This window comes from Prunus dulcis, chromosome 6 (genome assembly GCF_902201215.1).
Source record: "Prunus dulcis chromosome 6, ALMONDv2, whole genome shotgun sequence".
Classification (NCBI taxonomy): Eukaryota; Viridiplantae; Streptophyta; class Magnoliopsida; order Rosales; family Rosaceae; genus Prunus; species Prunus dulcis.
The window spans coordinates 4,758,399-4,888,772 of record NC_047655.1 but is presented as its reverse complement, the minus strand read 5'-3'; the positions used below and the strand labels follow the sequence as shown (position 1 = coordinate 4,888,772).

The 130,374-nt window shown below is 36.6% G+C and overlaps 21 protein-coding genes, 1 non-coding gene and 2 pseudogenes across 24 annotated transcripts in view; 14 read left to right on the top strand and 10 right to left on the bottom strand.

Moving 5' to 3' along the window:
- The first annotated feature begins 13,045 nt into the window (after nt 1-13,045).
- LOC117630887 (probable protein phosphatase 2C 24) lies at nt 13,046-15,150 on the top strand. Its single transcript, XM_034363726.1, has 4 exons — nt 13,046-13,708; nt 13,801-14,109; nt 14,308-14,413; nt 14,509-15,150. Exons 1-4 carry the CDS (start codon nt 13,244-13,246, stop codon nt 14,832-14,834), a joined length of 1,206 nt encoding a protein of 401 aa, XP_034219617.1. The 5' UTR covers nt 13,046-13,243; the 3' UTR covers nt 14,835-15,150.
- A 1,210-nt stretch (nt 15,151-16,360) lies between these two features.
- Nucleotides 16,361-21,136, bottom strand: LOC117630888 (methylsterol monooxygenase 2-2). 2 transcript variants are annotated; one of them, XM_034363729.1, is made up of 7 exons: nt 20,843-21,082; nt 19,407-19,544; nt 18,319-18,464; nt 18,038-18,157; nt 17,720-17,932; nt 17,540-17,620; nt 16,361-16,695 (listed from the first exon to the last, which is right to left on the bottom strand). In XM_034363729.1, exons 1-7 carry the CDS (start codon nt 20,870-20,872, stop codon nt 16,614-16,616), a joined length of 810 nt encoding a protein of 269 aa, XP_034219620.1. In that variant the 5' UTR covers nt 20,873-21,082; the 3' UTR covers nt 16,361-16,613. The 2 variants fall into 2 exon arrangements, with proteins under 2 accessions (XP_034219620.1, XP_034219619.1); XM_034363728.1 differs by having other exon boundaries at nt 17,540-17,932; nt 20,843-21,136.
- Nucleotides 21,137-23,266: 2,130 nt separating this feature from the next.
- LOC117630889 (eukaryotic translation initiation factor 3 subunit G) lies at nt 23,267-25,730 on the bottom strand. Its single transcript, XM_034363730.1, has 2 exons — nt 25,260-25,730; nt 23,267-24,126 (listed from the first exon to the last, which is right to left on the bottom strand). Exons 1-2 carry the CDS (start codon nt 25,612-25,614, stop codon nt 23,597-23,599), a joined length of 885 nt encoding a protein of 294 aa, XP_034219621.1. The 5' UTR covers nt 25,615-25,730; the 3' UTR covers nt 23,267-23,596.
- Nucleotides 25,731-31,564: 5,834 nt separating this feature from the next.
- On the bottom strand, nt 31,565-36,897 carry LOC117630890 (myosin-11). The gene is made up of 15 exons (XM_034363731.1): nt 36,717-36,897; nt 36,524-36,611; nt 36,393-36,439; nt 36,169-36,258; nt 35,995-36,048; nt 35,635-35,712; nt 35,479-35,547; nt 35,247-35,402; nt 35,037-35,163; nt 34,449-34,486; nt 34,036-34,125; nt 33,840-33,944; nt 33,299-33,448; nt 32,728-32,837; nt 31,565-32,629 (listed from the first exon to the last, which is right to left on the bottom strand). The coding sequence occupies exons 1-15, from the start codon at nt 36,750-36,752 to the stop codon at nt 32,554-32,556; spliced, it is 1,314 nt and encodes a 437-aa protein (XP_034219622.1). The 5' UTR covers nt 36,753-36,897; the 3' UTR covers nt 31,565-32,553.
- A 1,744-nt stretch (nt 36,898-38,641) lies between these two features.
- LOC117629827 (metal tolerance protein B) lies at nt 38,642-42,085 on the top strand. Its single transcript, XM_034362456.1, has 2 exons — nt 38,642-39,163; nt 40,828-42,085. Exon 2 carries the CDS (start codon nt 40,828-40,830, stop codon nt 41,989-41,991), a length of 1,164 nt encoding a protein of 387 aa, XP_034218347.1. The 5' UTR covers nt 38,642-39,163; the 3' UTR covers nt 41,992-42,085.
- Nucleotides 42,086-42,397: 312 nt separating this feature from the next.
- LOC117629828 (ras-related protein Rab2BV) lies at nt 42,398-44,834 on the bottom strand. Of its 2 annotated transcripts, none has more exons than XM_034362457.1 (3): nt 44,619-44,834; nt 44,309-44,501; nt 42,398-43,272 (listed from the first exon to the last, which is right to left on the bottom strand). In XM_034362457.1, the coding sequence occupies exons 2-3, from the start codon at nt 44,471-44,473 to the stop codon at nt 42,787-42,789; spliced, it is 651 nt and encodes a 216-aa protein (XP_034218348.1). In that variant the 5' UTR covers nt 44,474-44,501; nt 44,619-44,834; the 3' UTR covers nt 42,398-42,786. The 2 variants fall into 2 exon arrangements, with proteins under 2 accessions (XP_034218348.1, XP_034218349.1); XM_034362458.1 differs by having other exon boundaries at nt 44,309-44,496.
- Nucleotides 44,835-47,703: 2,869 nt separating this feature from the next.
- Nucleotides 47,704-49,484, top strand: LOC117631312 (elongin-C). The gene is made up of 4 exons (XM_034364393.1): nt 47,704-48,069; nt 48,159-48,264; nt 48,894-49,012; nt 49,116-49,484. Exons 1-3 carry the CDS (start codon nt 47,958-47,960, stop codon nt 48,970-48,972), a joined length of 297 nt encoding a protein of 98 aa, XP_034220284.1. The 5' UTR covers nt 47,704-47,957; the 3' UTR covers nt 48,973-49,012; nt 49,116-49,484.
- Nucleotides 49,485-50,207: 723 nt separating this feature from the next.
- LOC117630147 lies at nt 50,208-53,525 on the top strand (annotated as a pseudogene).
- A 1,003-nt stretch (nt 53,526-54,528) lies between these two features.
- Nucleotides 54,529-57,832, top strand: LOC117632855 (subtilisin-like protease SBT4.3). Its single transcript, XM_034366455.1, has 10 exons — nt 54,529-54,729; nt 54,890-54,981; nt 55,064-55,155; nt 55,255-55,501; nt 55,682-56,165; nt 56,252-56,346; nt 56,431-56,655; nt 56,742-56,853; nt 56,938-57,148; nt 57,246-57,832. The coding sequence occupies exons 1-10, from the start codon at nt 54,634-54,636 to the stop codon at nt 57,806-57,808; spliced, it is 2,217 nt and encodes a 738-aa protein (XP_034222346.1). The 5' UTR covers nt 54,529-54,633; the 3' UTR covers nt 57,809-57,832.
- A 594-nt stretch (nt 57,833-58,426) lies between these two features.
- LOC117631936 (subtilisin-like protease SBT4.3) lies at nt 58,427-62,364 on the top strand. Its single transcript, XM_034365278.1, has 10 exons — nt 58,427-58,762; nt 58,965-59,056; nt 59,151-59,245; nt 59,338-59,584; nt 60,125-60,614; nt 60,712-60,806; nt 60,894-61,118; nt 61,200-61,311; nt 61,389-61,599; nt 61,690-62,364. The coding sequence occupies exons 1-10, from the start codon at nt 58,667-58,669 to the stop codon at nt 62,244-62,246; spliced, it is 2,220 nt and encodes a 739-aa protein (XP_034221169.1). The 5' UTR covers nt 58,427-58,666; the 3' UTR covers nt 62,247-62,364.
- A 470-nt stretch (nt 62,365-62,834) lies between these two features.
- On the top strand, nt 62,835-65,240 carry LOC117631486 (protein THYLAKOID ASSEMBLY 8-like, chloroplastic). The gene is made up of 2 exons (XM_034364676.1): nt 62,835-63,487; nt 64,386-65,240. The coding sequence occupies exons 1-2, from the start codon at nt 63,110-63,112 to the stop codon at nt 64,776-64,778; spliced, it is 771 nt and encodes a 256-aa protein (XP_034220567.1). The 5' UTR covers nt 62,835-63,109; the 3' UTR covers nt 64,779-65,240.
- A 1,531-nt stretch (nt 65,241-66,771) lies between these two features.
- Nucleotides 66,772-69,825, top strand: LOC117630038. The gene is made up of 6 exons (XM_034362756.1): nt 66,772-67,632; nt 68,264-68,360; nt 68,787-68,953; nt 69,080-69,155; nt 69,255-69,317; nt 69,455-69,825. Exons 1-5 carry the CDS (start codon nt 67,507-67,509, stop codon nt 69,269-69,271), a joined length of 483 nt encoding a protein of 160 aa, XP_034218647.1. The 5' UTR covers nt 66,772-67,506; the 3' UTR covers nt 69,272-69,317; nt 69,455-69,825.
- Nucleotides 69,676-71,828, bottom strand: LOC117630036. The gene has a single exon (XM_034362753.1). It carries the CDS (start codon nt 71,758-71,760, stop codon nt 70,300-70,302), a length of 1,461 nt encoding a protein of 486 aa, XP_034218644.1. The 5' UTR covers nt 71,761-71,828; the 3' UTR covers nt 69,676-70,299.
- Nucleotides 71,814-72,884, bottom strand: LOC117630037. Its single transcript, XM_034362754.1, has one exon. The coding sequence runs from the start codon at nt 72,684-72,686 to the stop codon at nt 72,120-72,122; it is 567 nt and encodes a 188-aa protein (XP_034218645.1). The 5' UTR covers nt 72,687-72,884; the 3' UTR covers nt 71,814-72,119.
- A 103-nt stretch (nt 72,885-72,987) lies between these two features.
- On the bottom strand, nt 72,988-73,059 carry TRNAD-GUC. Its single transcript has one exon. It is a non-coding gene; the product is annotated as a tRNA-Asp (tRNA).
- Nucleotides 73,060-73,969: 910 nt separating this feature from the next.
- LOC117633062 (universal stress protein PHOS34-like) lies at nt 73,970-75,120 on the bottom strand. Its single transcript, XM_034366732.1, has 4 exons — nt 74,808-75,120; nt 74,596-74,705; nt 74,366-74,484; nt 73,970-74,286 (listed from the first exon to the last, which is right to left on the bottom strand). The coding sequence occupies exons 1-4, from the start codon at nt 74,983-74,985 to the stop codon at nt 74,205-74,207; spliced, it is 489 nt and encodes a 162-aa protein (XP_034222623.1). The 5' UTR covers nt 74,986-75,120; the 3' UTR covers nt 73,970-74,204.
- A 2,647-nt stretch (nt 75,121-77,767) lies between these two features.
- LOC117631405 lies at nt 77,768-80,466 on the top strand. Its single transcript, XM_034364540.1, has 5 exons — nt 77,768-78,123; nt 78,238-78,537; nt 78,781-79,111; nt 79,710-79,820; nt 79,981-80,466. Exons 1-5 carry the CDS (start codon nt 77,860-77,862, stop codon nt 80,094-80,096), a joined length of 1,122 nt encoding a protein of 373 aa, XP_034220431.1. The 5' UTR covers nt 77,768-77,859; the 3' UTR covers nt 80,097-80,466.
- Nucleotides 80,467-88,118: 7,652 nt separating this feature from the next.
- Nucleotides 88,119-88,761, bottom strand: LOC117632014 (copper transporter 6). The gene has a single exon (XM_034365378.1). The coding sequence runs from the start codon at nt 88,741-88,743 to the stop codon at nt 88,189-88,191; it is 555 nt and encodes a 184-aa protein (XP_034221269.1). The 5' UTR covers nt 88,744-88,761; the 3' UTR covers nt 88,119-88,188.
- A 1,099-nt stretch (nt 88,762-89,860) lies between these two features.
- LOC117632065 (DNA repair protein RAD51 homolog 4-like) lies at nt 89,861-92,856 on the top strand. The gene is made up of 10 exons (XM_034365440.1): nt 89,861-90,088; nt 90,236-90,315; nt 90,424-90,539; nt 90,633-90,714; nt 90,988-91,122; nt 91,238-91,351; nt 91,437-91,524; nt 91,763-91,833; nt 92,121-92,270; nt 92,524-92,856. Exons 1-10 carry the CDS (start codon nt 90,001-90,003, stop codon nt 92,554-92,556), a joined length of 957 nt encoding a protein of 318 aa, XP_034221331.1. The 5' UTR covers nt 89,861-90,000; the 3' UTR covers nt 92,557-92,856.
- Nucleotides 92,857-100,648: 7,792 nt separating this feature from the next.
- On the top strand, nt 100,649-102,673 carry LOC117632729 (licodione synthase-like). The gene is made up of 2 exons (XM_034366287.1): nt 100,649-101,566; nt 101,999-102,673. The coding sequence occupies exons 1-2, from the start codon at nt 100,649-100,651 to the stop codon at nt 102,671-102,673; spliced, it is 1,593 nt and encodes a 530-aa protein (XP_034222178.1).
- An 8,134-nt stretch (nt 102,674-110,807) lies between these two features.
- LOC117631726 (pentatricopeptide repeat-containing protein At1g07740, mitochondrial-like) lies at nt 110,808-113,146 on the top strand. Its single transcript, XM_034365014.1, has one exon. The coding sequence runs from the start codon at nt 110,808-110,810 to the stop codon at nt 112,209-112,211; it is 1,404 nt and encodes a 467-aa protein (XP_034220905.1). The 3' UTR covers nt 112,212-113,146.
- A 362-nt stretch (nt 113,147-113,508) lies between these two features.
- On the top strand, nt 113,509-114,400 carry LOC117630146 (annotated as a pseudogene).
- A 3,333-nt stretch (nt 114,401-117,733) lies between these two features.
- On the bottom strand, nt 117,734-119,149 carry LOC117632245. The gene is made up of 3 exons (XM_034365683.1): nt 118,507-119,149; nt 118,330-118,405; nt 117,734-118,052 (listed from the first exon to the last, which is right to left on the bottom strand). Exons 1-3 carry the CDS (start codon nt 119,014-119,016, stop codon nt 117,895-117,897), a joined length of 744 nt encoding a protein of 247 aa, XP_034221574.1. The 5' UTR covers nt 119,017-119,149; the 3' UTR covers nt 117,734-117,894.
- A 10,153-nt stretch (nt 119,150-129,302) lies between these two features.
- Nucleotides 129,303-130,374, top strand: part of LOC117631414 (UDP-glucose iridoid glucosyltransferase-like) — a 1,677-nt gene continuing 605 nt past the window's right edge. The window contains exons 1-2 of the mRNA XM_034364559.1: nt 129,303-129,823; nt 129,981-130,374. The exon at nt 129,981-130,374 is cut by the window's right edge and continues 605 nt beyond it. Of these exons, the coding sequence (XP_034220450.1) occupies nt 129,349-129,823; nt 129,981-130,374 (869 nt within the window). The 5' untranslated portion in view covers nt 129,303-129,348. The remainder of the gene's footprint in view (nt 129,824-129,980) is intronic.

Here is a 130,374-nt window from a genome sequence, read left to right as displayed (position 1 = left end):
CCTAAGTGGAAAGATGCAATCCAGGCAGAATTAAATTCTTTGGAAAAAAGGAGTGTTTTTGGACATATTATTCCAACTCCACCCAATGTGAACCCTGTAGGTTACAAGTGGGTATTTACAAGAAAGCGTAATGAGAAAAATGAGATCTCAAGGTATAAAGCGCGACTCGTTGCACAAGGTTTTTCACAAAGGCCTGGAATTGATTATGTGGAAACGTACTCTCCAGTAATGGACACAATTACATTCCGTTACTTAATAAGTTTGGCGGTTTCAGAAAAACTTGAAATGAGACTCATGGATGTCATTACCGCATATTTGTATGGAGAATTGGATACAGATATATACATGAAAGTTCCAGAAGGATTCAAGTTGCCTGAAGCAGCCAGAAATAAACCACGGGGCATGTTCTCAGTTAAATTGAGAAGATCATTATATGGGCTAAAACAATCTGGACGAATGTGGTACAATCGTCTCAGTAAGTATTTAATGAAGGAAGGATACACAAATGATCCTATTTGCCCATGTGTGTTTATTAAGAAATCAGAGTCTGGATTTGCGATAGTGGCAGTATATGTCGACGACATGAATCTAATTGGAACTTCTGAAGAGCTTCACAAGACTGCTAATTATCTCAAACGTGAGTTTGAGATGAAAGACCTTGGAAAGACAAAATATTGTCTTGGCTTGCAGATTGAGTACAGTGCTAATGGAATTTTGGTGCATCAATCAACTTATACTGAAAAAGTATTGAAACGGGTTGGCATGGATAAAGCCCATCCACTTAGCACTCCAATGGTCGTTCGGTCGCTTGACACTAAGAAAGACCCATATCGTCCAAAAAGGGATGATGAAATGGTCCTTGGTCCAGAAGTACCATATCTTAGTGCAATAGGTGCTTTATTGTACCTAGCACAATGTACCAGTCCAGACATATCATTTTCAGTAAATCTGTTAGCAAGGTACAGTTCTGCTCCAACAAGGCGACATTGGACCGGCATCAAACATGTTCTACGATACCTTCGTGGGACAACAGACATGGGGTTATTCTATTCCAATGAATCGACCAACACCCAGAGTATTGTTGGTTATGCTGATGCAGGATATCTCTCTGATCCACATCAAGGACGATCACAGACTGGGTATGTATTTACATGTGGAGGAACTGCAATCTAATGGCGCTCAACGAAACAAACACTAGTGGCCACATCTTCCAATCACTCAGAAATACTTGCCCTCCATGAAGCCAGTCATGAATGCGTTTGGTTAAGGTCGGTGATCCATCACATCCGAAGCACATGTGCCCTACCCTCAGCAACAGACACTCCAACAATCCTGAATGAGGACAATGCAGCTTGTATTGCTCAGATCACAGGAGGATATATCAAGGGTGACAGGACCAAGCACATATCACCAAAGTTTTTCTATACACATGAGCTCCAGAAGAGTCAAGAAATCAAAGTCAGACAAATCCGCTCAAGCGATAACCTGGCAGATCTCTTCACTAAATCATTGCCAAAATGTACATTCCAAAAGTTAGTGCATGGCATCGGATTACGACAACTCTGCAAGCAGTCAAGTTGGAGCATGCAAAATCAGGGGGAGCATTCAAGAGTCCTCTAACACAGGACATATGCACCTTTTCCTAGCAAGGTTTTAACGAGGCAACATAAGTGCATTACCTTTATGTCCCAAATAAAGTTGTACTCTTTTTCCTTCGCTTAGGTTTTTTCCCACTGGGTTTTTCCAAGCAAGGTTTTAATGAGGCAAACAATCTAGGGACATGTGGTCTTCAAGGGGGAGTGTTATAAAGAAATGAAGCCCACATAGGTAAAACTAGATGGCAATTAGTCAAAAGATGGAGATAAAGCTAGAAGGTATTAGTCAAAAGATGGGATAATGATGTTGGGGAGAAATCATTATGTCTCCCTTGATAAGCCATTTGCTTTGCCTATAAATAGGCATTATATTTGCTTGTAAACACATACGGAAGAAAGAAAAGAATAGAGGGAAGAAAGAAGAGAATAGAAGTGAGAGTCAGAGAGAAGATAAAGAGTGGAGTCTATCTGAGGAGAAATTCTGTCAGTGTAAACACCACAAAGAGAAATATAATTCCACTCCCAATATTACAGTGGTACTTCTCATCCTCTTATTATTCTAAATTTATAACAAAAACCGTGATATGAGATAATAAAACCGTGATATCGCTTCATATACAAGTTGCAACTTCACAGCGCACTTTCTAAAATCCATTTGCTGCTGTCAGGTCCACTGTCCAATCTTAACCAGCTGTCATGACAATGGCTGGTGATGGCTACTCAGTAAAGGCCAGCCATTATTACCATCTTTCAGAGGAGGCCATTTGATTTAAATCTTATCGCTTACATATATAAATAATTGGTCGGACAATCAAGTAGATTGGGGCATCCATTATTCGACAAATGTTACTCAGCGCCAGAGTTTCCTGTGGCCCAATATACAGACCCATAATTCGTCCGTTGATAAAGATGAGATAAGATTCTCTTAGAGAAATAGTATATATATATATATATATATAATCTATCTAGCATTACTCGTATACTACATTTTTTTTTTTTTTTTTTTTTTTTTTGGGGGGTCAAGACTCGTATACATGGAATGTAACACACTAGTTAGAGAAATGAAAAAAGTTAGCCTCCTGCTCTATCGAAGTGGAGTTGGTGCTGAGAGAGAACCATGTTGTGGTGATGTTTAGTGTAACAGAGCAAGTCTCTATATCTATAAAAGTCTTTAAGTGTACAAAACGTGTAAAGTGAGAAGTTTGAATAGAACTAGAACTCAGAGATCTAGTACACAAATGGTTCCTCTGTTTTTGCTCAGCTTTCTTCTCCTTTATTATTGTTTTTATTTTGCAAAGACTCACGAATGTAGTGGTTTGTAGTAATTGGTCACTTAGTCAAGATTTTGAGTACGAATCCTAATATTTGTGCAGTTTATATTAGTTTAATATATTGCATTTGTGATATAACCATTATTTCGTACATTTTTATTATCTTTCTCTTAGATTCCTACTATGTTCTTGAGTGAATTTAGTCCATTTTTACTTAGTTTTGCATTTTACTAGGTTTGAAGAGTAAAGATGGAAAAGCAAGCAAAAGGAGTAATTTGGGATTGAAATATGATATGCAATCCTAGGAGCAGAATGTGCTGTGCAGAACACTCAACTTGATAGAATATATTATACTTCTTCAGAGCGAACCAGATGTTGAGCCTTATATTTTTGGAAAGAGATGGATGTTAACTTTATGTAGAATTTTACGGTTCGTGATTCGGACGTGTGTGGAGAGAGTAGTGGCAGTTTTAGTACATACAGTGCGAGCAAAATGTGTTATGCGGGTTTTGCAAAATAATCCTTTTGAAGTCCAATTCTTGGAGTCCAATTTATGTCAATTGCATTTGGAAAGTCTCTACAAGGATGTGGAGTTATTTTCTAAAGTCTGATCTTATATCTAGTAGGATTTTGGATGCCAACTCATCAAAGAAAATTGAAGCCAAACTAGGAAAGCATAGTTATCAAGTCAAAAGAGGATTTGTTCTTTAGTTAAAGAAGACCAGTAGGTGTTCTTAACTAACAACTATTTTCATAAAATGATGACTAGTCATCTGTTTCTTGGATGACTAGTCATCTTTGCTCGCCAGCTTGATAACCAACTTTTTTGTCCTATTCCTTTTTCTCTCTCTCTGCTGCCACATGGGATTCTGACCTAGGGAACTTTTGTGTGTAAATACCAAAGAATTCTTCTTTGGGCAGCCGTCACTTTTGGGGGAGAAGTTTTGGAAAGTTTCATAGCAAACTTTTGCTTCTTCTTCCTCAAGAGTAACCTTCATATTTTTCATCTTTGAGTTTTCCAAATTGTTTCTTTTTGAAAACTGCATTTGAAATATGAAAACTTCATCTTGCTAGATCAAACACTCTATCATATACATCTAGGTCAGATTCAAGATTGATTTCTTCAAGAGTATGGTTTCTTGAAGAAATTGGTCATTTTCTCCATGAATCCAAATTTCATTTTTGTATGAGTTAGAGCTTGCAAGCTAGTGCCATGGGATGAAAGAGCTGGAGAAGGAGCTGCCATTGCCATGAAGAACTGAGCTTCAAGCTTTGCTAAGTTGGAGAAGAAGATTGCACAAAGGAGGTATTGCTCATCTTCCTAAATAGATCTAGGTTTTTCTTGAGCTTGCTTGTGTTCCTTTGTAAGAATCTTTTTCTACTTAGTGGATTGCCTGGTCGGTTGATGACCCCCAGTTTTTCCCAATGGTGGGTTTCTGGGTGAACAATTTCTGATTGCATCTCTGTAATTTTTCTGGGTTTGTGTTCTTGGTGGTTGACTAGTCATCGTATGAATTCTGGGTTTGTGTTCTTGGTGGTTGACTAGTCATCGTATGAATTGTGGTTGACTAGTCATCGTATGAATTGTGGTTGACTAGTCATCGTATGAATTCTGGGTTTGTGTTCTTAGTGGTTGACTAGTCATTGTATGAATTCTGGGTTTGTGTCCTTATAGTTGACTAGTCATCATTATCTGTTGTTTGGTGTTTACTTGATTATGATGATTTCACACACTTTCACCATAGTTGTTGCTAGCATAGGGGATGCCTAGATTGACGGGTCCTTCTGAGTGCCTAGGTTCTCACTAGTAATCTTCTAGGGTTGCAGGGACATTGTGGCATGCTCTGTGTGTATTCTTGATTGTGGTTGTTCATGCCTAGCAGTTGACTAGTCATAAGTGTACTTGGTCAAGGTCTAAAGTGTGTGAAGGTTGTTGCGTTCTTGATTGAATATCTTTTAAATTTACCCCTCGTCACCTAAGTACCAATTTCAATTGGTATCAGAGCACCAGCTCTAAACATAAATAGAGAGATCCTTTGGGTGCTAGTTGGTATTAGGTGTGCAAACATAAAAATGGATCAAATTGCTCCTTGCATTCATGATGAGCTTGCCTTGTTTGTTAAGAATTATAGAAGGGTTGTCAAAGATAAAACCAAAGTCACTAGGAATTGTCAGAATCTTCCTAGTTCGTCTACATGTGTGTCTCAAGACAATGTTTTTAAGGAGATGAATGTTTTGGACTCTTATGGCTTTAGGGAGGACAAAAGTTTGAAAGGTCTTGTAAAGTGCTATCTATGTGGTGGTGCTGGTCACATTGATGTGGAATGTGCAAATAACCACAAGATAAAGTTTAATGGGAGAGAAGAGTCAATTAGTGCACAATGGAGTGATAATGGTAGTGATGATTCCAATAACTATATCACTTCATCTTATGAAGAGGCAAATAATTTTGCCCTTGTTGGTTCAGTTCATAACTCTAGCCTTGCTAGAGTTCATGTAGTTAAGGAAGAATCTGTGTCTAGAGATGATATGCAAGATGACCAGTCATATAGAGAACAAGATGACCAGTCATACAAGGAACAAGATGACCAGTCATACAGGGAACTATGTGAAAAGTATGATATGCTTTTCAATGAAACCTGTAATTTCAAAGAACATAATCTCATGATGGAAGAAAAGGTCAAGGAACTTGATGAACTGAATGAAACTCTCAAAATGGCCAAAAAGAAGTTGAGTGATAGCTTGTATGAGAATGAAGTTGACATGTATGAATTGTATCATAAAGTTAGCACTCTTGAAAAATAAAATTCTGATTTGATTAAGAAGTTGAATGTACTTGAAAATGACAAATCCTTGTTTCTTCATAGACTGATTTTATTTGAGTTTGAAAAGTCATTAGTTGAGCATGAAACAAGTTCCTCTTCAATCCAAGTTCCTTATTTCTCATTAGAAACCAAGTGATAGTGGCTTCAATGTTGTTTTGATTAATATTGGAGAGTTTATATCTTTTTTATATTTTATTCTTTTGATCCTTTGTAGATTAACTTCATTGAATCCAGAGTTTTGTCACTGAAGAGTGGAGCTGAATATATATATTTTTTTTGGCGTTGATTTAATTGTAGAATGTTTATAGTGTTTATCCTGCGTTTTGTGGTTTGAATAATGCAAAATCAAATCGTTATAATAATAGGACATACAACATCAGTGAGGAATGTTTGCGGGATTGGACAGTGCGTTCGTTTATACTCGGCTCTGCCAGTATTGAAAGCTTCAGCCTTCTCTCCACACCAGGTTTCTATGGTTGTTCTACCATTTAAGAAGAACTTACTTGTAGGATTGGACACTAGGGATTATCATATGGGAAGAGAGCCATAATATATGAGCATTTAGTTTTGGTCTAAGTCTAGGAGCGTGCAGAGAAGGAAGAAGAAGAAAAAAAACTGTTAGACTAGAGAGTTAGTTGGACTTAGTCAAGCTAGAGTCTTTATTTTCCACTTTTAATTAGTAGTAAATTGGGTTTTTATTTTAAAGATGATGTGTTCAGTTTAAATTCATTAGATTAAATTTTAATGAGAAGCTATGTGGAGAACGAAAATCAAGTAGATCATAGCAGAGAGTCCAGATCCCTTGCAAACTCTCTCTCTCACGAAAATCAAGTAGATCATAGCAGAGAGTCCAGATCCCTTGCAAACTCTCTCTCTCTCTCTCTCTCTCTCTCTCTCTCTCTCTCTCTCTCTCTCTCTCTCTCTCTCTCTTACTGGCCTTACATTCCTCCTCTTTCTTTGAAGTCCCTGCTGTGCCTATAAACTGACACACTTCCAAAGGTTTTGAAACTTTCATCTTTAAAGGAAGAAGAAGAAAAAAAAGAAAAAGGTATATGTTTTCTACAAGTAGAACAATACCATCCCAAGTCTCGATGGTCTGAAGGTTGCCAGAGTTTTTTATTAGGGGCGGTTGTGACAGTTTGTTAACAGCAATGAGTAGTTAAGGAGAGAACTATCTAGGTTTGAAGGATCCATATTTGAATTAAGACTGGGGTTTTGAAAGAAAAATCCAATGTTTAAGGAGTAAAAATGATTAGTTGTAGTGCAAGGAACGGTGTTGTGAGGCTCTGGAAGAGGGAGATAGAGAAAGAGAAGAGAGGAAGAGGAGGGAGAGAGGATTGGGTCTATGAAGGGGGGATGGGGGGAGGCGCTGGAAGAGGGATAACACAGAGGAGATGGTGCATGTATTTTTGTTTTTTGTTTTAGTTTTAATATTTTTTTTATTTATAAAAAGACTTAAGTTTCTTTTAAATTGTTTTAAAATATATTATATTATATTTAAAGCCATGTGCTCTATATCATTGGATGTGTGGGCTCTTCACATATGTCAATTTAACAAAATATTTGATGGAAGCTAACGATATGGACCATTTTGATGTATGGAGGGTAACCTTAAGAACTATTAGTGTCACACAAAAAAATTAGAGACGAAAGTGATAATTTTGCAAACCTCATGGACCATTTGTGATAATATTTTTAAATTAATTTCAAACAAGTTTATAGGTTTTCAAAACTGAAGAAAAAAAAAAGATTATCATGTTTATTTAACGGCAATTTTAACAGAATAGGTCATATTGGCTAACAGGGCTAAACACAGACATCAAATTGGCTAAATTGAAAACACGTGGACTAAATTGGCCAATGGGCAAAAACACAATGACTATTTTAGCATTGAGTGCTGCTAAACGAACCCAAAAATTAACTGAGTACACACTATGATCTTAGTACACCATAATATAAAATTAACTAAATACACCCTATTTAACTACCAAAAATACCCCTGATACACCCTGTTTAAATCATTTTAAAAACTAATAATAAACTACAAATGAAATAGTTGAAAAGTTTTATTTATAAAAAATTAAAAAAAATAAACCTACCCAGTCCCATATTCTCCCCGTTCATCTCACCCTCAAGCTTGCAAGATTTAAGAGTTCAATATGATGAGTAGGGTATACTTATTAAAATTACATTTGTTTCATAATTTAATATATCCTTTTTAGTCATTTACAGTAAATTAATAATACAATAAACAGTTTAGTAGTATGGTGTCATCAATTAATTTTAAGGTTCATTTAACAATACTTTTTAGCATTTAAGCCAAAATATTGTGGATTGAATCCGATACCAAGCTGTCATTTTCATTTTATACCTAAAACAAGGAAAGAAAGAAGTAGGCTTCCTTTGTGGATCTGAATGTTTCTGGTCCATTAATTTCACAACCCAAAATTGAAGTTCAATTTGTTCATATCAGGTGATTGAGGCCCATTTCCATATGAGTCGAAAACTGAAGAACACACAAGAACAGGAATTCGAGTGTGGATAAATATATTTGGAGATTTGTTCACTACATTTTCCACAACCCAAAAAGAATGTTTGCAACATTTCTAGTTTTTTTTTTTAAAAAAAATTTAATAAAGAAAAAAATAAAAGTAAAATCAGTCTTATTATATAGGGGATGATGTGTTGGTTGAAAAAGACAGATCACCTTTTCTCTCTTTTTTTGGTCGAAAGGGAAACTTCACCTACTGGTATGTGGTTGTTGTGATGGTGGTGATGAGGACGTGGTGGATACAAGAAAATGATGCAACTCAGTTCAAGAAAGTGACCCGTCGAGTGAAGAAGCAAAAAGGTACCCAAATTAGCCTAACCAGGATCAAAGTCCAGACTCCAGAGAAATAAATAAAGGTCCTTGTTATCTAGGTCACATTTGGAAACCTAACAAATCTTTCGTTTTTTCAAATATGGTGTCTACGATTCATGTGTTGCATTGCATAGATGTTGGTAGGTGTGATTAAAGTGCATTTTTGACTAACTACATTCCTAATTCTTACTCAATTAACTTGTCAACCTTTTTGTTGAGGTTGTGATGAGAACTTAGAATTTCTCCACAATATTAATATTCAAATTTGAAACACTTGCCTCCTCTTATTTAATTTGTTTTTATGGTAAAAATTTTGTAGTATTTGTTGAGCTATTTATTCTTGCTCAAGCTAATTTATGCAAGGGTTTTCACCCACCTAAAAAGTTCTTTTTCATGTCACATATATTACTTGTTTATCTATTTTTTCATGTCATAAGACAGGTGATGAGAGAGATAGAAACATAAAGTGTGTAGTACACACATTATCGCATAGAAGTTGAAGTTCGGTTCTTGGCCTTTTAACGAACCACACTTTTTGGCTATTTTCTCTTACCTTTGCATGTACTGTATATGATGAGATTATTAAGTATAATAAGGGTAAGTTCTTATGTATAAGTAAAAAGTTTCAATAGAGAGAGAGAGAGAGAGAGAGAGAGAGAGAGAGAGAGAGCTAATATATTTGGGTGAATTTGGGATTTTTGTGTGTCAAGAAAAAATGATATGGTTTTTCTTGCTCTTTCACCTTCGTATATATATAAGTCAATTGAGATCATCTTTATCCGTCGTTGTAATCTGATTGGAAAGTAATGTACTGATTCTTTGTGTGCATGATTGATCGTTTTATTTTGTCTCTTGGTGTTCCTTATTCTGAGATTTGGTGGGGTTTATAGTGTGGACAACTTTGTTGAGTTAGTTGTAAAAGCAAACTGAATTCTCAAATCATTTTCATCAATTCGAGATAGAACCAGATCTTAATTTATACACATTGGAGACTATTCTTCTCTCTCCGTCTTGTGTGGTTGTAGTTGTATTTTCCTATATAAAAAAAAGGAAGTCCTCTACTTCTTGACACTTCTTTTTTTAGTACAAACAATTGAATGTTTGGGAATTTCGAACCTCTGTCCACCTAGATAAAAGTGAAAGAAATGATCACAGTTGCTACAATTAAGAGATTGTTAATTGGATTAAATAGCGTGTTTATAATATGTTGGGCTTGCATTCCGACCCCATGTTACTTGCACTCCTCAAACAAGATGGGTCTTGGCTTGGTCCATGGGCGCCTTAACTTAGGAGGTCTTTTACGTGAAAAGCCTCAAAGGCATCCAAATTTGAGGGGCAATGAAGCACATTTGTTAAAGATCAAATCCAATTTGCTCAAACCAGTCAATTCAATTTAATTTTGATTGGTTTTGATGATTTGAAGGATGAAATTGGATTTCTAAATTCTAAAACCGACATTTAAATTGGGTGACATATTTTCTTTTGAAAAACTGAAACCAATCCAATCTCATCTAGTTGGTTTTATGCGGTAGGTAGTCTAAATAAAAAGAAATAAAAAGATTGTTTCATGAATTTTCCTCTTATAGCATCAGAAATTGAATAAATTATGAACAATTGTAATCATATCATGGAACTAAGTTTAATTTCTATTTTACATATACAATGTATTATCATATATTTGATGAGAATTTTTTCATTTTTTCATCAGTATTAAACCGATAATCCCATCAAAGATGTATATGATTAGGGTAAATTGAGTAATAAACTGCATATTTGGGCCTTGAGCTCAAAAACGGATTAATGATTCGTCATTTCGAAGAAAACGGCGTCACAAGTCAAACTTGCCACTTTCCAATCACATATGGGTTTTTTTGGGTGATTGATGTCATTTAATAGCCAAAAACAACATTTTAGTTTTTGAGGGAGTTTTGGGAATTTTTTATTATTATTCTTTTTGGATTCCTAGGGTTTCTTGGACTTGAGGTAGTATTTATACCAACTTTAGCTAAGGGTTTAGAGTTATTATCCCTATTATCATTCAATAAACTTTGAGGTTTTCTCAATTATGGTGAATTTCAAGCTTTGGTTTTCTTAAACTAACCATTTGATTGCCTTTCTTATTATCATGATGCGTCGAGTAGTGAGCCGTTCATCAATCTAATGTACTGAAATTAGTTTCCTTCGTTTCAAATCAAATTCTAGTCTTCGCAGTCAACCAATCAAATGTACATATATAACATGCCATTCAAACTCGACCCAACACAGACTCAATTCAAACTGTCACCTTAATTAGATTCTTTAAACCAATTCTATTGGTCATGATAATGTATATATCCTTCCTGACCACAAAAAAAAAAAAGAAGAAGAAGAAGATAATGTATATATCCAAAATAAGTAAATAAATCAAATAAAACAAAGCACTGGGGCGCCTGATATATTTTTGACATGTATATTCTATATAGTATACAAAACTTTGACTCTACGTAAAGATTGCAACCGATTTATCCACAGTGTTTCTCGTGTACCATTTATTATGTGAACTTAATCAAACTTGGAAGCAGGGAAGTCAAAGAAGAACAACCCTAACATTCCAACAATAGAAGCTCTGAAACTGAAGTGGTTGTCCCGCCACACTCCACAGCTCTAACAATTCGAACCTTAGTGCCTAAAATAGTCAAATCCCAATTTCCCATTAATTCTTTTTTTTTTTAAATTTTTATTTCCGACCAGAAGCAGCAAATATTTCCAAAATTTTAATCCACTGCCAGAAAGAGACGCAAAGTGTGCTAATGTGCCGACGCTCTAGTTTCTGTGTAGAAACAGAAATGCATGCACAGAGAGAGAGCTAAAGGACGCTTTGCTTTGACTGGCTACCTCATCTCTCTCTCTCTCTCTCTCTCTCTCTCTCTGTGCATTGCACGACATAAACAGAGCCAACTGTTACGCATCCCGAGCTCTGAAAACTACACGCCGCTTCCTACAATCCTCCGCATGTGTCCTTTTTTCAGCACACCCTAACACTACTCACCCCACCCAGCCCACCACGTACCCCCCCTCTCTGCACCCAGACCCAAACTGTTCTTCTCTAATCTTCTTGCCCATCACGTCCTACGTGTCGTGACCAGGAAGACACGTAACATTGCATGCATCACGCTTCCCCTTAAGACCCTCCTTGCCACGTGTCATCCGTTCAAGACCCATGCATAGCAGAAAAGAAAGAAGCAAACCACCCTCTGAGTTGGGTTTAGCTTTTTAGGGTTTCGTCAGAGAGGGTTTGGTGTGGTTAACCATACAGGCTGTTTCCTTTGGGTGAAGAAAACTAGGGTTAGATTACTTCATGCGTTTGCCTTGTTTTCTACGTGGCCCACTCAAGTACAATTAGGTGCCAGCAAGGTTTTCCACGTGGAGGTCTCTACTCAGAGGTTTGAGTTAAGCCCTCTTTGGTCCTCCCAACGGAACGTACTGTGCCAGCTAGCTCTTCGCCACGTTCCTGCCTAACTCAAAATTGAAGGTCCCCACCTGTTCGTTACTCTGAACACTAACTATTTTTAATCACTTAAACACATCTAACTTCAATGCAATAAAGAACTGTTATCTAATTTCACCAAAGGTATGAGAAATATGTTAAATTCAGAGAGATGGGTCAACGGTCTATTATTAATAGTATCGATATTGTCTTCAATTTAATTATCTATAAAACTCAATAAGTGTGAGATTTTATCACAAAAGACCTTAGTAATATTAATAATAAAATCATTCATTATATATTATATTATATTTAATCAAATTTTCGAGACTTGTATTATTTAACAAAATACACCTATAATACAATACACGGAGAAGTAACTGTCACTACCAAGATTTAATAATTTCGTAGCGAAAAAAGGTAAAGATTAAATAAACTTGAAGATGAAAAATAGACGTTGTAACTGAATATGCCAATGCGTGAAACGTGTTCCCAGCCTTAGATGAACGAGTGGTGATGAGATTTCGCCACGCGTACTGACTGAGACAGCATCCCTTAGATATCCCAGGAGGGGTCAACGACGTAGACACCTGGGCCAACCCGTCAACACACACCCCTCTACGTAGAGCGCTCTGATTGGACCACACGTCGCAAGCTCCACAGAAAGATATAACTTTTTTCAAAAATCCAATCTCGCATTCGAGGCCGGGACACATGGCAACACCTCATCAAATTTCAAACGGAAAAAAGAATTAAACTCCAGACAAAGCACAAGATCACATGCGTGTCAGGAAAGGAAGCCCACTCCGATCTTCAGTGTCGATTTTTGATTGGGCCACGTCTCTTTTACTCCGCAGAGTTAGCTACACGTGTTTTGTTTTGACGGACGAGATAAGAGTTGAAGAGAGGGATCAACGGTGATAAATGAACAAGTTTGTTTAGGCAGAGTAGCACTACGTCACACATCATTTCGCCTGTCCGGTCTGCCCGTGGCGACCACGGGCAAGAGCGAGAAAGGAAGAAAGAGAGAGAGAAAGAGAGTTGCAGGTCTCTATGTAAAAAGCTATTGGTGGGCCCATGGCCCATGGGAGCTGCCTTTATAAGCTTCACTCATGAGCGCGCGAGCCTTCCCTTACATCTTTCTGCTTTCAATTAAAATTAAAAAAAATTTCATTTTATTTCGCGCAAAAATGGGATTAATTTAGATGAATTAAAATTTTGAAATGGCGGAGATCTGCTGCGGAGTAGTGAGCGAGAGTGACACGTCATCGAATCCGTGCGAGCAGAGCTCACGTGCCGCAAGGCGGAGAAGGATGGAGATCCGACGGTACAAATTCGTCTCCGGCGTGGCCTCACCGCCAGAAAATGCCGAGAAACGCAAGAAAGTCGAGGCCTGCACTACGTCGGTTTCTCGCGACCTGGACAACGCCTTGGAGTGTTCCGGCTCTTCCGACGAAGAGAAAGTCGTTGCGAGCCTGAAGATTGCGGCCAAGTGCCGGCCGTCCACTTCATCGAACATTCCAGAAGCTTTCAGTGAGCTTCCGAAGTACGGATTGGCTTCCGTTTGTGGAAGACGACGAGATATGGAGGACGCGGTGTCCATACACCCATCGTTTTGCCGACGCAGCCGAGAAACCGACGGGAAATTGCATTACTTCGGCGTCTACGATGGCCATGGCTGCTCTCATGTACCTACCAGAGTCCTTTAGTCTTGTATTCATAAACGACTTCGAATTTGTTGTCCTTTGATTTTAATACGTCGTTTGGATTTTTTGTTTAGGTGGCGACGAGATGTAGAGAGCGGTTACATGAGCTGGTGAGAGACGAAGTGGAGAGCATGGAGGAGTGGAGGACCGCCATGGAGCGAAGCTTCGTGCGAATGGACAAGGAGGTGGTTGCGTGGAGCGAAGGCGGCGGTGGGGTGAGTCATTGCCGCTGCGAGCTTCAAACGCCCGAGTCCGATGCTGTTGGATCCACGGCCGTCGTCGCTGTCGTCACTCCCGATAAGATCGTTGTTGCCAATTGTGGCGATTCTAGGGCCGTGCTCTGCCGAAATGGCAAGGCGTTTCCTCTTTCAGTTGATCACAAGGTCGATTGCCTTCATTGAACGGTTTAAAATCTGTTTGGTTGCCGAGAAAATTTGGAATGCTTTTTAATCTGAGAGGGCAGCATTATATCTAAAGAGGAAAATACGTGATATATGCGAGTCCACTTTATTATAGTGAATTTCCCAATTCGGTTGATTTTATTTTTATTAATTTTGTTTTGGATGTTATTGTTCGAACAGCCGGATCGTCCAGACGAGTTGAAGCGGATCGAGGCGGCGGGTGGCCGGGTCATATACTGGGATGGTCCACGGGTTCTCGGAGTTCTCGCCATGTCAAGAGCCATAGGTACGTGAGGAACTGTTGAAGATGAACACAATTATTCGGAGAGGAGGTCGTACGGCAAGATTTTAATTGTCGTTATTTTGTAAATTTTTTTGCAGGTGACAATTATTTGAAGCCGTACGTGAGCTGCGAGCCAGAGGTGACGATCACGGATCGGACGGCGGAGGACGAGTGTTTGATATTGGCGAGCGATGGCCTGTGGGACGTGGTGTCGAACGACACGGCGTGTGGGGTGGCGAGAATGTGCCTGAGGGGGAAACGACTCGCGGCAGCGGAGGCGGAGACCGATGGGTCGTCGTCGTCGTCGTCGGACAGGGCGTGCTCCGACGCTTCGATGCTGCTGACGAAGCTGGCATTGGCCAGGCACAGCACTGACAACGTGAGCGTGGTCGTGGTGAATCTGAGGCGTAACACGTGTCCTTGAATTTAGGGTTTTTTGTTTGGGGTTGGAAGTTTAGGTTTGGGTTAATCCTATTGGGTCTGGTAATGGGTCATGGGGTTTTTGGGAAAATGGTAAAAGTGGAGGGGTCTGTTTGGTAATGGTAATGGGTCATGATCAGCAAAGTTGCGTTTTGAATGGAAAATCTGTTTCCTAAAAGCCCAACGTAAGTTTTTAGTTGTTTCCAAAAACGGGGTAAGAAAATGTAGTTTTTCTAAGCCGAAAAGCTATCCAAAAAAAAAAGGTTTGGAGCTTTATCAAGTGAATATGGTAGTATTATTGGTTTTGGTTTGTGTTTTTTTAAATTAATTGCACTTCATTTTTTCCTTCCTTTTAAGAAAAATTTACCTTCATTGTATACTGTATACAAATAAGGTGGGTTTGAAGGGAGCTTGAGAACCTGGTTTGGTGAATTTGGAGGGTTTGAAACTCAGCTGAAGAGTAGAAAACTCGTTAATCTCTACTGCTTTCTATCAAACCCCTTCTTTTCCGTCTCTTTTCATTTTACCGACAATCGGGTCATACTATTTTTGTGCGTTTAGATTATTAGCGTGAGGGAAATAACTTGGGATTTTAATAAAAATCGGAATTTCAAAATTAACACTATTCCCATGTTTGGATTAGAAAAACAAAGAAATCTAGAGTTTTGGATTAAAAATAATAAAGAAATTTAGAAATTTAAATTAGTTATTATTTTATAAATTCTAAAATGATAAATATTAAATTTTGTGTTTAAATTAATTAGCTAAATAAATTAATCAAATAAGAAATTTTATAAATTTTAAAACATTAGTCGCACGTGCTTCCGTATGAGAGGTTTTTTAAAAAAAAAATTTAAATTCATTTTAGAATTAATAAAGATAATGGGTAATTCTGTTTCATAAAAATAGAATTCATTATTTATTTATTTTTTAATATTAAAAAATAAATTTATCATATTATTCTCATTTAATTCTTAATGTTTAGATTAATTAATGATATTTTCTGATATTTTGAATATTTCACTATTCTCTACTTTTTTCGCAGACATGTAAAATTGAAAAAGATAATGGGTAGTTGTGTTCCATAAAAATAGGATTCATTATTTGATTTTTCTTTTAATTTTAAAATTTTTAAATATGAAAAAGTGTGAAATTACCATATTATTCTTATTTAATTATTTATTTTAATTTTTAATACTTGAATTAATTAAGAACATTTTTTGATATTTTGAATGTTTCACCATTCTCTGACTTTTTCTTTATATATTTCATATTTCATCATCCAAACACATTGTAGTAGGTTTTTCAGGGGGAGTCAAAAGAAAAGAAATAGAAGAATAACAAATCTTGAACATATACAGATATTGATCAATCATTTCAAAATGTTATCCCTTATCTTTTATAAATTCTTATATCTTTAATGGAATTAATTAGTTAATAAAGAAAAATACAATCTTTTGCTGATTTAGTGAATTCCAAATTCCATGACTCAACATAAGATTATTATCACCAGAGGGGCCAAAGAGAACGTTGGGGGAAGAAGAAAAATGCAGCATCTTCATTCATGTTAGGAATAGGAGGGCACAAATGTCTGCATAAAGCTTTCAACTGATTCCGCATTAACATAAGCTCTAAAATGAGAAAAATAAATTAAACACAAAAAAGGTGGCTGCATACAAAGATTAGGTGGAGGCAGAAACGGAGACCTCTTCAGCACTGCCCTTAAAATCAAAGAACCCATTTACTAATGTCAAGCTAGTTTATAAAATTTCTGGCTCCCATGTCACATTTCCTTGCCGTCGTCTTCAACTCCAGTTTTCTTCAGTGCCTTCAACTTTCTGTAACCGGTATCGGTTCCAAAGATCCTGAAAAATCATACAAAAGAGAGATGACACTATGAGACATGGTTGGTATACTTCAGCAGGCATTGCTGCCTCTGTTGGTGTTCACTTATTTACTTAATTAAGAAATTAGATTCTTATATAAACTAATAGCAAGATGAACTACAAGTTCAACTAGTGGATTATTGCCAAAGGTGTGTTCTCCTGTCCCTTGTCCCTCGTCCCTCGTTCACCAAACCAGTTTCTCAATCTCCCTTCAAACCCACCTTATTTCTCATGCGGACATGCCCATCCAGATCCTTTTTCTTCAAACACGTATTCAATGAAGGTAAATTTTTCTTAAAAAAGAAAGGAAAAAATGAAGTGCAATTAATTTTTTTTAAAAAACAAACCATAACCAAAAGCTGCTAGATTTTGGAACCCAAATTCATCCACACAAATGAAAAGGATGAGCCTTGAACATCTCAAACTTTCAACGAAGACTTTGGTCTAACCAACAAGACCCATCCGCATACTGAAAACGAAATCAGGAGCTTGTGCATCTCAGGGAAATAATATTTCATATATTTTAGGCGAAAAGAGCAATTTATAGAACTTGCTAACAGAACAGAACATGTCAGCCATAACAACTAAGTTCATAAGATGAACAAATATTGGTTTCATGTTAGATTAGTAACACTATATTCCATGGAATATATTCATTTTTGAAAACAAGGAACTATCAACTGACAAAAATGATGAAACATTAATTCATAGTCTGATCCAAGTATTTTTCATAAATAATTCAGAGATAATCTGGCAATCACTATAGTTTACACTACAGTAGAAAAATTCCTAATGCTTTAAGCAGCAGATGCTAAAAGCTTACCTGTCCATGTAAACAAAAGTTGATGAATAGTTGCCAGACTTGGTATAAAGCAAACGGTGATGATAGTCATGAAAATCAGCACTGGATGATAAAAGAAAACCATTGCAGAAACAAAGGAATAAATTAGCACATATTGTATACACACTGCTAAAAAGGACCGCTATAGAAAAGTACACATACCCTCCATACACAGGTAAGAAGTTTGAGAGGCTCCACGGGAAATGGTAACCACAATGTGCCTCAACTGTCTCGAGCACTCTAAGTACCATCCATAACCACAGAGTGATCAGATGGGGCCCAGTGATGGCAGGACCAATAATGGTGGCAAAGCCAAGGAACAATATCTCAGCCGGGTGAGCATATTCAGAAGTCAGTCCAAAAGGCGTAGCATATCTGCACATGTTTTGTTATACCAGTAAGAGGTCCAAAATGCAGCTCACATATTACATTATTCAAAACTGTTAACACCGAATAAGTTCACTTAGAAATCTCACTTACTCATGATGGACACTGTGCACATGCTTATACAACCATTTTGTATGCAGAACCCTATGTCCCCAATAGAATACAAAATCCTCTAAGATGAAGTAGAAAATGATCTGTGTTGAAACAACTTTCCTGCCAAACCAAATGCAGAATTACAGAATTATGCCTTTTCAAAGTCCAAATGTTCAAAAAGGTAGAAAAAATTGTGGCCTTCATCATTTGAAATGATAACGGCATCAACTTCCACAATGTCTGAGAAAATATGCTTTAGCATATAAAGAACCTGAAAATACCAGGACGGCAATGGAAGACTACTGCGCATGCCCATGAATTTGAAGACAGGATAGGAAATGATCATAACTGGCAGATTGACACAAAAATGATACAGCAGTAGGCGAGTAATACATTTCTCCTGAGCTGCAGGGCTGTTATTTTTTGTCTGCAGAAAACTAGAATCAAGTTACGGCACTATTTTTATAAGTTCTATTGAAATGCCAATGGGGCAGCACCTATGTCCATAAGGGTAAAAGGTACCAAACAATCATTAAATATGTAAAGAGAAAGAAAATTGTCATGAATCGACAACAGAAGTAGCAAAAGCCCATCTAGTCCATTCAAACAGCTTTCTCAAAATAGTTCCTCTCCCTGAGAGCGTACTCCTTCCCATCAGCTTCTCTGCTCCATTGAAAAATACCAAAAATACACACAATGAAAATTCCGTCCATACTCTTCTATTCTGTTTTGGGCAACACGACGATGCCAACTCTTAATACATCACTGCCCAACTAGGTATAATCCAGTCACCCCAATCACAGAAATAGATGGCCCTTTACACCCATACATGTGAGCAGTGCAATTTAAAACAAAAGATGACTCAATACCTCCTCTGCCAACCTAGTCCCTATCCCAAAATAACAACTATTAATCAAAATCCTTCCTCTTGAACCACAAACTATCAAGTGCAAGAATCTTATAAGCTGCAGTTCATGTGTAAAAGGCTAGCTCTAGAGCCTCACCTATCCCATAAGCTTCCCCCAAAGGAAACAAAACTGTGATTGCTGCAATAAGGCCCAGTAAAAAGCTTTGGTATCAAATTTCTTCCCAAAACATAAAGCCCGACCCAACTACGTAGTCTCCATCACCTTTTTCAACAAATCTACAACTAACTTCATCCCTGATCATTGAGATTTCTACTAAAAACTAGATTCCAAGACACATTTGTGTCTACAATCTCCAATGTTAAACAGAGCTGGAAAACATTTTGGCTGGCATATAGCGCTAGTCAGACAAATCTTTGAGGAAGAAAAAAATACTTCCTGATCTGAAAAAAAAAAAAAAAGATGAAAATAATTAACTACGAGCCGAGTCAAGAGAGATGAACCTGAATCTTGTACTTGTTCAGCCATCCTGCCCTTTCAAGAAATATAAAAGGGAGTCCAGATAAAAAGAAAACACTCTCATGGAGAAAGAAACTTCCTAGACATGCCAGTTGAAAGTCGTTGAAATTTGTGATCAGATACTGCACAGTAAAGAAAGAAGAATTTCACAAAGTAAGGAAAATATTAGATAACAATAGAGACAATTAGGAGAATTAAGAAGGAAAATTAATCATTCCTGACCAGAGGAGTTTCTAGAGAGAAATCAGTTGCATTTTCCTTTCATTTGAGAACATTTAAAGGTAACATTCACACACCAAAGTTACAAAATTGTTCGATGGAGATGAAAGCAAGGACCAACCGAGAAACACTATGATGACACCCGCCTATGCATCGTTTAATTGAAAGAATGAAAAATATTTTCCATCATTTAGAACCCAGAGTATGATGACCCCCGCCTATGCATCGTGTTGCTCCTAACCTGGACTCAGACCCCAGTCCATGTGATCCAGGGTCCCAAGATTCAATAGAAAGGACATTGGAAGTTTGGAAAAAGGAGTTTGGTGTTGCATGAAATAAGAAACAGATATACATTTAGGTACAGTTATTAGTCAAAGAAAAGAACAGTGGAATAATACCATTTCAAACTATATTGCTTCACATCCAAGAATCATATAGCTAACGCTTGTTAGACCACAAATTACATGAACCCGCTTAGGTTTGAAGAAACATAATCATAATAAAGCACCTACAAATCCTCACCTGATGTCAATCTTGAACACCTAATGCTGCCTGATGTCATTACAATGGAAAAGGACAGGAAAAGAAAAATAAAAGGTAACCAAATAACCACATTACTTGAAAACAGTAACCACAATATCCAAATGCACTAGGTACATCAAATCATTGCGTTATCCCAGGAATCGACAATAACATTTCAATCCAATTATATTGCTTCACACTCGAGCATCATACGACTAACACTGCTTGACCACAACTTACACGAACCTGCTTCTTTTTGAAGAAACATAATCTTAATAAAATATCTCCAAATCGTCAGCTGATATCAATTCTGAACACATAATGCGCCTTACTGTCACTATTCCTCATCCAAATTACATAAAGAAATAGAAAGAGAAAGAAAAGAACCACCCAGTGACCTCATTACTTAAATTCAGTAACAACAATATCCAAATGCACTAGGCAGATCAAATCATTACGTTATCCCACAAAAACAGAAAAACCAATCACACCAATCACAACCCACATGCCTGCATTATAAAAATATACACATATAGGGGAAAAACACAGTAATTCAAAAGCAAGCAACACCCAACAAAAAGATCAAATCTGGGTTCAAGAAACCATTTTTGTTATTTTAAAAAACCAGTAAAAAGCTATGACCACGGTATAAAAGTAAAAGGATTGAAAGAGGAAGTACCCTCCAGCCAGATTCGACGAGCGAAGCCATGAAAACGTTTCTGAGGGATGGAAGAAGCTGATATCTGAGAAACCAAGAAAATGTGGTCGTGGGTACAACCTGGAAGGTGAGCTCTGCTCAGAAATGCACAAGAACTACCCCACGAGATGAAAGATTGAGACAGACTGTCGAAAAGGGAATCTGGGCTCTTTAAGATTTGGGCCCCTTGCTGCTTTATATACCCAAAATTACCAATGAAGCCGATGCTGACGAGCGGAGTTCAGAGAGTGCACGTCTGCCTGCCAGTTTGGATTCTTTTGATTCTTTCTGTTTTTCCCAATCTGCCCTCTTTTCCTGTCAGTTTGATTTTTTATTTTTATTTTTAACCCATTGATGATTTGGTTTTACTTGGGGTAGGATAGGATCGCATGGCTTGCAGTAATTATCTGAATTAGCTGTAATTCAAGTGGGATAGGCAGCTTCTCCAATTTTCAAATTTGGCACCTCTCTCAATCAACCAAAGGAATAGCCCGATAAATTACATTTTAAACCAACTAGTTTTTAGTTTAATGATATTTATTTTTACACGTAAATGAATACATTTTAATTTCTTTTTATCTTTATCGCATCTGGACTTTTAGTTTGAACTTTTATAATTTCAGAGAAAAAAATTAGGATTATGGGCAGATTAAGTTATCTTTAGATAATAGGTTAGTAGGAGTAGCTATAGCAATTTTATCCTTTCAATAAGAGAAGAATAAAGTCAAGTTGAACTTTTGATTATAGGTGTATAGATAATCGTGGGCCTCTTTCGTGGTCACTTTCGAGATTTGACGTATAGCTCTTATAGTAATTGATTTATGTTGGGTGAAGAACTACACGTGTTCAAGGAATTAACCGTAACGTTTACAAGATGCGATCTCTAGGATGGTGAAAGATTTTGATGTAAATAGTGTCCATTTGGATGATATGATTCCAAATTTAGTGATTAGATATTATAAGGTAAAATTGTTGGTTTAAACTATTACAATTCAATGTATAGCAAAATAAATGGATTTTAAATTATTGCTAGTATATAGTCATTTTAAATGTGTTACATTTAGTTATTTCGAGTACATTGAATCTAATGTTTTTCTCGATTTTGTACCAAATTTAACTTTATTTTCATATTCAAATCATTTTCTTTCAAATTCCTCTCTCCAAATCAAGCATAGTAATAGTATACCGTACTTTTGGAAATGTAGTTATTATTTAATAGATCATTTAGCTTATTATGCTCATAAGAAATCCAAAAGTACAAGTTGGCATTACCTTGTGCTGTGGCACCACCTGTACTTTTTCAGGGCCGGATTTGTGTACTAAATTATATTTATAGTGAACAGTGAGGTAAGCTTGTTTTGTAACTTTTATATATAAAGGCGTCCTTTCAATAATCTTATTTAAGAGATTCCTCAATGAAGACTCTATATATATATATTATATTACCATTTTCCACTCCATAATATACCCATAAACTTTACAGTATGCACATCAAATCAAACCCCTAGGGAGATTGCATTTGGAGAGGGAAGATGGCAAGTTGGACAGTAGGCAGCAAAATTGTAACAATGATGGCTCTCGAGCCTCTCTCTGGAAGAAGGTAGAGACCGTCTCTTTGATTTCACAGATTAAATAAAACTTGGATTTATAAAAAATAAAAATAAAAACACACACAAATATAAAAGAAAAGGGACATGTTGCCACCTAAAAAACAGATCTTAGACAGATTTGGTAAAACATATAATATCATGCCCACAGTTTCTTTATTTGGATCCCCACAGTGGGAGATGAGCTTTCATTTTATCTCACAGGGTCACTTTTAGGCGTGGAAAAAATGACATCGTACCAGTTCCTTCACAATACCACCCCTCTACTTTTGCCTTAAAATCATTCCCAAATCTCACCCCCACTGAAAAATAGTTCATCTCTCCCCTCTCCTCTTTTCTAATGGAGGGCCTCCTACCCTTACTATACAGGACTATCCTTCAGTATAGAGCTGGTGAGCAACCAACCCCCGCGGAGTCCTGGTACTGTGAATTGCCTGCAGTGCCCTACGTCCCACTTCCGGCGGATTCAACAAGCTCCAATCGATCGGGAATCAAATTCCTCTTGTCTCCAGCTTCTGCCATGAGTCCTCCCCCAAGCTCCCAACTCATTGCTTCTCCTGGAATCCAATTCACAATGTCTGCTTCTACCTCCAGCCCGCTCATATCCTAACAATCAATGGTCAACTAAATGTTGATAGCTGTGGCCTATTCTGGAAAAATCAAAATAGGCTATATTCAATTTCTTGTTTTCTCCCTTTGCATGGAAGCTTTGTTTATCTTACAAAAGAGCAGGTGAATAACTAAATGTTTTTTCAAGAACAAAATAAAGTTGCAGAACCCAATATCAGGGGGCTGCACAAACCAAACAGCTCATGATTCATTGCAAACAATGCGTACAAAACTCAAACCCTTGAGTTTATTTAGAAAACGCAACAGTGTTTAGGTTAGGTACCCAAGATCTCTAGCCACATCTCTCTTCTAGTACAATAAAAAACGAATGCAAGCATACAATTTTCAAGGCTTTGCAGGAAGCAACTCATATTAATCATTCAGTACTCGCACAAGCAACTTTAATAACCATTTAGAGCAACAAAATCTTGAACAAAAACATTGTAGGACCAAAATCCTACAAAACATTCTTAATGCAAATATCTTCATAAGATTAAGAAAACAGAGGGGTAAGAAGGGTCTAATTTGTCCTGGGTGTGGCCCATTCAACCCTGAGGATGAGATTGTCATAACCGTACCCATTCAGTTTGTTGATTGCTCTCTGGGCATCTTCCCTGTTCACAAAGTTGACAAACCCAAATCCTCTGCTAATGGACGTATTCTTATCAAGAGCAACGTAGACACGGCTTACAGCCCCAAAAGGCCGGAAAAGTTCAAGCAAGTCAGGCTCCCGTGTGTCCTCTGAAAGGTTGGTGACACGAACAGAGTTCTCATCATTCCTTCGTCTCATATCAGATCCAGTTCTGTCTGCCCCTGCTCTCACGCTTGGAGGAACATACTTGCCAGTTCCAGCAGCTCCAGTTGCGGCATCTGATGTAGGAGGCTTATCGCTAAATGCTTCAGCCTGTGGAGCGAGATCCTTATATGGGCACTGTGAAGTCCAGTGGTCGCCCTTCTTACCACAAGTCCTACAAAGTTTGAGAGCAGCCCCTCCTTTTCCGAGTTGAGACAAAGAGTCTCCTCCAGCCTTTGGTTCTTCTGCCTTACTACCTGTTTGGAGTTTGGAGTTCACAGTCAAAAACAAATATAAAAATGGGGTGATGATGATAAATGATAAGCACAAACCCCAAAAATTCAGTTACTGTGACCAATTGGATTTGAATGATAACAAGCAAATATAAAAAAAATCTCTGACATAAGACATAAATAGAGAAGCCGCAAAAGCAATGAGATATAGGAGGCCATCAACAAATAGTTACTCAAAATATTATTCTATGTCAATCATGCATCATGCACAAATGAAAATGACATGGCAAGAGACGTTATCTTCAAAATCAAATTGATGCAATGAATTTACACTAAATTATCTCTGAGAAAGTAGCCATCCCTGAGCAGGCCTCTTAACCTAAAACAACATCCAACCTCCACATAAACCTAAATTAAGGGACTTGAGTCCAGGCCCAGATGAAGGAGCATTTCAAGATAGCTGGCACAGCTGAACTTGGGTTAGAAGATCTTTCTGCATCATTTAACTAGACATGTATACTGTCCACATCGAGTTATGAGATTTAAGCCAATTAGGAAAACTGTTGGGAACTAATTCCAAGACGAAAGGCTAAATGCCCCATGCTCACCTAGAAAAGACATACAAGGTCAGCTAGACAGACTGTCAAGAACAACAAAGTAATTGTTCATTTAAACAAAGCACCTTTTCCTATTCCCTTCATTGAAACATAGCAATTGCCTCAAACAGACGCATCACTAATTTCCCTTGAACATGGTAAAAGCAAGGGAAAGAAAAGCAAAATGCTTAGTAACAACGCAACGATCAATCCAATTCACAATTACAGCTTCATTTGTTCCAATAGAAAACCCAGTTAACCTACTTGAAATACTCCTAGAAAAACATATTTAGTCGAGATTTAATTCAAGAATCATTACATGTCTATTACAAAAACTAACATAGAAACTTAAAAATAATAACCAAAATCTCCCCAAATAATTTTACTATATTTCTAAGAATCGGTTTTTAATCACAAAATCATAATCATACACAATTAAACTTTTGTCAAAAACATTCCCAAAAAAACAGAGAGGGTAAGTAAATTTCACATAATCCTCCTCACAAACCCTAAAATAAAAACACCCATCAACAACAATCCGAAAATCGGAACAAGACATACCAGGAGCCCTGGGGCGCTCAAGGAGGATCTCTTCAGTGGAGATCATGGTTAGCCTGGCACCGACGTCCTCATGCACGGCGTCGCCGAACTTAGGCCAGGAGCGGCGCTCCACGGCCCGCTTACTAAGTCGAGCGTTGGCGAGTTTCCGAGTCCGGGTCGTGGTCGTGATCTTGACCTTATTGCCGTCCTCATTGAACTTGTACTCTATCACCTTCTTGATCCCGTTCTCGTCGGGCCCAATCACCTGCTTCGGCGGCAGGAGGAAGTCCAGATCCTCGCCGTCGTCCTCTTCGAGCTCTCCCCATCGAAGCTTCGCGGGCTGGGCTGACCCTGATCCAGGTCTCACTAGAGCCATGGCTGTGTGTGCGTAAGCGAAAGAGATGAGGAGATTGGGGATTTTAGGTTTACAGAGATTAGGGCTTTGGGATGTGAGAGCGTCGTCGAGTGTGTGTTTGATAAAAGACAAAGCCTTCGCACGTGAAGGAGTGGATTGAGTTTCTTGGGCCCTTTTATTTGGGCTGTTGATGTTTTGTTTTTCTCTCTCTTTTAGTTTTTAATCTAAATTATCCCAACAAAAATAACCTCGATTTCAAGCCACAAATAGGCAAGAAAAACTTGTGCTACGCTAATTGCAAAAGAAAAAGGAGACTTTGGACAAATTTGAAGGAGAGACAAATTTTTTAAAACAAGTTAAAATTGACAAAATTATCTTTATTTATTTTTGAATTTCTTAAGGAATCATTTATATTTGCATGTCTTTAATTTGAAAGTTTAGAGGTTTTTTCGTATTTTTTTAAAAAGTTTTGATTTTTTTCAAAAATAAAAGTTTTTTTGTGGCTAAAACCTAAATTTACTATAAGAAAACACGATAACTCTCAATTGATAAGCCACGAATAAGATGAGTACTGCTCACATAAAGATCTGAAAATGAGGTTATGTGAGGAACAAATTTATCTTAATCACAAGATTATGTTTAGTTAAACTCAACCGCTTAAAATATTTTCCAACTTAAAAGGTCGAAACTTTTTCTTCTTCTTTTTTTACAGGGAACTTTTTTTTCTTTCTAATTCCTTCCTCAGTCCCATTCTCCCTCTAACTCTATATACGATCGAGAGAAATATTAACAGTGGATTTTAAAATACATGAATTCATGGTTGCATGCACGAGCTCTTTAAATATATTAGAATATCTAAACAGTATAGCCGTGCGGCTATACTTTTTAAATATATTCGAATATTGAAATAGTATAGCCGAACGGCTATACTCTTTAAATATATTAGAAGCTTTTTAAATATATTCGAATATTGAAATAGTATAGCCGAACGGCTATACTCTTTAAATATATTAGAAGATTTAAATAGTATAGCCGTGCGGCTATTCATACTTATAAAGACTTTTTTTAAGTGAGTGACTTTCATAGAGATGACAAATTCTTAAATACTTTCATAGAGTTGATAAAAGTCACTAGTAAATTGGCAAGACTTTTGCTCTTCACAATTAGCCTTAAAAGTATAGAAAAGTCATTCATTTAATAAGCTTTTTGAAAGTCATTAACTTTTTGGATACCACCAAACTTTTAAATACTTTTTAAAAGTCATAACTGAATACCACCAAACTTTTAAATACTTTTTAAAAGTCACAATTGAATACCACTAGACTTTTATATACTCTTTAAAAGTCTAAATTGAATACCTCTAGACTTTTAAACTCTATAAAAGTCATTAAAATTTTGAATTGGATAGACCCCCCCTTATACTAGCTACCATGGCCTCTCAGTCTGTTCTGCAACTCCAGTCTCTCCAGTCCAGTAACCTCAAGACACTCACCTCACTCTCTGCCCAACGTAATAATAACCGTACATTTAGTTGCTCAATTCGTTGGTTGCATGCACGATTTCTGGGTTGATTTTTTGTTTTCAAATTTATTTGAAAGTTGTGGTCTTTTTAGGTTGGAGCATCTGGTTTTGCAATTCAAGTCTTGTCGTTTTGTTTGAAGGTGTGTGTTTGGTTGCTTTAGGCTCGATATTGTCACAGGCAATTGGAGGAGAAAACCCGCCTATGCTATATTATTTTTTTTAGAAGAGTATTGCCGGCCGGCTATACTATTTAAAAAAAATATCATTCAAGTATCGCCGCACGGCTATACTCTATAAATAGAAAATTTCACAATATAGCCGCGCGGCTTAAAATTTTCAAGAGTAACAAATAGAGCCGCGCGGCTTTACTATGCCAATAGTATAGCCGAGCGGCTGCACTGCACAAAGACACATTTGTCCCTGGTGATCGAACCATTACTCTAAGGTGACTCTGTCCCTCTTTCTCACGATACAGTTCATTCCATCCCTTGACACCATTAGTAGCAATGCCTTAACCTCTCCTTGAACAAGATCAACAAGATGCCCCTGTTTTCATCACTCTAGGATCAGTATTTACCGCAAATAATTTGATAAGGAATAAAATAAAAATACACAGGACCTGATCCCTTCCCCAAGGACAAGGAGCACCTCCCCCCGACTCATCCATTCCACCAGCAGATAGTGTTGCCATAGACACGGGCAATGGTTTGATTGAGACCATACTCAGCTACTGCTTTGTATGCCATGTCAGTCGCTCGTCGTATATCATCAAGTGTGCACCTGTTGATACACGACCTGAATATACAAATTCTGCTGCTGCGCGTCCTCCGAGAAGAGTAGCCAAACGTCCACGTAACTGATCTTATTTTCAGGTCCTTAGGTGAGCAGGATTGCGAATAAGATTTAGTAACTTAAGCCTTCCATTATCCATGTAGGAAGAGAGAGAGAGAGAGAGAGAGAGAGAGAGAGAGAGAGAGAGAGAGAACGAGGATAGTGCATGAATACATGTTGGATGTCAAAATACTCTTCAAAGGGCTCACGTGTTGATCATGTGCAACTTATTTGATACACAGTGTAAGTTATTGTACATTGAAAAAACAATTTTTTGAAGAGTCTTGCTAAACGAACTCTAAAATTAACTGAGTACACCATACTACCAAATTACTTATTGAATTACTAATTTATCATAATATAAAATGACCGAAAAGGATATATTGAATTGTGAAACAAAATTTTTTTTAATAAGTATACCTTACTCACTATATTCAACCCTTATCAGACGTAGAAAAATCTTCGTATTGCTTGGTGCTCACGAATAACGCAGTGAGTACTAGTTTAGGATTGGTATTACGAAATTAAAGATTTTGATGAAACCCAAAATCTGAAAAGAGGGCACAAATTCATGTAAAAAGATAAACCTGATTTAGGATTGGTATTAGAGTGTTGTACTAGGGCTATTTTTGGTAGTTAAATAGGGTGTACTTAGTTAATTTTACATTTTGATTAAAATATTAGGGTTAACTTAGATTATAGGGTGTACTCAGTTAATTATAGGGTTCGTTTAGCAGCAATCAAAAATTGAGGTGTTGAATTGATTTGTATGTATAATTCTTTCCTGGCGAAAGTTGTTTTTGGCCGGCTAAATTTTGTTGAGATAGATCTTTCCCAGTGAAAGTTTGTCGATATATATCTCTTAGGGAGAAATTTTGTCAGGATAGATCTTTTCCCAGCGAACGATTGTTTTATAGATCTTGCCAAACGAAAGTTTGTCGGAATAAATATTTCCCGCAACTTTGTTTTTTCCCAACAGATATCTTTCCCAGCTTTGTCCGGGTAAATCTCTCATGGCGAGAGTTTGTCAGGATAAATCTTTCCTAGTGAAGTTTGTTCTTTCCTGGAGAAACTATTGTGTGGATGGATATTTTCCAAATAAATTTTGTCTGGATAAATCTTTCCCGGCAAAATTGTCGGGATATCTTTTCCAGTCAAATTTGTTCTATCCCGGCCAAATTTTGTCGGAATAGATCTTTCCTTGCAGTTAAGTATGTGACATTGGTCTAGTTTTGCATTTTTTATCGTTTAAAGCATGAGCATAGATGTTCTTGGGGGCAAGTTTTGAGTGGCCATAGAATCACTATAGAGAATTTGAGATCCAACCTATGTAAGAACTCCAAAAGGCTTTCGAGTACAACTTAAAATTTGATCAAATTTGATACTAACTTATCTCAATCCAGCACAAAAATGGTACACTGGCTTGAATCGCTGCCTTCTTAAAATTAAAATCCTTAAACCATTTGATTGTCGATATTGAAGAGGGTTTTTTTTGTACAAGACTCACAAGCTTATGGGATGTAGTCAATCATTCTTGCAAACAAAAGGCTCAAGAAGTAACAATAAACAGAAGAACAGAGAGAGAAAGACAACTGCAAAAACGAAAGCCTTCCACTCTCAGTTCATTGACAATCAAACTTACATAATTATTGCAAAATATAAAATGAAAATACAGAATATCACATTGTGATTGTCCACTCTTTCACTCTTCACAATCATAGAACCCAGAAACAAAAAAACAAAATTAAGTAGAATAATATAATAGTAGAGACAATAATTGAACAAAAATGCTAAAAAAGCATCGACTTTCAATGCCATCAACCATCGCCGCCACCATGAGCACTGCCACCACCGCCATCGCCATCCATAGTTGACATGTGGGCTGCACTCATCATTACAGCTGCCGTGGCCATTGTTGGCGCTGCAGCGGCAGCCGCGGTGTCTCCATCATTGCCTTCAGCGTGATCTCCAGTACCTGTTGCAACAACATGTCCTCTACTCTTGCGGCTTCGGCGAGAGTTGGAATGAGAGGACTCATCATGCTTCTCTTCATTATCTTTCTGTTTGCGGCCTGCAGGAATGCAGAAGCAAATGGTTTTCCCCTTCATGTTTTGCTGGAGTGAAATTATCAGCAGAGCATTCTAATTATAAGAGAAATTGAAAAAGGGATGAGAATGACATTGAGTATCATGATTTTCTTATTTAACAAGTTTTGATCATGACATGAGACAAGGAATCTCCTAGAATAACTAGTGCTTGCTTTTTCCTTTTGTATTCTTCCATTTTCAAATAGGTTCAAAGTTTCTTTCACCACCCACATTGGATTGGCCTCACACCTTGATTATGCTTAATACTTGCATCAATGATCGGGTGGCCAGCTGTGCTACACCATCAAATCACTGATGTCCATTATAATTTCTACATAGCAAGATAACATTTTTATGAATTATTTTAAATTCAACATATATATATATATGTCGTCAATATTATTTGAATTCAAGATCTCCTTCAATAAACGTGTATATATATATATATATCGTTTATAATATTTGAACTAAAGACCTCTTTCATTAATAAAGTGAAAACTGAGTACGGGTGAACCAAATTATCATTGACAGTAATAACTGTTAACAGAGTTTATGTGGCAAATGCCTGTATAATCAAGGTAAAGTGATAACATTATTATGCTACAAAAGCTAAAGGTATGGGATAAAAAGCCAAAGATTCCTTAAAACAGTTGAAATCGACAAAGGACTGAGAATATAAAGTTTATTAAGCAAAGATTACGATTGTGGAGGCATGTATCACGGAGAAGAATATATGAATGACATCCATTGATTGCTGCCAAGTGGTGCCTTCAAAGTAAGGGCCTATGTTTTCATCACTTGTGACAGGCTGTTGGCAAATCATAACATGACATTATTTGCATAAAAATCATTTGTCAAAGCTACACCCATATCGTGTTGAAAAATTATTTATATGATACACCAATACGGTAACTTGATATAACTTGTTCATGTGTCATAATATAGGTGAATGTCATGTCATGTCATGTTTTAAGATTTTCATTTTTAAAGTATAGTAGTTTTAATAAATATCCACTTATATTATAACAAGTGAACGAGATATACAGGTGACCATCTTTCAAAACCTCACTGTAATTACTCAGATCATCGACTCACTCTGGCAAATGAACTTTGTGGAGAACTTTTCAAAGCCAAAAGCTAGGCTTGCTTAGTAACAGCATATAGACTAATTGTTGGTGAGCCTCGTTTTATCTGAAATTGTTGGCTGAAACCAAGATTTGCCATGAGAGAAGGCATACATGTGCGAGAAGCTCTCCCCCATGCCTAAGCTGTTGGGCATGCTGCATCCATCCACATTGACTTATCACTTTCCATTTATCTTCATTGGTCCATCCCTCCTCTGCTTCCAATGCTTGAAACTGATTTGCAAGCCTGCACCCATCAAACAGCAGCACTGTCTTGCTTGTGTCTCCTAAGGGATCTAACTCTGTGATCACCTCGAGCAAAACCTGCCTGGCATGGCTTGCTCCATTGGTTATGAGTTCTCTTCTCTTGTCAAAAAACTCTATGGCCTCGTCACACGTGTATCGAAACCTAATTTGCCCTATCCCCTCCGGCAATATGAAATGTTTCATTCAGCACCAGACTAATTAATTAACAACGCCCTAAACATTTCGTCTTTTGTTTCGTCATTGATAAGCAACGTTATTTCACCATTGACGTGATTCTCACTTCTTGTCTGTTGGAGCTATTGCCCTTGAGCTACATTGTACTAGTTTTCACAGAATGGACACTATACTGGTTAAGCAAGCAGAAGTAGTCGCTGGCTCATCCATCCTCCTCCTAGTATCGAGCAATATCTCTTTGCTTCGATCAAATTAGAACTGTGACAAAAGGTGGTCGGAATCCATGACGCAGTACATTCTGATCAACTTTTCTCCGAAAGAGAAGCCCCTAAAGTGTGCTGGAATTCAAAGGCTCCTTGGTATCAATACCATGTCTGAGAAGTAGTGGTACACGACTTTAGAGGATGTCCCCGTCAAAATGAAACAGCTTATCTCTGAGCAACTCAAAGATGCTCAAGGAGTCGTTGATCGAAAAGAACACAATGCTAGTGAAGTGTGGACTTGGAGAGGGAATCATGCGCTGCAACAGAGAAATTGTATCGAAAAATTCAACTGAAGATTGGTTGAAGTACCTTTTGATAAAAGCATTCTCCTGTGGCACATTGCAACAGATTTATACTACTATAGCGATCTTGAAAAACAAACGGATCAAGTTGTTGTCGAACTATATGATGCACATTCTCGTGATGCGCCCTTTCATGTTGCCGAAGGGAATCAGGCAAATTAGGTTTCGAGATACTTGCGCCGAGGCCACAAATTTTTGGGATTTAAATCGTTTCTTTGAAATGCGGTGCTACAAATGGGTTTGATACAGAGAATACCACTTTTTTCACTAGTGCACATCTTGATACATGAAAAAAGCCGAGCCCAAATGGGTTTTAAAAACTTTACAACTGAAAATGCGCTTCTTTGACCAATTTTTCTACAAAGGGGGTTGTGCTGATTTGCCTATGCATTCACTGCACAGTCACAGGGCCATCTTGTTTCAACTTGATGAGACTGCTTTCTATGTTTCGTAACACTGGTTTATAGCTGCAAAAGGTTTAGATGAAATAGACATTAGCATGGAACTTATAAGAAGAGAATGGAAACAGAGAGAGAGAGAGAGAGAGAGAGAGAGAATATATTACAGGCGTGCAAGCCCATTGTATGCTTGGCTGGATTGTTGGAGTCGTGCGGACAGCTGCAATACCTCGGCTGATAATGCCTCTGCTCTGCTCTGTTCTTTTGCAAGTTGATCCTACAAACCAAAGAAAAAGTAGCATTGATGTCAGACAGAGAAGTAACCAAGCGAAATTCATGACATCATCAATTTTACAAGCTTATCCCAAATAATGAAAGCTATAATTACTTGACAAGTTATATAAACTTCTAACATATTGGTCTTTCTCTACCTCTTCAAAATCGGCAACCACATTAAACAAAGAATATAAAAACCTTCTTCCGGATAATCCATGCTTGTTTGACAAGAAAATTATTTAAATTAAAAAAAAACTATTATGTTATTCAGAATTTTTTCATTAAAAAAAAGTTGTGAGACTTTTCCCACAAATCACATCCTCATCTTGAATCTATTACAAAACAAAGCACCAAGGGAAGTTCAAAAATAAAACTTTTTTTCTCCTACACTTTTCTTGATGAGTGTTTTACTGCAAAACCTTATTGCTGATCAAATATGGCACATTAAGCACACAGACTAACCTTGATGGAGAGAACTTCAGTTGTATATGCAGCTGAACCAGTCTCATTATCCCTGCCTTCGTGGGATTCTGGCGTCCCCTTGGCCTGGTCTGTTCTCAGCTTATCTAAAGTTCCACGGAGCTCTTCATTTTGCTTAAGACAGTCTTTCACCTGCAAGTTCACATGCCAAAAACTAAGAAGTTTCACAGAAAGAAAAAAGCGGCGAAATATAGTAAACTGAATGACTACTCTAAGAAGATATTGCAAACATAATTAAACTCTGGGTTGACCATAACTTATTCAGTATCACAATGCAGTTTCATACTGCAAACATGCACCAGATTAGCTGAATTTACTAGTCCAGTATAGTGTAAGCTCAGGCCATAACAACCATTTTCCATGTACAGTTGACAATTGTTTTGGCCTAATTATTGGGAATCCAATGTGCCACGTAAGATTAGGAAAAATGTATCATGGATAAGTGAACAGATAGGCAACACCAGTTCCTAGAACCACAAGCTACATTCTGTCATTCTCCATCACCTTAGCCACTGACAATTACCTGATTCTCCCAGTGCACTGATATGCTCATCGACTCCTGATAGGAACTCGAGAGATTAGAATTTTCCTCAAAGAGCCTTTCTATCTCTGAAGATTGGGAATCAATCTGCCACCATTTACAAAAAGTGAGTTTGCTGTCAAAGACATACACCAAAAAATCACATTGGAGTAAAATAAGAAAGAGTTGCAAGGATAACCTCTATCAAAAGCTTTTGTCTACTGCTTTCCAATTTCTCAATCACTACAGCCATGTCATGCAACTGCTTCTCAAGTTTCTCCTTGTCCTCCTGAACATTAATGCATTAACCAGTAAAACATTTATCCAAATAAAATTAATCAAGGAACAACAAGAAAAAAAGGAGGTTGAACTGATGAGTCACACTCAGACTAACAATAATAGCAAAAATAGGTAATGCAAGTGGACTAGAACCACATGAACTTGCTAAGAGACCACTCAAATTTTAAGTCATTAACATTTGCACTCAATTGTGACTCAGATGAACTCATTAAGTTGCTGCCTCCTTGTTTTCCTCCCTATTTTGTTTGGCGCGTGATCATAGACAAAGCAACTATAAAAGGATTTAACAAGATCATCAAAAAATTAACTTACTAATGAAAATTCCTTGCCAGCCACTTTCTCTGAGACTTCTGCAGTGCATGAACCAGGGAAACAACATTCATAAGGAGCTATTTTTTTTAAAAATGCCAATATACAATAAATGAATTATACTAAATGGCCAAATGACAACACAACTGACAGAGCCATAACAAATCAAAACACAACAGAAGGCATCAAGAACAAACAAAATACAGAGGGATCTAGGTTCCAGTTGCAACCCCATATACCCCGAACCGTCAAGGGATCTAGGTTCTAAATCTTAAATTAGATATAGACGAACGTAAGAATGTATTGCTGAATATGCAAACAAAATACAATGGTAGCTGTATTGAAATCCTCATCCCCTAAGAGGAAAATTTCAGGCCAACAATGGCAAATTTGTTTAACTTTTCTTGACCAACAGCCTTATAGGTACTACTGTTTATCAGTCTCTTCCACATGAGACTATGTGCACCCTAAGAGTTAAAGTAGGCCCCTAAAGTCCTCTCCTTTTAAAGTACATCGAATATCTGAAAGGAGATTTTCCGAAATTCCTTATGGTGTTGTAATCTCTGCATATATATTTGGTAGATTTTGTACCTGAAGCCTTTCTAGAAATAGCTGCAAGCTTTTCTTCCAATTCCTGCTTTTCAGATGTAAGGGTGGATGCCCGGGCTTGCTCCTCTGCCAATTGTTGTCGCTCTTGCTGCCTCAATTGCGACTCTCGCTACAAAATTTGAAACAAAGTCAAATGCCTACAAACAAGAACCAGAAGCAAAACTACACAAGGTCCATTAAACAAATTATCACCTGTAACTCAAATTTTAAGCTAGCTAACTCCTTTTCTAAGGTTTGTATCTGATCTGGTGAATTAGCAATTGAGGTTACTGCACTAAGTATACCACTCATTGCTTGTTGTTGTATCATATTCAGTTCGGCTCTCAAGGATGCTGCATCTTCCTCAGCCTGTTGCAAGACAACAAGTGAGAAAAGCATAATAATCTGCTGTTCCAAGAGAACTAATAGAAAACTAATTGCATACACGATACTGTTCTTCTTCTGCATCTTTCAGACGTTTCTTGAGCGTACGAAGCTGAGCTGAAAGATCCTCCTACACTAAGAAACCAGATTGAGAGTGACACGAAACACGATGAACCAAGTGAGATGAATCACCAACTAACATATGCATGGTCAGTACCCGTGCAACAACTGCCGCATCTTTCTCCATTGCAACGTCCTTGAGAGCTTTTCTGAGAGACGGTACAGTGTTTTTCTCCTGCAATTTACAACAAACAAAGCATATGGGAACAGGCTGAAATATTTAACTAGGAAAACCTTTTTTCTCTCCAATAGTTGTGCATCTATTTCATATCAATATTTTTAAGCAATAATGTTAGTACAAGCAGCAAAAAACTAATATGCACCCTGAAAAGAAAACAATATACACAGACATAACAAGACATAATATATGGAAGACAGAGATGACAATACAATAGACATAAACAGACAAAATCTTTTACTGAAAAGGAAATTGAAGATATTTAAAAGTTGCATTTACCAGATCGTTCAAACGTTTCTGCAGCACGTCAACCCCAGCTTCCTTTGTTTCAAGCTGAAACATCAAGAAAACTAACTAATTAGGCACACCACAATTGATCATCACCCATAACTAAAAGTCTCCTAAACTGCAAACTAAGAAAGAAACACAAAACTACATAAATAATAGACCTACCATGGAAGCCAAGTTTTTGTTTTGTTCTTCCAGTTCTGCATTCTTCCTCTCCAAGTCTTGTATCTGAGCAACCAAAACCCCAACGTCGCTCTGCACAAGCCATTAAAATTACATGAGAATTTGAACTTGATTTTCTCAGCAACCAAACGAAAGCTTCAAAAAAAAAATTGAGAAACTTTTTCTTTTCTTAAAAAAAAAAAAATACAGAAACTAGCTCCTCCTACCTCAGATAGCCGACTTGCACTCTCCGATTTTCTCATTCCTACATGGTCTGTGCAATGAACGACGTTAGCAATAACTCACAAAATCAATAACAAATTTAATTGGGAAATTTAACGAAATATAGATGACGAACCGATAGGGATTGAGGCTTTGCTGAGATCGGGTCCCGAAGAAGTTTTGCTCAATTTTTCTGCAGCTCTCTTTTGGCGAATATCTTCCAACTGAAAATTTCAAATCAAATGAACAAATTGAAGAAAAATACGAGTATTCGGATATAAATTTGAAAAAAAAAAAAACAAACAGGTGGCGGGCGATGAGATCTCAACCGTTCGTCGGCCTAAAGATGCGTGGCGTGAATCCATGGCAGAGTAAAGACGAGCTAAGGCGGAGGAATTCGCTCTCTCGTCAGCCTCTGCGACTGCACTGCGTTTCTCTCTGCAATTGTTTTGCGGAGATAGAACGGTGATCTGAAAAGTTTCCAACGGTTCGGAGGCCCAAATGAAAGAGACGATCGAACCGCTTTTATGTTTTGGAAGAGATTCGGGTACTGGGCCTGGGCCCATAGATAAAGCCCATTTCCTTTTTCATCATTTTCTTGAAACATTTCTAAACCAGTGCAATCGAAAATCAAATAAAAGTTGCTAATGGAGTATAGCTTAGTGAAAAATAACATTGATTTGCAGACTATTGGCCTCAAGTACGAATCCTCATGGCACCTATTGGCCTCAAGTACGAATCCTCATGGCACCTGCCCTTGAAACCCCCTCTTATTATAGTTTAGACTATCGCTTGTATTAAACAAATAAAATCAAAGAAAGTTTTTTTTATTTCAAGAAGCCTTAATGCCAACGAGCCGAATCTATTTTGTCTCTTAATAGCCGAGTAGTTCCTTTAGTTCCGGAGTGACAAATGGTTATGGTTGCAAACTAGAGAAAGTCACCTTTTGATCAAAATAGCAGCCGAATACTACGACTACAAGGGGGGAACCCCCTCTTATTATAGTTTAGCTCGCATTAAACAAATAAAATCAAAGAAAGTTTTTTTTTATTTCATGAAGCATTTAAGGAAATTCATCCAATTTTGAACTTCTTTTTTCTGTATGTTCATTAGCAACCCTAAACTTCAATATTGAGAAAAATAAATTAAGTTTATTTTTAAAGTAGTCTAGTTAAAATTTAAAAACCAAACAAGTTCTTCTTTTTAAAAAAAAATTCTAAACAATAACACAAATAAGCACAAATACAAATAAATAAAAAGAAATCAAGTACATATTTTCAAGCATCACACAAATATTTACGGCAATAAAGGTAGAAGCAAAAGAAATAAATATTCAAAATAGATTTGCTAGTGGCATTATCAGATTAGAATGGAATTCTGGGATTCAAATGAAAACTAAGTTCAATTTGTATATGTGACTTACCTTCAAAACAAACACATAAAAACACATGAAGAATAAAGATGGACATTTAGACAAAGTGATGTGAGCAAGAATCACCTCATTTTAGTCGTACAAATTGAACCTAACAAGAACCCAAGGTATACAACAACATGTTCAGTTTCTATAAGTTCTTTTGTTCGTCATATTTGCTTGTACAAGTTGAACCAACAACTACGCTTTGACTTGGTAAGGAGGGGTGGACTAATATTTATGAGAGTAGAAGAGTAGGGAGAGCTTGTAAATAGTTGTACCAAATTTTAGTCTTCTTTTACCAAATCCTGCACCATAGCCCACCCCAATCACACTTCCGCCCTTGTTTACACGTTCATAACATGTTAACACAAAACATGATGGGGTCTTTTCTAGCAAATATGACCTGTTTTTTTTTTTTTGGGACCTTTTATATTAGAAGGGCGATAATACACAAAACTTATACGAATAATACGGATACAAAGACTTGAACTTAGAATTTTGTATGGGGGAGTAATTACTTTATATCACTACATTAATGGATCGTTTGCTATGACGTAATTTTTTGGCATACGTAGGTTATGCCATAATGTGCCTTATGTTTTGCCCTTGAGTTTAATCTCCTTTATTTACATTAGAATAATTAAAATATCATTTTGTTAAAACAATAAAAGTAAGAAAAAAAAAAGATCATTTAGACTGACAACTAATTGTCGACAGGATCTAGTTGGATGACAAATAGTCTTGAGTTACAAATCAATGGTTTCAAATTCGAACCTCCATAATAACATCTTTAAATTAAAACTAGAGCATCAAAATAATTGAAACGCCAAACTACAAAACTTTTGGCCAGAAAAAAGAAGGCAAAGATAATTAATAAAGGGTTCCAACTTCTTCGCCAATATTTTTTGATGCGAGCACAGAATTCTTCAAACTCTTGCTCGAACGATCGAATCAAATTTGAGTGAAAATCATTTAAACCCAAATTCAACTACTCCCCAAGTTTGGGAAATCTCTAAACTTTTTCCCCAATTAATTTTGGGGAGTTTGGGATTTCTCAAATTTGATTTACCACTGCAGGCCGACCCTTCAACCCCATTGTTTTCGTCCTGATTCCGATGTCTTTAACGTTAAACCTGAAAGGATCGTAGTCCCCGAGAATTGAGGATTGAGCATTGAGCACGCATTTTTTTACTTCTTGACGACTGAGCACACACATTATGAGTGATTTTCCAACTTTCCATGTACGTAACAACCAAATTAATTCATTTCAATCTTCCCTATAAATTCCATTGACCCTTTTTAAACCTGTGAGACCCCAAAGAGACCCATCAAAGCTGTTCTTCGCTCTCCTCTGATTCTCAGGTACCTCCAATTGATCACTTTAAAAAAAATTCTGTATATCTTTGTTTAACTTTTTGGATTCTTTGATTTTTTTTTTGAAGTGGGTATTTGGATTTTCATGTGGATTTTGATTATATGATTGTATCAAATAAAGCATAATGGTAGTTCACGCAATTTGAAGTTTTGGGTCTCTTAGGTTAATTAGGTGTGTTGCAAAGTTGAATGCTCGGGATTGAGCAGGGCGTTAAAATTGATTCTTTATGATCATCAAGCACCCCTGATTTTGAGTTTTTGGATTCTTAGTGAGGCACATAGAAGCATGAGATTGTAGAAAATCATGCAACCCATTTTCTGGGTCTAACATAGTCAGTTGATAGAACCAGCTGATATAGTGATATTCTTCTGGTTGTACAGAAGCAGAGTTTTGGTTTTGGAATTTTGAAGTGCTATCTTTATGTTATCATCTTTGCTTTAGTATATGCTCAAGAGGGCATTGTACATAGTGCGAAGACAGGTCAATTGCGATGAAGCAGTGGTTTTTGGTCTGTGCTTTTGACAAATGACTGAGAATAACCAAGGTCAAATGTGCTTTGGTAGTTGAAGCAATTAGTTTGCTGTTATTGGATGTACTAGCAGCATTCGGACAGAAGGTAGAACAAGAAATGAAGGGTTGGAGAGATGCTGGAGGTGGTTCTTGATGTAATTCCAAGATTGCTACAAAAAAGAAGAAGGAAGGATTAGAATTATCCATTCAATAATCAAATGGATTCCAGTCATACACACAATGAAACCAAGCTAACCGAACCATTAGAAATTTCCATCTAAGTAGAAGAAATCCCTACCGGTAATTAATCCAACAGAAACTAACTGAAGCTTAATTTAACCTGTTGCATTAGTTGCAGTGATTAGCTGATGTGGTCTTTGAGTTGGATTGGAGCCAGCATATGACTTAGCTCTGAGCGGCTTGGTGCCAGCTCACTTTGCTGTGTGCTAGCTTGCTGTATGTTAGCTAGCTTGCACAGCTGCTCAGTTTTGCTACATGGTAACCTGCCTTTCTGTGGCTTCATTTTGCTGAACTTGATGCTGTTTTTCTGATGTGTGAATGGATTTTGTTGCTTATCAGCCCTGATGGACTAGGATTTGAAACTAACTACTTTTCTGAATCTTGAGGTTCGGAAATTCTTGGTGTTTCAAATGAATTGAGAGTTTGAAAGATGAATTGTAATTTTGTTTTTCTTGCTCTATCCCATAAATTCATATTTGTACTTTTGTGGTTGAAACTTGATGATTTTGTGTACTCTAATTAAACACCTGGGAAAAAAATCGGGGGCAAAAAGTGATACGGTTAACTATATATTTTGAAGTCCCAAACTTGTTAGAAGTTCATCAACTGTTGCTTGTATTCACAGCTGAATTCAAGCCCTTGATCTCAGCCTGTTCTGTAATGCCAAAACAGTTAAAAGTTGACATTTAATTTCCTAAGAGATCTGGGAGTATTTGCCATGGTATGTTCTGATTTTTTCTTACTGAAGTAAACCAGTGGAAACTTCATTCCATAACACTCAAGTATGGCTTATTTGTCATTGAATGAGCGTAATCAATTAATCATATTAATGAATCTCTTTATCATATTTTCCCCTCTTCGTTTAAGAAATTAAGTGTTAACCATGACTTTGCTGAAGCAGATGGACCATGAGGAGGTACCCTTTACTAGAACAGAGTCTCAGGAAATTGAGATCCCAATAGTATCTGAAGGAAGTGATGCTCTTCCTGTGCCACCACAGTTACCTTGCTCTTCTGTTTGTGTTTTCTTCAAAAAAGAACATTGTAGTTTGGATTCAAGAGAACGGTCCAAGTCAGCAAAAAAACTTTGTGGACTCATTATTGCCTCTGTCTTGTTTATGGTGGTAGAAATTATTGGTGGTGTCAAAGCCAATAGCCTTGCAGTACTCACGGATGCAGCCCACTTGCTCACTGATGTTGCTGGATTCTCCATTGCTCTTTTCACAGTAATGGCTTCAGGTTGGGAGGCAACATCATACCAGTCTTTCGGATATCACCGTCTTGAGGTTTTGAGTGCCCTTCTGTCTGTGCAGCTAATATGGCTGGTCTCTGGGATCTTGATCTTTGAAGCAGTTGACAGAATCCTTCACAAAAATGAAAAGGTGAATGGATTCCTCATGTTTGAAGTTGCAGCATTTGGATTTCTTGTCAACTTAATCATGGTCATGTGGCTCGGTCATGATCACACTCATCATGCCTGTGGAGGCTTAGGTCATGATCATGATCATGATCATAATCAAGAGCATAATCACGATCATCATCACGATCATCATCACGACAGGGAGGAAGAATATGCAATAATTGAAGACGATAAAACTAGTCTGGTATCAAGTTCTTCAGAAAATACAAAAATATTAAACATAAACCTCCAAGGAGCTTACTTGCATGTCATCGCTGATATGATTCAGTCTGTTGGGGTGATGATTGCTGGAGGCATCATATGGGCAAAGCCAGATTGGTTAGTAGTTGATCTGATATGCACACTCATATTTTCTGTTTTTGCTGTTAGCACAACTATATCGATGCTTAGAAATATATATGGCATACTGATGGAGAGAACACCAAGTGAGATTGATATCACCAGTCTAGAAAAAGGCCTCAAGTGCATCAAAGGGGTTGAGGATATTCAAGACCTACATGTTTGGGAACTGACAGTTGGAAAAACGGTTTTGTCTTGCCATGTAAAGGCAGAGCCGGCAGTGAGCTCTAGTCAGATAATTGGCAAAATTAGGGATTACTGTGAAAAAACTTACAGAATACATCATGTAACTATACAGATTGAATAGTAGACTTCAGATTCAGCCTATCCTCTGTTTGTTTTTTGGGTGAAAAACGTACACTTTTGTTGGATCTTATTAAATTCTTACCTTTTCCTCTTAACCTTTTAAAAGAACTTGAGATATGGAAAGTGTGATGCCTCTGTTTACCATCCTCACGAATTGAACAGGTTTTGAGCACGTAAACTTCAAGCCACTCAGTTAGTGAGGAACTGGCAAACACACCAGGCAACCACTACATTCAATGTTTGGTTAACTGAACTTCAGATTGAGTTGAGCACAAACTGTTTATGAACTCTGCAACCCAGAACAAGAAGAAAAAAAAAAAAGCACGGTGCAAATGCCACCACCACGGAGACTTTGCAAGCAAATCGATTACAGGGGAGAAAGTAAAAGAAGAAGTGAATTTAGGATATAATAAAAAGGTATTAAGCCTTTATTACAATTTTCGAAGTGGCTTAGAAACGAAACCATGAATAAAACTCTGAATCCGTTCCATTGAGTCTTTAATTTGAGATGCCAAGTTCTACCTAACATTCCAAATTTCGGTAGTTAACACTTTATAAAAAGCAACATATAACAAATGGTGAATCATAAGTAAAAGCAGACCCCCAAAATGTACCAATACTACTATCAATTTAATTTTCACAAGCCTTTTTTTTAATCACAACTCAACGAAGTAAAATTGTATTCTACATGCCTCCCTGTCACCCAAAAAAGAGAAGAAGAAAAAACTAAAGAAAATAAAAATAAAAAGGTCTGGCATCCAGAAAATATTTCGTCTCCTCTCCTAGGTGTCATCATTTATGTAGAGCAGCAACCTCTCTTGTTATTGTTCCCAGAAGCATCACTAACATTGATAGTGGTTCCTTGACCAGGCAGGGTGGTCGAGACTGCTTCCTGAGCTGCCAGTGCTTTTTTGCTTACAATATGGTAGATCTCAGTAAGAATAGTTTGAAATGCCTTCTCAACATTGGTTGCTTCCAATGCTGATGTCTCGAGAAATGAGAGACCTTCCCTCTCAGCCAAGGTCTGACCATCATCCTCTGAAACAGACCTAAGATGGTTCAAGTCAGACTTGTTTCCTGTCATCATGATAACAATGTTCGAATCTGCATGGTCCCTCAATTCACGGAGCCACCTTTGGACATTTTCAAAAGTTGGCCGCTTAGTTATGTCATAGACAAGGAGAGCACCCACTGCCCCTCTATAGTAAGCACTGGTGATAGCACGGTATCGCTCCTGACCTGCTGTATCCCAGATCTGTGCCTTCACAGTCTTTCCTTCAACCTGTAATTCCAGACAAGGAGTTTTAGCTCAGATCAAATTGCAAGCCATAATTCACAAACCCACTTGTGTCATCTATACATTGTATTTATGGTTCTTTTCTAGTAATCAACACATACTGAATGGTACACTACAAAGACAATTGTATGTTTCAAACTCATGAATATTCCCTGGAACCAGTATTATGCCATTCATATTACAAGAGAAACTTTACATTCAACCGTATTAGCTGCATATGTTGTTAATTCTAGAAAAAGGAATCCTCATCGGTCTGTATACAAAGCGTTCAATCAACAGGCCTATGCACAACACAAAACTAACTGACCCATAGTATCTTGACCCACCAAACAAACTCAAGACTAGATTTAAACAAACCCCAACCTCATTGGGCTGTTATTTAGTTTCCAACTGTGATCAGTTTGTACTCTCTTATTATGTTCCAAATAGGAAGGATGAAGAAAACTGATACACATGTTCTTGCATATACCTCCATGAAACTATGCAAGTTTGGTTTGATTATCAAACTTAAATATCATCAACAGGCAACTGCTTGAAAAATCAATCCTCTCTATAGAACACTACAAGCCAGCCTTATTGTAAAATAAACCCCCACTTCTATCAAACAGGAAGACTGGATGTTTTCCCCACCAGTTCATCAAGCTTATTTGGCCATTGAGTACCCCATCCAGAACAACCAATTCTGATCTTCTAAAAACCAAAGTACTAAAAGAAACAAACCCAAGCTCCATCCACCAAGCTATTAATAACAAATTTGATGATCTTCAATCAAACAAAGTAAATCCATAAACAAAATCCAAATAATCATCACATGCTCTTAAGCATCCAAACAACTTCAACCAAATGAATTCAAACTCCTAAAACCCCAAACCTTAAACCACCTAGGAAACATCACAAACAAATATCACATTCAACGCCAATAAAATTAAGCAAGTGAAACATTTATCAACTTTCACACAGATTTACACACAAACAGACTAAGCAAGACTTAGAAACAAGATCAAATAAGAAGGCGACTTGCCTGGAGAGTTCTGGTAGCGAACTCGACGCCGATAGTTGACTTAGATTCCAAGCAGAACTCATTTCTGGTAAACCTAGAGAGAATGTTAGATTTGCCCACACCAGAGTCACCGATCAACACGATCTTGAACAGATAGTCGTACTCGTGGTCTACTCTACTCGCCATACAGCCTCTCCTCTCCGATCTCTCTGACCTGCAACCAATTCAAATCCAAACACACCATATCAAAACCACACACACACAATTATACATATGTATATATACATATATATATCTAGATCTGAATTCTGAGACTCATCGCATGACTTACCCTAAGGCGAATCGATCGAGGGGAGAATGCGATCCAAGTGTTCGATCAAAGTCACTGCACGAATTGGAGCGGAGAGAGCACAGCAGAGGGTTGTGGTGTGGTGTGGGCTTTTCAAAGAGCAAGGAAATGAGAGAAAAAACGGAAACAACTTTGAGGTGGGTGAAGAGAGAGAGAGAGAGAGGAGAGAGAGAGAGAGAGGGCCAAGGGGGGGCTTTTGAACGTTGAAACGGCAAATAAATAGATTCCTTTCTGGGGTGGAAGACGGTGTCGTCTTGTAGGACAACTGGGACGTTGTCATTCGTCAATGTGAGAGTAAGACAGTGAGAATCATGCCTCTGACAGGGGCAGCCTGGCCTGGCGGTTGGTGCCAGAGGATGTTTTTAATTTTCAATTAGTGTTTTCCCACGCCGTTAATTAATTTTTAAATTAATTAATTAATTAAGATTTGTTTCCTGTTTGGACAGTCGCCAGCGCAAAATGAACGGCCGATTAATTGTTGATTGTGCCTAAATTTTATTTTAGAGCCCACCTACATCAAACGTTGATAATTTTTGGTACACATATTAATAAATTGTTGAAATTAGAGGTTGGCTAAACACATATTAATAAATTATCTCAACCGATCAAACAAAGGTATTCAAGTGATTTGATTCGCATTTTACAAAAAGATTTATATAAAAAAATAAAAAAAACAGAGACGAAGATCTCTAAACCATTCCAATTTAACGTAATTTCTCTCTCAAAATTTTTCCATCTTCAACGGTAAGATTTCACAATTGAAGGTAATATAAGGAAATATATAATTTTTACACAATTGAAGGTAATGTAAGGAAATATATAATATTTACTTAATTGTTTATGAAGAGAAATGACCGAACCAAACCGCTTACTAAGTTTGGTTTGATTATAAAAGCAAACAAATGATATTAGCAATCTATATTCATTGACAAAGTACAATTGTTTTTACAAATGTTGATGACATTCATGAAGCGTGAGCCATTAACCTTTTCAGCATTGATCTTATGAATTTAGCTTTGCATTTTTCATGTGGTGAATTTAAATTACTTTAACCTTATTCTATACGTGGAGTGAAACTTTTGTGTGACGGGTAGTTATATATGGTTTAGACTTTTTTGGGGCACAATATATATATATATATATAGCTTAGAGTTTTAGTGTGTATAAAGTAATGAAAAGCATCATTAACCATTTGAATATTTTGTTAATATAATTGGCTTTCATCATTGGATGTGTGAGTAATCAAAAACTATCATGTGAAGTCAAAATGTAATAATTAACCGTAGTGTCCAATGATCAATTTCTGAATATTGCCGTCAAATCGTCACGTTGACTTTAGAGGTGCAAAATTGGCACAAAGATTCTATAACCTTTTCTCTCTTTCTTTTGGTGGGAACTAGAGTTCATTAGAAACTCATAAAATGGTACAAAATACTGTATAAAAGTGAGACTCAACAAACGGAGCGCAACATCAAAGCAAAAAGACCAGAAGTCCAAATAAAAGACATAATGCCCACGAGCAGCCTAAAGCCCACATATGCATAAAGCCCACAAAAACTCAAACAAAAGGTAAAGGATAACATACAAATCCTAAATAAAACTCAGTCGAGTCGCTGTTGCCAATGACTTAATAAAAAGTAATATTTTAAGATGAATTGCAGTTAGTAAGGGATTTGTAGTTTAAGTGGTTAAAAATATTTATCCTTGCATTTGAGGTTCTAGATTCGATTCTCTCTCCTCCAATATCGCTTGTCTAGAAAAAAGAATTACATTTTGCACTATTGCTCTAATCTCAATAGAGAAATTCTTATATATGGTAGTTCAGATCACGTGAAAGTGTGACCACCCTCACAAAGACTGAATTCCCCTTGTATTTTGGCCACATAGAAGAATTGCTCACCACCAAAACCTGTGTGTTATGCTTATGAACACTCACTATGGCCTCGTGGCCTGCAAGTAGTATGGTTGAGAAAAAAACTGGTCGAACCGATTAAGCCAAACTAAGTTGAGCGATTTGTTTGATTTTTACACTAAAATTATAATTTTATACCAAACCAAACCACAATGTATTTGAGTTAGTTTGTTTTGATTTATTTGAAAACAACTTAAATTTGTTAGTTTTTTTTTTAAATTGACATTTTATTATTGTGTTCATCACACACATTGATATTAAACATTTAGTACCAAAAACTAATATCCCTAAACTATTTCAGTTTGACGTCATTCTCTATCTTCATCTTTTTGATACGAAATTCTTACAACTATTATATAATTTGCGGTATAAAGTTTCCTTTGATATATGTTCGAGAATAAATAATATTTATTTAATTTAGCATGAGAGAGAGACCGTCCAAACCAAAACTTATCACCAATGTGTTTGGAGAGGAAATTTAAAAGTACAAAGAATTTCTTAAATGACGGAATTTAAAATGACGGAAATTAATGTTCTACAATTTGTAAAGTTTTTTGTTTGGATGACGGATTTAAAACACAGAATTTAACTTTTATTTGTAAAGTTATCTTTTTTAAAAACTCAATCTCTCTTGGGATTTTAGAAATGACGACTTTTAGATAGAATTTAAAGTTGAGATTTATGATCTCCAAATTCCATGTTTTTTCCCACGTGGAATTTCTAAATTTCTATGTTTTTTTTAATTATCTAAACACAGGAATTGGTTCGTGTCAATTTAGAAATTCTGAGTTTTGTCAAAATTCTAAGTTTATTTCCCTCATTCAAATGCATTTATTCAGTTTGTTCAACTACTAATTTAAAGTGTAAACCCAATTTTTTTGGTTCAGTGTGTGATTTTAAACTTAAACCAAACAAACCGCACGCACGCCCCTACAAATATCTTAAAATTTTAATAGAAATTTTGAATACACATGATAGTCTCTAAATTATAAGGAATAGATGTTATGAGAAAATTTAAAATTATAAGTTTATAAGTCAAGACCTCTTAGAAAAAAAGAAAAAAAAAATTTGATAATAAAAAATTAGAAATTCTTTAAAAAATAACATGTATGCATAAATTTTTAATAAATTATTTTTATATATGTGTTAACCTGTGGAACAAAAGATGTATTCGCACTAGAAAACGCATGCTTGTTGAATATCGCTGTTACGCTTGGTTCTGAAGGCTTCCACGGAACTTGCCGCTGCCAGAATCTAACTCCATAAGATTATCAGCCAATTCGTCTTCTTCAACCTCAACGCAGAAGCAAAATCAATTAAACAGGCTTTCTCACTGAGTTTATAATTCTATCTCTTCCCTCCTCTATCACTCAATTCGAAACTTAATCAATCTCGACTTCCACTGCAAGATGAGGAAGGAAGAGACTGTGAAACTAATCAGCGCCGAGGGCTTCGAGTTCGTGATCCACAAAGACGCCGCCATGGTCTCTCAGACCATCCGAAACATGCTCACTTCTCCAGGTGAGGCCTTTTCTCTGTCTAATTGGTTTTAACTGAGGAGCAATTAGGGGATTAGGGTTTGAAATCACATGGCTTGGTTTTTTTGGTAGGGAGTTTTGCTGAAACGGAACACGGCGAGGTGACGTTCCCCGAGATCAGCACCACCATTCTTGAGAAGATCTGCAAGTATTTTTACTGGAACCTTCAATATGCAAGGTTTAGATTCTCTCCCTCTGCTTTCCCCCCCTATTCTGCTTATAATTATTTTTGCAGCATCCATGCTATTGCTTAGAAGATTGATGGGTTTCTGAATTGAAATTTATATTGAACAATGAATAAGTTAGGGGAGATTGTGCTCTCCAAACTGCCTTTCTAGACCGCCCATTCAAACAAAAATTCGCCTAATCAATGGTTAACATTAAGAATTATGCTGGGATCAGTGGCCCCTTGAAATAATCTGCATAGTAGGTTGCTAGAGTTTGCATGTTAGGCTCCTAGAGACTCTAGGATCTTTCAGTCTGACATGTTATATTGAGTGAAGTTTTTTGAGTGCTTTATAACAGTATTTCCTTTCCTTTCTTTTTTTCGTAAGTTAGGTCTACATGCTTGATTTAATGATTTTGATTGTTTACTGCTGGACTTGGAGACGGTATAATTAGAATGTTCTGCGTATCGTCTCTTGCGCCAATTTCAATTGCTGGATTCTTACCAAGATAATGGTGGAAAGTTGAATTGACCAAGGTTGTTTGTTGGAACTAATCCAAATTTGAGAGCGTGGTCAGAAGGTGCTTTTCATCTACTCTCCTTTTCCTTATTATTGACTTGTCATGTTGCTCTTTTGACAGTGGGAAGCAGACCGAGTTTCATATTGAACCTGAATTGGTTCTGGAGTTGATGATGGCAGCCAATTATCTCCATACATGAGCATGCCATCTCTCTTGGGTGGCCAAGTCCTATTTAACATGTAAGAAAACTTTTTGGAATCACTTCCTGAGATACACATGCATTAGTTTTCAGTTTAACATGGTTTAAGTCAAGTTTCTGTCCTTGTATTTGGATACCTCTAGTGATTGCCCAGGAAGATGTCCAAGGATGTGATCGTTACCTGAGAGGGCGTGAAAAGTATAGGAAATCTGCTTTGGTGTCAAGCACTGGATTCTCTCCTAGACTGCAATGTAGTATATATATAAACTATTGTAGTCAAATTCATGCAGTTATAACTTATAAGATATTGTAACATTACTTTCGAGACATTAATGATTAGTCTCAGTATCATCACCATAAGTAGAATAGTTTTTGCAAGTTGTTTTCTATGTGTACTCAATTCTCAGAGCTGATGTAAGTTAGTTGTGCTTGTTGGCAAGGCAAGGAGATAAGTACAGTGACCTCTCGTTATTGATATTCTTGGAGATATAACATCCCACATACTTTATTTAGTGCCCGTTTGGTATTGCTTATTTGGGGTAATAAGTGATTTTAAAAAAATTTTGAGAAGCCCAACCCGTTTGGTAAACTGTGAGAAAATCACTTATTGTTAAAAATTGCTGTGAGAGAAAGCTATAAAGGAAAGCAGCTAATGAGGTACTTTCATTTTCTGATTATGCAGGAATCAGTTTCGAAGAGGCGATGGGTTTAATGATTATGCGGCAATCATTTTTTGATTATGCATAAAATCAATACCAACAACACTTTTAACAAAAATTTTACCAAACGTCAAACTGCTTTCTCTCACAGCTGATTTCTCTCACAGCAAATCTGACAGCGATTATTTTCACAGCACAGCAATGCCAAACTGGCCCTTAGAGTGAATTTGGTGTTTTGGTGATGCCTTGAAAAATCAGTGTGTTGTAATGATAATTTGTAAAAAATCAGTGTCTTTTTCTTATATCAAATGAGTTACAATAGCCATGATGTTGTCCGTACGTTTGATTTAAAAGAAGTATTTTGTCAGTGAGTTATAGCTCAGTTGGTTGAGCTCTTTCACTTTCACTTATCTGGGCAAACCCCCTCTCATAATCTTTTGTACTAAAAAAAAATATTTTAACATGTATTCATGCATTTCTCTTTTATATATAAATTCAGCTTTCAATTTAATAGCCTCAATTAAGTGAGTTTTTCATTAATAAAAAAGTGTGCTTTTTTTTTTTCTTCTTTTTTTTTTTTCTCTTTAATACAATTTTCAATAACTATTTTACCAGATGACTTCACACAAATATATGTGTCTATAGTGTAAGTGAGATAGTACCATGCCAAATCAAACTAATGTTTATATTTCTCATATTTTATTATACGATTTCAATAAATATTTTGACAATAAAATTTTCTAAATTAGCGGTTCGTCACAAGGATATAATTGTTACCAAAAACGTCAATATCTTGTAGCAAAGCCAAGCCAAGTGTTAGAAGCAAGTGTTAGAGCAGATGATAATGTTTGACCCTTGTATTCCAGATTAGCCAAATCCAGGAATTTGCAGCAACTTTAAAAGTAGACTGTGTACTTGAACATTACCATTTTGGTGATAGCTGGGTTTGACCTGCTATATCCATACATGAAATTCCCATGCTTTCTAATTGCAAAGCAAAGCCAAGTATTGTTAGAGCACCCTCTGCATGATAATGGTTTTGACATAATAATTAATTGCTGGTTGACTTACTGAAACCCTCTCTGCATGTCCTTCATTTGCAACAAACTTTAAATTATCTGGTGTCTGAATTTAATGCAAATCCCAATCTGATTACAACTGCCTTTTAGGAGTGAGAAAATCTGGATGCATTAAATTAGTCCCAGTATATAAAGTGCACTTCAGCCATGAAGTTTTTGAGCATTGAACAATTTGAACAATGGCTAAGTATGGAGCTTTTCTGGTTTATTATGCTTTCTCCATTTTCATACTCACCATGAGCTTTTTATGCAAGGCCACCGATGAGGATAGAAAGGTAAGATTCATTTGTGTAGCAAAACAACAGTCTTCTTTTTTACTTGATGATATTACTAATTACAATGCAGGTCCGTATTGTGTACTTGGGGTCTCTTCCTGATGGGGAGTACTCTCCTATGGCTCACCACCTTAACATTCTGCAGAGTGTTGTTCAGGGAAGGTAAGCATATCTGGATCCTTAAGCTTATTTTAAATTTTGGGCCTTTTAGTCACAAGCGCTCTCTCTCTATCTCAGCTCTCCTGAAAATTTATTGGTAAGAAGTTACAAAAGGAGTTTCAATGGATTTGCTGCCAAACTCACTGACCAGGAAAGAGAGAAACTTGCAAGTGAGCTCACTGAGACACTTTCTTATTCCCTTAATAAAAGGATTAGTATGGTTTGGTTTGAGAGTTTATAATGTTTATAATAAACTGTGTATTGCAGAGATGAAGGAAGTAGTCTCTGTCTTTCCAAGCAGAACCTTCCAACTTCAAACAACAAGATCGTTGGGAGTTTATGGGTTTAAACGAGAAAGTCAGTCGAAATTCTGTTGTTGAGAGTGATATTATTGTTGGTGTGATCGACACTGGAATTTGGCCTGAATCTGAGAGCTTTAAAGACGATGGTTTCTGTCCTCCTCCTAAGAGTTGGAAAGGTGTTTGTGACGGTGGCAAAAATTTCACCTGCAACAAGTACGTTCCCTCCATTTTTTTTTTTTCACTTATTTAGTCATATTACAGGATCATGCAAATCATCTTTAGTTGGAGATCTGATATTCTAAAGAGTTGTGAAAACGCCCACAAAAATAACCATGATGAAACTAACCAGAAATAGAGGGAATTGATACTCTCATTGTGCTTCAGGCAACTTATATAAATATCACCTAGACTACCATATTTTTTCTTGAGAGAATGATAAAAAGATGGCTCCATGTGCTCTGATTCATTATTTGGATTCAATCCTATCCAGGAGAACTACCAAAGTGTTCAAGCACTCTTCATCCGAGAGTGTACTGAACTACTCTATTTCGAAACTGTTATCTTGATGTATATTTTTGGCCCTCATCCTGCATTTTGGATCACGACGTTGTCCAATATAGAAAACCAAATCCATGTAACTAATTCCGAAATATAGAAACCAACTTAGTACTTTTTGTTAAAGAATATAAGTCCCACATCGGAAACTTGACTAAATAAAATACAATATATAATGAATAGTTCAACTACTAATATCACCGAGGCTTTTTGTGATAAAACCTCACACCTATTGGGCTTTGTAGGTGGTGAAGTTGGGGACAATATCGGTGTTGTTAGTAATGGGCTGCTGGCCCGTCTCTTTGAATTTAACACTTTTTAGTTATTGTTATTGTTGTTCTTTCTAGTACTAAATCATAAATAGACAAATGCATCTTGCATGACAGCAATATATATGCAGCATTGTTGTAATAACTGTTGAGCTCTGAACTTAGAAAGATTATATCAACATTCTGAAATGTTTATTTTGCAGCAAGATAATTGGAGCTCGACGTTACACAGCAGAGTCTGCAAGGGATGAACTGGGTCATGGAACTCACACTGCCTCAACGGTAGCAGAGAATGCTGTTAAGGATGTAAACTTTTATGGACTAGCAAATGGTACTGCAGGAGGAGGTGTTCCTGCTGTGAGAATCGTAGCATATAAAGTCTGGGGCCTGTCCTTGGGTTACAATGTCTTGGCTGCTTTTGATGATGCTATTGCTGATGGTGTTAACATCATTTCAGTTTCAATGGGAACTGTTGAGGCTGGTATAGATGACGACCCTGTGGCAATTGGTGCTTTTCATCTCTTATGACTACCGGTACTGTCCTCATAATAGCTGTTACTTGATTAGCCACATCTTGATTCAAAAATTATGATATTCACCTTTTTTTGTTTTTGCATGTAGCTTGGCCCATGAATGGTACCAGCAACAACGCTTCAACTGGTGCATTTGCTTATGGATCTGGACATATCAATCCTGTAAATGCTATAAACCCAGGGCTTGTTTATGAAGCTTCTGAAGAAGATTACATAAGGTTGCTATGCACAATCTATGATGAAGGCAAAGTTGGACTCATATCAGGAGATAACAGGACATGTCCTACTGGTTCTGCTCAAGGATATGTAAAGGATCACAATTACCCTTCAATGGGAGCTAAAGTTGAACCAATGAAACCCTTTTCGGTTAATTTTCATAGAAGAGTTAAAAAATTTGGCCTTGCAAACTCCACTTACAAGGCCACAATCTTCTCGAACTCGAATGCTGATATCAAAGTAGTGCCCGAAGTCCTTTCTTTCCAGTCCTTGGATGAGGAGAAGGATTTTGATGTGACCGTTGCCAGAAGCGATTTGCCAGATGGAGCACAAGTGTCTGGATCACTGGTTTGGTTTGATGGGACTCACCGTGTTAGAAGTCCAAATGTTGTTTATGCATATATTCAACATGAGCACCAGAACATGGTTACATGAGCAATGAGATTTACATTTTTAAAGTGCTTTAGATGAAATTAACAAAAGTAGAGAAATTCAATTCAACTAAAGTCCTGTGCATCTTCTGATGCAAAACAAAGTCTTCTCTTTTCTTGATGACCATTAGTAAGATTACAAGGCTATACAATCTGCCATTATAAAATTAAAAAAAGCGATCTTTTGAGGAACTCTTTGAGAAATAGTGTTTTACGTTTTTAAATGTGTTTGAATGAATAAAAAGTTGAGCAAATTTGGCTTTAGTTTTTTTAACTGTTATTTAAAGATTAAATCCAACGGTCATTGTGCATTTAGGATTTTCCCTTTTTTTCTTTTTTTTTTCTTTTTTTTTTTCTGTCATCAGGCTTTTTCCTTTTCTGATGTTCTGTCTTTCTATACACACTCTGATTTGAAAACATTATTAAGATTTTAATATAGAATTTTTGTATACTTACACATATTTCCTTGTTTTTCTGTTGGGGAATCACTGTGGTTTCTTGTTCTAGGTTGGCCAATGACCCGAACTTCGACTAATAAAAGTGTAATCTTCACAACCCAGAAAATAGTTGTCTGAAATTTCCAGAGAAGCATTAAATTGTGTATGAGTTGTATTTGAAAGAAATGAAAAATTAAAGTACCATTTCTTTCATGGAATATAATATGTCATGTGCTGGTGTGCATTTGGTGATCACCAGGTATGATCTACTCATCCATACATGGAGCAGCTTATGCTTTCTTGTTGCAGAAAAACACATTTAATATTTGAACAATTTTATATAATCCTAGATGGAAAGACATATTACAACAAACATAATGGGTATGCCATAATGATGGCTGCCTGCCTAAGTGATTCGATCCAAATGAATCGTTGTTTTACTGCTGTTATTGTATATAATCCTGAAGAGTGAAATCAAGTCTTTTTCAACAACTTCAGAAATACTAGTAGCCGGAATCAATGCTAATGCCAATCTGTTTACATATGTAGTAGAAGGTGCATAACATTCGATGAATTTAGAATTCTTGTCAAGGAATAACTTTTATAAGTTAGCTGTAATTCCAAAAGTGAATTTAAAAGAAAGAAAAGAAATTCTGGATGCTTAGTGGAGGTGATGGGATACTGCATCCTTAGTCCCACTATAAAGTACTCTTCAGCTGGTCCTGAAGTGTTAAGAGAATTGAACAATGGCTAAGCATGGAGCACTTCTGTTTTATCATGCCTTCACCATTCTCATCCTAACTATGAGTTTATTGTCCAAAGCCACTTCTGAAGATAGAGAGGTAGGAGTCATCTTTGTTGTAAAACAATTGTCTTCTTGGTCTTTCGCTTGATCTGCAATTGATAATAAATAAAAAGGAAATGCCATTTTATGAAGAAAATTTTCAACAGTATTGATAATTATATTTATATGTGACTGAATATTTGATCATGATGATGCAGGTCTCTATTGTGTACTTGGGATCACTTCCTCATGGAGTGTACTCTCCATTGTCTCACCACCACAGTATTCTACAGAGAGTTATCCAGGGAAGGTAGTCTATGCAGATCTTTAATGTTACCTTTTGTTTTTGTCTTTCAAGTCATAGGGCTCTTACATGTCTCTCTCTCTCTCAGTTCTCTTGAAAGTTTATTAGTGAGAAGTTACAAACGGAGTTTCAATGGATTCGCTGCCAAGCTCACTGACCAGGAAAGAGAAAAACTTGCAAGTAATGCTTCCATGAGTCTTTTTTCTTTTCTTTCCCATTACACAGTAGTAATATGGTTTGGTTTGAGATTATATCATGCTTATAAACTTCTCATTTCAGACATGAAGGAAGTGGTCTCTGTCTTTCCAAGCAGAACATATCAACTCCAAACAACAAGATCTTGGGACTTTATGGGTTTCGATGAGAAAATCAATCGAAATGCCACTGTTGAGAGTGACATTATTATTGGTGTAATTGATAGTGGAATTTGGCCTGAATCAGAGAGCTTTACAGATGTAGGTTTTGGTCCTGCTCCAAAGAGGTGGAAAGGTGCTTGTAAAGGTGGCAAAAATTTCACTTGCAACAAGTAGGTGCCCCTCCATATTCATCAATCTTGTGGTAGCATTCGTATCCGTTTCATTACAGGAAACTAATTTAGAGACCTATTCTTTCATAAATGCCTGTGTCTGTCCATTTTCATAATTTTTCTAATGGTTTTGCTAAGGTTGTAGCCACAATAAAAATAACAATAATTTTCTTTCTGCAGCAAACTCATTGGAGCTCGATATTACACAGCAGAGTCTGCAAGAGATGGTACAGGTCATGGAACCCACACTGCCTCAACGGCAGCTGGGAATGGCGTAAAGGATGCAAGCTTTTATGGACTAGCACAAGGTACTGCTAGAGGAGGAGTACCGTCTGCGAGAATTGCAGCATATAAAGTTTGTGCTCCAACGTGCATGGCACACAATATTTTGGCCGCTTTTGACGATGCTATTAATGATGGAGTTGACATTATTACCATTTCAATTGGACTTGGTTTTATGGCAGATGTCTATGGGGATGCTATTTCCATTGGTGCTTTTCATGCAATGGAAAATGGGATACTAACCACAAACTCTGCCGGCAACAATGGTCCTTCAGATGGTACTGTGTCAAGTCCAGCTCCCTGGATATTGACAGTTGCAGCAAGTAGCATAGATCGTCGGATCATTGACAAAGTTGTTTTTGGAATTGGTACAACAGTAGTTGTAAGTCTCATCAACTTTACCGATAAACTTGTGTATTTCATTGCAATTTTCTGTTATATACTTTCTAATATCTTCATACAAAACAGGGGAATTCTGTGAACTCTTTTACATTAAATGGAACAAGTTTCCCTCTGGTACATGGAAAAGATGTTTCAAGTAATTGCACAGAGGAAGACGCAGGGTAATTTTCGTACTGATTGTATTTTAACTGCGAACACTAGACGTGAACTAATAAGGTTCTAGGGTCTGACTTGTTGCATTGCAGATATTGTAAAGAAGGTTGCCTGGACAGTCAATTAGTAAAGGGAAAGATTGTGCTATGTGATCGATACACTAGTGCTATTCCTGAAGCGTATAAAGCTGGTGCATTAGGTTCAGTTGTACTTAATTTCTACAACGATGATGATCTTTCTTTGATACTCCCATTAGCTGCGACGGCTTTACACCCGAAAGAGTATAGTGTGATGATGTCCTACATGAACTCCACTAGGTATAGTTTCTTTTGGATACTCATAAGGGCATTGTCTCAACATGTTTGCTTTCTCTAAATGATTAAATGCGTTTCTAATTGTATAGAGATCCTCAAGGAACCATACTAAAAAGTGAATACATAAAAGATCCTGCTGCACCTCATGTCGCTTTCTTCTCTTCACGTGGACCAAATCTAATTTTACCGGAAATTATCAAGGTATGGGTGTTTCTTGTCACCTACATTTATCTTCTACGTGCATAGATCTGATAGTAATAACATTTGCACTCTAATGTGTTTTAGCCGGATATAAGTGCCCCAGGAGTACAAATTCTGGCTGCATATTCGCCTGATGCTTCCATCTCAGAGTTTGAAGACAAGAGGCATGTAAAATACAAGATCATGTCTGGAACCTCCATGGCTTGCCCCCATGCTGCTGGCGTAGCTGCATACGTTAAAAGCTTCCACCCTGACTGGTCTCCGGCAGCCATCAAATCATCCCTTATGACTACTGGTATTGTCTGCATAATAGCAATTGCTTGATAGGTCACATTAGTTTTGAATTTTAAAAAATATGATACTACAGCCAAATATTTTTCTATGTTTTGTAGCTTGGCCCATGAATGATACCAGCACCAAGAGCAACATTTCCACTGGTGAATTTGCTTATGGATCGGGACACATCAATCCGGTAAAAGCTATAAACCCGGGGCTAGTTTATGAAGCTTCAAAAGAAGACTACATAAGGTTGCTATGCATGAAATATGATGAAGGCAAAGTTAGACTTGTATCAGGTGATAACAGCACATGCCCTACAGATAAAGGGTCACCACTGGATCATAACTACCCTTCAATGGCAGCTAAAGTTGCCCCAATGAATCCTTTCGCGGTTAAATTTCATAGAAGAGTTAAAAATGTTGGCCTTGCAAACTCCAGTTACAAGGCCACAATCTTTCAAGACTCCAAAGTTGAGATCAAAGTGGTGCCTGAAATTCTTTCCTTCAAGTCCTTGAATGAGGAGAAGGCTTTTGATGTGACTGTGGCTGGAAGCGGTGTGCCTTTTGGATCACAAGTTTCTACACAGCTGGTTTGGTTTGATGGTTCTCACAGTGTTAGAAGCCCAATTGTTGTATACACTGCAGCTATGCAAATGCAGGATCAATATCCTTTTTAAATAAATAAAAAAATATTTACTGATTGTGTTATGGACATAATAAAAAAATTATTTTGGCACTTCAAATATCACTTCTTACATTCCTTTACTTTATCCTCTCCCATATGAAGAGTGCACTTTGAAGGGGCGCACCTTTGAAGTGCTAAAAAGACGTTATTAAAAACTATATGACTGGTTGACTTGTGTTGATGTAGATGGTTTATAGCTCAAAACACACTCCTCATTTTACTCATTGTTTTACTTTTTCACATGTATTTCAATGTGGAAGTGAGTAGTGTCGTGAGAAGCGTGAATGTTTAGAAATTTATTGGTGTGATTGTCACACTGTCACGTGATGTTATCAATTCACTCATGTTATAACGTGTATGTTTATCTTTTGAGACAATAGTCTAAGTCCACCACATATCAATGTCTACCACTCATATGATATCAATTGATTCAGAAATCAAGGGTTAAAAACTACAACTTCTAAAAAGATCAAAAACTTGAAAATACCATTAAAGATTAAAAAAGAAAAAAGGAAATATCTCTCTCACACTCGGTGGAACTTGCAAAGAATTCTGATACCATATTAGACAACCACTCCACCCACACACTTTGTCCAAAAGATTAAGCTAATGAACAGCAAGGACTTTAGAATATTAGCAGCGTGACTTCATCCTCATCCCAATTTGTTTACACTTATAGAAGGTACATGGCATTCTATGAATTTAGAATTGTTGTTTAGGAATGAATTGTGTAAGTTAGCTGCAATACCAAATACTTTTAAAAGGAAGGAGACAAATCCTGGATGCTTAGTGGAGATGGCCAGTATAAAGTCCTCTTCACCTTGCTCACAAAGTGTTTGAGAAATTGACAATGGCTAAGCATAGAGCTCTTCTGTTTTATCATGCTTTCATAATTCTCATCCTCACTCTGAGTTTATTTTGCAAAGCAACTTCTGAGGATAGAAAGGTAAGAGTCATCTTTGTTGTAAAACAATATTCTTCTCTTTTGCTTGATGGCTAGGAAGATTAAAACTATGCTATTCAATCTGCCATTTATAACAAATAAATTAGAAATTTCATCTTATTGGGAACTCCCTCATCAGTGCCAATTATTTTTAGTTTTATTTTTATTTTTCTTCTTGAGTGTGAATACAATCATGCTGATGCAGGTGTATATTGTGTACTTGGGATCACTTCCTGATTGGGTTTTCTCACCATCTTCTCACCACCTTAGTATTCTACAGAGAGTTGTCCAGGAAAAGTATGAAGTCTAAGTGATTTTTAAGGTTACCTCTTTATTTTTCCGTTTAAGTCATAAGATAGTTTTTAATTCTTGTTTCTCTTACTCTCTGTAGTGGTTCTGCTGAAAATTTGTTGGTAAGAAGTTACAAAAGGAGTTTCAATGGATTTGCTGCCAAACTCACTGACCAGGAAAGAGAAAAACTTTCTAGTGAGTGCTTGGCGACGCTTTCTTATGCCCTTGGAAAAGAGTAATATGGTTTGGTTTGAGAATTTATCTCGTTTATAAACTGTGCATTGCAGATATGAAGGAAGTGGTCTCTGTCTTTCCAAGCAGACCATTGCAACTTCAAACAACAAGATCTTGGGACTTTATGGGTTTCAATGAGAAAGTCAAGCGAAATGCCGGTGTTGAGGGTGATATTATTGTTGGTGTGATTGACAGTGGAATTTGGCCGGAGTCAGATAGCTTTAAAGATGAAGGTTTTGGTCCTCCTCCAAAGAAGTGGAAAGGTGCTTGTGAAGGCGGCAAAAATTTCACTTGCAACAAGTATGTTTCCTCAGTATTCATCATTCTAGTGATAGAAGTTGCAAGTAATAAGTAATCTCTAGTTGGAGATCCATTATGTCAATTGTTATGAAAGAAACCTGCACAAATCACATCGGTTAACTAGCCAAGAAATTAGAACAGAGAAAAAGGGAAATATCACACATATTTACACAGTTCAGAAAATTTCTTTACAACAGTGGGAGAGACCTGAAAATCTCACCCTTTTCCACTTTTGCACTCTTGAGTTCTGGCACTCTTTAAGAAAACCACAATTTGCGGTCACTCTCACCCATATTGAATCTCTCTTAACTCTTGGTGTTGGTCCTCTTTGACCACACTCTCTATGGTGTTGGCACCTTTTGACATAGGCACGTTCTTGGTGTTTCAATGCTCTTGTGAAAAATTATACAACCGCACTATTCATGTGAAAGCATGGCAACTTAATACTTTGGGTTCAGACTACTAAATCACTGAAATCAATGCCAGTATGTATAAACTACTAAGGTTTTATTAACAATGAAAAAAATGTTCTTTTTACAGCAAGGTCATTGGAGCACGATATTACTTAACAGAGTCAGCAAGGGATGAATGGGGTCATGGAACCCACACTGCCTCAACAGCAGCAGGGAATGCTGTAAAGGATGTAAGCTTTTATGGACTAGCACAAGGAACTGCAAGAGGAGGTGTTCCCGCTGCAAGAATTGCAGTGTATAAAGTGTGCTCCCGTGAAAAATCGTGCAGTGCACACAATACCTTGGGTGCTTTTGACGATGCTATTGCTGATGGAGTTGACATTATTACAATTTCTGTTTCATTTACTGCCATAAGAGATTTCGACGAGGACCCTATTGCAATTGGTGCTTTTCACGCAATGGAGAAAGGGATACTAACATCAAACTCTGCCGGCAACAATGGTCCTTCAGGTGCTACTGTGTCAAGTGTAGCTCCATGGATGCTTACAGTTGCAGCAAGTAGCATGGACCGTCGGATTATTGACAAGGTTGTTCTTGGAGATGGAAGGACACTAGTTGTACGTACAATTGACTTCCTCCTCAAAATAAAAGATTTAAAGATAAACTTGTATATTTCATATGTTATTTACTTTTCAATGGTGTTCACACAAACAGGGGAACTCTATCAACACTTTCGGATTAAATGGAACAAGCTTTCCTCTGATACATGGCAAAGATGTTTCAAGGAACTGCACAGAAAAAAGTGCCGGGTAATTCTTGTACCCCTGTCCTTTTTTTACTGTGAAATTTATGAAGGAAATAACAAGATGCTAGAGTACTGACTTGTTGCATTGCAGAAGTTGTGAACAAGGTTGCTTGGTCAGTGATTTGGTGAAGGGGAAGATTGTGCTATGTGATCGATACACTAGTGGAGTTTCTGAGGCCTATAAAGTTGGTGCACTGGGTTCAATTTTAACCAATTACATCAATATTGATGATGCTTCTTTTGTTCTCCCATTACCTGCGTCAACTTTAAACAACACAGAGTATAATGAGGTCATGTCCTACATGAACTCCACCAGGTATAGATTCTTTTGGATACTGATAAGGCAATTGCCTCATGATGATTATTTTCATTAAAGGATTGAATGCCTTTCTTGTAGAGATCCTCAAGCAAACTTATTAAAAAGTGAAGTCATAAAAGATCTGGTTGCACCTATTGTTGCCTCCTTGTCTGCTCGTGGACCGAATCTCATTTTACCCGATATTATCAAGGTTCATATTTCTGATCACTTACAGTTATTTTACATGTTCGTAGAGATGCATAACATTTAAGCTCCTATGTGTTTCAGCCAGATATAAGTGCCCCGGGGGTAGAAATTTTGGCTGCATATTCACCTAATGCTTCTATCTCAATTCGGCAAGACATGAGGCGTGTTAAATACAACATAATGACTGGAACCTCCATGGCTTGCCCCCACGCCACTGCTGTAGCTGCATATGTTAAAACCTTCCACCCTGATTGGTCTCCTGCAGCCATCAAATCATCTATTATGACTACTGGTATTGTCTTCATAACAGATATTCCTTCAATAGTATTATTTTGAACTTTAAAAGTATGATACTACTACCAAACCTTTTCTGTGCTTGTAGCTTGGCCCATGAATGAGACCAACAGCAACATTTCCAGTGGTGAATTTGCTTATGGATCCGGACATATCAATCCTGTAAAAGCAATAGACCCCGGGCTTGTGTATGAAGTGTCTAAAGAAGACTACGTAAAGTTGCTATGCATGAAATATGAAGAAAGCATGGTTAGGCTTATATCAGGAGACAACAGCAGTTGCCCTACAGGTTCTGAAAAAGGATCTCCAGTGGATCTTAATTACCCTTCAATGGGAGCTAAAGTTGCAGCAGTGGAACCTTTTACGGTAAAATTTCACAGAACAGTTAAAAATGTTGGCCTTGCAAACTCCACTTACAAGGCCATTATGTCTCCTAATGCCAAAATTGACATCAAGGTGGTGCCAGAAGTTATTTCCTTCGCGTCCTTGAACGAGGAGAAGACTTTTGACGTAACAGTTGCTGGAAGTGGTTTGCCATATGAATTGCGAGTTTCTGCTTCACTGGTTTGGTCTGATGGTACACACAGTGTTAGAAGTCCAATTGTTGTGTACACAGTACCTAAAATAATGAGTAAAGAGACCTAACATTTCCAAATGTGTTAGTATGCCTTTTAAAGAGGCTTCATTCAGCTTACTGGGAAGAAAATACGATGCTTAAAGATTCCTTGTCATTGCCCGCTTTAAGGTTTTTTTTTTTCCTTCTTGTTTTAGCATTCAACAAAAGCCAAGCATGGAAATCTTCAGTTATATGTGCTTTTCCTATGTCTTTCTCACTATGAGCTTATTATTGTGCAAAGACACTGATGAAGAAAGAAAGTAGAATATAGAAAATGCCTTGCACCAAAACAAAATGCCGTTTAAATGTTGGCCTAGCAAAGTCCACTTGAATGACCAACATTTTCCCAAATTCCAGATTGATCCTTAATTTCCTTCAGTCTTTGAATGAGGAGAAAAGTTTGGATTAGTGTATGCTAATTGCTAGTTTTTAAGTTTATTAGTTACTGCTTTAATTGCAGACGTGGATTAGACCAGGCTAGGGCAGTGAGCCCTGTCCTCTTGAACTCAAATTCGAATCCCTCTTCCCATAGATTAGAGTAATTTAGATTGTACGCTTGTATTAAAAAAGGTTTCTACTTTAATTGACATTAGTTTTACAATAAATTGCACTTAAGCAAAAAAAAAAAAAAAACACATTACAGTTAAGGTCTGCGCAAGCACAATGTGTGGTACTTAACCTTGAAAACCCAGCAAGTGTTTTATTTATTTATTTATTTTCAGTTTTGAAATCCAATTATACCCTTCACTCATGAGAGCTTCTCTCATCTTCAACTGTTAAGCTAAAGCCCTACGCCTAAACCCCTCTGTGTAGAACTAGGGGTGGTTTCTCATCTGCCAAACAAAGCCTCATCAATCTCATTGATCAACTCGTCTCTTTCATTATACTTCTAATGGCGACTCGCGCATTTTCAAGATCAAAGTTCGCAATTTTCTCCTCGATACTCCTTCGTGGCCTAAAAAGAACAACCACCCAAGAGACCCCACTGCTTCGAAAATTCAGAATTCCAGAATCAGAAATCGAGTCGTCGAAACCCATTTGTGGGTTTAGGCTATACCACGATGGGAGGCCGAGAGGACCGCTTTGGAGGGGCAAGAAGTTGATTGGCAAAGAAGCGCTTTATGTGATATCGGGTTTGAAGCGGTTCAAGGATGACGAAGAGAAGCTTGGCAAGTTTATAAAGAACCATGTTTTGAGACTCTTGAAGATGGATTTGATTGCTGTTCTCACTGAGCTTGAGCGTCAAGAAGAGGTCAATTTGGCAATTAAGGTACTCTTTTCTGTGCTTAAATCTAGTGTCTTTTTGCATTTGCTCTTCTGGGTTGTTCTGAAATTTTCGTTCTTGGGTATATAACCTGTACTTTGTAAATCCATTTAAGTATTGCTAGTATAGAATTGTCGTGGAAAGGATCTCAGTGGGTGCTCGTTATGTGTTTGATTAAATGTCCAAAAGTAATGTGCGCTCTTGGACACCTTGAATATGCTTAGCTAATGTTTAACAGTTTAAGAAGCATTATCACTTTTCTGTTCCTGATGTAAGCCACTTCGTCAACTTAGCTTTAGTATTAGTTTTGCTGGGTTGTATTTCTGTGAGCAATGCAAGCTCGTGGTGTATGGTAAAGTTGGATTGGAGAGGGTCCTTTTTTAGGTCAATTCCATCTTTTTCGTATGGTTAAATCGGCCTTAACTTTTTCACTTGTAGTTATAGATGTTAAGATAGCTTTTTGGATTTGGAAATAGCTAGTAATTGTTAAATGTTGTTGAAATCTCATTCTCAAGATTACCATATGAACAATGACTCAGAGAAGACCACATTGCCATATGAAAGTGAGAAACAAGAGTAGTTTGTGTTCACATTTTGGGTTTCTTGTTTCCTTCAAGCGCTCAGGTTCAACCCAAACTCTTTCCCATGCACAGATGGTGTTTTCATTTTAATTGTTTCTCAGAATATAAATTATAGCATGCTGTGGTTTGCAAACTTGTTTCTCAGAACGTGTGAGAAAAAAATGGATTTAGCTCATTATTTCGAATGCAATTCCTTCTAGATTTCCACCATTGTGATTTTTGTTTCAATTGACTGTTCAACTTTTGTTTAAATTGACTATTGAGTTTTATTTTTCTTTCTCCAATTTTTGATTGGGCTTACAAGCCACTCAGTTAATTTTCAGGTGTTTAATGTGATTCGAAAGCAAGATTGGTACAATCCTGATGTGTATCTGTATAAAGACTTAATCATTTCATTAGCAAGATCTAAGAAAATGGATGATGTTATGCTGCTGTGGGACAGCATGAAAAAGGAGGATCTATTCCCTGACTCTCAAACATATACAGAAGTTATTAGGGGTTTTTTGAGCTCTGGTTCTCCTGCCGATGCAATGAACATATATGAAGACATGAAGAACTCTCCAGATCCACCAGAGGAGCTACCATTCCGTATTTTGTTGAAGGGGCTTCTACCACACCCCCTTTTGAGAAACAGAGTCAAGCAAGACTTTGAGGAGCTCTTTCCTGAACAGCATGTGTATGATCCTCCGGAAGAGATATTTGGTGTGCGCTGCTGAGGCTTGCAATCTGTGCTTCATGCCTTTTTTGTAGAACTTAGCATGCACCACACGCATGTTATATTGATTCTGTTATTGTCATCGTCCCAATTGAAGTTTATTTGGTTCCAGGTCTTCAATTCATTTCTCAGTTCATTGGAGGAGGTTGGAACGTAAAATTGCTATTCTTCTTTAGAGCATCGAAGTTCGGAGCTCTTGAAACGTAACTTGTCATGTGCTGCAAAATGTTCTTCTAGCCATGTGAACTGTTAGACTTGCCTGTGTCGCCGTTGATGAGCATGTACATTAACTGATATGAGTGAAGGTGAATTTTGTACCCTGTATATCTTGGCACAGCCAATGTCTAGGGAAGCTTAAGGCGCCCTCAGGATTTTTAGGTGGCGAAACACACTGTTGCTTTACCGTGCAAAGACCAAATTTAGCCTGGAAGACAATGGAATCGTGAAAGTTTAAATGCTCAAATAGTATGGTATAAACCGGTTGTTTGGTCTTGCCTCCAGTTTTGATTGCAAGAAACCATTTGGCCCTAAAAAAACAGCACAAATATTTCTCAGGCCAAAGAAAAACCTGTATTATAGTTTTCGTAATCTGTTCGGGTTTAAACTGCACGATATTGAATTTTCCTGTAAAAGTAGTTTGCTAAAAGATACACAATGTCCTTGTTCTCTTGCACTCAAATTCACATTCTCCTTTCAGTAGTTTAGATTATCACTTGTATATCTTGTATTCAAATTTACATTTCTCTTTCCGTAGTTTAGAGTAATTTAGACTATCACCTCTATATAATTAAAAAAAATTAAACGACTAATCAGATTTTTTTTTAATGAATCCTAGGTGAACTCCACCAACTTACCAAAAGGTTAACTCCACCGACTTACCAAAAGGTGCGCACACGTCTTTTGATTCTTTTATTGAAAGTAGATGCTGGAATGAGAATAATTCATACTTCTTTCCCTTTCTATTCAAAGTGGGAGATTCACTGTTATACTCAATATAGAGGTTCAAATTATAAAAATACCCCATATAAAATGAACTTTAGAAACACACCCAAAGTTCATTTACAACATAACAAAGAGACTTTTAACTTCTTATAAATTATAAAACTGTTATCAATTTCTTAACAGAAGCCCAACCTCAACCCCCAAAATCTCATAAAAATACCCAAAACACTTAATAGGTCATCAAAGTAATTTAATAATCAATATTAAATTCAATAAGGCTAGTTGTTTTTTTTTGGATTTGTTTATAAAAATTCAATAGTATAGAGTTTATTTATAATATTAGTGCTAAGAATGAGTATATCACTAAATATCTCTTTTTGTAACTATTATTGTGTAGTTAGTGGGGGTTAATTTGTTTATGTTTAAAGATTTATTTTTTATTTTTTATGACTTTAGTGTAGGCTTTACAGTAGTAGTAAAAAGTTGTTGGATACCGTCGCTTAATCCTGCATTGTACATTCCAAACAGTAAGGACCAAAAGCAAGGGTAAAATTTGGTGAAGAAATCCAAAAGACCTACAAGCTTTTAAATTAATAATCAAACCTATTCAATTTCAAACCAATAATTGTACCACCTTTGTCGTAAGCATTCCACTTAATCCAAAGAGAACCACTTCAAACCAAATCCACACTAAAACAAAACTAAATTTCATCTACAATCATGTTCACATAATTCTGCCCTTTCTATTCATCACATCTCATGCTTTTCGAATATTTTTCCAGTGTCGTACATATCTCAATTTTACGAGAAAGAAACTTTCCTGTCACCGGTTGTATACAACTAGATATTACGCATATCATTTTCTCATTGTTCACTAGCTATGGACCTACATAAGGACGGGTGGGTAATGGTACATTGATATTAAAAGGGAGAGAATGTTGGACCAAGCACTACTTGAAGCACATCCGACAGAGGAAACCTTATCTTTTTATCCTCTTGGTGGGATCAGAAGCTTTAACGTTCATTTCTCTTTACCTCTCACCTCAGTCTTCAACTTATATATCCCACAAAAATCAATGACACAATAGGCCATTGGCTAGGGAGATGAAGTAGAAGTCTATGTATAGGCATGAGAGCTAGAGAGAGATGAGATGAAGATACTCCACAATTATGAGTGCATCATATCAACACGGAAAATACACGGACGGTGTCTTTAGCTCAAGTGGTAAAAGAGAGTTAAGAGTTACGAATTAGAATTAGGATCTGTTAAAGCTTCGATACCCTTTGATATAACCATAAAATATAAACATATGATATCAATCTATTCAATCATCCATCTACGAAAAACGTGGCACTCCCCAATTAGTCCATGTGGAGCCCACGTGGCACTTATCCGTTACGTGTGTAGGGAAAAGATGATTGTATTATATCAAAGCGAACAGGAATATCTGAGGAAACCGCAAGGGAAGTTCCAAATCTTTGATGGGAAAAGGGAAATAAATGTTGTTTGCATGAAAAGGGTGTGTGTTTTATATTGGTGATGGTGTTACATGGGCGGGCACTACCTGCAGTGCCGTCTTTTGTAGAACTACCAATATAAATTTGGCTTCAGTTCGTGTGTGATCTTCATCACGTGCTCTGCTTTTCTAGTTTTCTTCCTCCGCAAAATCTTATCTGCTGCTTTGCTTTGTTTCATCAACTGGGTTTTTCTTGGGAACTGCTTTTTTGGAGAGTACTTCTGTTTGGAGTGGCTTTTGGAGTTGACTCAGAGAAAGAAGGGAAATAAAATGGAGAGTGCTAAGAAGCAGAGTAGCGCAGCTTCCTCATTGACTGCTGATCTCTTTGGTGTCAAGGAGCCACCACCCAAATCGTCTACTGGGATTTTTGCATCTATTTTTCCACCTCCATCTCAGGTATATCTGATTCTACTCAATTCATATTTATGCTGTCTGCTTGTTCTGCATAGCATAAGTGGCTTCTGCCAGGAAGCTGCTTTTAAAAGCAGAGAAATTGGGAGAAGATGAATTTGGCTTTTACTTGGGTTTCTTTTTTATGATAAACTTTTGTGAACTTTATAATAGAGAATTGAAAATTCACCCGCGCGCGGGGGGTGGTGGTGGGGGAAGAAAGTTATTATGGTTTGGTCAAGTTCCTTGAAGTTGCAGTGAAGTGTTTCATGTTGTGGCCAAGCGCTCCCTGCTTGTTCTTGAACCGGAGGCTGGTGACGGATTCTTTAACGGAATTCTATCGAGAAAATAGCCCAAAGAGAAAGAACAATTTGTTCCTCATAGTTCTTGCATAGCAGTTTTCTTCATGGATTCTATTTGTCTAGGAAAATATAATACAACATAGAGAATAGACAAGTCTTCTGAGACTGAAAATGTAATACAACATAATACAACATAGAGATTAGTGGAAGTGGGTAGAAAGATGAGTGTCCTTGAAAATGGTTTGTGCAGTGAAGTGTCCTGATCACTTAGAAACATAGACTTCTACTTTGTTGGATTCGTCTTCCTGTATCTGACTTATTTATTCTGATTTTAGGTGGTAGGAAGGAACTCTTCAAGTTCTGAGCTGACAGAATATTGGCAAAAACAGTCCTTGGGAAATCATGCATGGAACACCAAGCAAGGTTGTCCAGGTTTGTATCAAGCTGAATTGCTAATTTAGCTTCATTATTTTTCTCTTCTTATTCTGTGTTTATATTCAACCATGTCTCAAGGTTTCTTGACAAAGACCCTGTCTTAATTTTGATCATTTATGCCGAATTAATATAATTTCTTACAATTTACTTCTTTTCTTTTTGAAGTGGAAAATGACCATTTTGACGTATTGCTCCTAACTGAGAAGAAAGCTTGTTTAACTAGCAACCACGCTACTTTGAGTGGGGTTTAAGTTCTTAGAACTTTTCCATTTAATCAACTGCTACAACTAGCTTCCATGGTCATCAGATTCCCTGCATTCTCTACCATTATCATATGCTTCTTTTGTAATTCTCAAGAACCTCTTAAATGTTGGATACTGAAAGCTTATTGCCTCGACCTTTGCATTTTCTTAAACAATATAGCTATAAGTAGCGAAGGTGCACGCTATAGCTTACCCAACAAGGACCGCAGTTCAGTTCTTCAGGAAGAAAGAGCAGAACCATGTTATCTAAGTTCATCTCTTTACTATGGTGGGCAAGAGGTGTATTCCCAGTCCCCAAGTACCCATGCCTCTGGATCCTACCCTATAGTGAGTCTTGATAAGTTGATCATCAACATAATACATAGACTGCTGTGATATTGATAGTATCAGCATGATTAACTGATAAAAATGATGTGAGAAACTGATTCTGTTCCTTACTTATGATTGAATTAGTTCAAGAAAGATGGGGGAGAAGATGATCCAAATGGAAGCAATTCGAACAGTGCTGCCCGCGGAAATTGGTGGCAAGGTATTTCTATTACAGATGACATTGATAGTAAGTTGGTAGCATATAGAGTGATGTTGTAGAGTTGATCAGTCCCTGAACTTCCGACTTGTGCTTTTGCAGGTTCGCTCTATTATTAGGACCTTTCCTTGCCTGGCCGTATGAATTCTTCATCTATTATTCAAGGTATATTCACTTTTATATCCATTTCTCCAAATGGATTGCCCTTTTTATTTTGACATCTTATTTCAATCAGAATGTCTTTTAGCATTGTGTCTGAAAGTAGCTGATGTAAGCAGACCTTATGTACTTTCATTTTGCAGGTATTCATGAGGCTTAGGTTTTTTAAGTATGGAAGAAGTGTAATATAAATAAGTGGCTGATGTGGGCATTGGTTGCAAAAAATGCTGAGCAGGAAGTGCAAAGCTTTTATGTCGGTATGGTCAACTGTTTCTTTGGAGTTTTACCAAGAAGTTCTGAGTTTCCGAAATGTTGAGTTCTTACTACTCTCTACTGGACTACGTTTCTATATTGAGTTTAAAAGTTTTTTTTTTTTTTTTTTTTCTGTTAAATTAAAGCCTGCGATGTCGTGCAGGCTAATGGTATGAGCTTCTTGCTCTTCTATTATGAACATATATGCTTGAAGTGACTCTGGTTTCTTATGCAATGTGTTTTCTCATTATGATGGGTTTAGAGATTATGGTGTTTTGCTAAGAAATGCTACCCTTGAAGACTAATTGCATCTCCATTAGATTAGAAGTTTTCGTAGTTGCTGGTCAAGCAAAACTCAAACTTTTTTTTTTTCCTTCAAGAGAGTAAGAGGAGACATGGAATTTGAGCAGAGAACAAAAAAAATGTCATAAAGAACCTGCACACTAGCTATCCTTGGCCAATCAGCCAATTTAATGCATATGGAAATTGTCAAAGATACTTGCAGCTTCAATACAGGTTGGATCTTCAGCCCTGTCTGGCCTTTTCTCCATATGGTGGTTTTTTGTTAGAACAGCTTGATTCTAACGCCGAAAATCCGGTGACAAGGCTCTAGTTCATCTTCAAGAAAAGTTTTCTACACTAGCTGGTTCTCTGAACTTTCACAATGTTGTAGTCTGATACCATAATCATCCTTGGGGACTAGAGATATATGAATGATCTGCTAATTAAGTTAGTGTCATGGAATCTGATATTGACAATAGTTCTCCCCTCTGTTCTCATCATTGGATATGCAAAGGAAAAGCCTTTCATAAGCAGCAGCCATTTTGGTAGCAGTGAACAATTGCAAACCTCTCTGCCTTGCTGCCTGGCCTTTCTGCTTTAAGTCTCCTCTGCCATCTTTCCAAACTCTATAGAGGGTCGTCTTTAGTGTAGTTATTGTTGGTGAAAATGTATATCCCACTTCTGTGCCAACAACCACAGAACCTGTAATGCTGGCAAGCCTTGTTGCCATTACTGGCTTCCCGGAGAGCATTGCTTCTAACAAAGTATGATCCAATCCCTGAGCGCGTAGAGTCGGGTTCACAAAAATATCGACTGCGTTATAGAACTCAGCAAGCTGAGCTTGTTCCAGTGGCCCCAAAACAAGTACATTAGTTCCAAGATCTCTGTACCTAGCACCCCAAGGACCATTACCAGCAACCAGAACCACAATACTTTGCCGAAATGCTTCATTTTCCTTGAGCATTTGTTTCAAAGCCTCAAACATCAAGGGGTGCCCTTTATCCTTTACCAACCTTCCAGCCATTCCCAAAACCAGTGTCCTGGATTCAGGTACCCCAAATTTTTTCTTAAAGTCATTCCCCTTGGCAATGTCTGGCTTGAAAATATCCTCATCGACACCATTAAGAATAATGTGAACACGATCATCCGGGAGCATGTAAATCCTCTTGAGTACATCTCCAACATGGTCACTGGTAGCAACATGGTGAGCATAACTGGGGAAAAACCTCACCTCTTCAATAACCTTCATAGTTCTTTCAGTCAATGCAGATCCCTGTGGTTCTTCAGGGCTGCGCAAAAGTTCTTGTATGATGTCAGAATGGATAGTCTCATATGCAATCCCATGCCAAGTAACAGCCAGGTTTGTCTGGTTACGTGATCGAGTATGCAAGAGGCCGACACTTTCAGTGTGGATCACATCAAAAGGCCTTCCTGTTGAGTTTTGAGTTTGAAACAGCTTCCAAACCAGAGCTTGGTCCAGATACCCAGCAGCAGTTGGTTTTGAGAGGTGAAAATACAAATTGCTTATCGGGTACCTTGGGAAGGAGGAATTTGAAGAAGAAGTGGTAAAGATGTGAAGCTCATGACCCCTTTTGGCAAGTGCAAGGTGGAGGGTCAAGGCATGCCTTTCAAGCCCTCCTGCTTGAGATCTATGAGGCCATTTCTTGACAAACAGAGCAATTTTAAGAAGCTTCGGAAGCGGTTTTGAGGAAAAATCAAGCTGATTCCATGCAGAAGGGAATGCAAGGAGGTCATTGATTTGGTTTTGCTTCAGCTCCATTTTTTGGTATAGAGAGTAGCCTGGACCATAGTAATGGCACCAGTAAATGAATGAGATAAATGACCACGCACAGAACACCAAGACGATGCAACAAAGACGCCGAAAGTTCAACACAGTAACTGAATCCTTCGCCATTGAAGAAGTATACTAAAGTAAAATTTGCAACTATACAAAGTGTACAACAAGAAGAAAAAGGAAGAACAAATCTTCGAGAACTCTTTTCCTCTGTTTCTGATTCAAATGGCATCTGCACATGGCCACCTACAAGACTAAAGTACAAGAGAAGTAGATCCTATACAAATTGGCAATCTCGATAGATTGTTTATGAAGAAATACGAACCTTGTCACAGAAGCAACATCCATTGACTTCATATATTCATTTTGGCCTACCCAACAATCCAAATTTCAAGCCTTAATAAATTCATATATGAACAATTTGTCTCTACAGATAAAAAATATAAATTCAACTTCCCTTTTCATGGATTTATACTTTTCTATCGAGTAAAAGCGTGTAGCACAAGAGACACATAGATGACGAGGGCCAGAGGAACCAAAGTCACCAGAGGACCAATTGCAGCCAAAGTGTAGAAACTCCCACAACCCAACCTCCCCAATTTGATCTGAACCAAGTCCACCAGAGCCATCATCAAAAACCCACATCCAAAAACAGACCCGAAAGCCGAAACCAACGTCCCGACCCGCAAAGCGACCCTGTTCAAATGACCCATGTTGGTGCCACGGACGTGGTACCCGTAGCCACCGTCGTGGCCGGCGGCTCGGCTGATCTTGATGGCTTGCTTGAGAGCGAGGGCGACTAGGCTGGAGAAGAGGAAAGAGCTGAAGGAGTACACGTGGAAAGCAATGAGACCCTCGGCCGAGTCGGCCCCGGCGGCGCAAGCCTTGTCGGAGCCGATGAGCATGGCGGCGGGGTCGGTGGTGGGGTACCAATTGAGGCCGACGAAGATCGCGAAGGAGAAGAGTGAGTTGACGTTAACGATGCCGTCTAAGGCCATTATGTGTATGCGCGTCGTGGGTGTTAGACGGCGTGAGACGTCGGACATTTCCGTCTTCGCGGTTTTTGTGGCGGCGGCGGCGGTGGAAATGAAAACGGAGAAAACATTTTTTGTAATGTTTTCTCCGTTTTTGAAGAAATAATAGGACGTTGGGTTGTTTTGTTTTGTAGCGATATAATGGAAAACGTGGCTTTGAAGCTTGAAATTGGAACTGAGAGTAGCGTGTGTTTTCTCTTTTCTGGGGTAACGTGTTTTTTCAGACAAGGAACGAAGGAAGGGGATGAAGCAAAGCCAAAGACATGTGAGAGTGGTCGGGGGAAAAGAAAGTTTGAAAAATGCAAAAAAATTGCGCCGTTGCCGGGGATCGAACCCGGGTCACCCGCGTGACAGGCGGGAATACTTACCACTATACTACAACGACTTGTTGATTATCTATCAACTTCAGTTTTATTTAACAGTATGATTGTAAGAGAGATCAAAACTTTTTATATACCTTATAATAGATGGCTCTCATTTCTATTAAAAATATGGCGCTAAAATAAATTTTTTCTGGCATTGTTTTGTTATAATTGTATCCATTGAACTAGGAGGCATTTACACTATTTCAGAAGAACATGGCTAACTGATCATATGGTTAACTGGAGTTTTAATTTGGATTTGGGGGTTAGTTATTTGGATGAGGCCTCTGCTTGGGTTAGCTTTTTCTTGGAGGATGATTTTTTAGGTGTTGTTAGGCCTCGCTTGATCTGTACTAGTTAGTTGTCGTTTCTTTTTGGAGTTTGTCCCCCCCCTATCTCATCCAAAAAAAAAAAAAAGACTAATTGTCACTTTGATACATTGCTATTTTTTTTTTGTTGCTTTTTTCTGGGTTTTGATACATTGCTTTTCGGTACATCTAATGTAGTATCTTATCCTTTTTGCTGGGGCTAGTTAGTCCCAAGCAATGACATCATTTCCCTAATGTTATACGGCTAACTTTTTATAAGATTTAGGTGTCACGCTTGGAAGATTAAATTGATGAGTTTGAATTAAATGAGATAGAGACCCATCATCATTATCTTGATTCAAAAAAGTTGTTAACTAAATGACTTTTTCTAAGGATGTCCATATGGTAAGAAAAGTGCTCACATTCTTTTTTGAGTATATTTCAACGATTGGAACCGCCTATACTTGAGATCATTCTTCAAGAATGAAGAATTATCCCTACCAAAAAATATTCTTTAAAAATTAATCATTTAAAATGCGCAGAAAAATAGTAATTTGTTAAGTAAAAAAGAAACGAAATTATGGATAATCGTTAAACAATTTCCAATTGAGCGAAAGGTTTTACATGAATAATCCTTAAAACAAAGGAACTTTATTATTGATTTCAACGATTGTCCTTATTGCACTTCATCAACAGGTAGATATAAATAAACTTATTGAATACATCCTTGGAACTTTGCATATAAAATTAACATGTAGATGTAGCGGTACCACTATCACATTGATCACAAGTCTCAATCTGACTTGTCTAAGCTGAAAGAAACACAACACAAGCTATGTTTATTGTACAATCTTAATTAATTAAGCACTGTGATCCTTGACAATGGTGACGGCGCAGGTTGCATTTGCCATAACGTAGCTGGACACACTTCCCAGCAGCACCCTAAATTCAACAAAGCACAAATAATTATTTAATACTAACCATCAAGTGTTTGAATTTGATGTATTGGCTGTAAATATACCTTTGGATGGTACCAAGTCCCCTGCTTCCAAGGACCAAGCAGTCAAGCTTTAGATCTTCGACTGCCCCACAAAGTTTCTCTCTCGCATCACCCCAGTAAAGCTTTGCCACCACCGTCACCTAAAATCAATTCACACAAATTCAGTATACAAAACGTACTAAAATGTTCTCTCGTCAAATAGTCTGATAAGTTATCGTGTTTGTTGATTGATTGACAGTCTGATAACATACATGTTTCTGCCTGTGTGCAGTGTCAAGCAAGTCCAAGACCTCCGGATCGACCTCGACTTCGTAGTTCTCCATCACCGCTTTTTGACGGAACTCCGCCAATGGAATCAGAGCTGCATACATACACATTCCAAGCTGAAAAAATCCAAACACATCATCCAGAACATATAATAAAGCTTAGTAAATTAATAAGATATGATGTATAAGTAAAGTACGTGATCCGGTGGTGGACCAAAGAAGGTTGCGGCTCTCATCGCCCTGAGAGGGCTTGACATGGATAGCATACAAGGTGTCACCCTTTTCATGAGCCAGATTATTGATAGCCCATTTCAGAGCAATCTTGCTTCCCTTTGAGAAATCGACGGCCACCCCTATGTTTCTATCTCTTGTCATCTCGATGAATTATAAAAGTAGAAAATAAAAAACAAGTGCTCTGAGACCTGGGGAATATGATAGAAGAAGTTAGGAGATAGATCTGAGCGTTGAACTTTCGGTGGGGCTTTGAATTTTATTTAAAGTCACGGGTTTTTTTTTTTTTTTTTTTTTAATGACATACTGATCTGCTATTCTCTGGTTTAGGACTGGTTGGTGGTGGGGAAATACTCTTACATAATGATATATATATATATATATATATGATTGATCTCTTCCCTAATAAAAGATAAGAGGGGGACTAGTCCAAAGGTTGAATATTGAGTGAGACATCTCAACAAACAGTCCACTGGCTGAACAAATCATACAATTGATGAAGACAACAGGAGAAGAAGTATCCTTCTTGCTCTTTTCTACACTAGCTTAATATATTCTTCCCAAGTTTTCTCTTTCAACACTGCACTCTATAAGTTGCAAACTATTAGAAAAATTCTTTCATATGTGACCGTAACATTGCGGCGTAATGTCGAAGATAAATTACCTTAAACATTTATGGTTATGATTATTAACATAAGTAAAAAATTCTATAAGAGGTCAAAATATCGATTAGTCTTTGTGCGGATACTTGGATGCTCGGTAATAACATAAACTTTTAGAATTTGAAATTTTAAAAGTTTCAATTCAATGTACACTCTAGCTCTAAATTCTCCAAAAGTAAATTTGTGTTTATTTCTGTAAAATACTATTAGGGTTTTTGTATACATCTTAACTTTAGCATTTACAATATACCAAGTCTAGAAGTAGGGATCATCATTTGGCTTTAAGTCTATTGGTCGAAGTGGGTAGCTCGAGACATGATGGGTCAAAGTTCGGTCTAGCCTGCTCTTGAATTGGATAAAACTTGGGCTTAGGATTTGAAACCATCACCTCACTCACGGCCCCACTCGTCTAGGCCCTTTTATATAAAAAAAACTTAATTGATGCACTCCTTAGCCTCATTTTAAGCTTAATCAAATTAATATAATATGTAGGATAACTTAATAAACTTTTTATTTTGTTTACACATGTTATAAATTAAGTTAACTTTTTCAATGTTGTCTAAAAATTTGTAACAAAAATTTATAAAAGACATTGAACTACAACCAACATCCAAGTGTACTCCCTAAGTTAACCTTATTGTATACTGAATTGAAATAATATAATATGTAGCATAAATTAATAAACTTGTTTTTTTGTTTTACACATGTTATGAATTAAGTTAATATTTTTAATGTTGTCTAAAAATTTGTAATAAAAAAATATGAATTTTTTTTAAAGGGCCGACTCATCTAGGCTCATGGGCTGCCCACCCCACCAAACCCGATTAGGCCCGACTCAATGGAAAGGCTTGAATTTTGGCATTTGAAACTTTAGTCCAGCCCAAAATTTAAAAATATATGAAACCCGACATGAATTCAAAAAATTCAGGCCAGCCCGACCCAACCTCCGGTCCAATGACGAACCCTAACTAGAAAGCACCATGGTTTCATAATGACACCAAAAAGTAAAGGGAGCACTTTAGGCCTTGGTCACGAGAGAGCCCGACTGTGGAACTTATTGGGCTATACATGCAACCTTTGATAGAATGAAAGCTGCAGATATTTCGGCTTTATGGTAGCCCAAGTGGGGCATAACCTGCAGAAATCGTTGACAAAATCGCCAAATTTAAAACCAGATTCAGAATCGTATATGCACCAGAAGAAGTGGGCTACTTTCAAAGATCCAGCAATTCGACGTTTATATGTACTTGACAATATTTATTTCCTTATTTATTCTCTGCATTGTTGAGAGGTTATTGTCGGTCGTGTGCATGGCAAGCCACAAAAAATAAACACAGAAAGAAAAACAATGAAAAAGAATGTCGCGGTGGCCAAATAGTCAACACTGAACCGCATCAACCCTCAACCATATTGGTGGTCATGACACATTGACACGACCTAACTCTAACCATTTGTGACTATATTATCTTTTGAAAACATACCATTAAACAACTGATAATACTTAATGCATAAGCAAATTCGTAATATTTTACCAAACTTATTTACCAAAAATAGTTCAGCATACATTTTCTTATCATCATAACCACAAATAATTTTATTAGGACGAAACTTGTAAAAATGCAATTTCATAATCTAGTCATTCATTTTTCAAGTTTTCTTTCAAAGATCATCTCTAAAAGAAGAAAAAAAACCGTCAAAATCAAATCATAAGACAAAATTGTTTATTATTCAACCACAATTAAACGATTACAGTGAATTCACTTTGTTTAGTCTACTTATTAGATCACAATTAAATAATTACATTTTCGTTTGTTGGGACTTTCATTATTGAATGAAAGAAAATTTACATGACTGATTGAAATAAAATTTCCATGACTGGAATGAAAGAAAATTCTCATGATCTAAGGAAATAAAATTCTCATGAACAATTTGATAAGGCACAATACATGAAAAGCTTATCTAGGTTTAACGGTGGTTCGGTGGGATGTAGATGGATAGAGGGCACCGCAAATCTATCTACCGATTGGAAGGACGGAGGATAGCACAGCTGGACAAACCGGTCCAACTACCGATGCCCAACCCTTCTGAAACACAACATACCAAACAATAACTACAGCTACTACTATATCATACGTGACACTGGACCCACTTAATTACCTACTGGGTCCCACCCATGTCTTCTTTAAAACACTCACTTTTGACCCCTATTCTAGCTTTCTTGAGCTGCTTCTAATCATATAAATCGCATATTCTCTTATCAAATCAAACCCAACCCATCTCACCTCTCTCTCTCTCTCTCTCTCTCTCTCTCTCTCTCTCTCTTCTCTGCTAATTGTTATTAAGCAAGTTAATTGCTATGGTGGATTTTGAGTGCTCCTCCTCCAAACCCAACTACAAGGACTGGGATTTTAAAGCTGCTGCCAAAGGGTTCATTGGGTCATCAAATTTTAGCTCTTCTTCTTCGTCTTCTGTGCTTGAGGATGAACTCGTTTCCTCCGAGTCAGCTGATACCACTGATGAGGAAGATGATTACATTGCTGAGTTGACTCGCCAGATGACTCACTACATGCTTCAAGATGACCATGACAAAGCCAATATTAGCTCTCAGAAAAACCAAGAGGTACGTATAAAAATGATTAAACCTACGCTCTCTTTCAATATCGTTGGTATCAAAAATATTTATAAGACTAATTAATTAACTGAAGTTTATATGTACTAATTTTTGTTTTTTCAGTTATTGGGTTCTGTTGGTTGGCCACAGTACTCAACACTCTGGTCACCGCTGGGTTCGAGCTATGGTAGCCCAGAAGGACCATCTCTGGAACCAACGCCACCAGCAACACCAGTCAAAAACCACGCTTGGAATAGCTGCACATACGCTGACGTTTTGAAAAAGTTGGACAAATTAGATATAACCAACCAAGGGTTAAATTCTCCTCAGGGAGCAAGCACGTGTACCGAAGTAGCTGAGAACTCAGGTGTTAGATCTTGCTCAAAGCAAGGTCTAACTTTTGATCAAAGCCAAGATTTTCAGGTAATAAGTTAAATCTAACTTTTGGGTAATATTTGATACTGTTTATAAGTTTAAAGACTTGTAACAGATACTAATTTACAGTACATGATACATTCTCGATATGAATATATTCTCGATATGAATATGTTTATAAGTTTATAAGTAATTAACCGGTAACAAATATACGACACATAATATACAGTATATGATGCGTTGTCGATATTTTATAGTATATCTTACTCAAACATTTCCTACTTTGATCAGAAACTTGAGGCCTATCATAGGGTAAAGCAAGAGAAAATTTCAAGCAAACAAGGGTCAAGTAGTAGAGGAAGGCAAGCCAATATTGGTAATCAACAATTTGAGCCTACTAACTATAAGCACCAGCACAAAGGAGGAGCTTGTGGAAGGTCAAGGTCTCCTACACAATTTGGACTGCCTGCAGCTTCAAACCCATGGATGAGCCAGCAGGCAAGTCCGGGTATGAGGGCCGTTTTCCTTGGGGGGTCTGGTTCGAAAACCAGGTCGTCTTGTGGGACAGGTGTCTTTTTGCCTTGTGTTATTGGTAACGCGTCACAATCACCCAAGAAAAAAGGTACAAATAATTAATCAAAACTTTAATTTGTTAATTTGTCAATTTGGTTTGGTAATTAGCAGAATAATTAGTGGTATATTGTTTTGGTGTTAAAACTTAATTGTGGTTTCTTAGTCGTTGGAGTGGTTGGGTTTGAAGTGGAATCTCACCTATCCCATGTTAGAAATTAAGATATTTAATTATGTGTTGCATCTTTCGGTTTGACCCTGGATCTAATGAAGAATTGGGGTTCTTTCATTCTCAAGATTCCTTTTGGCCCCGAATCACAAATTCGGTAGTGGCCAAAATTGTTGCACGCTAGTGACTGGTGTGAAATGGAATCTTTGTTTCCTCTCTGGTCCACTTGCTTAGGGTTTGGCCAAAATTGATTCTGTTTTATTTATTTATTTATTTATCCTTTTAAAATTGGCTTCAAAATAATTGAGCAACTTCTTTTTAGGTAATTGAGATATTTTCACATAATTTCACATGTTATATTGTCAAATCATTGATGGTAATTTTGTTTAAATATGACGGCATAAGCCTGTGTAAAGACTTGTGAATTACACAAGAATGATCTTGATATATGGTAACATTTCGGTTCTTTTATCGTCTACAGGATGTTCTCCTGTTCTTATACCCGCTAAGGTAGTGCAAGCCTTGAAAGTTCACTTCGACCGAGTTGGTGAGCTACCCCGACCCAACGCTACCGGCTTCTCTATACAAAATGGTACATTTTTCAACATAAAAGTTTCTTATAACTTGTAGAACATATAATTCGATTGTCACTCTCAATACGATAAAATTTTGTTAAATATATGGTTCAAATTGACGAAGTTTGTGCATGAATTTCGGCCTCTAACTTCTTTTTCTTCTTTCTTTCGTTGAAGATGGTTTTAACAAGGGTGATAGGGCAAGCAAGCAATCAACTAAAAAACGTCACTCACGGGGTGTGCCAGAGATGAACCATAATGAGATGGGTCTGCCTCAAGAATGGACATATTGACACGGCTTTGGCACATGCTATGCCTCAATATTCACCACCCATCATCGATGTTGCTAATAAAGCTATCGTTCTCAACTACAGTCTACAGTGGTCTATGTTTTGGCATTTTGTTCTTAGAAAAGAAGAAAAAAGGCTCCAAGAAAAAGAATAAAGAGAAAAATGACGGACAGACGTCGGTCAATTAGATTAGGGAATCTAAAGATAGATAGTTTAGGACAAAACATAAAGATTCAAGAATATTATCTTCTCTTTCTTTCTTTCTATTTTTTCATCTTTTTTCAAATAAACAATAAGTTTCAATTGCCTGATGTGGACGCAACAGGCTGGTCTTTGTTTGGTTAATGCAGGGCACTGCGTACCAATTCTGCTTTCATCATGTAATTAATATTTGGCTTTTTATCACAAATGGTCTTTAACGTTTAAGATTTTATTACGAATGGTATTTGAGGTTTTTTTGTGACACTAATAGTCCTTAACGTTAGGGCTTTTTATCACAAATGGTCCCTCCGTTAAAAATTCTGTTAAGTGTCTGATGTGAAAGACAAGTGGAGCCCATATGTCCAATCACATTGTGACATGTGGATGAAAAAATAATTAAATAATTTTTTATTTATGAAAATTCCTTTTTTTTTCTACAACTTTTCATCCCCCTTCCTCTACTTCATCTCTCTCCCCATCTGCCCTCGCTCTCCTTCCTCTGCCCCCTCTCTCCCCCTCTGCTCTCCCTCTCTCCCCCCTGTCCTCTCCTTCTCCCTCTGTAAAAATAATAATATAACCCATATATCTTTCTCCATCTTTGTATAGTGGTATATAAATCATAATCCACAATCCCCCTTTGTTTTTTTTCTTGCCCATTGCCTGTCACCTGCAAGAAAAAATGGTCTTTGGGATTCTTTTATTGGTCTCTGTTTTTTTAACACAGCCACCCGCAAGCTGCAACCCACGCCCAACTCCCCTACCCTCTCCCACTGTATTTTCTCTCCTCCTCTACTCTCCCCCTCTGTTTTTAATTATTTTAAGTTGTTTGAATAAATATTTCTGTAAAAGGAAATGTGAAATTACCTTGTGCAAGTGATTATTTTGCAAAATATACAGAGGGAGATGGGTGGGTTGCGGGTGGGTGGGCATGGGGTGGTCGGGCTGTAGAGGCAAGGAAAAAAAAAAACAGAGGGAGAGGGAGAGCACAGGGAGGAGAGAGGGCAGAGGGGAGGGGGGAGAGAGACAGAGAGAGAATGGATTTTCATAAAATAAAATAAAAATTATTTCTTTATTTATTTAATCCACATGTCACGATGTGATTGGACATATGGGCTCCACTTATTACACTTAACAGAATTTTTAACGAAGGAACCATTTGTGATAAAAAGCACTAACGTTAAGGACTATTAGTGTCACAAAAAAACCTCAAGGACCATTCGTGATAAAATCGTAAACGTTAAGGACCATTTGTGATAAAAAGCCTTAATATTTTTACTTTCATCGAGATTCTTTAGTTCACTAAAGAATTGGTTTCTTCATAAAGAGTTGAAGCAAATTTTGGTTCCGATCTAACTTATGACTTAAAATATAAAGGTAAATGTTCTTCACTGGAGTTATAAATTTTTTGTCAATATCAATTTATTAAGTAATAGCAAAAATCCAAACACAACAGATTATAATTAAACTTATATAGCTATTATCAAGTAAGTCGGTACGCATATGTGTATTATATTATCAAACTTATATAATTATTATTAAGTAAGTTGGTATGCATATACGTATTATATTATCAAACTTATATAACTAATATTATGTAAATCGGTATGCGTCCTCGTATTATACTATCAAATTGTGAATCTGAATCATTAATTTAAGTAAAACTTAATTAATGATTGATGGAGATGACCACTAAGAAGAAATGACGCGTGGATATTGATAGTGGGCCTTTTAATTAACTTAGTCACCCTTTTTAGCCCACGCATTACAAAAAGATGCTAGTTTGGTGCAGTCACATAGACCATACACGTTTTGGTTTGACAAGTTTGCTGAGGGCAATTGATTGGTACTTTTGCTTCTTTCGTACACGTTGAGTGGCAAAAGTTATAATACATAATAATGTTAAAAGAAGATTCCATACCTAAGATATTATATATTGATAAAATATGAGCTTGAGATAACAGCTTTTACAGGGGAAAACAAGATTCCATACCTAAGATATTCCTTGACCTACAATAAAACAACTGTAATTTTAAATAATAACTAGTTAATACGAGCAAATGACTCATTATTATAGTGGTTTGGAGCAATTATTTTTTTAGTCAAGGTCTTGAGTTCGAGTCTTAACATCCGTGTAATGTATATGAGTTTAGTATATTATCGTTCAATAGGAAAAGTCCTATAAATAAAAAAAATAAATAAACTAGTTAACATGGTGTTACTAAAGCTACACGACAAATAAAATAAAAGCAAAGTGACAATGTCAAGTGACCTGTTGAATTAAATACCATTCTAGCAAGAGATCATAATGTGAAAATCAAATATTTTTCTAAGATTGTTAAATTTCAGAGTTCATAATCTGATTTATATAAAATTGAACCAACTTTTATGGTTTAGCTAGTAGCTTTTCATGAGAGGGAAAACATTCCCCGTGAATAAATGAAAGCAAATGTATCCATCTTGACGTCTAAAGACTTTTTTTTCCTTTTTATTTTTTTAAATACAAATGATAGTCTAAATTATAAGAGGAAAGAGAGGTTTCTCATACACATACTATCAAGATATCATATGGGTTCGAACTTAAGACTACTAGTCTGCAAGTTATAGTTCTTTTTCATTGAGCTAGACCATTGGCAAAGACTTTTAATTTTAATTTTAATACAAGTGATAGTTTAAATTACTCTAAATTTATCTAGTCTACGAAAAGAGAAATTCAAATTTAAGTACAAAGTGATGGGCTGACTACCACGGCAAACTTTGTTAATCCACATCTGCATGCAAAGACATTAAAAGCGAAAATAATAATACAAAATGATAAATTTGTAATACACTAAAAAAGTGAACACTACCTATATTAAAAAAATTAAATTAAATAAAATACTACCGAATTGTAATTACTAAATTTCACAACTACCTTACCATCATTAGTTTGTGAGTCGAGTTGATCAAATAAGAACTCTGATGCTAAGCATGTTATTTGTCTTAAATTGGCAAAGCAAAATGGCACGAAATTACAATATTAATTCTTAATTAATGATTATTTAAAGTAGGTCTATAATTTAATAATAAATTGAACGAGAGCTAAATTCTTAACGTGAATCTACATGTACATTCACTTTGATGTAAAATAACAAGAAACTTCTGGGTTATCTTTTTCTATATCATATATGTTTGGCTCTCCCAAAACGCTACCTACTTAGTTACAGATGACAATTAGTTTATAATCAAGACTCATTCCTTTTACCAGAAGATGCATATATTTTATCTTAATGACAGTAATATCCCGTGAGTTAGGTAACTGTAATTATCGTTTGTTGACGCTGTCAATGCAATGCGTTACATATGGTTTTTACTTTTCACGAAACCCCCAGAAAAAGACAAATTGACCGAAAAGGTTGAAAGGGACACAGAAGTTACAGAGGCATATTAATCTTAATGCTGGTGTGTTGTGTGTGGAGATTTGAGTGTCTCTTTTACACTTACAAAAGCTATGCATAGCTCACGAGTAGCTAAATGTAAATTCCAGAAGGCTTTGAATAAATAAATAAATAATTGAAAAAAAAAAGAAAAGAAATTGCAACTAAATTCATATTGAGTAACTTTTTGGAATGATACCCTACAACGGAAGATATATCTCCTTTGTCTACAATATTAATCACGTGAAGAGTAAGGTAGGCACAAAAAAATATACCGTGACACGATAGATTTTCTCCCAATAACAACCCCTACCCTTATGTGAACTGCAAATGATCATTTGCATACACGCCATATGATTTATTTTCATGTCAACTTTAAAAAAAAAACGTCCATTATTAGAAGTGTATGTTAAATATCCAAAATGCCAATCTGAATTTTGTAGAAATCACCATCAACATTCATCTTATTTGATTGGTTTTTTGTTTTATATAAAATCTTTCAAATAAGACAAAACAATAGCCAAATATCCCCCCGAATGCTAATGCCATTGCTACGTAAAAATTTAATTCTTGTAAAGAGACCTTCCGATTAGAGTCATCGATCTGCATTTGATTCAAATTGCTCAAATCACCATCAGAGAATCAAAACGCATTGCAACTTGCATTTGATAAAAAAATTGTGTTTATTTCCATTACGACTTTTAAAGTTAAATTCTAATTTTGTCGTTATTCGAATTTTTTTAATTTATTTTTAATACAAACGATAATTTAAACTACAAGAAAGAAAATTTTCTCACTTTGACACACTATTCTGCTAAACCCTATTGGCATTCGAATTCCTTTTTTTTATATCTACCTCAAATATCTCATTTTCCATCTGTTTCTATCATTTCTCTCCTCATTTATTTAATTGATTTTCATCATAAGAAACAAAAACTCCCAGGCACAAATGATCCCTTTGACGTACGTGCTCATCGGACTGCCAGTGCCAATCATTTTAAAACAAACTTGGGGCACTTGTTATACCGAATTAATATATATCGAGACTTTGGAAGCAATTGTGGTTGACACGTTACGTTACTGCAGGGAGAGGGATAAGTTAATTTCTTAATTCCAATCCCCAAACCCTCACGTAAGTGTGGGAGGGAATTAATGGGTCAGTAAAAGAGTGCCCTGAGGTTTTGGGTGTTTCATAAAATCTCTTGACGATTCGGAAATTACACTATCTTCTCATGTTTTAAATTGCTTTCACAAAGCTCTTTTAATTAATTTTCTAACTAAATTTTTTTTATGTCATCAAAATTTTTTCTCCAAACAATATTAACCTCATAAATTAGATTGCACATAAACACTTGAGGCCTTACCCTTGAGTTAATTTTTTATTTGAATAATTTTTTTAAAAGGAAATCACCAATTTTTTGGACGGAAAATAATTTTAAATCTCACACAGTGTGTTAGTTTAATTTTTAAAACATGAAGGTGTTTTGTGAAAACATCACAACCCTAAGCCCTTGAACTATATCCTAAATCTGCTCCAAAAAAAACCCATTATTTTTAGATCCACAAACCCAGACGAGGCAAGGCGTGCTGTTGTTGCAACAAACCGTAAGTGCCTGACCCATAACCCAAACTTGTAAAAACAATTTAAAAATATTTTTTAGAAAATCCACCATAGCCAAGCCCATTTAGAAAAATACTGTAGCATAGCCCAATTAGAAAAAGTATTGCAGCCCAATAAATTCACTAAATAAATAAATAAATATAGAGATCGATTGAATTTGAATTTGATTAAATAGTCCAAACCTAGTATTAGGTTCTTGGTGTGCTCTCAAGTAATCCTAGATTCAAACTCCTATGGTATTTGTCTGTGTGAGTTTTCCCTTTACCCCTTCCTAACTTTGGCTACAAAAAAAAAAAAGTCCAAATCCTAGTGCTTGATGCTACTTCACATTATTTGCAATCGGCTAAAATTATCAGGTCACTTCAATGTTTTGTGTGTTAAGCGTTGTATCTTTTAATATGAGTAATATATATATATATATATATATATATATATATATATATATATAAAACTAAGTGGTTAGGAAATTTACTTTTTGTAGTGGGTACTTCAATTATGCTTAAAGGAACTAAAAACTTCTACAACGTACAATATGATTTATGATACTAAACGACAGAGATGGGACTCTATCATACCTGGTAACTCCTAGGATGAATATCATTTCTAACGTGTGAAACTATTATCAGACTTTTTTTTGGGTTGCCAAAAAGAGAGAGGATGTGAATAGAATCAAGGGTTACAAAAATGGTTTAAGCAAAAAAGGTTTAAAAAGGGTTACTCAATAGAATCAATCACCTCGAAAGCGATACTGAGGGAGGGTGGTTTTCTTACACGTTGTCAAGATACTGCGGAGTTTTGAACCTTAAACCACTAGTTTGCAACGGCAAGTTAATGCTCATCTCAAATACATTAAATGTAATGTGATTCTTGTTTTTTAGCAAATTTAAGTTTATTGTCAAATTCATATCCTTTTTTTTTTTTTTTTTTCAAATCCCTCCATCCAAACCAAATTATCAATGAAAGATGTAAACGGGGCAAGGCAAGTCATGATCTTATGGCATAAATCTTTTTCTTAAAACCTGAGCTGCTCTCTCCCTATGTGAGTTCTAAAGGAAAACTCCATAGGTGGGAGGAGGAAGAAGCGTCACTGCCCCTCCTCCCCCTATTCTCTTCTCGTCTTTTTCTTTTAGGTTAGTGAATAAGTCTACTGGGGCGTTTTGAATAAAAAGTCATTTGTGGTGATTTCTTCTAAGGCATGGTTAGATTGAAGTTCCCCATCACCACTTTTAGTATATGTTCTCAATCAAATTCCGCTTCCAAAATCCGCTCCCTAATGCCGCTCATGTTTTCTAAATTTGATTATACATCATCTTTAACGGAGGTTGTTGCAAATCTCCCAATTGTTCTTTGGCAAGATTGTTGTTTTCATTTATTTGTTCGCTCTTATGCGCAAGTAGATCGCTGGAAATCATATTTATCAAAATTTATGTAATGAAGTTTCTATTTTATTATAAAATAAAAAAATAAAAAAAAACCTCCATCCAAATACAACTTAAAACCCCTGAATTTAATAAATTAAATTATAGTCTCTAATCCATCCTTAATTAGTTTAGTGATACATTTCTTACAAATCAAGATATCCCATTATAATGATGTCATCGTCGTATCAGTAAAGCTCGTCACTGGCCGGGCCTGGTTTTAAAGAGGAGAGAGAAAATATTGGGCCGGGCCGGATTTTTTTAGAAAATTCAAAGCCCAAGCCCGCCCCATGAGCCGGGCTTGAGAAAGCCCATCGGGCCGGGCCTAAACAGGCCCTACTTCATTAAAAAAAATCATAAATTTAATCATAAGGGCATTTTAGTCCAAATTTGAGATTAAACTAACTTAATTCCAATATTTTTACATCAAACCAAATTTATAAAACATCCAATAAAGTCACACAACTTATAAGATTTTCTACAAAAATAATAAAATCAAGTATTATTTTTGAGGTTATTACATAATTAGATTGTAATACATTTTAAGAAATAATTTTAAAAAATAATAAGTATCAAAAAAATAGTTTTTTTAAAGGATGGTATGAATAAATATTCAAATATTTTGTGATGTGTTCAAGAAAAGCATGATTATATTTAGTGGTACGATTATGTTTCGTGATATGATTATATTTGGTGATGTGATATGTTGTTCATCTTATTTATATATATATATATATATAATTAATAATTGACACAAATTAATGTGCTAATGATCCAATTATAAATTAGGAATGAGTAAAGAAAAGTAAATGAAATGAAACAAATTATATATGTGATTTAAGTGATATAATCCTAAACCTAAACTCTTATTTATACATAGTTATATATGTATGTGGGCTTAACGAGCCGGGTTTTTGTGGGCAGGCCGGGACGGGTTTTTTTAGGCTTAATCAAGCCGGGCTTATGGGCTGGGTCGGGCTTTAGACACTCAAGTCCAAACCTAGCCCGGCCCAAGACGAGCCGGGCCATCTCAAAGCTCATAACAAATAGGGCAGAACATTTTTTCGATGGGCCAGACAAACCTCCATTAGTCCATGAGCCCGCGGGACCAAATGATGACTCCTACGTATCAGCACATCTATGCGTTAAACTGCTCAAGGATTCAAAAGGTTGGCCCTTTAGCCCATGGTCTTTAATGAATATTGACTTGACTTGACTTAATTGTGATGAGAGCAAAAGCTCACCCTCCCCTTCACAGCCACACATATCAAAATCTTGGATTGAAAAAGAAAGAGATAATTCTGCAAAAATTCTGAAACCAACACTAATTTGGTAAATATCTATCGTCTATATTCAAGACCACCAAACAGAATCTGAAAAGAAATCCATAAAATCAAGAAAAAAGAAGAAGCCCCATTTAATATTTCCATTAATAAAAATAATCAACAACTCATAGGAGGAAGATCAGAGTCCTTTTCATCCTCAGGATCTGGTTTCTTGGAAACCCTACTCCCAAACAGCAAGAACCCAACAGCGTGCCCAGCAACAGCCACAAGAAACACACCAACATTAAACGACATGACGGCCAACATGACCATATAAGCCAGCCCAACCCTAATGGTATGCAGGAAAGTCTGGGCCAGTCCACAAACGACGTCGCTTGAGCCAGCCTTGATTAAACGACAATGAGACAGCCACTCGACGATGACAGCTAGGGCAAAGACAAAGAGCAGACACATGTAATACATGCCGGTGCTTGAGCCTGGCCACTTGGAGAAGAGCACCTCGGCGTTCGTGCCCCAGAAGAAGGTCATGTGCATCATCATCTTATGGTGCATCATCCCATTTGAGCCGCTCATCATGGATGATGGTGATGCCATGACTCCCATATGCTCATGTTCCATACCTTCCATCTCTCTTTCTCTCTCTCTCTCTCTCAAAATTTTGCTTGTGTTTGGGGTTTGAAAACTTGAAATGAGTGAGGGCTCTAAATGCATTTAGATGGGGGTATTTATAAGGATATTAGGGTGTCTTAATGAATCTGTTCGTACACATTGGGGCTCGTAATGTGTAGTACAAAGATAAAACTCAACTGGGAAATTTGGGAATTTACAAATATGTATATGCAATAGGTGCAAAACCCTTGCCAAAATAGCTCGATATATACAGGGGTATATCTGTCATATTACATCATTTTTAAATGAGAATCAAATATATATATATATATATATATATACCACCAAGAAAAAACCCTGGTAAAATAAAATTGAAAATTATTATTTTTGGATTCAAACAAAATCAACTGTTGTTTTTTGTAAATATTATCTGGGCAGTATTCTTGTGTAAATAAAAAATGGTCCTAAGTTCACCTGAAAATTCATCAGTGATTGCTATCGTTTTGAACTTTGAACTGTAGTTTTTCATTTTTCTTTTGGTTTTTGTTTTGTTTTCATCTGGGAATCGTCAATTCACCGGGTCAATGAAGATGGTACATGGCAGTTTCATGAAGAAACGTGTGTTGCATGGCACTGCCGTGTATGAATCGCCAAAATAAGAGAAATGCCGTCTAAGGTCCAAGTCCTTTTGTTTTTGGTCGAGTCTAAGGTCAAGTCGTTTGTGACTCTTGACGCACCCGCGCCGCGGTGTTTGATATATAATATAGTACAAAATAGCAGCCTAGAGAAGAAGAACAGTAGTACAGACACATGTATATCATATCTTAACAAGAATATATAAACTAATTGCATAGTTAAATCCAAGACATACTCTTTAAATATTACAAGTCCAATTTTAAACAATGATTCATACAACACAGTTATGTTACCAATTAGTTCTTGATCTCTTCCTTTTTCTTATATAAACATTTGAACTAAGACATTAGTCGGGTGTACCAGTAAATACTTTTAAAGAAATGCTAAATTTGAATGACCCACTTATAATTCTATTTCTATTCTTAACTTTGAAAGAGATGCTAAATTCGAATGACCCACCAATTAATAAGAATTGAAAATTAACATTCCCAATTTTCCACTCCCATTTCTGCTCCTAGTTCCACTTAAAATATATAATTTTTTTTCTTTTTGAAAAAACGTTTCTTTCTGCGTTTCCGTGAAAGCAAAACCCAACCGAAAGAAAAAGTGGGAAACTAGGCCAGTTAAGTAAATTGAACAAACGCTTTTCTCTACAGCATTGCGTTGCGATTTGAGTTGAGACAATTGTGTTGTGTGGATATTGTAAAGGAGAGCGTGAAAGAAATGGCACCGTTGAAAGCTTTGGAGGCAGAGTACCCAATACTCGACCCCAATTTCCAGGCCTTTTGCGCCTCTCACGGTATTTTCTCAGGTGAGTTCCATTCCATCACTTGTAAAATTTGCTTTAAACCCAATAAAGTACATAAATTTCTATTTGGGGTCTCTTGGATTTTGATACCCAATAGAGAATATGAATAGCACAAGTTCAATTTTGTGTCTTTTTTTCTATTTGGTGCAGTGGAAGATTTCCTCATTCATGACCTCTATGAATTAGCTGCATTTGTAGAACAACAGCCTACATCTGAGATACTAAAGCAGGTTTTTTTTTTTTCCCATAAGAATTTTATTTTGCACAGATTCATGTAATGTTTTAACAAAGATACATTCACTTTAAACAATTATATCATGTTATGTTTGGGCTAGCAGGGCATTACTCAGGTCCTCTCTATTATTGACACTCAGCATCAACCATGGTTGAATGGTATGGAGCTTTTAGATGATGCTCTACATAACAAGCATGTACTGTCAACTGGGTGTGAAGGGTATGCTTAGCCCAAACACTGACTTATTCCTTTCACTGCTTTTAGACTTTTAGTAATACTAAATGTAATGTTTTTCGGGTTGCCATGAACCAGAATTGATTTGTTACTAGGAGGCGGATTACGTGAGGGACAATTAACTGAAATTGTTGGGCCATCTTCTTGTGGTAAAACACAAGTAAGTAATTCACTTTGTTCAGCAATTACATAAGGTTATGATAGCAATGATTTCAAATTTTCAGTTTACATGTCACAATCTTTTATTTGGGTTGGGATGTCATTGCTTAAGTACACTGTGCTGCGCCTACTTTGTGATAACCTAATAAAGATTTAAGCATATCACTAATTCACTATTTATATTTGTGACAATACCGTGATTAATCGTATGATATTTGCACAGATACTGGTAACAACAGTTGAAAAGTATATTTAAATTCTTGGTAATGTTCAGGTTTGCCTACTTGCTGCTTCAAATGTTGCAACGAAGCAAATGGGTAATGTTGTATACCTGGACACAGGCAACTCTTTCTCACCCCAACGAATTGCCCAGTTTGTTGGTCATATCGCTGGCTGTGCCTTTGATGAGGTCATACCATCAGTTTTAGAGTAGAATTTTCTTTATTTTGTTTGTTTCAGTTAGCCCTTTTATACAAGTGAACTACTGCACTCTCTGATACTATCTACATTGATTTTAACTGTAGGCTGGAAAAAGAATTTTTCAGAGGATAATGAACAGCATTGTATGCCATTCTGTGTTTGACATCTTTACAATGTTCAGCGTGTTACATCGGCTAGTGATCAATTTTCCATCTCAGGTTCACATTGACAAGATGAATTTCCTTCCCATTTCTGGATAGAGTTTCAAATTTTACTTTTATTGAACATATGATCTGGTTCCAGCTGCAGAAAGGAGGGCAGGTCCGGTTACTTATTGTTGATTCGATCTCTTCATTAATTACCCCGATTCTTGGGAACAGTGGTTCACAGGGTATAGATCATTGTATGCAAATCACAGTTTTCTTCAGTTTCTTGTTTGTTTCATTAATGTCTTTCCTTCTCTCTTCTCTTTTTTTTGTTTTTAAGAAATTGTTTTTCATCCAAAGAAGGTTCACTTCAGTAGAAATGTTTTCTAATTTTCATATTTGTCCATTCAGACAACTCAAAAATGTCATATGCAACTCGTGAAGATGAGAGCTCATTGACTCATGCTTGTGGAATAACTGCAGGATGTGCCTTGATGATATCTGCTGGGTATATGTTAAAGAAATTAGCACATGAGCATGATGTTGCGGTACTGGTAAGTTTTCTCTTGGATACATGTTATGCACAATTCTCAGCTTAACATAATCCACAGGTGAACCACTGCCTTCTTAAAATTAACATAGAAAAGCTGTGGTTCTATAAAGTTCATTTTGACATGTAGAAAATATAATGTTTATAAATTTTTAAAGCTTGGATCAGTTTCCATTTCCGCTTCAAGCTTATTTGCGTCTCCATCATTCTAGTTTGGAAGGGTTCATTGAATAGGTCTTTAGTTTATGCTTTCACCTTCGCAATAATTCTATAAATGAAATAAATGTGAAGGTGACCAATCACACAGTGGGTGGGGAAAGAGGTATTCCAAAACCCGCCCTTGGACAGATCTGGAAGAGCATCCCACATGTGAGGTTTCTACTTTCTGGTGATCATGGAAACAATGTCCGGAGTATTTCAGTGCTAAGACACCCATCTATGGTAAACTTATCCGCATTTATCGTGATTGTGGTGCATATACTGTTTAAACCGGATTTGCGCACAGCTTTAATACTATTACTTGTTTTCCTCCCTCGTTGCAAATAATTCGTTGTTTTTCGCTTATGGTTCAGATTAGCTGAAGAATGCTCCTGTCAAGGGGTAAACAGCTGCTCTGGCACTGAAGTCTCATAGTTAGCATTACTAATGCATCTTTATAACTTCTTGTATTGTTATACTACTTTTCCTTTTCTAGGCTTCTGGCAAGGCTGCAAAGTTTTCAATTTAGGAGGAACAACGTGGTTGTTTCAATTTGTACTTGCCACTCTACACGAAAAGGTAGGAAGAGTGAACGATGTAGAAAATTGAAACTATTCCATAATGCAACTGAAAATAGAAACAGAGAATTATAGCAATTATGGTTGATTCAATTTGTACTTGTGTCCTACGCGAAGGTTAGGAAGAGTAAGTCATTTACAAAACTGAAGCTGCTTTGTAACACAATACTGTTAACACCTTTATAGGAGTGCTCTCTTTTACCCATTAATTTTCTTTGCCTGGGATTCTCTTTTATTCATTTATTTTTGCCTCGGAGTGCTCTCTTTTAGAGATTCTGGGAATTGGGGCTACATGTCTAGAATGCAGTTGTTTTTTTTTTTTTTCATTTTATTTATTTATAAATTTTTATTTTTACGAACTACAGGAAAACCGATTTTTTAGTGTATAGTTTGACATTCCATAGCTGTTGTCGTTGCCGCCGCCATCATCGTCACAGCTCGATGGAGGAGGCAATCGAACGGCTGGAATTGATTGGGTTGGAAAACTTTGGCTGGTTTGGAGCCCGTCCAGCCTCCCACAAAGCTCCTCTTTTCATCTTCTTTTTTTTTATTGTCGGAATTTTATTACTAACAAAAGATTACAATCACTAGTAAAAAAAACCCCTTGCGCGACGAAAAAAAACTATTCATCGCGCAAAGTCACTTTGCGCGACGAAACGTGAAACTTCGTCGCTCAAAGTCTTGCGCGACCAAATTTTGCGCGACGAAAAATAAATCGTCGCCCAAAGTCACTTCGCGCGACAAACTTTTGCGCGACGACAATACATCGTCGCGCAAAGTCTTGCGCGACGAAATTTTGGGCGACGAAAAATAATTCGTCGCCCAAAGTCACTTAGCGAGACAAACTTTGCGCGACGAAAATACATCGTCGCGCAAAGTCTTGCGCGACCAAATTTTGCGCGACGAAAAATAATTCGTCGCTCACGCGAAGTGACTTTGGGCGACGAAAAGTAAACTTCGTCGCGCAAAGTCCTTATAAAAATAAAAAAAAATAAAAAAAATATTTTAAAAAAAATTTTCCATGACGTAATCCAAACATTTTGTCACCTAAACCAATTTATTTTTTTTTTTTATTTTGTATGCATAACACTTAAGAAATTAAACGGTATATATATTTATTAAGTAACTTTAAATTTATTATTTTAGATCGGATCGGATTTTTATTAGAAAAATATATTCTTGTTGTTGGGATTGGGTTTTTGTTAGAAAATATATATTTTAAATTGACGATCGAATTATTTCATTGTATTCATATCGGGTCAAGGAGTGTAGTAGTAAAAAATCATCAAAATCGGAGTTAAAATAACCGTTAAATCTTGATTTTTCATTATAACCGTCGAAAAGTTTTATCCCTTACTTGATCTCTGAATGTTTATTTTTTTCGATTTCTGGCTATATGATCTCGAAGTATAAACAAACAAGTTTGATGGTTGGATCGTTGAAACTAGTTTTTTTGAATGCATATGCCATCAAAACAATATATTCACTAACAATTAAGAGTTTATTTATACTTTAGTTAAATATAACATAAGATTTTGTGGTATCCACTAGTGTAAATATTTTAAATTGAAGATCAAATTCAGTCATTGTATTCATATAGGGTCAAGGAGTGTAGCTGTAAAAAAATCATCAAAATCGGAGTTAAAATAACCATTAAATCTTGATTTTTCATTTATAACCATCGAAAAGTTTTGTCCCGTTACTTGATCAATGAATGTTTATTTTTTCCGATTTTTGGCGTATATGATCTCGAAGTATAAACAAACAAGTTTGACGGTTGGATTGTTGAAACAAGTTTGACGGTTGGATCGTTGAAACTAGTTTCGTAGAATGTGTATGCCATCAAAACAATATATTCACTAACAATTAAGAGTTTATTTATATTTTAGTTAAATATAACATAAGATTTTGTGGTATCCACTAGTGTAAATATTTTAAATTGAAGATCAAATTCAGTCATTGTATTCATATAGGGTCAAGTAGTGTAGCTGTAAAAAAATCATCAAAATCGGAGTTAAAATAACCGTTAAATCATGATTTTTCATTTATAACCGTCGAAAAGTTTTGTGCCGTTACTTGATCTATGAATGTTTATTTTTTTTCGATTTTTGGCGTATATGATCTCGAAGTATAAAAAAACAAGTTTGACGGTTGGATCGTTGAAACTAGTTTCGTAGAATGCATATGCCATCAAAACAATATATTCACTAACAATTAAGAGTTTATTTATACTTTCTTTAAATATAACATAACATTTTGTGGTATCCACTAGTGCAAATGTTTTAAATTGAAGATCAAATTCAGTCATTGTATTCATATAGGGTCAAGGAGAGTAGCTGTAAAAAAAATCATCAAAATCGGAGTTAAAATAACCGTTAAATCGTGATTTTTCATTTATAACTATCGAAAAGTTTTGTCCCGTTATTAGATCTCTGAATGTTTGTTTTTTGTGATTTTTGGGGTATACGATCTTGAAGTATATACAAACAAGTCTTATGGTTAGATCGTTGAAGTGTGTGTGTGTGTGTGTGTGTGTGTGTGTGTGTGTGTATTTATATATATTTATTTATTAAGTAGCTTTAAATTTATTTATTTTGTACATATAACACTTAAGAAATTGAATAGTATATACATTTATTAAGTAGCTTTCACCTTAATTATATTTTAAATCATAAAATAAAATTTTTTTATTTTTTATTATTCATAACAATTATTTTTATAAATATTGTGCTACGAACCAATTTTTCGTCTCTCAAAAGTTTGCGCAACCAACAGTTCGTCGTACAAAACTCAAAAAATTTGGGCGAGTACCAAAAATGGGACGCGGGTTTTTAAAATTAAAAAAAAAAAAAAACTTTAGACTTTGCGCGACCAATATTTTTTGTCGGGCAAAAATTTGGGCGGGTACCAAAAATGGGACACGGGAATTTTTTTATATAATTGTTTTAGACTTTGCGCTACCAATATGTATTTTTCCTCGGGCAAAAATTTTAAGATTTTGGCGGGTACCAAAAATGGGATGCGGGAATTTTTTTTTTTTAAAAAATAATTTTTTAGACTTTGCGCGACCAATATTACTATATTCGTCGCGCAAAACTTTGGGAGACCAATATGTTTCGTCGCGCAAAACTTTGCGCGACCAATATACATTCTTCGTCGCGCAAAAATTTGGGCGGTTACCAAAAATGGGACTCGGGAATTTTTTTATATAATTGTTTTAGACTTTGCGCGACCAATATGTATTTTTCGTCGCACAAAAATTTAAAAATTTTGGCGGGTACCAAAAATGTGATGCGGGAATTTATTTTTTTTTAAATAATTTTTTTAGACCTTGCGCGACCAATATTACTATATTCGTCGCGGAAAACTTTGCGAGACAAATATGTTTCGTCGCGCAATAATTTGGGCTGGTACCAAAAATGGGACGCGGGGAATTTTTTTATATAATTGCTTTAGACTTTGCGCGACCAATATGTATTTTTCGTCGCACAAAAATTTAAAAATTTTGGCGGGTACCAAAAATGGGATGCGGGAATTTTTTTTTTGAAAAAATTATTTTTATACTTTGCGCGACCAATATTTTTATATTCGTCGAGCAAAACTTTGCGCGATTAACCCTATTTTCGTCGCGCAAAAGTGATACGGTTTTTAAAAACCGAAATAACTCCTCCACCATTTTCTCAATTTCTTTCTCTACTCTTACCTCTCCTCTCTCTTTTCCTCTCCCCAAATCCCACCCTTTCTCTCACACTCACTCCTCTCACTTAATCTCTCATCTCTCTCTTCACTATCTCTCTCTCTCACTCACTCTCTCATCTATCTTTTCACTATCTCTCACTCTCTCATCTCTCTATCACTATCTTATCTAATTCTCTCACTTCTCCCTCTCATTCTCACTCACTCTCAATCTTGCCAAAAGGTATATTCTCTCCAAATTTTAAATTTTTTTTCATTAATATGTGTTTTTGGAGTTAGTTTTGAGTTTGTGTGGGGTTTGGGGTTGAGTAAAGGGGAGAGATTGAAGTTTGGGTTGGATTTGTGGTATAACAATTTTAGGGGAGATTATACATTCTTTTTTTTTGTTGTTGTTGTTATTTGACCATATTTGTTTTTTTTTGTAGGTAATCATTGAGACTTTGATGGCTAAAGTTGAGGATTAGGAAGCTATCAAAACATATTATCCACCACTACCACCACAATATGCTTGTATTAGGATTTTACTTTGTTAATTCATGTGTACATTTTGAATATTATATATATATAAATATTTATTGGATAATTTGATCACTATTTTTCATATGTAATTTTATTTTGAATATGTCAATTTAAATTAAAGTAATTAAGAAAAATCTTACAATTAAATTAAATTTAAAAAGTAAAAATTTGAAAAAATTACTAGAATTAAATTAATATCAATTTAAATTAAAGTGATTTAAAAAAAATCATACAATTAAATTATATTTAAAAAGTAAAAATTTTGAATAAATTAATATTAAAGAAATAATAATAAAAAGAAAAAATTAGTTTATTTTAATTAAAAAAATTTAAAACACAAAAAAAATATTTCGTCGCGCAAATATTTGCGCGACGTTATTGTTCGTCGCGCAAAACTCTAAAAATGTGGGCGGGTACCAAAAATGGAACGCGGGAATTTTTTATTTTTAAAATTTTTTTGAGACTTTGCACGACCAATGTTTTTTATTTCGTCGCGCAAAGTTTTGCAGGACCAATATTTTTTCGTCGCGCAAAGTTACTTTGAGCGACCAATATTTTTTCGTCGCGCAAAGTTACTTTGCGCGACCAATATTTTTTCGTCGCGCAAAGTCACTTTGAGCGACCAATGAAAAAACTTGGTCGCGCAAAGTCTTTCTTCACGATCTTTGCGCGACGGATTCTGCGCGACGAAGTTTTTGTCGCGTAAAAATTTGTGCGACTACAATGTATTTTGCGCGACGAAATTATCTTCGTCGCGCAAAGTGTAAAATGTAGTAGTGAATAGGGCAATTACACAAAAGTAATTTTCACATAAGGAATTTCTTTCCGCCCTCGATCGTTCACTAGTTCCGTTGAACATTAATTTATGCAAGCCATGCAAATGTTTATGTGTAAAATGTTTCCTTGCAAACAGGCTTACTAAGACCATATTTTCTTTTCGCCCATGATGCCTCTGCTTTGGCTGCACCGCCGTACTGACTTTTAAGACTTCAACGGATGTGTGGGACGAAGAGTCCAAATCATCTCCTGAATAATATTAAGGCTTATTTGTTGAAATGTTCTTTGTGATTTTCAACAAATTACACCCACTGTTGGAATAGATTACACACAAAGTGAGGGACGGAGAAGATAACTGATCAGACTTGGTGGTTTTATCAATGGTTCACGGAATGAATTTAAGGGGAAAACATTTCCCATGTCATTTCCCAAGGAATGAGAAATGGAAGATTCATTTCCCACGTTTGGTAATGCTAGGAAAGTAACCGAGAGATATCGCTTTATTTCATTTCCCATGTTTGTTTCGAGTAGGAATGGAAAATAAAGTTTGTATAAAATTTCAATTATACTCATATTAAATCAAATAAAAAAAGAATGCATTTAATGATTTATTGTAATTCTAAATTGTTAATGGGGACAAAATTGTCATGAAAAATGTTTATTTAATATTAGCTCATTTCCCCAAACTTTCCCATGATGAGGGAAAACAAAACCCAAGTTGGGAGGATGACTTCACTTTCCCCCCTACTTTCCCTTGGGTCAGGAAACGATTTTCCATGCCTGGACTTACCAAACATGGGAAAACAATTGATTTTCCATTCCCAAGTCTCTTTTCCAATGAACCAAACAGGGCCCTAAGGTTTCGGTTTAGGTTTACGGACGAATAGCTCATCAACCACTACCTGAAGCTCAAGATCAATGGTTGTAATTCTGAGGTGGGGCAACTGGATCTCGCAACTCAATACTTTATTTTTTGTTTTTGGTTTATAATTTTACATATTTGATTGTGACTAATTTCAAACATTTTTTTATATATTTGATTTGATTTTTTAATTTTCATTAGTTAAAATTACCAACATACCCATGCCACATCAACATTTTAACCATTTTTATATGAAAACTAACAGAATGGGACAACCTTGGTCACATAATGGAAGTTCATAAGGGAAATTGAGTCATTTAACAGGTCATAGGGCAAACTGAGAATATTTGGAACGCACAAGGGGCATTTCAACAAATAAGCCTAATATTAATAGAGGAGCTTTCCTTTCGCGAGGAGAGAGAAAGTTAGAGATAGTAAGTTGTTCAATCGCCTAATAATTAGATTAAGGAATTGACCATAGTTTATGAATGCTGCTATTTCTACTCCTATGTCCTATTTTCTCATCCGCCTTATTTTTTCACTCACCATTTAAATTTTAAAAAACAAAATATTATCTTTCCACCCACCATTATTCCTAAAATACCCTTTAATTATTCACACCTAGACACTCACTTAAAAACTTTTTAACCCTAACTTAACATTGTTGAGTCCAAAAAATTAGAAAATGAAAAGTATCAGTTTAGTAGCCGCCGCACACTCCACCAAACCTAACAAGAACCACCTATGATGTACCTAAACCCTAAACCCTGACATGCTCAAGTGCTCCAATGATGTTATGCGCATGTTCCTTCTCGTTGTTGGCCCTCCTGCAGGGTTTTGAAAATTATTGCAATTGTGAAATTGGGTTGCTGGGTTTTGAAAATGATTGAATTTGTAGAATTCGGTCTGCTGGGTTATAAAAAGTAGTGGAATTTTTGGAATTGGGTTTTCTAGGTTTTCTAAAATATTGAATTTATGAAATTGGGATGGTGTGGTTTTGAAGAATTGATAATATGTGGAATTGGGATTGCGTGGTTTTGAAGTTTTGAAGAATGTTGAATATGTGGCTGGTGGTGAGGTAAGGAGGGGAGGTCGGTTTGTGGTGTCGGGTGGGTGGTTTGGTGGTTGTTTGCTGGGCTTTTGTTTTTTTTTTTCTAATTTTTTGTTTTTATTTTATTTTTATTTTTTTTAACTTAACAGTTAACTTAGAGTTAAGTGAGTCCAGGTGTCAACAATTAGCTAAGGGATAGAGAAGTCAATTTACAAAGGAATAAATTTGTCTTAAAATTTTTGAAGATAAGGTGAGTGGAAAAATAGGACAGATGGGTGAAAATAACAGCACTCTAATTCTTAATTTAAACTCAGACTAAAAAATGACTAGCATATATAGTACTGGGTGATATGGTATGGTTCGTGTGGGTGTTATTTAAAAATCCTTTGATTCGGGTATTTCTAGTAATTTAAATATGGGTGTGCAATTTAAATATGGAACAACTTTGTAATAACTAGTAATTTTTTTAACTAGTAATGAATTTAATTATAACGTGGATGGAGAGCCTAATTTTTATGTATTTTTGTTGAATTTTTAAAAATAGGGACCAAACTAGAAGAGTGCAAAGTACAATTACTCCTTACCATGACAATATATACGTGGTGAGTTTGAGACCTAATTATGGTTGGCACCACTGTCCCATCCCTAAAGAACGATGGCAGAAGTAAGTTCCATTAGGGCTTTCTTTTATCTTTTTAATTTTGAGAACCGCAATTCGTTGGATTAAATTTTAATAAGGTAGCATATGGAGAGAAGAAGTCAAACAAATTATAGTAGAGAGAATCCAAATAGATGATCTGAATCCGTGTATTAATATAAATACACTAAAGTTTAATACTCATGGAACTGTATGTGCCAAACATTTTGAAATTTAAACAAGTAATGCCTGCGAGTGGTTAAATTTGCAATAAATTCCAAAATTTAGGAGGGAAGAATTCAACGCAAAACCAACATTTAATACAGCCAAATAATAGGATAAACTCTAATTAGGGGTAATTTTGGAATATGAAAAGTATAGGGTAAGACGATAGGGTAAGAAAAAATTAGTTTGAGGGGGAAAGCCACATTTTCTATACAAAATATTCCATATAAGAACCATTACACAGTTAGCCAGTCTTCTCACAACTAAGCTATAGCCATGGCACTTGAGCTAGTCCTACTCATGATCCTCTTTCTTCTCTTAGTTATCCCTCTTCTTTTCTTCCCAACCCTAACTTCCAAAATATTCCAAACCCACCTTCACCTCCCTCCAAGCCCCTTAGCTCTACCCATCATAGGCCACTACCACCTCCTCGGCCCTCTCATCCACCGCACCTTCCACAACCTCTCTCTCCGCTTCGGCCCCTTATTCTCCCTCCGCCTTGGCTCGCTCCAATGCGTTGTCGTTTCCTCAGCGGACCTAGCGAAAGAGTTCCTCAGCACCCGTGAGCTTTCCTTCATATCCCATGCTCAGTCCCTCGCCATTGAAAGCATAACCTACAATGCTTCCCTTGCATTTGCACCCTATGGACCTTACTGGAAGTTCATCAAGAAACTGACAGTGAACGAGCTTCTAGGAAACCGTAGCATCAACAACTTAGTTTCCATTCGAACCCAAGAGTATCTTAGGCTTCTGAGGTTCTTGGCCAAGAAAGCTGAGAGTGGTGAAGCTGTGAATCTCACTGAGGAGTTTCCGAAGCTTTGGAACAATGTGACCTTGCAGATGATTGTTGGGAATCGGGGTTTGAGCGCCGAAGGTAGGGCTGTGCTGGCCAAGGAGGCGGTGGTGGTGGTGCGGCAGGCCACGAGGCTTTTTGGAGAGGTGAGTTTGTGTGATTTTTTTTGGGTTTGTAAGAAGTTGGATTTGGGAGGGTTTGTGAAGAGAATTGAGGAGACGCATAGGAGGTTTGATGTGTTGGTGGAGAAGGTAATTAGAGAACGAGAAGAGCTGAGAAAGAAGGAACGCATGGAAGAGGAGGAGGAAGTGAAGGATTTTCTTGATACATTGCTTGATATGTTGGAGGATGGGAGTGCTGAGGTTGAATTTACAAGACTTCACATTAAGGCTCTAATTACGGTAATGATATCTATCTATAATTCTTGATTTACGTGTGGGGAGATTTAAGACAAAAACTTATTTATTTCATCCAAGTTTTTTCTTTCATCGCATATATCACAAAAAGAAACCATATGGGAAAACGTATAGAACCTATCGCCATGAGTTTGAACTTTGGAGGTTTTATATGTTGAAGAAAAAAAGAAGATTGATAATTAAATCTTTTGAGAATACTTATAGAGATAATCAAATCCAGTCGTTGATTCTTCATAATGATTTACAACTTTGCTTCTCAATATTCTTGGTGTATGTAGAAATGTATTCTGTGAAGTCAAAGTGCAGATATTGCATTGGTATATGAGTTACTTTGCCTTAACATGTTGCCTTGACAATGTATTCTAGATCTAGGATGATGTTTTACTTTACTAAAATCAACATAAATATTCTTTTCAGGATTTATTCACGGCTGGAACTGACACAAACGCAATTTCACTAGAGTGGGCATTGGCAGAGCTCATCAACCACCCAAGAGTGCTCAAGAAAGCAAGGGAGGAGATCGATCGAGCCATCGGAAATCGACGAGTAGCCGGAGAATCGGATGTTCCAAATCTTCCATACATCCAAGCCATCATAAAAGAAACATTAAGGTTACACCCACCAGTGCCTTTGGTCACAAGAAACTCTGTACAACTATGTAAGATAGGGGGATATGACATCCCTACGAACACAATGCTACATGTGAATGTTTGGGCCATTGGAAGGGACCCAAAGAACTGGGAAAGCCCATTGGACTTCTGGCCTGAAAGATTCTTGCAACTCGGTGAGGACGATGGCCAGATGAGTGCAGTGGATGTTGATGTTAGGGGCCAACATTTTCAACTCATGCCATTTGGGTCTGGGAGGAGGGTGTGTCCTGGTATGACCTTGGCCATGAAAATGTTGCCTGGGGTACTTGCGGCTTTGATTCAGTGCTTCAATTGGAAGGTTGATGGGTCTGATTGCAAGAAGATGAATGGTGATGATGTTCTGGAAATGGATGAACGCCCTGGATTGACTGCTCCGAGGGCGCATGATCTTGTGTGTGTTCCTGTTGCCCGCTTCAGCCCACTCAATATCCTTGACCCATAAGGCAAACTTTTTTATTTATATGTTGGTCATAAAAATATTCTGAAAGTTTATTGTGTGTGTTGTTGTAATACCCATAAAGGGAAAATAACTTTAATATATCTTTTTATTTTACAGCTTTAATGAGAAAGAAATAGCTTCAATTTTTCTTAGTTCTGATGGGAAAAAATAGTAAATGATAAGGCTAACAAAGTGTTGAGGCTCAAAAAGTCATGACAAAGCTCAAAAGCATTTAAAGCCTAATATGACGTATGAAAGAGTGCTATTATTTCTACCCACCTATTCTATTTTCCCACTCACCTTATCTTCAAAATTTTATAAACAAATTTTCCCCTTTATAAAATGACTTTTAAGGACTTAAAGAAAAAACCTCAACTCTAAAATAAAAACTCAATTTCATAAGAATTAAAAAAGAAAAAAAAATTCGTTAATTAAATAAAGAGACGCCAAACAATGAATGAGATAGAAAGGGTATTTTTGGGAGAATGTTCTATTTTTATATATGGTTCTTTCTGTTTTTAGAACAAAGAGTTCATGAATTCCAAACTGAAATTGGGATGCTTTCAAAGCTTAGACACAGGCATTTAGTCTCTTTGATTGGTTTTTGTGAAGAAGACGGTGAGATGGTTCTTGTTTATGATTACATGGCTAATGGGACTCTAAAGGAACACCTGTACAAGAGCAACCAACCTCCCATGGAAGCAAAGGTTGGAAATTTGCATTGGAGCTGCTAGAGGATTACATTATCTTCACACTGGTGCCAGGTGCACCATCATCCATAAAGATGTGAAAACCACAAACATTCTATTGGACGAGAATTGGGTAGCTAAAGTGTCCGATTTCGGTCTATCAAAATATTAATCAAAATCAAACCCATGTTAGTACAGTGGTGGTTGGGAAATAAAAACATAATAAAGAAAATATATCTCCCCAATATTAATGAATGAGAGAGGGAATTTTTGGATTCAAGAGACAGATTCGCTAGTAGAGAAAGGAAGAAGAACAAGTAAGAGGAAGAAAGACATTAAACTCGGCGTTTATTTAAGAATAATTTTTATTTTTTAATTTATGGGTTTTTAAGGAAAATATATTTGTATGTTTTATTTATGAGAAAAACTAAAGCAGAGGATCCGGATAAGGATGGCAAAAATCCCCGTAGAGGCGGGTCCCTGACCCTAATGGAGGGAGATTTCGGGGCTAAATGGGTATCGGGTAAGGGGATTCCCGAACTTGAAAAATCCTCGACGGGTATGGGGAAGAGATGGTATTGGCGTCCCCATCCCCGAACCCGACCCGAAAATATTTATGTTTATATTTAAATAAATAAATAAATAAATAAATAAAATATTTATGTTTAATCCTAAGTTAACTTCCTTCTCCTAATTCTTCCTAATTTTCTATGGAATTTCATATTGATGTGATTTTGAATAGTTGAGTTGAACTTTATAGTTAATTTGGATGTGTTGAATGATAATTTAATATGAAAATTAATGTTAAAATGTATGATAAATATTTTTTTTATGCAAAAAAATCAGGGATTCAGGGCGGGTATGGGGGATAGTCCCCTGACGGGGGCGGGGGCGGGGACGGGGATTCCCCGAAACCTAATAAACGGGGATGGAGAGCGGGGATGGAGATGGTATTGTCATACTCAGCCCCTACTCGACTCGTTGCCATCCCTAGATCCGGATCCCTAATGGATTAGCAAAGAGAATTTTTTTGAATTAATAATTAAAGAGTATTTTAGGAATAATGTGGGTGGAAAGATAGGATTATGTTTTTTTTCAAATTTACATAGTTGGTGGGAAGATAAGGTGGGTGAGGAAATACGACAGTGGGGTGGAAATAGCAGCACTCCGTATGAAATAGGGGATAAATTGGTCACGTATTAATTTCAATTATATTTTCGGGAATTAATTCGACAAAATAAATATGTACACACAGTGGCAGAGCCAGGAATTTATGTGTTAGGGGGCCAACATATAAACCAAATAAGGCATTAAAAAATTTCAAATTTTCAACCTTAACAATGTTTGTAAATAATTATTTATTCAATTAGGTATCAAAATAACACTCGTCGTTCTTCTATATCTCGAAAACCATCTATAATTGAGTCAAAGCTAAACTGTTCTACAATTTGCCTTTCGATTTACATAATCAAAGAGTCTGTGAGAAATTCATCTTCCATCTTGTTACGAAGCCTAGTTTTTACTATACGCATAGCAAAAAATGATCGCTCTGCAGTTGCAGTAGAAACAGGAAGAGTAAGCACAAGCACTCTGTAAACAAGTGGATATGTCGTTGATCTTCTAGTCGTTACCATCCATTGAGATAGATCAGAAATTGTTGACAAGTTTTTGAACTCTGGAAGTCGAACGATGTCACTCTCAAAATGTTGAAGTTGTCTTCTCAAACCTATCTTCTCCTGATCTTCAAAGTCTTGGGGTAGAACTGATCTACCAATTGACAAATATCATCAATTCTAAAAGAGTTATTCACTTCACGAGGATCCAAAGCCAACCCCAAAATAAGCAGCTCTATTGTTTGATCACTAAATCGGCTATTTAATTCTTGGAGTTGAGATTCTATTGCAGCATAAAACATATCTATCATGTAATAATGCTTAATTGTAAAATCATCTTGTTGATGGCGAGCTTGACCTCGTCTTGCAACATAACGAGCATTCATATCTAGGATATCTATGTTCTGTGCTTCACAAAAAGAATTCACCTTGGTAAGCAAAGAATCTCATCCGTCATCTCTTAATTCTTGGATGAGTGCTTTAGTGGAAGAAACAAGATTCATGGCATTTATTATGTCATGGGATTCACATTGCAAAGCTTGACAAAGATCATTAGTGATCTCTATAGGTTCTTTCATAAGATGTAAGATAAAGACAAATTCATATGAAGTCATTGCCTCATAAGTTGCATTAGCATCTCCTCATTGAGAATAAGTAGTTTCATTATCAATTATATTAATTAGAACTGTACATGTTGCACTAAACATATTTACCAAGCTAGTAATTGATTTCAAATGAGAACCCCAACGAGTATCACCAACATGTTGTAAGGTGCCAATTTGGTTCATTCGTTTCGTAGTCTCGAGCTCATCAATTGCAATCATGTGCTCAATTTCAGCAGCTTGAGCATTTTTCAGTTCATCATTACGCTTGCATGAAGCACCAACAATATTGACAAGTCAATTTAGTGAAAAAGTGGTGAACATGAATAACTTCTCTTGATGATGCAATTAATGTCAATTGTAATTGATGTGCTAAACAATGAACATAGTAAGCATATGAGCAATCATTCAAAATCAAAGCTTGTAACCCATTCCATTCACCTCACATGTTACTTGCACCATCGTATCCTTGTCCTCTAATATTTTGAATATTTAGTGAATTATGAGACAATATAGAGTATATACCTTTTTTCAGAGTTAATGCCTCAGTGTCTGATACATGAACAAGCTAAAAAAAAGGCTCATGAATAAGACCTTCTTTGTCAACAAATCGCAACACTATAGCCATTTGCTCTCTCTTAGATTCATCATGCGCTTCATCAACAATTATACAAAACTTTGATTCCCCAATTTCTTCACAGATTGTTTTCTTCACTTTAGTTGGAAAAACATGTAAAATTTCTTTTTGGATCTGTGGTGACGTGTAAAAGGCATTTTTGGGAGTTTTATCTAAGACAACTCCAGTAACTTTTTTATATGCAGCCAATATTTCTAACATTTGAAGAAAATTTCCACGATTGATTGAATTCTTTTTTTCATCATGGCCTCTAAAAGCACATCCTTGGAATGCAAGCCACTTGATTGCTTCAATTGTTGCCTTAAGTCGTGGTCGATTGTCTGCAATTTGTTGGGAAGATAATTCTCAATGACTTTCTGTATATGTTGGGATTGATTCATCAAATTCAAACATGATATTTCAGCAATTTTATGAGGAGAGTTGGGATCTTTCCCCTCGTGATTTAGAAAAGAACAAATTTTCCCATCTCTAACTTTCTTCCAACTTTGAAATCCCTCAAAAGCGAAAACATTTTTCCCAGAATGTCCAGATGGTTTGTTAAAAAGATAGCATAGTAGACAAAAAGTTGCATCTTTCACAGGTGAATATCCTAACCACAAAGGAAATAGTTTGACCCATGAACTTTGAAAGCTACACTGATGAGTTACTGATCCTGATTTTGGAGACTTGGAAAGTATAGGTTGGTATGGACCGGCGTTAATGTAAGCTCGTCGAATTTCGTCACCTTGATTAACATTCCATATTTGTGGACGTAGTCCTGGGTCGCGCTCTAAAGAACTATGATCAACTTCATTGTCAATTGTCTCAATTCTTGGAGATCCATAACGATTTTCAGACGCTATTGTCTCAATATTAGAATCATGTACATATAAGATAACTTCAGATATTTCAGTATGTTTTCTTTTGAAAAATCCATCAATTCTAGGTTGTTTCTGCATCTACAAACCAATTACAAATTTTATTAAGGACATGATTCATAAATTATACCACACAAAAAAGTTTATATTCTATGCATAGAACATATAAAATACGACACATATAACTATAACAATGAAAACTTCAATTCACACTCATATAAACATATACAAATATATTCACATTAAAAATAAATAAACAAAGGAAAAAAACTATGATTATGTAAAGTTATCTAACCTGAAATTAAAAATTTTGAAGCAGGAGGTTGGAGAGCAAACAACCAAATTCAATTATTTTCTTTTGATGTGTATGGTTGCTTCAAGCTAAGTTCATGTTGCTTTATATAGGAACAAAAATTAAAATCCCAATCCTTTTTTACTTGGGTAAAAGTCTACTTCCTATTTGATAAAGGAGATTTTTTTAAACTTTATTTGATTGGCTACTTTTATTTTTTATTAATATATTGGTGGGTCCAAAATTATTTAGTCTTCCAAAATTATATATTGGTGGGTGGTGGGGAGTACAAACAGTTTATTATTATATAAACTTCTTGAATGTGTAGGAAAGCAAGAGCAAAAATTAAATGGAGTAAAATTTTTGGAGGGGCCCAGGCCCTTTCAGGCTTTAACAAGGCTCTTCCACTATGTACACAAGCTTTTATACAAATTCTAATAGCATCCATGTCATGCTAAAAACCTATTTCTTTAATTCTGATATGTCCTTAAGCTCGGTCACAAAAGCCCAAGTCATTGTAACACATGCCCAAGCATTCTAAGCACATGCCAAATAACTTAATGCCATGCTTGTCACATCCCGGGATCAACTCCGCCGTAGCACGATATTGTCCGCTTTGGGCCCCCCTCTCTGCCCTCACGGTTTTGTTTCTGGGAACTCATGAGCAACTTCCTAGTGGGTCACCAATCCTGGGATTGCTCCAGCCCCTAACTCGCTTAACTTCGGAGTTTCTACAACTCCGAAGCCAGTGCGCTCCCAAAAGGCCTCGTGCTAGATGGATGCGGGTGTGCACATATAAGGCACATCACCCCCTCTCCGTTGGTTGATGTGGGATCTTACAATCCACCCCCTTCAGGGCCCGACGTCCTCGTCGGTACACTCGCACCACACGGCAGAGTGGCTCTGATACCAAATTGTCACATCCCGGGATCAACTTCGCCATAGCACGATATTGTCCGCTTTGGGCCCCCCCTCTCTGCCCTCACGGTTTTGTTTCTGGGAACTCACGAGCAACTGTGGGTCACCCATCCTGGGATTGCTCCAGCCCCCAACTCGCTTAACTTCGGAGTTTCTACAACTCCGAAGCCAGTGAGCTCCCAAAAGGCCTCGTGCTAGATGGATGCGGGTGTGCACATATAAGGCATATCATCCCCTCTCCGTTGGTTGATGTGGGATCTTACAACGCTAATACATTTTTCCTATGCCAATCACCTACCAAGCTCACATGAACCTAAGTTATGTGGTTTACCGGGCTTGCATGAGGGATTGTGGTGTGGAAGGTTACGGAGGTCCACAAGGCCCACGGAAGATCTTGGATAATGGAGATTTTGGGCTAGATACTTGGAAGCACCAAAGTCCAAGCCCATTACTTAGAGTTCTCCAATGTGGGTGAGCAAATGAGATATTCTTCAAGCACTTCCTTTTACCCATAGGAAATAGTTATTTTCCAATGCCTAGCTTTACTTGTTGGAAATAAGAATGTCCTAATGCTCCATATTACCTGCTGAAAATAAGCCAATTCCAACACTTCCTTTTACCCACAGGAAATCGTCATTTTCCAATGCCTAACTTTACCTACTGGAAATAAGAATGTCTCAATGCTCCATTTTACCCGTTGGAAATATACTAACTCTAACACTTCTGTTTACTAATTGGAAACCAAAGAGAGCCTTCACCTTCTGTAAATTGGGAGGCATAACCTTGGCAAAACCAACTCCTTTTGGTTGCTGCTAGGGGTGGGCACGATTCAATTTGGACCGGTTTTTGTCTCTAATTAGAACCGATTCGGTACTATTCATACGGTTTAGTTTGGTTCGATTTTAATTAAAAAAAATTCAAAAACTGTCTAGTTCGAGTTGAACTGGATTATTAAAATTATTAATTTTTAATACAATTTTCAACTGAAATTTTATTTTTTTACGTGAAAATTAATAAATGATTCAATTTCATATAAAAATAAATATTAAAGCTAGAAGAGAGAGATGTTTTGAAATTGAACTTAAATAAATATTAGTTATGAGATTAAAAATATAACATTGAATATAAGTAAATATTGAAATTATATACATTTTCATTTGACCAGTTTGGTTTGGCCTGGTCTGATTTTTGAAGACATAGAACCGGAATCAAAATTGATCCAAACTGGTCCGGTTTTATTTTTGACCGATTGTTGACTTTTTGGTTAACTCTATTTTTTTTTCAATGCGGTTCGGCTCGGCTTTCCGGTTTGAAAGCCCACCCCTAGTTGCTGCAAGCCTCTCAGCAACCATGAGAATTCACCTTTCTCTTAGCTGCTGCAAGCATCCAGTGACCATCGACCGATTCTCTTGGCTGTTGCAAGCTCCCAGCAGCCATCACAACCATGTCTCCTATTTTCTCATCCTTGAAATCCTTGATCTACTCTATAAAGCCTCACCTCAAGCATAAGCCCAAGGTACTACTTCATCCTCCCACCTCTAGAACTCATAAATCTTTACAGAATCATAGTCATACACATCATAGCCTTTAATTAAGCTTTTCTTTCCTCACCCATGCTTTTTGAAACCACATTCATTTGACTGCTATAAGCATCCCAACAACCATCACAGCCAAACAATCAAACCACTATAGCCATAGCTTCAAACAATAAATTTTCAACACCCAAACTCAAGCATATCAAACACCAAGCCAAGCACAAGCATTCTCATTTGCTAAACTTGTAGGTCTTTAGCTCCCACACTCCAAGCTTTCATGCCAAGCTCATATAATCTCAGTTCAACATTCGCAAATCATCTTCACCCATTTTCAGAGCTGCCAAAAACATCAACGCAAAACACGTAGCCCCTGGAAGAACAACAAAATACTCCCTCGGGACTTGCTTCTCATTTGGGATGCTTTGGGCCTAGTTCTCGCTAACTCAAAAAAAGGGGCAACGAAGATATGAATTCACAACTCTATGTCGGTCCAAGAATGAATAAGCCTGAACAAGCCTTCTGACAGAAAAAGGCCTCAAGACAAAGTAATGCTTAATTTTGATATTACGTGGCAAGGAGATTTTAAGGTTAGAGTTTAATGTTAATGATCATTAGTTTAGGGTATGTTATACAGATATTGACTCAAACACAATACATATTGAATACGTTATGATATCTGATAGACACAATTTTGGAGTATCTTTCAGACGCAATAGAAAACAATCAAATATTTTATTTTAGGTAGAATAATGGAAGAGGAACATCAATGTATTGCCAATCTTTTTATTTTGTGTCATTTATTATCTTTAAGCTTTATATTATTATTATTTTAAAATTCAGTATGAAATGAAGAGCAGAGATAAAACTGGGTTTCAGTCTAACTAAAACACAGAGATACTTGACCCAAAAAAAAAAAAAAAAACTAAAACACGGAGATAAATAAGCGCCAAAATAAATCCTGGCGACAAACAAATTGTTCCCTTTTCCCGCTTCCATGTTCCATTCAAGAGCCAGAGCGATCAATCAAGCACACGCAAACCTTCTTCGCCATTGCAGCAATCCCATACAAGCCCAACAGCCAGACCATACTTTCCGTCCCAACAAACCCAAGACCAAGCCCCACCGCGAACGACTTCACAGAGACACCACAAAGCTTCGCAGGCCCATCCCTTTCGTCTCCGATGTCAAAGAAGTTGAAGACCCAGAAGAAGCCTTGTCTCTCTTCTACGAGTACCACCAAATGGGCTTCAAGCACGACTACCCTTCTTACTCTGCTCTTCTCTACAAGCTCGCTCGTTCTCGAAACTTTGAAGCCGTCGAGACCATTCTCGGCCATGTACGAGATCGAAACATTCATTGCAAAGATACACTTTTCATTGCTCTGATTCAACATTATGGGAAGGCCAATTTGGTAGAGAAAGCCATTGAGCTTTTTAACCAGATGCCTTCTTTTAATTGTGTCCGTACATTGCAGGCCTTCAATGCCCTCCTTAATGTGCTTGTTGATAGCGGTAGGTTTGTGGAAGCGGATGAGATTTTTGGTCGGTGTTCTAAAATGGGTTTTCGGCCGAATTCGATTTCGTATAATATTATGATGAAGGGGTGGCTTCAAAAGGGTGACGGGGAAGAAGCTTGCAAGGTTTTTGATGAAATGCTTGAGAAAAAAGTGCAACCTAGTGTTGTGACGTATAATAGTCTTATAGGGTTTTTTGGTAGGAAGGGTGAGTTGGAGAAAGCTAATGGTTTGCTTGAGGACATGAAACAGAAAGGGAAGTACCCAAATGCTGTAACATACGCATTGTTGATGAAAGGTTTCTGCATGCTAGGAAAGCATGACGAAGCAAAGAAGATGATGTTTGATATGGAGTATCGGGGTTGTAAACCACGGCTTCTGAATTATGGTGTTTTGATAAGTGATCTTGGAAGGAGAGGAAAGATTGATGAGGCAAAATCTTTACTTCAAGAGATGAAGAAAAGGCTGTTTAAGCCAGATGTAGTGCTGTATAACATATTGATTAACTTTCTGTGCAAGGAAGGTAGGGCTGCAGAGGCTTATAAAGTCTTGATTGAAATGCAAGTTGGAGGCTGTGTGCCTAATGCAGCTACATACAGGATGATGGTTGACGGGTTTTGTCAGATTGAAGATTTTGAGGGAGGTTTAAAGGTTTTGATTGCAATGTTGACAAGTAGACATTGTCCTCGTTTAGAAACATTTGAATGTTTGGTTACAGGTCTAGTAAAGTGTGGGAAAATTGATGATGCTTGTGTTGTCTTGGAGGAGATGGAAAAGAGAAATATGCAATTTTGTTTTGAAGCTTGGGAAGCTCTAGTTGTGGATGCTTGTGGTGAGAATGTTGTTGCAGGGGAGGTTGTGACTGAACTAATCTCTGTCCATTAATGGTCATCAAGGAAGAAATGAACACATGCCATTTTGGCGTGACTTCTGTAGCTCTTTCAAGCCCCCCATCCCGCACGGAGACAACGCAATAAAGATTGGTGGCAAGCCCCTTGTCCCACATTTTTAATGGGTGCTTTTAGCAATTATTGAGCTTTACCATCCTGGAGAGTCGTGCTAATATCGTATGATAGTTTAGTTCAATGGAAAAAGAAAAAAGAAAAACTTTATCCACAAGAGAATCATAGTGCTGCTTGACCCATGGCTTGGAGCAAGAAGAAATGTGCTCGTTTGGCTGATGGGAAGGATAAATTTTTTTTCTAAGGTATTGGAACCTCTAGTCTGTGATGCTTGTAAAACAGAACTAAGCTATGCCCACTGGTAGGCTTCACCAGAAAGAGGAAACTTTGTTTAAGAATTGAAACATTTCATCAATATAATGGGTGGTTGATGCCAAATGTAGGTTTAAGAAAGCTCACTATGCTTGCGGTTGTTCAAATAAAAGTTAGATAAGCATGTAAGCTGAGCTAAATCTATGACCACTGCAGTATTCAGGGAAGAGAGGAAGTTTTGTTCAAGAATCGAACTGTTGATGCGAGCGAAGTCTTGTTTCTGGGGAAGCTCTAGTTAGGAATGCTCCTTGTGCAAATAGAGGTTTGACAGGCATGTAAAATTGAAGTTATCTTTACCCACTTATGGGCTTCGGGGAAGAGAGGAAGCTTTATAAAAGTTTGTCAATATTTTGGAATGTCGATGCCAAGTCCTTTGTCTAACTTTTAATGGGGGAACATAACTGCTTCCATGTCGACCATGAAAATGCATATCTTACCTCTATTTCGGTTTTTGAGTTAATGTGCAGTAAAAAGTTACCTTGTCTCTGTGCCGATGAAGAAATATAAATTCTGAAATTAAAACATTGTTGGCTTGTTCTTCTTTTCTTGCTATGAATTTTGCTACACAACATGGAGATTAGTAGAAGCAAAAGTATTACTGATCCAAGAATTAAAAAATTTATTAAAATTAAGAAGAAAGAGGAGTTGGTCATCACTGCTTATAAGTCCTAAACAAAACTAAGGTTTTAATTAAGTGTACATTATGTTTCAACCAATACATCAGTACCAGAAATGCAAGTCCACCTACTCCATGTTATCAACTCCATCTCATGATTTGACCTTAAACTTCTTAAAACTCATAGTATATATAGCCAGCCAAACTGCCTTGATTCATCATCAATCCATCAAACAAAACATTCTCAAGATCACAAACTGTTCTTATATTTTCTCCCTTTCCTCCCAATCCCATGGCAACCCGAAAGTCGATTCCCTTGCCCCTCAAGCTAAAAATCTGGCCAGTTGTTCTTGCTCTAGCCATTCCATCCATCACCCCGGCCTGAATCCTGGATGAGGAAAACCCTGCAACCCCTGAGGAACCTGATACAACTCCAACACAGACACCTCTTTCCAATGTTGCTCCTGCTGCAGCTACTAGTGCCACAGTTTCCAATTCAGAGGCCTACCATCCATTAACCTTCTTCTTGCATGACATTATTGGTGGATCAAACCCCTCAGCCAGAGCAGTCACTGGGATTGTGACCAATCCAGCAGTCAATGGTGAAGTCCCCTTTGCCAAACCCAATGGAGCAGTTGTCCCAATTGGGAATGGCATTCCTCAGAACAACAACAACAATGGAATTATCAACAACAACAATGTCCCCTTCTTCACTGGCCTTGGTGGAAACACAGCTAGCAACTTGATCCAAAACAATGGGAACCACAACAACATCATCAGCGGCAACGGGCTTCCATACCTAAATGGGGCTCAGCTCCCTCCAGGCATAACCCTTCAAAAGCTCATGTTTGGGACACTCACAGTGTTTGATGATGAGCTGACTGAAGGGCATGAGCTTGGCTCTGGCTTGCTTGGCAAGGCACAAGGGTTCTATGTGGCAAGTTCTGAAGATGGCAGCAGCCAGACCATTGCTTTCACTGCCATGTTTCAGAGTGGTGGTTATGCTGACAGCCTCACCTTCTTCGGTGGCGGCATCAGAGTCTCATCTTGCAGTCATGGGAGGCACCGGAAAGTATCTCAATGCAAAGGGCTATGCTCTGGTCAAGGCCATTCCTGCTACAAATCAGCATAATACCGATGGAGTTGACACTGTGCTGCAGTTTACTGTGTGTCCTACTTACTAGTGTGTGCTGATATTTTAAAAGAAGTTGTTATGTGTTTGCTAAATTTAATCTCTGCACCAGAGATGTATGTGATCAGGAAGGATTTGTGATTTTTAATTGCACAAATGATTGTATTTACATGCAAATCTGGTATGCTTCTAAAGTAAACATTAATCAGAGATTAATTCCTTTTCAACTACCTTGGCCTTCATCACCGTCCAATACTACAAAGTTCCTGGGATCTTCCATTGAGTTTTCCTTTTTTGCAAGTTCTAAAACAATTTAACTAGTCTCCTACTTAGGTTGAGAGATGGGAATTGCATTGATCAAATACATTTGCCTCGCTTTAGATAAGTACCTAACTAATGTTTATCATTTGACACAGCACCGAGGTGTTTGAACATAAAATTCACACATGTAGGATCAAAGTGGTTAAATTCGAGACAGTATGAGTGAAACAAAGGCGGAAACACGTGGAGCCCAACAATGAATAGGAGCCAAGAGGTGGAACTTTTGTTAGCCATTTTGTGTTTGTAGGCTTTGTATTGTAATTTGTATTAGTTAAAACATGAAAGTGGATTCAACAAATACAAGAACAACAGTGGAGCAGATGTAGCTGTGAAGTGTAATTGGTTGACCAAACCTTATTATCCCCTATGATGGAGTTGCTCTGAGACTGAGAACATGTATTTGTAATCGGGTCTAAGCACCCTGGCCCACCCAAAGCATACCATGTGGACCCAAAATAATATTTGGCCCTGAACCAGGTTTTAAAGATCAAGTGGCCCATCTACAATTGGGTTGGTTAAAAAGAATGTGACCTAAGATTAATGGGTTTAATTCAACTTATTGCAGGCCTTCATCAACCATAGTACCAATTACCAATTGTTCGTGGTCAGGTTAGAAAATATCCATCCAATACATGATGAAGAATTCCACTGAAGCTTGATGGTTACAACTTACAATAATGGCGGTTGCAACCAACAATGGTATACCAATCACTCTCTTTTACCAATTCAACATAATAGCAACTTAGTAGTAGGATTCAATATAGGGAATATTGTTTGCACTTTCAGATAACTAAAAACATTTCTTGCAATGTTTGACAGAAAAATTTGGAAGTGTTTCCGGATTATAAAGCTCTTTCTAAAAGAACTCTTACGAGTAAAAGTGATTCCTACAAAAACGCTCTCAAACGACTCCTAAGTATACACTAATTATTATATGCACAACAAATGAAAAGTTTGGGCATGAGGTGATAGTTGAGCAGAGAATGATCCCCCTCTCCCAACTCAGAAGAAAAACTTTCTCTTGTAACGGGGATAACATTGTTTTGCTATTTCCAGCCAATAATGCAAGGATACGTGAAAAAATTATCATGTGTGTCATTGTACTATTAACCGAAGATAGCAAACATTGCATGAAAGTCTCTCTCCCCATCCAAGACCAACCATACACATCGCATTTAATTCCAAGTTTTCTATTCTCCATGCCCTAGCAAAATTTTCAAAGGCGACCTATAACAAACATATGGAAAACTAGTTGCAAGTTTTAAGCTTTTTACGTCAGAAGTAGCTCTCATGTCTCAAAAAGGAGAGGAACCAAACAAAATTGTTTTGGATAACAAATGGATATCATAAAAAATTTCTAAGTCTTTGGACCCTTTCCTACCACCATCATTCTCAACCTTTTTTTCTTTGTCTTTCTTTCAGCTATGTTTTGCATTATATAATACGCAGCCGCAAGCTGTTCTTCATGTGCCTCACTTAAACTCTCTTTGGGATTTATATTTAGCACTGTACAAACGATTTTGCACATCATAAATACATCTCTTGAATCTAACTAAATCTTAAACCCTAAATGCCTTAGAATAATTTACGAAACAATATCATTTTGATCATAAGTACAATGTAAGCAAAAAATATATATATAAGCAAAATATCATATTTCAAATTTGGGTGAAATATCATTTTTTATAAATGTAAAGCAACATGGCTAGGTAGACATGAGTCCCGTCATCAATATCTTTGTTGCGGTTAAAGATAGTGGTGAATTTAAGATTTTTAGATAGTTCAAATGTTAAAACTTAACTGTAAATAGCTTCGTAGAAGCGGAATCTAAAACCACTTCAAAATTGTCTTTAGCTCCGGCCCTAGATAAATATGTTTCTATGTCCAAACACTTCCTTAGAAAACGAAAAAGAATAAATTTTCATGTCGATCACCATTAAAGTTGCACCGACCATATACCAAAATTTTCTACCAGAAACATATTTTATGATATGAAAGGCTTAATAGGTGTGGATGACTTTCCTAATGTCTTGATATTTTCTTTTCCGGCCTTCTCCAGTAGTCTCAGTCAAAGAAATTAAAGTCACGAAACATCCGGAAAAAGAAGATTAAAAAAAAAAATTCAGAGAATTGGAAGTTTGCTTGCTTCCAAATCCAACCTATTGATATTACAAAACTCTTTTGCCTCAGTTGGTCCGCGGAAAGAGATTATATAGTTTGAAAAGCAAAAGAGAAAAAGCATCACCCGACCAAAAAAAATAAGCAAGACCTTGAAAGAAAACAAAAATTAAAATCAAAAGAAGAAGCATGAAGCATGAAATCAAGCTAAAGTATTGTATATAGCTTGTTGTCTTCATTTGGTTTATTGTGGGGTAGGTATATTGAGACATTTGACATTGTTTCGAGGAATGGTGTGGAGATTGAGTGTAACTAAATCAAATGATCGTTAACTGTTTAAATGCTTGAAAATTAATATTAATATATATATATTTTTTTTTTATATCCGTCCCAATTATATACGGGATAATCTTGTGAGAGGGTTGATTTCCACCATCCAATTCTGACCGCTGATGTTTAAATAGATGAGAATTGACCACTTACCTCACTTATGTGATGGTACAATCCAGAAGACAGAGTTTAGAAAATAGAAGAAGAAGAAACAAAAAATAAAAAGTGGTTCTTGTCCCAAGCAATAAGGTGTCGTTGAGTGCAGACCATAATGCCACCGAATGCATTTCTCTATTTGCAGACATTATTATCATTCTTTGTATTTTTCATTTTGTTATTTTTCCACCGCCAACAAAACCCACTACTGCATCATATCATTGGCTTAAAAATGTCGTGTGTAGAACAGAAGCTGGGTGAACAAAAAATAAAAAGAGGTAAAGTGGTGGATGTGTGGGGCTGTGAAGTGCTCTCTGTTTTCTTCACATGCCTCGATCCATCGAGTGGTAGAAAGAGCAATTGAATGTTGGCAGTCCACAACCATGTTCTTGACATGGAAAGCAGTAAACAATAAGATACCTTGCTCAGAGTTGACAGAAGGAGCAGGATTTCAAACTCATATATTAAACATGATTATTATTAATTAATTAGATATTAATTAGTTAAACAACTAGTTATCATACAAATTACAAAACACACACCCTGGAATTTCAAATTTGGCAGAGAATATAACAAAAAGAAAAGAGGTAAAAAAAAAACTGATTTAATTTATTTGTGAATTCATGCTGACCATCGAGAGGATGGTGATGATGATGTTGGAGAACGCCAGAGCTGAGCCTTCTTCACCTTGGAGACACTTGAGAGCACACCTAATGGGGTAACATCTCCAATGACTGTGACCTTCTTGGTTGGAAAATCTATACTAAATGATGTCACTCCTGCAGAAATTACCCACATCAATTATTGTCTCAAACTTTTTATCTTCAACAAACATTTACATATTAGGTTATAATTTGAATTACGCTTTTATAGAAGAACAACTTAAAATTGTCTCACAATATAACATGTTATAATATCTAACGATCGAGAGAATATTCTCTACATTTTAATATAAAAAATAAACTAATTTGGTTTGAAGCACCAAAAAAACAACATGCATGTATAAGAAATTAAAATCAAATCTCTATCTACGAATTGGGAAGACTAATTATATACCTTCCATTTTAGAAAGATGCTTTCTCACTTTTCCTTCACAGCCCTTGCAATGAAGTGACACCCTCAAAACAACAACCTACAATTATGTCAAATAACTTTTGATGCATGCCTTCAATTCTCCAAAAGCAAATATTAAAAAGAAGAAAACAAATTTTATTTATTTATTTATTATGTTACCTGGTGACGAGAACGAGTGGAAGAAGACCTTAAAGCAGGAGAGTGATCATTTGAGATCATCAACCGTCTAGGCTTAGAGGGCACTTGGGGAGGGAGCAATATTGTATTAGCAGAAACATTCCGATCGGCCTCCGATAACCAGCCTACGAAGGGCGAGTCACTTAAAAGATACCGAGAAGAAGAAGAACCATTGAGGCTCCTAGTCCTTGTTAAGTCATGAATGTCAGCAGAGCTTTTTCTACGTAGCTGAGTTTGTGCACTAGAAAAACTCTTCCTACATTTCTCATAAAATGGTTTGGGATCAATTGGCAGCTGAGATGAGCAAGGGACATGGTGATGGTGAGTTTGATTGTGAGGCTGGTTTTTGGGTCGATCATGAAGACGATGATGAGGATGGTGATGAGGATGATCAATGGATGCGGGGCCTAGGCGGACCATGGCATGTTGGTCCATGCTAGAGCAAATGGATGTGGAAGCTGGAGAAGCACAGAAAATATCCAGTCCTTTCATGGTAATGGCTTTGGTTTTGTTTGGTGAAGGCTGAAGAGAAGTTATTACAGAGAAATAGAAGGATCGATTTTCTTCAAAATGAGGGCAACCAAGTGTGTATTTAAAGTTGGTCCATGAGATAGAGAGACAGAAAAAAGATGTTGGTACTGATCGGGCCCCACAACAAGGAATAGAGGACGATAGTACTTTAGAAGATATGTGATTCATGATTCATCTGGTCCTTCAAAGTTGTGTTTTTTTTTATAAATATTATTTATTTTTTTCTTGATTGAATATTTTGTTTACAATTTAATTGAGAGGTGGGGTTAATTAAAGTTGTGTTCATCGTTATCTGGTATGATTACAACCACTACTAGCACCATGAAGCTAGGCTAGCCAAGCTAGCCCTAAAACTATATGAACTACTTCTATTATTGTTACATCATTGTTTCTTTCTTTTATTTATATATAAGAATCATTGTTTTACATTTGACTCTTGCCATAGAGCATGAATATGCTTATGTTGGAGAAATTCCTCAGTCCGGCAGATGAACTACCACATCCATTAGTTCGACATATCAAAGAAGATTTATCACTAACGTGTGTTTGTGATTATAAAATAAAGTAGTCGCCTATCGGACTGAAAATTGTTATTATTCTAAAATAAATCACGCATCATGTAATTAGCTAATGTGATAATCAAACTCTACTTTTTTTTCTTTTTTTTTTTCACATCGTAATTATAATTGTCTAATTTACTTGTTCGGTAGATGTATGTTAATTTATGCTAATCAAAGCATTAGCCTAAGCATCTTTCCACCAGATCTCCAAAATTCATAGATATTTGTTTAAACCTTTGATATCTAGATATCGAAACCAAAAAACAAGATCGCGCTGTAACTTATGTCCACTTCTTGCGATATGGAATAGGAACTCCAAAATAATTATAAGCTTTGAGTTTAAAATGTACCCAAATTCTGTCCACTTCTTGCAACATGATATAAAAACTTGAAAAAAATAAGTATTCTTTGAGTTTAAAAAGTACCCAAATTCCAGGATAAGCGACAAAGCAATGGTCAATAATGCTTGGATGTGGCCAGATTCGTGTAACTGCAGGAAGCTGGCAATGGGTCAAAGAATGATATAATTTTGCAATTTTACATCATCATAATATTGGATCTAACTGCACACATGTGGCCTTACTCAGTAGAGAAATTCTCATACAACAGGGATAACACTTTTTATTATCTTCGATCAATAATGGAATGAAACGTAAGATAATTTTTTCACATGTCATTGTGTTATTGGTCAGAAATAGCAAAACAATGCTATTCCCGTTACAAGTAAGTTTTTTTACTTACACAGCTCGAAAGAATCTGTCTTGTTACATCCTTTTGTTGGTTTATCGTTAATAGTTCAGTCTACAAAAATTGGTCCATATGAGTCTGGACATTACCAAATTAGTCTTTTTCCATTGATTTCAGTTTTAAAAAATTTATATTTAGGTAAGTGTCTAATTACAATGCTTTTTATAATGATAAATGCGCTTTCAGATAACTAAGTGTGTTTTTCTTATTATTATTTTTTTTTTTTGAAAAATTCTATGATTGTATTCATAATTCAGCTAAAAAAGCTACTAGCCACAAAGGGCCAATACAAACTAGCCACAAAATGGCCATTACAATAATGGAGTAGTCTAATATCAAAATTAAGACAATATGGCGTGTCTCCACTAACGATCAGGTAGGATCGAAGAAACTCTGGTATAGGCATCTCAACTAAGATTGCAAACTTAGAATAATAAAAAAGAGATAAAGCTTGAAAAAACTAAGCCATAACAATACAAATAAAACTCTCACAAAGGAGAGATGAAAAGCTCTCACAAAGGAGAGATGAAAAACTCTCACAAAAGGAGAGGTGAAAACTACACAGAGAACCCAAAGAGTCTCTGCAATTTATTCCAAACATAAAGAAATTGCAAAAAAGATGGTGGTGGAGATCCGACGCCGAAATGCAGGTGAAGATCCGACGCTGAGCCGCAGCCGCCTATAATGGTTGGATGAAACAAAAATAAATGAAAGTACAATTTTGCTCAAATTATAAGGAAGGGTTAATCGTTTTATTAGTCCCTGAATTTAGACCCAATTTGCATTTGAGTACCTTAATTTTCAAAATGGTTCCCATAATCCTTTAACTTCAATATCACTAGGACAAATGGTCTTGCCGTCAATTTTGTCAACTTTTCTGTTAAATGCATGGGCAAAATGGTATTTTTGTATTATAATTAATTAAAACATGAATAAAATTAAAAAAATTAAAAAACTATAAAATTAAAATTAAACTCTCTCTCTCCCCCCTTCTATCCCGATTTCTACTCCCCCAATTTTTTTTTGGTTGATTTTTTATTTGATTTGATTTTATTGTTATTTTAAAGATATGAGTTTTTATTCATATTTTTTGTTTTAATATAAAAATACCATTTTGCCCCTGTATTTAACAGAAAAAGTTAACCAAATTGACGGCAGAACCATTTGTCCTAAGAAAGTGAAGTTAAAGGACCACGGGAACCATTTTGGAAATTGAGGTACTCAAATGAAAATTGGGTCTAAATTCAAGGACTAAAAAACGATACAAAAACGTAGCAACTATGAGCGGGAGTGAATCCAACAGCCCACCACCCCTACATTTTTCATCTCATAACACTTCATCTTACCATTGAAATGATAAAGCGCTTACGTGCATTTTCTTTTTGTCATTGAAAGAATGGTACTCAATAAAAATGTTTTCTGAATTTTGGATTGAATTTCTTACATACCTCTGCCAAAAATAGACCAAGTATGTGCTAAAGTATCAAAATAATCCCAAACAAGTCCTAAGATTTATATCAATTTCTTTTAAAGTACAAGCGATAGTCTAAACAAAACAAAACAACTATAATACTATGAAGATTCGAACATGAGACCTCTCACTATCAATTTCATGATAACCAAAACTAAAGATACATTTGTGCTACAGTTTACTGCAGTGTTGCATATCTGCATGCTGACTCACAATTGTCAAATCCCAACACCATTTATTTGGTAATTGTTATCTAATGCTGAGATTGTAATGATTAAGCATGGAAAATTGCGCCAAATGGCTGAGTTGTGTTCCATCAAAGAGTCGCATGGCGATGGCGGCAGTCCAACCATTTTGTGACATCTCTTTTCCTGCATAATAAAAACAACTACACAAGCATCGATTGCCTTCCGATTAGCTGGAAATTGCATGCATCAATTGCCCTCTAATAATTTTCCATGTAAAGCTTCTTTAACAATGGATGTAATGGGCATCCACCATTACCTTACTTAATGTTACAAAGTTTTGATATCTGCAAGATATTAATGGGCCTACGGCTTATTGTAATGGTGATATATATACACTTTCGTTGTTCTTGCAAAGAAATGCTAGAAAACGACAAACCCCATTCACTGGGGTCCTTAATACGTTAATCTCCTTTTTATGGTATGCAATGTAATGTTGTATGATAATCGAAGTCGTTCATATTCGAAGGCATTATTGTTGAGGATCATTTCTGCTTGAAATGAGAAAAATCAATCAAATTAGAAATTGTTTATTCATTTTATTAATAGTAACCGCTTTATTGAACTAATATTTTTCATAACGTGTATTAGATGTCGTGTTTTGGAACAAAGATTATATAATTTTTCTTTTCGTCAACGCTCGTTCCGCGTCATGAAATACCTAATCAGGTGTCATATAATAGTCTTTGTGTGTGATAACTTAGTGTGTTTAATCAAACTAGTGAGTTTGTCTATATATTTGACAACAATTAGACCATTAAATGATTTTTTATTTAACTGATTTTATGTAGCGATACATGATTACGATCATTGTTTACGAGAGAAGGTGCAAATGGACCCTATTGATTAGGATCAAAGTATCATGTCATATGATAGTATTAAGATCAAAATATCACAAAAATGTTTGGATTTATGTCGGCATAAAAAATCAATTAGACTTTTACTGTGTGGGCCTCATAATCACGTGGTTAAACATCTGTTATATACTCTGTGTGGACCTCACTGAACATTTTGTTTTATAATCACGCGATTAAAGATGCGGGTCTTTCATTTTAGTGGAAGGTTTAAGGCTCCTTTAATTGTTTTAATCTCTTTCTTTTTCTAAGGTATCTTTTACTTTTCCTGTTCTTCATATAATACTGTTTCAAATTAAGATGACTACCACAGATTCCCTGACGTTTCTGTTGTAAATTTGCCTTTCTTCTTTCAGAAAATTAAATCATTCAAGCCTGTAGTCTTATGCTTTCTTTACTTAATAACCTTTAAAAAAAAATTATGTTTATATTGATAATATATGGTTACAATTTCAGCATAATGGGCCATCCTTTTTTATCACTGATTCCCATCACTGTGCAGAAAGATCAGCATAATGGGCCATAATTACCTGGTGAGTTGGGTCATATCTTGAAAGAGTACAGGAACTAAACCTGGACCCCCATCACTGTCTTCAAGATCACCCAAGAAGAAACTTGAAGTGTACAATTTGTTTGACCAATTGATTTCGGATCAAGCAAATTATACATGTTGTTTTGATCCAATCATTAAAACTATGCCGGTCAGCCAAATCCCACGACAATTATGCTTTTTAGGAGGTCCACGAACTCATAGTTTGCTAATATTGGGCAGTGTATATGCATGGATGGATGAGGATGGGTTAAAATTAGGGGTGTAAGTTGGATAGGAAAATTCGATTTAGACCAATCCCGTTATGACAATTTCTGATTTTGGCAAGTCCGAATAAATTCTGACATTTGAAAATTCCAATAAAAATTGGATTGGAATTTGAAATGTATTTAGAGATTCCGAAAAATTCCGAATTCCGAAATATATTGGAGTTTCAAACTTTAGTTACAAACTCTTGCGTATTTTATCAACTAGCTCTTAATACGTGGTAATATTTTTCTGATGTTCAAAAAGTACCTATCATTCCTAAATACAATTTAGAGATTTAAAAATATAAAAAAATCACTTGCGCATCGGCTACACTGATAATTAACTGCGTATGAGATCACTTTTAACTTTTTATTTTATCTAAATATTAGGTAATTATTGGTTCAATTTTTGTTATTACTCAATCAGATATTTTTTTTTTCAAATTCCAAAAAGGATGAAAAAAAAGAAAGAAAACGAAATGTGATTCAATAACTCATATTGCATCTTATCAAATCTTCGTGATTTGTAGTCACTCTGTCTTTTTCTGTTTTTTTTCTTAAAAGAGAAGAAAATTGCTCTTGTGGTTTTGGGCTCACGCTCTGCCAGATCATTGTTCAACACATATCCTACTCAATTATGAGTAATTTGTATATTGCTGCACTTATTGAATTTGTCAAATTTTGTTCACGAAAAGACGTGATAGTGCCACAAATAACTCACAAAGGTTATCTATTACCATCTTTTGCTCTATATGTGGGACCCAATTTATTCCTTATCTAGTTTATTTTTTCTTTTGCCACACCATAACACAGTAGGTAGCTAAGCTATTGTTTGCTTCAAATCTTCCTTCAGCCGGCGAGTATGTTCTGAAACTGCACAATCAATCGCAGATCCTTATGGTATGGTGCCAAGCTATATGTTGCACTCGTGGTACGAGTACGTCAATACGATACGATATAATTTGCTGATACGGTAGAATTTTAAAAATTAGAATATGAATACAGTGATTAAAATAATATATATTTAAAAATTAATGTTACACCCATCATGTTATAATCATTCATCATAATTAAGTTCAAAACATAAAACTAAACACAAAATACAAGTCTTCATAAACAAAACACAGAATATAAGTCTCCATAGGATTGTTCAAATCATTAAAAAAAAAAAAAAAAGCAACACAAAAACAAATTAAAACATTGAGAAGCCACTCCCCAAATCTCTAACTCCATAGGATTTTATAATTTTGAAAACCACTAAACATATTTTCAAAATTACCCCTTAAAGTATCGGAAACGTATTGGGACCATATCCTTGAAGTATTGGAAGGTCAAATTTTCAAAAAAGTCAACGATACTCCTATATCCGTATAAGATACATATCAGAGATATATCGTATCCGTATCTGCGTATTGGAGTATCAGATACCAGCATAACCCTCCAATTAAGAGTATTGGTGCAACATAGGTGCCGAGTGTGCCTTATTCAAATTGGGTATCCCCTCAACTTTACAAAGAAAAGCACTATCTACAAGAAAAACACCATTTTAGTTGGTCTAGACGTAGGTAGTTTGAGTTTTGGTCCAGTTCACTCCAACAACGCATAATAAAAAGTAAGTCAACCATCCACACATAAGAGACGAAACCCTATGAAAATTCATAGTTTTGCCCTTGAACATTAATTAGTTGTGCCTTTGAACTTCACCATCATCCTCATTATATAGACTATTGATCTAGGTGGTGAGATTTACTTGTGATTTTCCTATAACGTATAATCCTTCCCTTGGGTTGGCCAGTAATTTCCTAATATTCAATCAATTTTATGTACAATGTTCATAAGCATTAAGGTAAAAGGAGAGAAAGTAAAAAAGAATAATATGCTCACAAGTGTGTACACAAGTATCATCTGCCAAACAAAAATATGTACGCACGTGAATATTCTTCGATCAAAATTACAATTTTCAGATGATAGGGCACTCCAATATGCTGCTTAGCAACAATTGATTGGAGTAAGATCATCAGTTTGATCCATATTAGGCACTATCTTCTTCGATCTCATGAAAACCCTAGTACCAAAAATCAAGAAGCCAACTGCATATCCAGAAATTGCAGCAAGTAAAACACCAACGTTGAACGACATGACTGCTAGCATTACCAAATAAGCCAATCCAACCCTAATAGCATACATCAAGGTTTGCTTAAGCCCATCAGAAACATAATTATCTGCGGTAGATCCATCGATCAATTTCATGTGCGAAAGCCACTCTACCACCAAAGAGAGCAGAAAGACGGAAACTAAGGCCAACATGTAAGACTCAAGGCTCTGGCCTGGCCAACCTGAGAACATAATTTCTGTGGTGTTGCCCAAGAAATATGTAAAATGGGTTTTCATGGTTGCTTTGCTCCCAAATAAAAATGAGAAGAGATTATAAAAAGAAAGAAGTAAATAAGGGAAAGTGGGTTTTAGTACTGGAAGTTCATATATCTGTACTACAACAAATGGTACTTAATTTAATTTGTGGTGCTAAACTCCATCAGCTATAGCTTGCTTAGTGGTGCTTCCACCATAGGCTTATCAAGTAGATTCTTAGTCGGCTGGCTATAATTAACTGGGCCATGTCATATACTAGTCACAACTTTTGCACCACAGTCTTGTGTTGGGGGTGGAAATTTGCATACTTTAAGAGCAGATGCAATTTGATTAACTAGCATTCTCTGCACTACATATTAATTGTAGTACAAAACTATACAGATAAAATATGTTGGCTGATTTTTTTCTTCTTCTTAAACCCAAAAAATTAAGCACCATGTGTGAACAAAAAAAAAGTTTAAATTAACTTCTTGTCTATTCTAGATTACCGGCATTTCTCAATACGAAACAATGAAGTAACACCAGCGTACCATCTTTCAAAGAAGTACTAATGATGTTCAAGTATGAGTGAAGGGGTTACTAACCACTTATTGGTCTAGTAGGTTTTTTTTAGTACAAATGATAGTTTAAATTACAGAGGAGGGAGATTTCTCACACACACATCTTGTTGACAGTAGCTTTTCTTTTTCTAACAATGAAAAATGTTGCACATTTGAATTCCACATCCCGTAGAAAAAAACCAAAAACCAAAAACAAAATTTGAGTAAGTGTTGAGTAACAGTGTAAAAAATGTTTGTGGTTCTCAAAATCCATGTGTCTTGTCACTTAACAGAAATTTGACACTGTTAACTTTATTTAAACACAATATAAGTTAAAAAATCACTCAAGTTGCTCACATGTCGGAAGAATATAATAAGGAGATAAGATGAGTACGTGGTTTTTTATTTTTATTTAAATACAAGCGATATAGTTTAAATTATAAGGGAGAGGGGGGTTTCTCACGCACACACTACTAAAGTGCTATAGGGGTTCGAATCTGAGATCACTGGTTTGCACATCAAGAATTTTTTTTCCATTGAGGTAGACCCCGTTGGCACATGAATTTTAAATATAGCACAAATGAACTCCTCAATAAAGTCCCATGGGAAATAGATTTCCTTACAAGAATTAAGAAGGTTGTTGACTATGAAAACGCCTATAATCTAGGGCAATCAATTGACGATCCCAAAATGAAAAGCATTTTGGACGGTAATAGTTTGAGTTTAACTTTAAATGATTTCAAGTGGAAAGTGGAAAAATAGTTTTGGATTTTATAAATTTCCTAAGGCAAGATGACTTTTCGTGCTAGATTTAAGCACCCATCCATATTAGACTCAACTGGTATGAGCTGATTAATTAGTATCCTCCTATTGTGAGACTAAATGGAAGTGTGCCTCCTCTGTCCATATATATGCTTGATGCTGATATTGAGCTTTTAAATCGAAATTTTGCCTAGCTATGACCTAAGTTCACATGATAATGATGGCCATGTCCGCTGGCAGGCGCCAAGAAGCTTGGTGAGGTTTCAATTACAGTGGCAGAATTCTTTGCTCTTCGGGATATTGGTTTAGCCTGTGCAGTTTCCAAAGGCTGGCGCTACATCATGGTCGAGGGTGACTCAAAACTGATGATTGACTCAGTGACTTACACAGCTGATTCAGGAGGTGTTACACCTTGCTTCTTTCTGCGAAGAGATTAGATTTACTCATATTTTTAGGGAAGCTAATTCTGTAGCTGATGCTTCAGCATCTTTGGGGCAGTCTCCTTCTTTGCTTTGGGAATGTTGTCTCCCACTCTTTGTTGTTAACTCTTTCTATCTGGACCTCTTTGGGCCTGCGTGCCCAAGAGGGTCTAAACTATGTTAAGGTTGTTTGTTTTCGCATAGAGAGCATTTGGATGGAATGAAAAATATGTTACCATTCCCATTCCTTTACATAAGAATTTGTCTAGAGTTAGTTTTGTTAGTATGTGATAATTCTAAGTAGCAAAACAATCCAGTTGAAAAATGTTACGGCGTGTTTAAATTTTTTATTATTTTTAATATAAACAATTTTAGTACTTTCACTACATCTATACATGTGACAAATATGATGTGAGCTAGAACCAACGTGCTGCACAAGTTTTTAAATATCAATTGACTATTAGATTTTTTTTGACCGATGAGAAGGGTGACTAGTAGCTTGCAAACGAAACGACGGATATGCGAAAACATTTTACCTAATTCTGAAAAATATTATGTACGTCTGTCCTCAAATGCAATAAAAAGTGTAGGGACTGCAGACTTTATTGTTACAGGGTTGACCCCAGCCCAGATGTAATTTACTAATGTATATCAAAATTTCTCATCACTATATTTGTAAAAAGCATTTAAAAATATGATCTTTTCTTTTATACTCGATTTAATTAGTTGGAAAAGTAAGAAGAAGAAAGATAAAAAGTAGCCAACTTAATCTGACTTGAGCTGCAAAAAGCAGCTTTCTAAATGGAGCCGGCTTTCTCCAATTGGGACTGATAAGAGACTCAATTGAAGCAAAAGCATATTAAGCAAACGTGTGAATTCATTTTAATTGTATTGGATACTGTTGTCTATCCCACTTATTTTCAACAAGAACTGTTGTTGAGTTTGCAGTTTGCTTAAAACTTCCAAAAGCCACTCTTATGCATTTGTATGTATTTATCAGTGTGTAGTGAATGATATTCTAGTAGCAGCCTGGAACTTGAACTACGAGAAAAGATGCCCTAGCGCTACTTGTATACAATCATGCGTCTATATCTTTTATCGCATAGTTGTATAATACAACTTATAGACACCCAAAAATTTCTCAGTTTGAATAACGTATTGTCATTTAATTTCTAAGCCCTGTCATTATGCTATAAATAAGAAATGGGCATCATGTAAGACTCAACATCTTTCTTTTCCACTCCTAAAAAAAACGTGTTCTTAATCCATGAAGATGTAACCAAACACAGGACCACATGAAGAGTGTCAGTCTTTATTGAGACAAAAATCGGAAGTTCGGTTGAGAAATGCGACAAGGAATTTATGAAGAATAAAGATAACTTTATTATTAATCTGGCTTACCTAACGTTATTTGCTTATTATGATCTGTGCAGCACCCGGGGACCATTCTATATTACATAGTCTCATAAGGATGCATAGCTGCAAGCTATTTGAATCTGTGAAAGAGGAGAGAGAAAGAGGGAGGGAGATGGAAAATAAAACACAGAGCTGTAAAAGGTTGGTTTTAGTCCCATGTCCATACCAAGGCCACATAAATCCAATGCTTCAGCTTGGTACCTTCCTTCACTCAAAGGGTTTTTCGATCACAATTGTTCACACTCATTTCAACTCTCCCAACCCTTCAAACCACCCTGAATTCACCTTCCTTCCGATACCAGATGGCCTCACTGAACACGAAATTTTGTCTGGGAATTTAGTAGCTATTCTGTTGGCTCTTAATGCCAATTGCAAAGCAAGCTTCCAGCAATGCTTGACTCAACTGATGGAGCAAGAACCACAGAACAGCATTAGCATCATCTATGATGACATCATGTACTTCTCCGAAGCTGTGGCTAATTATCTGAACATTCCAAGTATCGTCTTACGCACTGTCAGCATTACCAATTTTATTGCCCGCAGCACTGTCCTACAACTTCTTTCAAAAGGTTCCTTTCCCTTCCCAGGTATGTACCCTTCTGTAAAACTCCAATTGTTAAGATTAATAGTACAGCTGATCTACCTCTCTGCAAATGACCGGGAAGAGGCATAGTCATCTTACTTAATGTATGATGTTTATTTTTCTTACTTATACCTAATTAAGACCACCACTATGGATCACAGAATCTATGTCACGGGACCCGGTTCCCGACCTTGATCCCCTCAGGTTCAAGGATCTTCCCATCTCCAACTTTGACACATATGAGAACTATTCAAAACTAGTAGTTAATTTACACAAAGTCAGGACATCCTCAGCCGTCATTTGGAACACTGTGGACTGCCTTGAGCAATCATCACTGGCACAGATCCAGCAACAATGTCAAGTTCCAATCTTCACCATAGGTCCTCTTCACAAGATTGCAACAGCAGCTTCAACTAGTTTACTAGAAGAGGACATGGGATGCATTGCGTGGCTTGACAAGCAATCCCATAACTCAGTTATCTATGTAAGCTTGGGAAGTGTAGCATCCATTAGTGAGAAAGAACTAGCTGAGATGGCTTGGGGGTTAGCTAAGAG

What these genes read in the sequence shown, in the direction of transcription:
- LOC117630887 (XM_034363726.1), top strand. Translation starts at nt 13,244, where the DNA reads ATGGCGGAGATCTGCTGCGGAGTAGTGAGCGAGAGTGACACGTCATCG. An exon ending in ATGGCCATGGCTGCTCTCAT is followed by an intron (nt 13,709 to 13,800) that starts GTACCTACCAGA and finishes TTTTTTGTTTAG; the next exon opens with GTGGCGACGAGATGTAGAGA. An exon ending in CGCCATGTCAAGAGCCATAG is followed by an intron (nt 14,414 to 14,508) that starts GTACGTGAGGAA and finishes ATTTTTTTGCAG; the next exon opens with GTGACAATTATTTGAAGCCG.
- LOC117630888 (XM_034363728.1), bottom strand. Translation starts at nt 20,872, where the DNA reads ATGGCTTCGCTCGTCGAATCTGGCTGGAGG. An exon ending in AGTCTTCCATTGCCGTCCTG is followed by an intron (nt 18,158 to 18,318) that starts GTATTTTCAGGT and finishes TTGGTTTGGCAG; the next exon opens with GAAAGTTGTTTCAACACAGA. An exon ending in GTGCACAGTGTCCATCATGA is followed by an intron (nt 17,933 to 18,037) that starts GTAAGTGAGATT and finishes AAACATGTGCAG; the next exon opens with ATATGCTACGCCTTTTGGAC.
- LOC117630889 (XM_034363730.1), bottom strand. Translation starts at nt 25,614, where the DNA reads ATGGCTCTAGTGAGACCTGGATCAGGGTCAGCCCAGCCCGCGAAGCTT. An exon ending in TGAGCGCCCCAGGGCTCCTG is followed by an intron (nt 24,127 to 25,259) that starts GTATGTCTTGTT and finishes AACTCCAAACAG; the next exon opens with GTAGTAAGGCAGAAGAACCA.
- LOC117630890 (XM_034363731.1), bottom strand. Translation starts at nt 36,752, where the DNA reads ATGGATTCACGCCACGCATCTTTAGGCCGACGAACG. An exon ending in ATGCGGCAGTTGTTGCACGG is followed by an intron (nt 35,548 to 35,634) that starts GTACTGACCATG and finishes TTCTTAGTGTAG; the next exon opens with GAGGATCTTTCAGCTCAGCT. An exon ending in TATTTCTAGAAAGGCTTCAG is followed by an intron (nt 34,487 to 35,036) that starts GTACAAAATCTA and finishes CATGCACTGCAG; the next exon opens with AAGTCTCAGAGAAAGTGGCT.
- LOC117629827 (XM_034362456.1), top strand. Translation starts at nt 40,828, where the DNA reads ATGGACCATGAGGAGGTACCCTTTACTAGAACAGAGTCTCAGGAAATT.
- LOC117629828 (XM_034362457.1), bottom strand. Translation starts at nt 44,473, where the DNA reads ATGGCGAGTAGAGTAGACCACGAGTACGACTATCTGTTCAAGATCGTG. An exon ending in TCGCTACCAGAACTCTCCAG is followed by an intron (nt 43,273 to 44,308) that starts GCAAGTCGCCTT and finishes CTGGAATTACAG; the next exon opens with GTTGAAGGAAAGACTGTGAA.
- LOC117631312 (XM_034364393.1), top strand. Translation starts at nt 47,958, where the DNA reads ATGAGGAAGGAAGAGACTGTGAAACTAATCAGCGCCGAGGGCTTCGAG. An exon ending in AAACATGCTCACTTCTCCAG is followed by an intron (nt 48,070 to 48,158) that starts GTGAGGCCTTTT and finishes TTTTTTTGGTAG; the next exon opens with GGAGTTTTGCTGAAACGGAA. An exon ending in TGGAACCTTCAATATGCAAG is followed by an intron (nt 48,265 to 48,893) that starts GTTTAGATTCTC and finishes CTCTTTTGACAG; the next exon opens with TGGGAAGCAGACCGAGTTTC.
- LOC117632855 (XM_034366455.1), top strand. Translation starts at nt 54,634, where the DNA reads ATGGCTAAGCATGGAGCACTTCTGTTTTATCATGCCTTCACCATTCTC. An exon ending in CAGAGAGTTATCCAGGGAAG is followed by an intron (nt 54,982 to 55,063) that starts GTAGTCTATGCA and finishes TCTCTCTCTCAG; the next exon opens with TTCTCTTGAAAGTTTATTAG. An exon ending in GAATTGGTACAACAGTAGTT is followed by an intron (nt 56,166 to 56,251) that starts GTAAGTCTCATC and finishes CATACAAAACAG; the next exon opens with GGGAATTCTGTGAACTCTTT.
- LOC117631936 (XM_034365278.1), top strand. Translation starts at nt 58,667, where the DNA reads ATGGCTAAGCATAGAGCTCTTCTGTTTTATCATGCTTTCATAATTCTC. An exon ending in CAGAGAGTTGTCCAGGAAAA is followed by an intron (nt 59,057 to 59,150) that starts GTATGAAGTCTA and finishes TACTCTCTGTAG; the next exon opens with TGGTTCTGCTGAAAATTTGT. An exon ending in GGAAAGAGAAAAACTTTCTA is followed by an intron (nt 59,246 to 59,337) that starts GTGAGTGCTTGG and finishes TGTGCATTGCAG; the next exon opens with ATATGAAGGAAGTGGTCTCT.
- LOC117631486 (XM_034364676.1), top strand. Translation starts at nt 63,110, where the DNA reads ATGGCGACTCGCGCATTTTCAAGATCAAAGTTCGCAATTTTCTCCTCG. An exon ending in AGGTCAATTTGGCAATTAAG is followed by an intron (nt 63,488 to 64,385) that starts GTACTCTTTTCT and finishes GTTAATTTTCAG; the next exon opens with GTGTTTAATGTGATTCGAAA.
- LOC117630038 (XM_034362756.1), top strand. Translation starts at nt 67,507, where the DNA reads ATGGAGAGTGCTAAGAAGCAGAGTAGCGCAGCTTCCTCATTGACTGCT. An exon ending in CACCAAGCAAGGTTGTCCAG is followed by an intron (nt 68,361 to 68,786) that starts GTTTGTATCAAG and finishes TAAACAATATAG; the next exon opens with CTATAAGTAGCGAAGGTGCA. An exon ending in CCTCTGGATCCTACCCTATA is followed by an intron (nt 68,954 to 69,079) that starts GTGAGTCTTGAT and finishes TGATTGAATTAG; the next exon opens with TTCAAGAAAGATGGGGGAGA.
- LOC117630036 (XM_034362753.1), bottom strand. Translation starts at nt 71,760, where the DNA reads ATGGCGAAGGATTCAGTTACTGTGTTGAACTTTCGGCGTCTTTGTTGC.
- LOC117630037 (XM_034362754.1), bottom strand. Translation starts at nt 72,686, where the DNA reads ATGTCCGACGTCTCACGCCGTCTAACACCCACGACGCGCATACACATA.
- LOC117633062 (XM_034366732.1), bottom strand. Translation starts at nt 74,985, where the DNA reads ATGACAAGAGATAGAAACATAGGGGTGGCCGTCGATTTCTCAAAGGGA. An exon ending in CTGCACACAGGCAGAAACAT is followed by an intron (nt 74,485 to 74,595) that starts GTATGTTATCAG and finishes AATTGATTTTAG; the next exon opens with GTGACGGTGGTGGCAAAGCT. An exon ending in GGACTTGGTACCATCCAAAG is followed by an intron (nt 74,287 to 74,365) that starts GTATATTTACAG and finishes TGTTGAATTTAG; the next exon opens with GGTGCTGCTGGGAAGTGTGT.
- LOC117631405 (XM_034364540.1), top strand. Translation starts at nt 77,860, where the DNA reads ATGGTGGATTTTGAGTGCTCCTCCTCCAAACCCAACTACAAGGACTGG. An exon ending in ATCAAAGCCAAGATTTTCAG is followed by an intron (nt 78,538 to 78,780) that starts GTAATAAGTTAA and finishes TACTTTGATCAG; the next exon opens with AAACTTGAGGCCTATCATAG. An exon ending in ACAATCACCCAAGAAAAAAG is followed by an intron (nt 79,112 to 79,709) that starts GTACAAATAATT and finishes TATCGTCTACAG; the next exon opens with GATGTTCTCCTGTTCTTATA.
- LOC117632014 (XM_034365378.1), bottom strand. Translation starts at nt 88,743, where the DNA reads ATGCATTTAGAGCCCTCACTCATTTCAAGTTTTCAAACCCCAAACACA.
- LOC117632065 (XM_034365440.1), top strand. Translation starts at nt 90,001, where the DNA reads ATGGCACCGTTGAAAGCTTTGGAGGCAGAGTACCCAATACTCGACCCC. An exon ending in CATCTGAGATACTAAAGCAG is followed by an intron (nt 90,316 to 90,423) that starts GTTTTTTTTTTT and finishes TTGGGCTAGCAG; the next exon opens with GGCATTACTCAGGTCCTCTC. An exon ending in CTTCTTGTGGTAAAACACAA is followed by an intron (nt 90,715 to 90,987) that starts GTAAGTAATTCA and finishes GGTAATGTTCAG; the next exon opens with GTTTGCCTACTTGCTGCTTC.
- LOC117632729 (XM_034366287.1), top strand. Translation starts at nt 100,649, where the DNA reads ATGGCACTTGAGCTAGTCCTACTCATGATCCTCTTTCTTCTCTTAGTT. An exon ending in ACATTAAGGCTCTAATTACG is followed by an intron (nt 101,567 to 101,998) that starts GTAATGATATCT and finishes TATTCTTTTCAG; the next exon opens with GATTTATTCACGGCTGGAAC.
- LOC117631726 (XM_034365014.1), top strand. Translation starts at nt 110,808, where the DNA reads ATGTTCCATTCAAGAGCCAGAGCGATCAATCAAGCACACGCAAACCTT.
- LOC117632245 (XM_034365683.1), bottom strand. Translation starts at nt 119,016, where the DNA reads ATGAAAGGACTGGATATTTTCTGTGCTTCTCCAGCTTCCACATCCATT. An exon ending in CCACTCGTTCTCGTCACCAG is followed by an intron (nt 118,406 to 118,506) that starts GTAACATAATAA and finishes ACATAATTGTAG; the next exon opens with GTTGTTGTTTTGAGGGTGTC. An exon ending in GCATCTTTCTAAAATGGAAG is followed by an intron (nt 118,053 to 118,329) that starts GTATATAATTAG and finishes TAATTTCTGCAG; the next exon opens with GAGTGACATCATTTAGTATA.